This window comes from Hermetia illucens, chromosome 2 (genome assembly GCF_905115235.1).
Source record: "Hermetia illucens chromosome 2, iHerIll2.2.curated.20191125, whole genome shotgun sequence".
NCBI lineage: Eukaryota > Metazoa > Arthropoda > Insecta > Diptera > Stratiomyidae > Hermetia > Hermetia illucens.
In genome coordinates this window covers 103,228,660-103,346,902 of record NC_051850.1, presented here as the reverse complement: position 1 = coordinate 103,346,902, position 118,243 = coordinate 103,228,660, and the positions used below count along the sequence as shown (strand labels likewise).

The window sequence follows — 118,243 nt, the reverse complement described above, 5'->3', positions numbered from 1 at the left end:
CGTGATTGTGAGCCTCTTCGGGAACGGATTGATTTGGAGCAAATTCACTTAAATATGGTTTGTTCCATATCAAGACCACGTTTTCTCACATTCAATGCGTAATATTTCTAAAATGTTTCATAATTCATTCATTCATTCATTCATAATTCATGTCATTTGCAAGCTAACATAGTGAAGCAACTTTCATCAACTTTGCTGGCTTGTAAGTTTAAAGCAACATTACAATAATCCATATTGATAAAAAATCGATTTTGAAATTTCTTTAAAATGTAAACAGTTGTATCTTCAAAGTAATGATGACCTTTGCAATTGAAGAAATATCCATCAATAAAAAATTTTATGTAGTTTCCTAAAATGATATCAAATCTGGGATTGAATGAGTAAGGATGTGAGAAATTTTGATTTTTTTGGAAACGTCAAGCTTTTTGACACTATTCACGAAAAACTCTATGACCCTGAAACGGTAAAAGATTTTCCTCGAACAAGTGCTACCATAAAATGTGTACCATCATAAATTGCGACACCAATTTAGTCAAATTGATTACAAAGAACCAGTGGGCTGCCGCCCACATCTTCTACAGCCAACACAAAGTCCCTAATGGAATATCAATTAAAACTATCCGACATATCAAATGCAACTCAGCCATATTATTTAAATAGCCTGCTGCAATATACTTTGTACTATCCTCAGTAAAATAAAAATAAAATGCTAGATCAAGGAAAAGGATATATAAAGTATATATAACTATGCTAAATCCAACCTCTCTTTCTTTTGGTGACATGTCTTGCGACAGCCGAACCAAGAATTAAAAGCTTCGGAGAAATTATAGGCACTTCAGTTCAATCGACGCTTAATGCTGGCGCCCTCAATGAAGAGGCGGAGGCGCACTAGGATCTGCGCTTAGTAAGAAACTCGATGATGCGGTGCCAAAAACGCGATAGAGAACGCGAACGGTAAAATTGGTTATAAGCTTCACTATTCCAATGCCGCATTGTCATCTCTGAGTGTTCTCGTGATGACAGTAAAGAAGTCGTGCGATTTGGAGACCGGCACTATTAGATCAGTGGATCGTATTTCTCCAATATAGTGGAGAAAGGCGTCTTCTGGCACCTACTAGACCTGTAACGTTCCTGCAGAAGACCATATCGTCATTGCGAGCGACCATGAGTTAGAAATAGGTCAGTATTGAATCTTTCCCCATAGCGGAAATAAAGACTGGCGGTGGCCCGAAAAAAAGTACTGGCAGGGTTAGATAGATACATCCTAGTCACCTCCAATCGCTTCAAGGACTCCAAGTCTAACAAAGGAAAAAATGCAGCGAAAATTGCCAAAACATTACCAGCTTGTAAGCTCACACAGAATCGATTCAGTATCCTTCGCAATAAAGATAATGGACACTCTGCTGAGAATGAAAATAATGGACATTTCGCTAAAAATGCGGAATTACCCAAGCTTCTGCCAATCTACTTACGTGAACGCAACAGTTCCACTTTAGTTACTTCCTTAACCCAGAAGATTAGACGCAACAACTTCTATGTTGTGCCAAAGAAAAAGGGCAATGATGACGAGACAAAAATTCAGGTCGACAGCGAAGCGAAGACTTTGATTTGGCAGGGAAAAATTACTACACATTTCAACTACTAGTAGTAGTAATTAAAGGTATTGAACCTGAAGTTGGCCCGACTGAGAACTCTGAAGCGCTCTCAGATGAGAGCTTTAAGATTAAATCGGTGTATAACATTAAAAACCGATGCAGAGTACCACAGCCTCTATTTAAGTTGTAACTGGAGCCGAAACCTAAAGAATGCATCAAAGGAGAAACGCGCCCGATTATAACTTGCGTTTCCTTTTACATCGGAGGATAACAGTTGAGAAATCGGTAAACGAAGGGAGCTGTATTATACAATGTCTTAATTATGAAGTTTGGACACAAATCATAATGTGCACTTCCAAGTGCATGCGTCATGTGCGGGGAAATCCATCCCATTGCTAAACGCCCATTAGACAAGGAAGATCCCTCTGCCAAAAAATATGGTATTCGCGGAAAGGACCACACTGCTGATTATAGGACGGTTGTAAGAATGCCAACTGGGAAGAGAAGAAACCTATTACCTTAGCCGCCCATTATAAGAATCTTTACTATAAAGTGAACATTCGGGACGCCGAAAGAGATCTGTATTAACTTGTGAAAGGCCAACACCAACGCACACAGAATGTCGAACACGTCTTTTGCTTTAATGAAAAAAGCCAATACTTTGCTTACTGATCGACGAGCCACGACGGAGAGATGACGGGAATATTTAGAGAAAATTTCAACGGAAGAATTTACTCATCCTTTCCTTTATCAACACATCTACTCCATCCTTCTAATCCTGTAGAAACACCACGAGAAGCATCTCCCGCTCTACATTGCATTTCTAGATCTGGAGAAGGCATATGATTGTGTGCTATACTATCTCATTTAATATATTCTGTATTGGGTTCAATTGATGTACCAAGATCCAAAGAGTAAAATCCGAAGTGTAACAGATATATCAAAACAACTTCGTGTCTTTGTCGGTGTCCATCAAGAAAGCGCCAAGGAAACAGGAATCATCACTCTCACGGTCTCAGATTGAATCTAAACAAAACTGAATTTTTGACGACCGATCCCCATGAAACAGGCACAATCACTGTCAGCGGCAGTGATCTGCTCAGAACTGAGCGATTTAAATACCTCGGGTCAACGCTATCTGCCAATGGAGAACTGCTTTATGAAATTGCTTCACGCATTAACGCAACCTGAATGAAGTGGCGTTCTACAACTGGTGTTCTTTATGATCGACGTATCAACGAACCTCTCAAATCTAAAATTTACCGCAATGTTGTCCGTCCTGTCGCTCCCTATGGTTCTGAGTGTTGGTCAGTTTAGTTAGTTTACTTTAGTTAACTGGGGGGAGCTGCAGCTCCAAGCACTCAGGCCATTATTAGGCCCATTGCACTATCCCCGTAAGTTGCCTATTCAATGGCTTCCCGCCTACGGTGTTCGCAGGCTTTAGCGAATCTGAGAACATTCTCAAGAGGCAGAGAGTGTGCAGATTCTTCATTAAAGAAAACCTTGCCAAGGTGTCTTCGTCTGAGATCAGAGGATGCCGGGCAGCTGCATAAAAAGTACAGTGCTGTCTCCTCCTCCTCCTCACATTGGCTGCACACAGCCGAAACCACTACCCCAATATTTTCCATATGGTAGTTTAAGGGGCAGTGTCCCGTCAAAAGCCCTACTAAGGTTTTCATGTCCCTCTTCTTAAGGGACAACAAAAATGCCGCTCTAGTGGCCCTAGGGTCCTTCACAAGGATTTTCGCTTGCCGGCAAGAGTCCAAATTTCTCCACTCGGTTGCGTGAATCCTTGCAATTTCACCCTTCAGAGTAGACTTGACAGTAGATGGTCGGATTCCAACAGCTGGTTCTGGCCCCACCATTGTGGATCCAGACCCTTGGCGAGCCAGTCTATCAGCCCCCTCATTACCGGCGATGTTAGAGTTCCCCGGCAACCACATCAGGAATTTTTCGTTCAGTCGGCCAAGTTTCAGCAGCACCTGATAACAACTCCACACCAACTGGCTTGATACGTTGTTGCCATTTAGTGCTGATAATGCCGCCCGACTGTCGGAACAGATTCGAATGGTGCGACCCCTCCATTTTTGTCACAGACATTCTTCTGCCGCCAATGAAATGGCGTATATCTCCGCCTGGAATATGGTCGTCATTTTTCCGAGGGGTCGGGCCAGTTCTATAATCGGATTCTCCGAGAACACACCTGCACCCGATCCATCCTCCGTGATTGACCCGTCGGTGAAGATTATTAGGTGTGTCGACCATTCTTCTCTTTCGGTGATTACGACAGTGTATGTCTTTTCAAAGACGAAACTGGAAACCATATGATCGGTCGGCATCAGGGCTACCGGATGTTTTTCAAGGAATTTCCAGATAGACGCATGCCCGTTGGATTGGCCGCCTTTCCACGCCCCAATGGTATCGAGCCTATATGCATCGTTGGCTGCTTTCCGTTTCACCTTCAAGTGAATGGGGGGTAAATTTAGGATAGCTTCAAGTGCCGCAGTCGGCGTAGTACTCATTGCTCCAGTAATACTTAGGCAACCAAGTCTCTGAATCTGCGTTAGCAGCTTCCTGCTGTTAGCAAAGTTCAGTCTTGGCCACCAGACGATGCATGCATACATCAAAATGGGTTTTATTATGGATGTGTACATCCAGTATATCCGTTTAGGTGAAAGTCCCCAGGTCTTACCTATCGCATTCCTACAGCACCAGAGCAATCTGCAAGATTTCTGGTATTGTTCCTGGATATGATGCTTCCACGTTAACTTGGAGTCGAAATGTACTCCTAAGTACTTGACTGTTTGTGCCAGCTGGATTTCCGCCCCTGCTAAGGTGGGTAGCGTATAGCTGCCCCACCTGACATTCTTAGTGAACATAACTAGTCCAGTCTTTCTAGCGTTCACCGTGAGTCCATTGCGGAGGCACCAGCTGTGGATTACATGCAGAGTTGCATTCAAGCGGTCACATACTGTGTCCGCAAACTTGCCGGTAATTATTACGACTAGGTCGTCCGCAAATGCTTGCGCGAAGACTTTTTTGTCCTCCAGGAGCCACAGCAGGGTATCCATCACCAAGAGCCATAACAGTGGAGAGAGAACCCCTCCCTGTGGGCAGCCCCTGAGACATCCTGCTTCAACAGACTTCTGGCCGACCGATATGTGGATTTTTCTCCACTCCAGCATGTGAAGGATCCAACTGATTAGCAACGATTTGATTCCATGCTATCCCGCCGCATCACAAATTACCGCAAATGAGGCATAATTGAAGGCACCTTCGATGTCGATGAATGCGCCTAAGGCGTATTCTTTATCGGACATTGCCTTTTCAATTTTTGCCGTAAGTTCATGGAGTGCTGTCTCCGTGGATTTGCCTTTCTGGTAGGCGTGTTGCCTATGGTGAAGTGGCCATTTAGGAATGTGTGTATCCCTTATAAACCGATCTACTAATCTTTCTAGTCCTTTTAGCAGAAAGGACGTTAGGCTGATCGGTCGAAAGCTTTTTGCGTCTATGTAGGTGGGTTTTCCTGGTTTGGGAATGAACAACACCTTCACATCCCGCCATTTAATTGGAATATAAGCGTGTGCTAGGCATGCACGATATATATTCCGAATGTGTAGACCCAGGGCATCCATTCCTTCTATTACTAGCGCAGGGATGATGCCATCCGGACCTGCAGACTTATATCTATGGAACGAGTTAAATGCCCATTTAACTCGCTCCAGTGATACTACTTTGCATGTCAGATTCCAGTCTCTCGGTTGAGGGCTGTATGCACCTGTTGGCCCCGAGATTAGATTTTGGATGCTGCCTGGGAAGTGTACTTCAAGCAAATGATTTGCCGTTTCTTCATCGCTTTCTGCGTACTTCCCATTCTGTAAACGTAAATAACTCAGTTTCTGGCTACGTTCTTTGGCCAGAATCCGCTTCACCTTGAGGTTGCCTCAAGGTAGTTAGTCTCTTCGCAAAAGCGTCTCCAAGATGATCGTCTAGCCGATCTTATGCTCTTCTTTAGAGCCTTCTGTGCCTCTTTATAGCGATTCCAGCTAGTGCTTGATTCACCATTCAGAGCACGATTAAGGAGCATCCTTGTCGTTCTCCTCTGTTTTGCCAAATCCCAGTTCCACCATGGTGTTTTACCCTTCTTTGGCATCTTGAGTGGACAGCTTTCTTCGAAAGCTTCTCTCATGCTAGTTGTGATCATCTGGGTTGTCTTCTCAATTCCAGCAATGGATTTGATGCGCTTTCCAGGTATCGTGACTCGGGCGCTCAATTCTGTTTGATACATTACCCAATTTGTCTTCCTCGGATTCCGAAATGGAGTGGGTGGAGGTAGATCCATGCCCATAACGAAATCAATGCGTCTGTGATCCTAGAGTGTGATATCGTTTGATACTCTCCACTCTCCGATCAGAGCGCGTTGAAGAAAGTGGGCTCATTACCCACATTCAGCATCTGCAAATGGGTTCGGAATGGGTTAGATAGTCCAGTAGTCTCGATCCTCTTGCATTGATGTTCGAACTTCCCCAGCATATGTGGTGAGCGTTGACATCACATCCTGCTATTACCCCCATGCCTCTACTTTTGGCATATTGGATAGCTCTGATGAATGTTCCACTGGGAACGTCTTCTGCGTCGTAGGGGAAATATGCAGAGCACCATAGTATCTCTTTATCTTCCTGTTGACTTTTTATGGTTAGCTTAGCCGATGTGGTGTCGCCATCACATAGGTCGTTAACCAGGTTAGCCTGGAAGTGTTTGGAGACTACCATGCAGGTGCGGGGTCGCTCGCTTCCATTGGCATACAATAGGTCAGCATGTTGGAAGTTTAGGCCCCTGACTGCCCCACCAACAACCCACGGTTCTTGTATGAGGTATATAAATGTCCTGCAGCTATTGATCCGACGACTGATAAGTGCAGTCGCCGCTTTATAATGCTGCAAATTTACTTGGGAAATGTGGCACCTCATTTACGTTTCAGATGAAGATGCCGGGGGCTGCATGTCCCCTTCAATGGTTTTAGGAGGCGACACTTGTAACGTGACAGTCCCCAGCCCATAGTAGAGCCGGCAACCCGATTTTCCCCAAACCTTCTTAACATCAGGTTCGGGAACGCCGATAGTGAGGAAAGTTCCCGCCCTATCGGTTCTCTCTCCTGTTTTGCTGCCTAGCAGCAACCAGGTGGAAGTGTTAAGATTGTTCTGTACACCAAGTTGTTCCAGAACCCCGATACCATTTCCCTCTTCTTCTGGAAGCCAGAGAAAGCACTTTTTGATCGATGGAAGCTCAGAGACCCTTTTCAAGGTTAGTCGCGCACCCTCCCACATATCGTTAAGGGCGGAGCAGTACTGCCTGAGCCACTCGTTCGTGTCTTCGTCGACAAAGTTCAGCCGTAACATTTTACGGTATACACCTACCGACTCAAAGCAAAGCTTAGTACCTTGCGCGGACGCAGCCCTTACAGCTAGGAGGAGTTTCCTCCTAAGCTGTTCGCACTGCTCAGTAGTATCGTAGCCGGACGGATTAGAGTCGTCATACAGGACCCATCCATCGGCTTCGATAGCCTTGACTGCAAATGAAGGCCTAGCCGTTGCCGGCCGAGCCCTCTTTGCCGCCTTTTGTGTCGAAGAGTTAGGATCGTCCGAGGACCGCTGCCGCTTCGATTTCCCCTTAGCCACAGGTGCCCCGAACGCTCCTTTCCCCTCAACCTTGGCACATCTCTTTGGTTGTGCGTTCCCCGGAGGCGGTTTGCCCGAAGTGTTGGTCAACTCTAAAAGAGAATGAACGGCGTCTTGCGGTAATGGAAACGAGGATATTACGTTGGACTATCGTTATGGGTTTGCACCGATCGTGGAAAAGTTGCGAGAGAGCCATCTTCGATGGTATGGTCACGCAATTCGTGCTAACGAGAATTCACTTGCCAAGATTGGTCTGAACATCGAAGTCGATGATAAACGACCAAACGGCAGGCCGAAACAACGGTGGCTTGATACGCTGGATGGGGATTTAAAAGTCTCGAGATTGCACCCAGATCAGGCATTCGATAGCGCCAAACGGCGAAACCGATCGCGACGAGCCGACCCCGCTTGTGAACGGGGCAAAGGCTGATGAAGAAAAAGAAAGAAAGTGATCTTCGATCGATTTAAATGGCCGTTTAGCTTGTTGCATATAAGCAAACCTACGGGGCTCAGATGTAGTAGAGAAAGAGGATATCCTAGCCGGATATGGAAATGGTATTTACTCCCCGAAAAGCTTATATTTACTGCCCCCGATAGTCGTATCGAAGGTATTAAGAATCCAACTTGAATGCGAATTGCAGTGATAGCGGCTGGATATTTTGTCCCTGAGCGAAATCAGATGGTATGACCCTGCAGAGCCCTCTCTCGCTCGATAGTGGAACTAAAGTCACCATCAATCCTTTAGCTATTAAACTATCCTGAAAGGTCGCAAATTTCTAAACAACCAAATTGAGTAATTTTACTCACGCCGGCGAAAGTCTATATGTAACAACCTGTTATCACTAAACGGACATTATTCTGCGATATAAAGCATGCGCTTCGCTTTAAAACAAATGCGCCAGGTAAACTTGGCCTTCTGCAAAAAAGTTCAAGGAAAAGAGGGATGGTGTCCTGTCTGGATTCCTCAAATTTAAGATAAAGATATGATACTTTACTATTCGATGAGAAATCTGTATGCTCTATACCTGTAGGCATTCGTATCTGAATAAAAACTCTTCGATATTCATATGGAGTGACACGCATTACCAACTCGGTTTATACCGAAGGCATATGCACATTTAGTACATTTAATAACGGTCCCGTGCGCAACAATATTCTACTTCAAATTGAAAAATAAATAAAATAAATTTCGGTCATCCGTTATTACTATCAACTTCCGAAATAATTAATTTCAACAATTGCTTAGTCGCTTCCAACATACAACAGATAACTGATCTTAGGAAATCATCATTGCCGAATACGCTTTAGTAAACAAAAACAGAGACGATTCAGTCAAGATTTGTCTGAGGAAGATTTTGAAGAATCTATTCAAATACAGGCGTTAATTGCAAATGTACATATTGTACCGGCAATAACTTGGGAACAGCCCCGCGTATTGGCTGTTGCTTCTTCAAATGTATGTACATACGTATGACTGATTTAAATGCAAATGGGAATCCGGTTTTCCCAATTTCATGGAATACTCCGAAAATAACTGCATCAAAACACTCGCTTGGACACCTGACTTTTCAACGGCACCTCATGACGGTAACACTGGGTTTTAATGAAATGATTCATATTTGATGACCTTCAACTTAAGAAAGATCTTCAAATGTCTGCAGTCACGCACAACCAGGTACGTTGCCCACCGGAATGTTGTAATGCAACTTATGACGTAGTAATTAACGCACACTGGACTCTGGGCTTCCCTGCTTTGCATGCAGTTGGAGTGCGGTTGAGGTTTCTAATGAGATATTAATAACCGTCCATGCTAATTTTCGTCATCAGTAACCACTTACAAGCTAACACGTAACCACTCAGAGTTATTATCCCAAGAATATTTTGATTTGAATGGAGTAAATATGTATAGACATACGAGTATGGATGTACAAGTCTGAGCTTCAAATATGCTTATGAGATCATTATGAAGTCATTAATAGATCTCATCAAATAGTAATTAAAATGTTATCATACTATCATACTAGATGATGTAGTGGTAGTAAGGAAGAAACCCCACTAGTAAACTTCGGAACCGTGGAGTGCTCCGAGGAGTTCTGTGCACGAATTTGCCAACTGAGTAGAGATAGCGCCATCCTTCTATCAAATTCCATTGTATAAACTTATTAAAGTAGTTTAAAATCGTTTAGCTGATCCAACACGTTTAACGATTTTTTGAAAATAGGTGAGTTAGCAACTCATATTGCTCATGATTAGGACCATGCATCCAAATCCAACTCAATCCAATGTTTAGAACGATATAAAAGCTACTGCAACAGCGGTTTTCACGGGGCTTGTCACGAAATTTGATTTCTGTTCTACCAGTAGACGAAATTTAGGAGTTGTTTTCTCAATATCTGTAACAAAAGCGATGCTGGCATCGGGCTCGTTTCTGTGTCCTTACTGCATCTGCTCGCCGGGAAGCAGAACGTCGGCTCCCAAATTCAAAACAGAGTGGCTTTGATATCCAGTAATAACATCATCATCATCATCAACGGCGCAACAACCGATATTCGGTCTAGGCCTGCCTTAATAAGGAACTCCAGACATCCCGGTTTTGTGCCGAGGTCCACCAATCGGATATCCCTAAAAGCTGTCTGGCGTCCTGACCTACGTCCTACGTCCTGACTTTCCGGGTGGGATCATCCTCATCCATACGGATTAAGTGACCCGCCCACCGTAAGCTATTGAGCTGGATTTTATCCACAACCGGACGGTCATGGTATCGCTCATAGATTTCGTCATTGTGTAGGCTACGGAAATGTCCATCCTCATTAGGGGGTCAAAAATTCTTCTGAGGATTCTTCTCTCGAACGCGGCCAAGAGTTCGCAAACTTTCCCAAGTTTCCGAGGAATACATGAGGACTGGCAAGATCATAGTCTTGTACAGTAAGAGCTTTGACCCTATGGTGAGACGTTTCGAGCGGAACAGTCTTTGTAAGCTGAAATAGGCTCTGTTGGCTGACAACAACCGTGCGCGGATTTCATCATCTTGGCTGTTATCGGTTGTGATTTTCGACCCTAGATAGGAGAAATTGTGAACGGTCTCAAAATTGTATTCTCCTATCCTTATTTTTCCTGTTTGACTAGTGCGGTTTGATGTTGTTGGTTGCCACCATATATTTTGTCTTGCCTTCATTGATGTGTAGCCCAAGATCTCGCGCCGCCTGCTCAATCTGGATGAAGGCAAATTGTACGTCCAGTAATAACACTGGGTAAATTTTATTGCCACATAAACGACACAAACTCTAAATCAACCCGGCCGAAAATATTGATGAGCACTGGGCTGTCATTAAAATGTTCGTTCTGGTGCAAATGAAGTCGACAACCACGTCCAAAAGGATGTTTCAAGACCTGGCTAAGTGCGGAAACATGGAGGCAAATCGGTGAACGTAAGGGGCTGAGGGCTATGTTGATGGCTGAAAGTGATCGGAAGGAAGGGATTCTCGTTGAGATTCCAAAGGCAACTGAAGACATACGATTATTTGCAGATTTCGTGTTGTCGCGAAAATATTACCTGAAATAATCCTGAAATGTTGCAACGCACATCTCGGCAGCTTGATCGACAAAAAACAGATTGGTTTTCGCACTGGAACCTCATATTCAGTCCGCGGAGTTTAGATCGCCGCTCCATCTGCATTTCATCGATTTCGAGAAAGCTTTCTACAGCATCAGCAAAGAGTGCTCTACGCAATAGGAACCTTCTGAAAAAAACTAATAGCTATTTTCAAAGCGGCATATGATGACGCAAAAACTCACATCCTAAATACAGATATAATCTCAGAGGAATTAGAAATCCAAAGTAGAGTCCGCCATGGTTGCACCGATACTTTTCTTTCTCGTGATCGGTGAATTTCTCTATGTTGTCTTGGCTGAAGAACGTGTAGGAGTCCAATGAACGATGTCTTCTTTTCGCAAACATTCCGACTATGCTGATAAGTATTTGTATTGCAGCTGACGAGAATATTTATTTCTACGCATTTTTCCTGCTCGTCCTGTTTAGTATCTTTTTGCCCCTCCAGCATCCTGCTTCCAAATTCGTAATATCAATATTCTATTCTATTCTTTTCTCATTCTCTTTTAACATTTTTAATCACAAAACCCTTTTATCTTTTGAATTTCCCGAAACACTTATATATTTTCCATAATAATGAGGAAATTTTCGAATAATCAAAAATGATCATTAGCCGTTACCTTTTGTTGTTGTTTTCTCTATGCATTGAAATGCATTGGTCTCGGACTAGTGTAAAGCATTAAATAAACAACAAAATGCAGGTGAGGTTTTTCTCTTTGTTTTGATGAAAGAATCAATTTTGGAAGTTTTTTTCCTGAGTATAGATGAAATGTTAAACGTTAATCTTGAATGAGGCTTTGACCAAATTATGTTTGATACAAGACTTCTGTTTTCGATATCTTTATTACCTCCATTATATGTTGGCGATTTATTATTAGAAAATCTTGTTTTTACTGCTTAACATAATTATAAGTTAATTAGGGAGTGAATAATAATAATAATAATCGTTGGCGCAACAATCCATATTGGATCAGGGCCTTGAAGTGTGTTAGAGCACTTCATTCAAGACCGTAACGGTACACTAGGAGGCAATGTGGTCAGCATTGCGCTCGCCCGAGATTATTAACCTGATTTGACTCAGGTACTCATTCACAGCTGAGTCGACTGGTATCCGACGTCAAATCACGATGCAAATTTCACTGCCACCAGTGAGATTTGAATCGCGACCTTCCGTATGACAGCCTAGTGCTCTAACCACTGAGCTATCCGGACGCGGACGGGAATGAATACTTACCATTAGTGTGTGAAGCTGGCCAGTTCTCAACATAATGGTGTAGTACATGGATGCGAAGTGAACCAGCTGGATATCCTACTATTTGACTACATTTATAAAGCTGATATTCAGCAATTTGCTACTTATGCCAATTTTGTAAGGAGGTAACAATCCAATTAGATCGTGGCCTTGAAGTGTGTTAGAGCACTTCATTCAAGACCGTAACGGTACACTACAGGATTACAGGATCCCATATGAGACAATGTGGTCAGTATTGCGCTCACCCGAGATTATTACCCTGATTTGACTCAGGTACTCTTTCGCAGCTGAGTCGACTGGTATCCGACATCAAATCACGATACAAATTCTACAGCCACCAGTGACATTTTAACCGCGACCTTCCGTACGACAACCTTGTGCTCTAATCACTCGGCTATCTGGACATGACTGAAGTAATAGTGGAAACAAATGACGATAAATTGACCAGCAGGGGCATAAGTGTACTGTGAGCCAACCTCACTAGAGTCGTTTTTGCGTGGATGCTTTGCCGCAAGCATAATTCAAGTGTTAATTAAAATTGGTAGATGCACTATCTTCTAGAGGTTGCTTCTATTTGTGTGACCTAAATTATTTCATTCTCGGAATGAGCCCAAAAGTTTCGTAAGAAAAGCGGTGAGGTGTCTCCGATATCCACTTGATACATTTTGCACGGACCATACCCCATGTCAGTAAGTGTAGAAGCAAAGTCTGTGCAATTCATCGGCTTATGATATGATATGTCGCCAGGAGCCGATGGAATTACAGCCGGATTGGTTAAATATGGAGGCGACCAATTACACCAGGCGGTTCATCAACTTATGCTCAACTTGTGGAACAGCGAATCAATATCTGACGACTTGCAAAGGGGCATTATTTGTCTCATACATAAAAAAGGAGATATCATGCAGTGCAGCAATTATAGATGTATCACGTTGCTGAGAACCATCTATGAGATATTCTCCGCTATCTTGTTATGTCGGATAGCCCCATCCGCCCAGAACATCATTGGCTCATACCAAAGAGGTTTCACTCCAGGCAAATCAGCAACAGATCAGATTTTCTCTCAGCGGCAAGCGATAGAAAAACTGTTGGAATATGGACATCAGTTGCACCAACTTTTTATCGACTTTAAATATAATAGCTTAGCCAGAATAAAATTGTACACGGCCATGAGAGAATTCAGTACCCCGCCGAAATTAATAAGACTGATTAGGCTGACCCTGACCAAAGTGCGAGGCCAGATAAAAGCAGCAGGATCACTCTCGAGACCATTCGCGTTAACAACAGTCTAAGACAAGGAGATGTCCAATCATGCGTCCTCTTTAACCTGGCCCTGAAAAAAGTGATCCGTGATGTTGAAGATGGAACGATGGAGTAGGCCAGGACGCCAGGCAGCTTTTAGGGATATCGAATTGGTGGTCCTCGGCACTAAACCGAGATGTCTGCCTTGTTAAGACAGGCCTAGACTGGATACCGGTTGTTGACCCATTTATAATGATGATACTCCATATAAACAGGGCAGACCAGGCTTGTAGACAAGCCCCTACAAACCTCTCGCGTATATGGCGTTTTTGTCGAAAAAGCCGGTGCACCATTCTGAAGCCTTTTTTTCCATTGACATCATTAAACGCTACTTTTAGTTCGAGCATTCCAGGGCATTGACTAAGCCGATGAAGTAATAAAATCGGTTATAACTCCATGGTCGAGAATACCAACAAATCCAATGAATATAACGTGATGCAAACAATAGTGAAGTAAGAACGTTTGTGTATGGCACTAAGCATCATTTTTAAGGTTTTGTGTAATCACAAAACCTTATTAAAATCGGTTTACCGTCTGTCTGTCTGTCTGTCTGTCCGTCTGTCTGTCTGTCTGTCTGTCAGTCTGTCTGTCCGTCACACGCATTTTTCTCGGAAACGGTTACAGTGATTGACACCAAATTTGGTAAAAAGGTGGAAACTGTGAACGCTCACGCATACAGTGAATTACATCCTCTTACCTCGAATTTGAGGGGGGGTCCCCATACATGCAAAAGGGGGGTGTAATTTTTTTTTTCATCAAATATAGTAATGTGGGGTATCAAATTAAAGGTCTCAGTTAGTACTTTTCGAAAACGGTCTTAGTTTTGACATTTGTTGGAAAGGTGGGGAGTGCGGGGGGTTGAAAGTGACCATTCCTTTACGGGGGCCATTCTCAGAAACTACCCAACCGAAAAATCTGAAAAAAATCAAGAGGCTGCCACTATATGGTGCCTGGGCTCCGAAATACCTTCCACACTGATATCTGCACAAATAAAATTAATAATAGTATATTACTATAATTTTTAGTAATTCGCTGCAAAACTCCCCCTAAGTTCATGCTAGGACCACGAAATTTCGCAACAATATAGGGTGTAACATAGAGCATGACGTTACCAAGTTTGGTGGAAATCGCACTATTGCTAACAAAGTTATAATACGTCAAAGTTGTCGCTTCTTTACAAATTGAAGGCTATAAATGTCAATATCATCCGAAAGTGGATATTCTCACATAATATTGTATATGCATATATTACGTGTTACGTACTAAGAAATGCACAAAACCTTTCGTACCTGAAGCGTCCAGCTTCCGGTTTCCCGACTTATTTTTATTTACGTTCCTCCGGAATATTCAAACATCATAGAGTTTCCCCAATTGGTTTATATTATTATTTCGTAAATGCTACACGGTGCTGTCAACTTACTCTAGATGTCTGGGAGAGGTGTGAATGAATTTCTTTTGTTATTTTATCATTCCTTGAATTTATTATCTTCCGAGTTATCACAATCACGGCAATTGCCAGATTTTACCAAATGCTAGCACCAGATTTTACCAAGTGCCAATCATTTAGACTCGGACGATCCTACCTATATATGTATTTACAAATCTAAAGGTGGCCTAGTAATGGTGACCAGATTGTTGGGAGTATCCATCGAGAAATTTTGTAGAATGGTATATTTCTACATGATTTGAACTAGACTGTGTGAAAAACCCAGGACATGAAGGGAAGGCATGAGGGATTGGGGTACGATAAATTATGGAAACCACTCACTCGAGACGTCCAAGTTCTTTGATTTCCCGAGCCAGTGGCTAATGGTTGCCTTCTTCTCCACATATTTACGTTCAATGTTGCTATTATGAGGGATAGCAATATGAATAAAATATGCGAAAAGACCCGTTTTGTCAACTAAATGCTTGTCGTGTGGTGTATGACGAGCGAGTAAAACTTATCGGTCTCAATACATGCCATAATCAGAGCTATCGAGTACTGCCTGGGGTTCATATCGGAAAACCGGATATGTTCCCGTAATCAGCTCATATTTGTATAGAAGGTTTTGATGGATCACCTTACAGCATTATGCCTGTTCGTGCATTGCACCGGCGCCAAAACAGTGCAGCCAGAAATAAGATGGTTCAACTTCTCTAACCCTAAACCACACATTCTGCATTGGTCAGTCCTCACATACCCTTTCATTACGATCGCGTGGCGATCACGCCATCCTGAATGGCACAGATCCGGCAATAGCAATTTCAGCACTAGCTTCAAATGTCGCGGAAATTTCAACAATAGAACATCTTTCAAATCACCAACTAGAGCAGGGGTTTCCTGCAGAATTTCTATGTACTTGTAGAAGCCTGTCCCGGTTGTAGCTTGGATATGGAGGTCACCAATGCTATGACCGGCATTCCGCTCGTGATGACGTTTGCGGATGGTTTGGATTTGACACTTATCTAGACCAATTTCCACACGAGCATTGCAGTTGAACATGTTTACTATTGGTAATAAACTTCTAAGGTTATCAGTACTAGCATACATCTATGTTAAGTACATCAAGTGTGTTAGCTCGTACGTAACACGTAGGTCATATTTGATTGCGAAACCGTGCCCTCTACATATGTAGGACATCGATTAGCCAGGTGTGCGAGATGCTGTCGCTCTAGTTACCTGTCCTATAACGACTGAGTAGACAATGAGTTGCTTTTTGCAACTTCTTGATCCAACTCGGTTCTATTCCTTGGACAGAATATTGTTGGTCTCGAGGTGCGCATTGACCCTTCCACATTCTTGTGTCTGTGACGTCCTGCACCGTGTCCTTTCTAGGGATAAGATAGATAATCCGCGCAGTGAAGAAGGGTGGAAGGGTGGAAATGAATCTGTGGTAAGCCCCAAATTCCACTCCAAGACTCTTTTGCTTTCATTGTCGAAACCTGTACTGTCTGGACGCTCTATTGGGATTCGTTGAGTGGTCTGAAAAATAACGTACATAGCATTTTGAACACGTCTGGAGTGACTTTCGTCATACCGTCGAGACGGACCGTATACAATAGAAAGTTTCTGCTTTAGTGTCTCCAGAATTTCAACTACGTGTGTTTCACTGAGGATGGCATATATTCGGTAAACTCTCTACACTTTATTTCTCACTCGTCTGCTGGCATTGCCAAAGCTAATTTGATACAGCCTAGCAATGTTCTGCCTTAATGAGTAGCACCAACGTCCCAGACGAATTTTCCATGGTGGATTTGTGCTTCGGTGAGTACCTCTCGACCCTCCGCACTCCCGGGTTCGGAGTACTGGTCGAAACCTTTCATTTGATACCTCACATGATGAAAAAATTACACCCCCCCCCCCCCTTTAAATTCGACGTAGAATGATGTAACTCACTGTATGCGTGAATTTCCAGCTTTCCAGCAAATTTGGTGTCAATCGCGGTAACCGTTCCCGAGAGAAATGCGTGTGACAGACAATCAGACAGATTGGCGGACAATAAACCGATTTTAATTAATAAGATTAAAACCCTTAAAAATGGATTGATTTGCGGATTTTTTTTAGTGACTCCCATAAAACCATCTCAGGGTCCATTAATGTGTAAGGGTTGTGGATCCTTGAAGTTTGCTTTTAAGTTGAAATCGCACCAAAGATAATGTATTTGGATTTTAATTGAATATTTGAAGTCTTAGCCCAAGTGGTCACTTACTGTTTGGCTTCCGTCATTTCGCTCAGATTTCATTTTGCCAGCTTCTCCGGGATATCCCATTTGATCGCGGTTGGGCATTCCCTATAAAAATAGTTTTCTTTGTGCAGGATTGAACCAAGCATTAAACATCATCAATGCTCTTGACTCCGTCAGAACTAGTAACTCTCTGATAAGGTAGAATATTTTGACGTGACCCTCCAAGAAATTAGCAAAGTAAGGTATTCCTTACTGACGCCTTGTGGGTTGGAGCTTAACAATACACTCAAAGTCTTCCCTGCTTTTCGTGAAAGGCGACTAACATGGATAGGAAATTGTGGGCTAGCAACCTGCAAATTCTGAAACTTTATTGTTCATTTTTCCAATCTATATACTATTGTTACCTATTTCTTAAAAATAAAAATGATTTTAAAAACAAAACAAAGAGGACTGCCCTCATGGCTACGGCCTCTAGCTATCGATGAGGACTATAATTGGTTTCTGGAATGTGCGCACGCTTCTCGACAACTCTAATGAACACTTGCGATATAGTGAAGATGCCTTCTACGAGCAATTACACGCAGTTCGGGAGAGGCTTTCTAAAGGTGACATGGTAACCTTGATAGGCGATCTAAATGTCAAGGTGGGCCCTGACAACACCTCGCTTCGACGTGAAATGGGGAAGCACGGTCTTGATGACTGTAAGAACAATGTTGAGAGGTTTGTGTTGAGGGGCTTTTGCCATGCTGATCGGGCAGTAGATACACTGAGTAACCCGCCTGAGAATATCGATAAACTCTGGGACGCCATCGATAACTGCGAAATTTAGGGAATTTGTTATTACGCTGGTCAGAGGAACGGATGAAAACTTGCATGTGGTCGCAAATATTTCGATGGTCCTGTGAAGGATGTTAATGGTCGACGACTCATCCACGACGAAGAGTAGTTGAAGGGGTGGAAGAAATAGAGAGGTGGCACAACACAGTTCTTAACCGGAAATGTTCCGCCTCTTGTGAAGTGGAGGAAGGGGATAATCGTTAAAATTCCAAAGAAGGGCATCCGTTTTAAGTGTGACAGTTGGAGGGGTATTTGCGTGCTCCCTGCTGTCGCAAAGATAATAGCTAAAATAAATCTGGAACGTATCAAAGAACATCTCGAAAATTTCACTGGTAGAGAGCAGGCTGCTTTCCGTTTGGATCCTCCTGCATTGACCACATCAACATCCCGCGGATAATTTTAGAACAGTGCGCGGAGTGCGCTTCACTTGCCCTGAAATGTCTGAAAATGTCATTACCTCAACACCAAGATCTAGTTGAGAGTGTTCTTTCTATATTGATATACCACCACTGTTACTCGAAGGCCCCAAGCTTTCGTGATCACTTGCCTGTGATATAACATCGGAGTACACTGACCTGATACTAACTACTACTACCAACAAAGAACTTGGTCGGCGTTCAGGCATGTCATCCGTAGGCGATATGATCAGAAGGTGGAAGTGGCAGTGAATAGATCAAACATTAAGAAAAGGCGACAATTGTATTTCTGACTAAGCCATGCAGTGGAACCTGCTCTCCCTAGATAGCCGACCAGCGGGTTGCCTCCAGAACACTTGGCGGAGAACAAAGGAAGAGTCCGGGTGTCTCGGGAGGCCTGGTGCGAGCTGAAGTGTATTCCAGAAAACCGCTAGAAATAGTGCATAGAGTAGGTGGTTGACACGCTATGCCACACCAAAAGGTAGATTCACCAGAATTTTCATATTTTTAGGTAATGGTTGGATAGAATCAGGAAAAACAAATTCACTTCCTAAAGGGATTCTTATAATTTTAGTATTAATATTTCTTTTTAAGGTTTTGTTTGCAAAACAAAACCTTATTAAAATCGGTTCAATGTCTGTCTGTCTGTTCGTCTGTCACAAGCACTTTTCTCAGAAACGGCTATACCGATTGACACGAAATTTGGTGAGAAGGTTGGAAGTGTGGACTCTCAGACGTGCGGTGAGTGATATCCTTCTAGGTTGAATTTAGGGGGGGGGGTCCCTATACATGTAAAAGGGGGGTGTAAATTATCCCCAAAATTTGATCAAAATCATACTATTACTAACAGAGTTACAGTAGCTCAAAATTGATTCTCCTCTGTAAATTTACTGCAACTAAATATCAATATCACATTAAAGTGGGTAGTCAGACATACTAAATGCAAATACATAACGGGCTACGTACAAACGGAATAGTTCTACACTTAAATATACTCGCAGAAGAAGCAAACAAAACCTTTCATACCTGAAGCATCCTGCTTCCGGTTTCCCGACTTGTTTAAGGTTTTGTGTAAAACAAAACCTTATTAAAATCGATTCAATGTCTGTCTATCACACGCACTTTTCTCCAAAACGGCTAAACCGATGCGAATGAAATTTGGTGGACAGATGGGAACTATGAAATCTCACGCATACAGCGAGTGGCATAAATTTAGGTGGAGTTTAAAGGGGGTCCCCATACATGCAAAGGGGCGATTCAACAATTTTTTTGTCACCAGATGCAGCCGTGTAGGATATCAAAGGTCTCGATTTGTACTTTCCGAAACTGACATTAGTTTTGGCATAAATTGCAAAGTGCGTGAGTAAGGAATCAAAATGTACGCACTTAAAGTGAGACAGAACTCATTTTCGGAAACTACCCAACCTAAAAATCTGACCAAAATCGGGGTGGTGCACTTAGATGAAATCTAGGTCTTAAAATATGTCCCATTCCGATATCTGCTCAAATAAACTTACTAATAGTATATTACTAACTTTTAGAAATTTACTGAAAAACCCCCCCTTAAGGTTATCCTAGGAATGCTAAATGCACCGACATAGACGGCAGTATCGTGCAGGTTAAATATCCGCTTGGATCGCCAAGCTTATCTTCCATTTACAGTTAATTCCCATGAGAATTATTAAGCCAAACATTGTAAACATGAATCATTTCAATAGAATCATAAACATTATTGAGTGCACCTGCATAACGGATGCACAAACCAATAGATCATGGGAAAAGTAAACAATGGAGCGAGCATCGTAGGTGTTAAGATAGCATTAAGTATTAGAAATAGTCAGTCTAGTTGGAACTGTACGAGTATTAGGATCATAAAGATCAATAAAATATATTTTTTTTTAATAACCTCCAGTGTTATTAATTTTAGTGGGGCAGTCGGTAGGATCCATGCATCGAGCAGGATCCAGTGATACGCGAAGTTACGTGCTTTAAATTCGTTCAAGAACCGGCGCAATTTTTTAGAAACAAAGTTGTTTGAACTAAAAAAATCGAGCGTCGCGATTCGTTTAATCAATTATAAAAAAAAAAAATATATATATATATTAATTAAAATAAATACAAAGCTAGGAGGCGGAGTAACAAGCATAAATCCGTCTTAAAACACATTCTGAGGCTGGTTTGGAATCCTAGCAATAAAAAAAAAAAAAAATCTAATATAAAAGTGCAGTGAAATAGACTCACCTCAAGACTCAACGTAGAGACAGACTAGCTATTTACCATCGACGCATCCTTCAAGCCGAAATGGATAACGTATTAGCGCAACGATTGATAGAAGCTTTGGAGAATTTAGCTAATCTGCAACGGCCAAATCGAACAGCAACAATAATAAAACAAATTGCCTACATAAAAGAGTTTTCGGGAGACAGGAAGCAGCTAGCGCAGTTTTTAACAACCGTTGGTGGTCATCTTAGTGCTATCGATGAGGAATCACGGGAAGAAGCCTGGGAGGCAATTTATAACATAAAAAAAGGCAAAGGAACTTTTGTTAAATAATCGTCCGGAAAACTGGGAGTCGGCTAGAAATTTACTCAAACAACATTTTCGACCATCTACGAACTACAAGGACCTTTCGAGAAGAATAACGCAACTCAAAGTAAGTTCTATCTCCGATCTTAACTCCAAAATTGAATATATTATAGAAGAAATCAATACATTCGCCACTTATGAATCGAATACAGCGGAAACTCGCCAAACTTTCTACGCGTTATTAGTGAATAGAATTAAGCAAATAGTTAGTGGTAATTTGTCACGTGATATAAGAAATTTGTTTGATTTACATGAAGTAAAAGAAATTTTATACTCGTACGTGGGCTACGATCAAGATAATTTAGACCGAGAAACACTATATCAGGAAAGAAAGAATTATAACAGTCAGGACTATAGAAAACACCATAACAAACAGGACAATAGACAGAAACAATCCGGTAATCATGGACAATACAATTCAAATTTTGGTAGACCAAATAGGGTAGAATCAAATCAATACAGACGCAGCTCGGGACATTTTTGGCAAGATCGACAAAATTCTCGACTAAATAACTTCCGAGATTTTGGGTTTAGAAGTAATAATAATTCTACTCAACATAGACAACATTCCTGGAATCGTTCTGACCAGGTTAGGCGAGCACCACCTGAAACTATGGAGATAGGTACCGTGACCCATAGAAGATCAAACCAAAATAGAAATGACCCATCACCCGGGTCTAATTCGGTAAACGAGGAGGTTCATAATATTGAACCAGAGTTTTTTTCTGCCTCGGAAACAAAATCTTTGCTAATCTTACCATTGATAATAAACTGTACAAGTGCTTGATAGATACAGGTTCAACAATGAGCATTGTGAACTCTGCTAGAGTAGATTGTAGCAAGTTTAAAATCTTCGATAAGTCTAACATCCGTTTGCAGACTATAAATCATACAACCACGGAAAGCGTTGAACGAGTAATTACAAATATTCCAACAGAATTTAACTTTGATCCAAAAGGTAGAATCAAATGGTATAAGAGGGATTTATTAGGGAAGTCGTATGACTTTTTAATCGGAATGGACATATTATCCAAAATTGTGAAAATCTTCAATTTTGAGAATAAATGTCTCATCCCAAATAATGGTAGTAAAATATCTGTAGATTCTTCAGAAAATGAAGAAAATTTCAAGTGCTTTGAACTTAATGCCGAACAAGGGGAAGTTGACTTAAGTCATTTAAATAAAGAAGAAAAAAGTGAAATGGAAAAATTATTGAAAGAATTTAGTCAACGTAATCAACGGTGGTTACTGAAACTACAAGAGTATCAGTTTGATATAGAGTATATCAAAGGTAAGGAAAACAGGGTTGCAGACTTCTTGAGTCGCATTCCAGAAGCCACTAATCAAAAAGAAAATTCCACTGATAACCAATCGATCAATGATTTGTCAGATAACGCTACAGTTCATTCACAAGATGAACAACAGTTGGATCACATTCCTATTAAAGAGACCATAGTAAATAAGTATAAAACGCAGTTAATACTAACATATGACGTAGATCAGGAAATAGAAATATTGCATAACCGTAGAATAATATATATTGATATGACTAGGGATAGGGACCATTGGGTTGACATTTTAAGAAGGTATATTCGACCAGATATAACAGGAATCTACACCGAACTTTCATACCATCAGTTTAATAAAATTCAGCAAGTATTAATTGAACTATTTGGAGACGATAGGAACATAAAGTTTATCAAAGTTACAATGAGGGCTAGAGAAATAAAAACAGCAGAGGAAATCCATAGACAGATATCCTTATATCACACAGTTGAGAGTATGCACAGTGGGATTATAGAAACCTTTAATAGTCTAAAAAATAAATTGTATTACCCGAAGTTAGTCGAGGAGATAACCAAAGTTATTAATAATTGTAAATAATTGTAAAACGTGTTTGGAAACCAAATACGAACGTAAGTCTTTCAGAGTTAAATACAAAATTAGTGAAACCCCCACTAGTATAAACGAAATTTTGCATATGGATATATACTATTTCATGAAGCAGGCATGTCTAACGCTAATTGATAAGCTGACGAAAAAAGCTTATATTTATCATTTGCAAAATAGAAATTGGAATAGGAAGATCGAAGTGTTGGAAGAACACTTCTCTAAATTTGGTAAACCGCAGAAGATTATTACCGATAATGAGTTCGCTAGTATTAATATCAAGGACTTCTTTAGAGCGCAAGGTATAGCATTACATTTCACGAAACCTAATACCCATACAGGGAATAGTGATATCGAAAGGTTTCACTCAACATTACAGGAAAAACTAGTATCTATGAGGAAATTAGATCTAACTTTATTACAGAAAATACATAGGGCAGTAAGTAATTATAACGATAGATATCACTCTTCTATCAAAATGACTCCGAATCAAGCAGTACGGGCTGATCCTGCAATGCTTGAAAAGACTTTGAAGGACTACAAGAATAAATATATAAATAAGCTTAATAAGAAAAGAGAAGATTATAGGGAGACTAGGAGAATTATTCCAGTTAAGAACTATAAACGTAATTACTATAAGAACGAACCGAGATATAGGATTAAAGAATTAGGTAGAGAACATCCCATTAATATATAATAAAACGTCCGCGTAAATTTGCAGGTGATGACCTCAGTTTGGGTAGTTGCACTACAACTTCTACTATTAGCAACACCACAGATAGACAGGAAATAGCAGAACATATCCAGCTAATAGAAGAGAATTCTGAAAACGCAATTCAAAACCTTAATAAACAAATTGAACTCAATTCTCATTTTAATAACTCGATTAAATACCTTAAAAATTTGATAGAGTCTGACCGAAACGCAATTAGTAAAACCTTTCAACAACTCACAGAAAACGAAAAAAATTATTAGTAAAAAAAAAACCAACTGAAAACAGACCAAATTTTAAAACTCCGAATTTTGAAAGAGAAGTTAAATCAGATTATTGACAACATAGCAATGATGAAACATGGATTGATTCACCCTAGTATGCTAACAGCAACCGAAATTTTGATGACTAAACTGGACTTTTATAAACTCAAAAACTTACGAACCGGACTACTGAAGTATAAGGAAAACACAATAATTTTGGCCCTTAAAATTCCAAATTCTTACAAAATTGAAGAGTACAAATTAATTACATCGTTACCCACTACGAATAATTTACAAGCAATGTTAGAAGATCAGTATTTTATAGAAAAAATGGAACAAAATATGTTTATGATGAAAACTTGAATTATGAAAGGGAGTTGAAACCCTTGAGTAAGAGTATTACAAGAAATAATTGCGTACTTGTAGAAAATACTGGAACAGAAATTGTGAAGGTTGATGACAACACTATAATCTGTAAGAATCTTAAACAAACTAATATTGTTAATTATTGTGACAACAGAAACATACACCTAAATGGTAACTATTTAATCAACATCAATAACTGTACAATCCAGATACTAAATCAAACCTTTGGTAACACAAATGTAAAATTTATTGACAGGTTCTTTTATAATGAAAATACGGATTATAATTTCACCAAAAACATTGATTTCAAAGAGATAGTTTTAGAAAATAAGAGAAACTTGAAACATATCAATATTTTAAAATTTCATAAAAATATAAATCACCTATCTGGTTCAATTGTAAGCGCATTTCTGTTAATACTATTTATCATAATACTTACCCTATATCATGGACACAAAAAAATTGAAAATTGTTGTAAAAAGCTCGCAATCCAGTAAAATTCCGGAGAATTTTAAGTTAAATAGGGGAGAGGTTAAATATCCGCTTGGGTCGCCAAGCTTATCTTCCATTTACAGTTAATTCCCATGAGAATTATTAAGCCAAACATTGTAAACATGAATCATTTCAATAGAATCATAAACATTATTGAGTGCACCTGCATAACGGATGCACAAACCAATAGATCATGGGAAAAGTAAACAATGGAGCGAGCATCGTAGGTGTTAAGATAGCATTAAGTATTAGAAATAGTCAGTCTAGTTGGAACTGTACGAGTATTAGGATCATAAAGATCAATAAAATATATATTTTTTTAATAACCTCCAGTGTTATTAATTTTAGTTGCATACGCGTGCCAAGTTTCATCAAGACCCAGCTATTAGTGGCAAAGTTATAGCAGTTCAAACTTGTCAATTTCGTGCCTCCTAAGCCATACAAATGATATGATGACATCATAATTAACGAGAACTATTGACATTCGAGTGAAGTATTTAAAATCCATTCATGAAGAATCTATTTATCCCCAGCCCTTTTTTATATCTGGTATCGGTTAAATTCTTCGCATTTGCTAATAATATTAAACTCAGAGTATGAAGCGCATGAGGTTGACTATTATCAATACAAGGCTTTCCATCAAACGATTTATTTAAATAGCTTTCTAAAAAGTAGAGACCAATGGAATTTTTAGCTATGTGACACGGAGCGCTCGTCACGCTTCACATCTTCTTCGTTTTCTTCAGCCGTTATGCCTTTCACAAGCGGGGTCGGCTCGTCGAGATCGGTTTCGCCATTTTGTTTTATCAAATGCCTGATCAGGATGTAATCGCGAGACTTTTAAATCCCCATCCAGTGTATTAAGCCACCGTTGTTTCGGCCGGCCTTTTGGTCGCTTACCATTGACTTCGATGTTCAGACCAATATTGGTGAGAATTCTCATTAACGGGAATTATGTAACCACACCATCGAAAACGCCTCTCGCAGTTTTTCCACGATCGGTGCAAACCCATAACGATCGCGGATATCCTCATTCCAGATGTGATCCGCCGTTCATTGTCTTTTATAGTAGCGAAGAAAGCGATCTATTTTGGGTACCAATCCAAATTTTCGTTTTATCCAAGTAAGTCTTAAATTAGCATATATTCCGATATTCCGTTAAATATATGTTCCCGCATCCCATTCGCAGCTTACAACAATTCTACTCGAAGGATAACTGAAAATTCACCCCGAAGTGCACAGGCATCTTTTTACAATTCGGATCGGCTCCATTACGCTTACGCAATACCTTTAAGACCTATAAATTAATTAGATAACTAGAACTTTCCAACACACAGAAGACTTTTAAAATAAATACTGCAGCTCTGCGTCTTCATTCTCCACAGGACGATTATCTGCTCCTTATAAAAGCAACTGGTGATTATTGTGAAAATGTAAAAACAATGTATAACTTCAACTTTAATTCAAGTTTTTAAAAATTGCAACAATAAAATAACTCTTATTCAAATAACAAATCCTATAACACTCTTCGGAAAATGCCTTGAATTTTTTCCTTTTGGCAGTTTACTGACCCCTAAATTCGTTACTAGAGCCTAGGTTAAAACTTTAAAACAAATCCGCTATTTAATCATACTGGACCTCGAATCCATTCTCCTCTGCATGGAAGATCCGACTAACTGCCTCGGGATTTAGTCATTGAATAACCTGAAGGGACTCGAACTTCTTATATTTTGCAAACATAACCTACCTTCAAAATGTTACGATAAAATTCACCCTCCCAAATTGAAACCAGCTAACCATGCTTTTTTATGAAGCAAGTTTGAGATCTGCCAAGCGTTTTCGTTACTTATTATTGGAATTCATAATTTAACGCCAAATGATCGAATCAGTTTCAAATACTCAATTGACTAGAAACCAAGGTAAATTACGAATTTGAATTCACCGTATTTTATTTGAATTTTCACAGGACATGACGTCATGGTAACAGCTTTGGGTGTCATTTACATTTTGGAAAGCACTGAAAATCTCTCGATTCCCTTCAGTTGGTAGCGTCGCCAGCAATAATTGACATCCGAGGAAATGTCACTTTCATCTGGCAGTTTACAGGCGGAGGAGGTTGATTACGCACGGTTGGTGTTTATGCGGTCGTTTATTTGAAATTTTCACTGCTATTTATAAACTGTCACGTTTGAGAATTCCATTAGACCGTTAGCATCTTGCCCACCCTGAGGTATTGCTCCTTCCATGTACAGATCGGTTGCCATTCCGAGAAATTCACAAATGTTTGGCTTTTTAGGTAAACGCGAAATGTATACCGACTGCATTGCGATAAAGGACATCAAGCCCGGACTGAAGAACATCAATGTGATGTTTATAGTCCTTGAAGTGGGAGCCGCTACCGTCACAAAGGAAAACCGCGAAGTGAGGAATTTCAAGGTGGCAGACCAAACGGCTTGCATAAATGTCTCGGTTTGGGACGAACCAGGCAAGCTGCTTGTACCTGGTGACATAGTTCGGCTAACGAAAGGATATGCGTCTGTCTGGAGGCACTGCCTAACCCTTTACTCAGGGAAGAATGGAGATATTCACAAAATCGGGGAATTCTGCCTGACTTTCAACGAACAGCTGAACATGAGCGAACCCAAACGCATGGAGCAACTGCAAATGAATTCACAAGTATCCAATCCCTCCCAGCTAATCGCTAACAATGGAAGCGCCAGTAACGGCAACGGTATTCAGAGCCGACCGGTAACCGTTTCCACCACTGCTCCCTCGAGCACCACGTCAGTGAGTTCGTCGCAGAAACTTGTGCAACAGCAGCCACCTTCCCAGCAACGTGTCCAAAACTCAAGCGAAACATCGAAAATGTCGCAATCGAAAGGTGGAAGCAAGTCAGGACGCAGCAATCAAGGACGTTCCAATGTGAAGGGCGACCGGAGGTAATAGTGCTCTAGGCGGAGCGCCACGTTCAAGTGAGTGTATTCCAGATTTAAGGTTAGACGGGTGGACGCGTAGAACTGCTGCAAATGCGGAACTTCTTGTAAACATTTAATGACACCGCGAACAAAGACTAAAGTACATAAATAGCGACTTTGACGATAAGAAACATGTAACATACTGTCAATAGGATGTTAAGCAACCCAAATAGATGTAACTGATGTGAATAGTGTGGAAGGAAATGATTTATTTATTAAGACCCTTTGACGACACCTGCCGCAGCTCGGGGTATCGTCTTTTGAGTGAATAAAGTGAAAATGCGCATTACATCGATCTGCTTTTATTACTCACTGAAATGCATTGCCACCTGGAGTTTGTTTTCTCTGCGTCACGAAGAATGTGTTTATCGGCCTAAGATAAGTGGCGTAGCCTATCTGAAGTATTTTTGCCCGCAGCGGTTGAGCCCGTGACTGGAAAGTCGGACGATTTGAGTCTTAGTTCAGTTCAGAATTCAGTCAACAATTATTAGCGCAGAGAGTTGATATGTATGGAGGCTGACGAGCAAAGCACACCGCAAATTCCGTCTTAGTGTCCACAATGAACCGTCGTTAATCGTTTTCACTTGAAATTCATAAACCTTGTCAAAAAATTGGTTATTAGAGAAAGAGGATCTCAACTAATTACTTATTTATATTTAAATTATCCAGTTGGTCCTAGAAGACCATATTCAAACCAAAATAGGAAGCACAAACTTATAAGAACAAAGGCCTGCACGTAACATTTATTGTTTACTTTAGTTTCCAGAGAACTTTCTGAAAAGTTGAGGTGCGCCCTTATTTACTTTGCGAAATGCTGCAATCTATCGCAATCTCTCCCAAATAGCGAGAAATCATCGTCATCCTTGCTTAAGCAATTGAACTTTGTTTTGAGAGTTCGATCTAAGAACCAGATGATGTTAATGCTGCTGATTTGTTCCGTAGCACTTTGCCAACGATCGACGCTAGTGATATGGGTGTGTGCGTGTATAAGGTGGGAGAGAGGCATAGCCTCTGAGCATTCAAAGAGTAGTGGTCTATTGTACAGATAAGTTCACGTATCGCACTACCTGCTCCAATTGGAGCACACTAGCATGAACAATTTGATGTCTGATACGTCTATAGTCGGGATATTCACATAGAAAATGTTCCGTGGATCCTGATTCCTCATTACAGGACGGACACGCATCATCATAGAGTCCCTATTCTTAACATATGTTCTATTTTTATGGCTAGTTAGACTGCCCACAATACTTCTGCAAGTTCTCCTGTTTTTCGACAAGACCGCAGTCAGTACGTTTGTTTGGTCCTGACTGGAAAAGTTCGACGTGTCTAGCATTGTTATGGCTCTGCTACCTTTCATTATGGGAAGCTTGTCCCCAAGTTTTGATAGAAGCATAAGTCAATGCTACAGATACTCCAACGCCTGGTTCCGGTCTAGGCAAGGGGAAAATTGACCAGCTTTTGCTAAAGCATCCGGGGTTTCATTTCCCTCCGTTTCAACAGCTCAATCACCCAAGTTAGTGCCCTTAGGATCGCATACAGTTCAGCCTGAAAGATTGTTGCCTATTATCCCAAGCGAAAATCCCATTTCTCGTTTTTATTTGAGAGGTAGACTTCTGCTCCAAAACCTTGTTCATGCTTCTGAACCTTCGGTGTAGCAACCGTTGTGGGATGTTTCTAAATAACATCCGGGAACCCAAAGCTTAGAAGGCATCATAAAACTAGATGCAGTTCTGTCAATAACACTTCCAACCCTCTGTGCTTCTCGTTTCCGTTGCTACCCCATAAACCAAGCGAATTAGTCTATGAGCTGTTCTCATCGCCGTGCTTCGAAGATAAATATCAGTGCACCGGTAGACACATAGTTCTTTGTAGTTTGGCAAGTTTACAGCGAAAACTTGTTTATTACAGCTTAACCCACCACACTGCGGATGTATAACTGAACATCGGCGTAATAATAGCAATGTTTACCAACATTACCGCATGAGGGTTGAATCCCCATGTCCTCTTGCACACCCCATAAGCTGTGCCAGCTTGTTTCATTTTTACCTTTATATATTTGTTTCAAAGAACCTTCTTGTCTAGAACAACTTCCAGGTATTTATCTTCTTCGGAGAATTGAAGGGCTGTAGCCTTTATCTATGGAAGGCAACACAATTGATTTTAGTCCTTTTGTAAGTGCTTTTATTTGGATTTACTGAAAGTGGGTGCCTGAGGTACCACCTCTTAATCAGATCAACGGTGCGTTGTATAATTCTATACACCTTTCCAAGATCCCGATCAACAACTAACACAGCCACGTCATTCACATAGGCTTGGGCGTGCATTGGCTTTATGTTGCTTTTAGCTAGCGATTAACACCCATTTCAACACACACCAACCTCTACATCTGTAAACCCACTTAATTAAAGTTTCATCTACACCATGCATTCTAGCAGCTTCACAAAGTTTTCGAAAAGGTACACATTTAAACGCCTTTTCAATGTCCACGGACACCCCCAACCGGTACTCGCCTCTTAGAATTGCCTCCTCTATAATTGAAACCAAAAAGTGAGGAACAGACTCATAGGATTTTCCACGCTGGTAAGCGTGTTGGTTTTCACAAAGTGGGTGCACCCTAGCGTAATCTCGCGAATATGACGTTCGACCAGTCTCTCAAGAGATTTCAGCGAAAATTATGTTAGGCTGATTTGTCTGAAGTTCTCTAGATTTGAATAGCTTATGGGTTTACGGCTTAGGTAGGAAGACTACCTTAACCTTCTGCCAAGAGGCAGGCATGTAGCTCAGAGTAAGACGTCCTTGAAAAAACTCTTAGAAGTGCGTGCTCTATACCTTTTTTTAGCATCGCTGGATAGATACCATCCATGCCATGTGCTTTGAAGTGTTCAAGGTCATTATGACAGCCCTCAATTGTTCATCTCCCCTGCAGCCCTTTCGAGTTGAAAAGTTTGCAGGACCCGCTAACTCTCCCTTTCCACTTCTGTCCCGGATGATGTACTCCCAACAGAATCTTTACAAACTCAACTCTGGAATTTGTGAAAGTTCCATCCGATTTTCTAAAAGACTCCAATTTAACGGACTCATTTCTTTTAAGGTCTCTGCACAGCCTTGAAGCTTGGGTAGAAATTGAACCCAGCTGTGCTCAGCCGTTCAACATTTAATTTCCCTCTAGATCGCGGGTGATCATGCACGCAAAGTAGTTTTACTGTATTGAATCTAGAATTGGAATTCAAATGGTGTCCAGATTCCTGGTGAACAACGCCCCCAATATCGCAATGCGCCTGTCCTTGAATCGGTCGTCATTCATTTAGATTGCTAGGCTAAGTGCATATTGTCCCAATGAAAAAACTCACTTATTTGTTTTTATCTGATAGATACATACATACTCCCGAACCTTTGAAATAATAAAAAACTTGTATTTTCTTATTCGCTAGTGTTGATATTTTTATTTTTGCAAATACCTATATTTCGGGAACCACTTGTTCCCTTCATCAGTATCCATCGGTATATAAAACCGTAACATCGGCATTTAAACACATATATCCGCCCCACATTCTTCTGGTTTTCTCTATGTTTGAGGATAACTTCAGATCTTCTACCAAAGGGATGTATTATGTATGTGGAATCCGAGAATCAGAAGATATTGTAATCACTGGCTTCAATTCTCCCATTATCTCTTCTAATTATAGTGCTTTGCGGAATGTGCAACATTTCATTCGCTTTGTGCACTGACAATCTGATGGCAATGCATTTACTAGTATGCAACATATAGGAATCAAAAAAATGAGTAATGGTTCTCGTGACACAACATCAACGGCCGCTTCAAATTATCCCAGTGATGCAAATCAAGGAAACCCAGATTCGCCAAATCTGCATTTTCGACTGCAAAAAGGTATGTAAATTGATATACCTATCCTAAACACGGCGGTTGGTATCAGGATACTATCGCTTGTGTTGCGATCGGCAACTTGTGATTTTGATACAACCTCACGTAATAAGGGATGGTTCATCGCTTTAGCAATGACAGGTATGCTCTGTTTTCCGAGCCAGTCCTTTTGTTCTTTTCTTTCTGCTCTCTCTTCACCAGTCGGAATTCCCAAAACATCAATTTATTCTATAAAAACTTAGCGGTGATGAAATTAACGGGAAGATTTAATGTTCACGTGTGTTACATGTGAGTGTTTATTCTTTGAAAATTATTTCTTCTAAAACTTAGAACGGTAAAGACGAATGTTTGGAAAAATTCATTCAACAATCAATGGGAGGAGATTTTTATTCGCTAACTGCAATTATTGTCCATCGCCATCATGTCTTTGTTTATCATTCTTCTCATTTTCCATATATTTTTTTATTTTATTATTTTTATATTCTTCTCATATTTTTATTCATCGAAGATCATTCTTAGGTTTAATATATACATATATTTTTCTTCCTCTACTTTAGTTATAGTTTACTTTTTACTAAGTATGTTTTTTAAGGAGTTATTATTTTATTTGAATTTTTCCTGTAGATGATTAACTTTACGATTTAAAAATTAATTTTAAAGTAATGAATTGTACCTAATTTTATTTGATTTGAATCCTTCCTCTCTCTCTACTCTGTAACTCACAAAGCGGCATCCTCCAACTTTATGGTCTGACGATGGCTAGGCAGAATAGGAACCCCAAAGACCGCGCCTGTTGGAACATCCGAGATAGGAGAAGCATCAATTGAGGATGCGATCCGTTATCGCTCTTCCTTCTCAATCGTAAGCGGCTCCGGAGTTTTACGACTCCACGCGCGCGATCGAGCTGTCATTTATTTTTATTTTTTTACCTTCCAGGTTTAGCTCACGTGTTGATATTTTGTTTGTTTGTTGATTTTTCAAGTTCCGATCCGGAATCTACAATTGCAACTTAGGAAATACGCATATATGTATGTATGTATAATTGGGAATTGGAACCAACAATAAGCACGTGTGCATTTGCAGTATGCACATAGATGATCTGAAATCGGATATGAGGCCGTTTTCTTTCAATTCAGCGGCATATTTATATATTTACATCTACAGCGTATTCGATGGAAACCGAAATCGTGAATTGAGATGCGCACAAATATATGTACATATGTGCATTGGGAACTACAACTCACAATTCCGAAACATGCATATAAACGCGTGGCAAAGTGCAATCTAGGTTGAAAAATTTTCTGGTTCAGACAGCGGGCATACAAATGTTTCTGTCTGCGAGTAAGACGGGGCAGCAACCCGGTTTTCCAGACCAAAATCAAGTGGCCGAGGAGAATCTGATGCAGTAGGCAAATGCTCTAAAGCCTAATCACGGCGATCAGACCCGAGTTTGCACGTTAACTCATCTGAAGTAACAATAGGTTACGAAACCTTACCAGGGGTATACTGGTACCATGGGAACCGGGTTAGCACCTTAATTCACATGTCCCAGGAGAATTTCTGTCTCATGTGCGTTCAGCTCGGTTATAGCGGTTGGCCCCCTAATGGGAGTTTCATGGGGATTGTGGTTACGTTCAAGTGAACAGCGACCTTCGGACCTCGATGTGGTGTTGGGTTTCAACACGGGTGCGGCACTTCCTAAGTCATACATACACCAGTATGAATAAACGCAGCCATGCACTCGGTATAGACTATAGATGCGCGAAATATCACCTTAGTAGATAATATGACATCACATCATATTTTGAAAAAGTGATATGACAATGTAATATCACATATTATTATACAATGTAATATCACAAGCATCACCTTCCTTATATTATTTATCGCTAATGTAATATGCAGAATAGAACGGCCATTAATTATGAATATGGTAGGCATGAGCCTTTGGTTGATGCCACGAAAAGGATAAGCAATTACTTACTGCCGTTGTTTATTAAGGCTTAATCAAGTATATGCTTATATTATATAGAAGACAGGTATATAAAACCATTTAATATACATCCACAATATGAATATTTAATGTTTTCGAGCATCGAGTGTGAAATAGTAATTCGTTTGAAGTAAGTAAACTGGTTAGAATTTAATTTACTATTAACTTTCTATGAAAACTGATCATATTTCAGCAATCTAACACGTTAAAATTGTATATCGTTAAGATTGGCGTAACTAAAAGTCAAATGACTATTTACACTATGTGGTGTAAAATCACCCACGCGATTGGTATTTTACCAAGAGTAAAAGGATGTGCGCACTATAGTCGACAAACAAAAAAATGAAACTAAAGTATTTTTCGGATGCAATAAAATCTGTTTTTTTATTATTTTATTATTTCTACCATTACATGCCATATTACGCAAACACCAATAGAAATGGACAGAACTAATACAAATTACGGATAAAGTATACATACGCATCATAAGCAAGGATTGCAACTTAAACAAGAAACGTGTAGTGAAATAGATAGACCTTCTTAGCCCGCTCTCAGCCAACGGTGAACTGAAATTGATTCAAACATCACTAATGTTGCATTGGACCAATGGTGTAACACGGTATGATCACGTCTGAAGTGAGGACTTCCAGGATCTATTTGGGTTTACGCAAGAGGGTCGTCTTGGATGCTTTGATTATATAATCGGCGTTGATGAGAACTCACTAGTTAAGACTGGTCTGAACTGAACATCAAAGGCATTGAAAACGACCAGAACGTCAACCAAAACAGCGATGACCTAATACGCTGAATGGTGATTTGAGAACTTCTCGACTACAACCAGATCAAGCAGATAACCAAGATCCCTCAGAGGTCATCAACGATCCTTAACGGCACTTTGTCCCAGAGGATACACCCATGTCCTAACTGTGTCGGCCCACTCCCTCGCACACCATGCGTAAAAACTTCTAACAAAAATTTCATAACTGAGGAGGCAGTAGGGATGGAGAAAGAAGAAGATTCGCAAAGTGATATGGTACCCGGAACGGAGACCGGAACCCAGAGAGCAACGCTGTTGTTCCCGAAATAAGTGCAGTGGAAATCGTTGAAATTGAGCAGATGGCTTCGAATATAAACCAAGTGGAAGTGCATTGAACAGCTCTTGTGGAAGCCGCAGAGGAAATGTTTTTTAAGAAGCGGCAGTTACGGGGGAAAAACGAAAGAAGGAAGGCGTATCTAAAGAATATTTCACCAAGATAGTGTCTAGGGCTCAAAAAAAGAAGGCGAAGGAGGACAAGAGGCAGCAAACGGCGCTTCGTCAGAAAACCTCTGCCTCAAATTAAAGCGAACGTGAACAATGAAGAAGGACTAGATCGCCAGCTCTGCTTATTAGGCCAAGGGAAGCTAAGACATTGACAGAAGTGCTTTCCATTTGGAAAATGAAGGGTGGTGGAGTCTTCGTCGAATTAGGCCCGAGGGCAACAAGTAAAGCTATTTTCTCTAAAGCGGTCAAGGGGCTACTGGGAAAATGGAAATCCAAGATATTGATTGCCTCGAAAAAAAGAACAAAGTACGATAGAAAAGAATATCAAGCGCGAATGTACGGAGATAATCAATGCCCGGACTAGTATCACCTCAGCGAACTCTCGAAGCCATAAATTGGTTCTGATGGAAATTACCGAGCAATATGTGAAGAAAGGAATTGGTTGGGTAATAAGTAGGATACGAATTCAGGCCGCCTCCACTAAATGTTACAGATATTTCGACTATGGGGACACTTCTGTAACCTGACAGGAGGGGGTACACTCGCAGATGCGGCCAGGTGGGTTATAAAGCGGATACCTGAAAAGGAGAGTTGCGTTCTATGCAGAGATTGTGGTGCGTCTGATGCACTGTGTACACTGCGGACTCGGGCGGTGTCTAGCCTTCACAGCAGAACTGGAAAGAGGTAGAACGCGTTTAACGTGATCCGCACCCTACAGGTCAATATGCTCCGAATGCAACCGCTCATGGGTTGCTAGCGTAGTTCGTTGCGGAGATAAAAACTGATCTAGTGCTCATCAGTGATCAGTACAGAAAAGAGGACCCAGCTTCAAGGCACCCTCAGCTATAAGGCACCGGTACCATCTGGGTTCGGAAACTACCTTAGGGTTCTCGACCAAGACCGACGGGTAACATTTTTCAGTGTCTATCTAACACCGCATGAGACGATGACGGACCCAGGCTGGCTGCTCTTGAGGACGCTATCTTGTCCTGGGAGTGCCGGAGCTGGTCGAGGGTAACTTCAATGCCAGGCCTCTTGAACAGGGTATGCCTTGCTTCGACTCCAGAGGGGAACGAATTCTTGAAATGATGACGAGAACAGAATTCGTAGTTTTGAACATCCCACCCACCCCAACGTTTTGATGCCTGAAGCTGCGAGGGAAACATTTCCGGTGTCATCTTTGCGTCGAACAAGTGGCGAACTCCGTACCGTATTGTACCGGCACTATTGCCTTCGCCGTACAGATTGATGACAGCAACGGGGAAGGCATTGAGGACTGCCCACTTTTCTCCATAAAAGAGTTGGAAGAGACAGTCCGGCAGAAGTATATAAATTCGTGCTCCAACATCGCCAGACCGATCAGCAAAGGGAGGGACTAGCCTGACCTGTCGTCTGTACACCGACTACTTTATATGCTTGACACGGCCGAAAAAGTGCTCGAAAAACTCTTAAAAAGTAGACTCACTGAAGCGATACATGCTGCGGACACCTCAGGAGTTTGGTTTTGGGGCAGAGAGATACACAGTAGATGCTCTCATGCTAGTCGTGGAAGCGGTTCATGGAGCAGAAGCACACAACCCCTTGACGAGAGATGTCAAAATACCTTTAAATTCCGTTACATAGAAAGTCATTTTAAACACACTATAGCGATTAACTGAGAAACCTCGCTTCTCTATGGATCAGAGTAGGATGGGGGTCACGTCGGAGGTAGCGCAGGAATTCATCATAGGACCGGACCTCTGGAACGCTTCCTATGATAGTCCGCTAAGGCTCGACATGTCGCCCCTTGTCAGTTATACAGATTAAGTTGCGGTGCTTGCTACTGAACGCACTATCGAACAGGCGCAAAGCTTGACATATTGACGCAACGGATAAGCGGCTGAATGACTGTTCATGGTTTTAACCATGCATTGAAAAAAACCTAAGTAGTCATCTAAAGCGAGAATGCCGACCCTAAGTCCGATATCGATCGGCCAGTCGATAATCATCAAAGTCTAAGGCTGATGTTTGACTCAAGGATGAGCTTTTATCGAGCAAATTAAAACAACAGCGGATAAGACTGCATCTAGAGTTTCGGCCTTAAGCCGACTGATGGTGAACATTCAAGGTCCTACGTCTAGCAGACGACGGCGCAAGTGTATATGCTGATGCTCTTGGATATATAACGTAAGCGCCTTGTGCAAGTACGAGGGATTTTATGGTGGCGTTTGCAAACCGCACTAGCTCTGGACCGGCCGTGATGGTGATTGTAGAAATGGTTCCGGTTGCCTTTCTTGCTAGAGAACGTAAAATCATATACAAGCGCATGGGAGAAGAGCCAAGGGAGCTGGTTGCTCGCGAAGAATGGCAAGTTACCCTAAATTAGTGGCAACTCTCTTGGCAAAATGAAACAAGATGGAGATGGATTGCGAGACTCATTTGCAATGGTCTTACCTGTACAAGATTAGGAAGTCACTATTTCCTGATTATGTTTATTGCAATGGGATTGTAGACGACGCTGATTATAGCTTTTCTTCTGGTGAAGGTGGGATGGGATCCATCAAAAACTTTATTTAAATACAGGGGAGCTCCTTCCAAACAATTCCAACATTGTCGCGGAGATGCTGTAGAATGCTGTTGCGCATTACGCTCGGATTCTTCACTTCGCAAAGAAGGTAGAGCTTGACCAGTGGAGGAGCCAAATGGCAGGGGATTCTCTGAAATAATAGTTCCATGGCGAATCGACCAACCCAAAAAAAATAAAGACCAAAGATAAATAGGAAGAAGACACTACGTTTAGCATTTCGCAATAGAGTTCGCAAATGTCCGAGCACCTGTAGAATCTCTTTCTGGGTTTCTTTTCACTTTTATATGTACATTTGAATTCACTTACTAATCCCAAAAAATCATTTCCACTACGGGAAAAATTTACACATCCTCGTTCTTTTTCTTTGAAAAGCAGAAGTCTGATTATTTATTTATTTATTAATCCTAACATGCAGCAGTTCTCTTTAATAAATTTTGATTTCATAAGTAGCACCAAAATAAACAATGAGAGCAGTTTACCCTCCTAAGCTCCTCCTAAATAGTTATGCTCTGAAAAAGTTTGTGCATATGGAATACGCAACATGATTAACTAGAAAATTATTTGTTTTACAATTTTCCCTCTACCTTTATATATCTACCTTCTACGACACCCTGCACTATTGTACAATGCCGCCAACTGTACTAAGTTTTGACAGCCATGTCACTTTTAAAATTTTGACAGCTCAGTGTTTTTTGGTAAATCGGGAATTTTACTATTTTAAAAGTGATTTTGCGTTCAGGTGCTCAGTTTTTATGATACAAACATATGCAGCTTTCATTCTAAACTCCAGGTAAGTGATGACAAGTCAGATCGCCCTAAATATTCACCGAAAAATTGCTAATTTGACACGCGCCACCTCACCCGGCCAAGAGCTCGGCGAACAGTCAGGTATCAAGATGGCCCCTAGAATCGAAGTCGGTTCTATGTCGTGACGCGGTCTCCGGAGCAATATTAAGCAATCTTCTCGTGCGTAAGGTTGATTTCGGCCGGGTAAAATGTTAATTGGATGTTTACAAATTGATGTGGCACTGAGTTTGTAGAGTATCACGTTCTGAGGACATTGGAACGAGGCGAGAAGTGTCCGCGTTATAGCGCGACCCACCACAGAGGCTTTGTGACGGAAATTGCTCCCGGTCGAAGATGACAAGTTCTAGTGTAGATAATGCTTCCGATAATGGGGTGGCATATGCAAAGAAAGTGAGTAGTGCTGTGTTCTACGGAGTATCATCGTTTATGATAACGGTCGTGAACAAGACAGTGCTCACGTCTTACCACTTCCCGTCCTTCATGTTCCTGAGCCTGGGCCAGATGATCGCCAGCATCGTAGTCCTGTATTTCGGCAAACGACTTCACATAGTTTCGTATCCAGATCTCAGCCGGGATATGCCCATGAAGCTTTTCCCGCTGCCACTGATCTACCTCGGGAACATGATGTTTGGTCTCGGCGGCACGCAGGCTTTGAGTCTGCCCATGTTCACAGCTCTGAGACGGTTTTCGATATTGATGACGATGCTGCTGGAGCTGAAAATTCTGAATGTGAAGCCATCGTTTGCAGTGCAAGTGAGCGTCTACGCAATGGTTGGGGGCGCGCTGCTGGCGGCCAGCAATGACTTGTCCTTCAACATGGAAGGATATACTTATGTGATGATAACAAACGCCTTGACGGCAGCGAATGGAGTTTTTGTTAAGAAGAAGCTAGACAACTTGGACGTCGGCAAGTACGGGCTAATGTTCTACAATTCGCTGTTTATGATTCTGCCAGCGCTCGTCTTCACATACATTATCGGCGACATTCAGAGGTCACTGGACTTCCCCCTCTGGTCGGACCCGCTCTTCTTCATTCAGTTTTTACTTTCCTGCGTGATGGGATTCATTCTCTCCTACAGCACCATTCTCTGCACGCAACACAACTCGGCGTTGACGACAACAATTGTAGGCTGCCTGAAGAACATTTGCGTGACCTACTTGGGGATGTTTATCGGGGGTGACTACATATTCTCGTGGCTCAACTGCATCGGAATTAACATAAGTGTCTTAGGCAGCCTTCTTTACACGTATGTGACCTTCAGGCGGAAAAATGTGTCGCCCAAGTTGACGGCAGAGTCGACCCAGAAAATCGAGTCGGTTTGACGAAAAGTGCACTTTCATTGCGGCCTGTTCTCGGCGGCAGCGGTTGTTAAGCGTTGTAGGAACCTCGTCTTCTCACAGGGAGCCCACAAGAGAAATGTTAAATGCCAAAGCCATGTTTAGTTTAATTAAATATTAAATTCGTATTGGCCTTACGAATAAGTTGCTCGTAGTGGTCCTTCAGTTGTTTTAACTTTTAACGTTAAGCAGTAATATAAAGCCTGTTAAGTATGTTCCTGTTGCGGTATTATTTTTCACTCCAAGGACACGTAAGCGACAGAGGGAAATTTATAAGTCAAATTGCCATTCGAGTCGTTTTATTTATAGCAGAAATAAGCGAGTCATAAATGTAAATATCCATTGTAAATAAAATATTTTAAACGAAGCTCCTGGTCTTTCATTTGGGGCGCTTGGATTCGGAAAGTCTTACAAAACGGGTCTCAGCTGTTGGCCGCATAGATGGTAACGCGAGTAACCCTTGCAGGTCAGTTTTGTACTTGGCTGACTTGTGGAGAAATCTAGGCAACGGAAACGAGTATAAGCCACTTACGACATTGAAAAGTTAGGCTGAGAGAACTGCTTCATAATCACAACTGCCTTTGATTGGAGTACACAAGATAAAGCCGCAATGTTGGCAGATCTGGGCAGTTCCCAAAAGCCATTGTTATCGCACCAAAGAGAAATCGCGAATGGATCGCCGCTCAGTTGCGCCATTCGCGACCATAATTGCTGGGTGAACTTGCAAAAAATGCGCAACGTAATATGAACACATTTCGTACCAAGTGAGACGGGATAATCAGAAATGATAAGCGCGATTAAAGATTATGATTTCTTGTAATTACTTCATTCGAGCAGTGACAAAACGAAATTTCTAGGCACTTTTGAGGTTTTGTGGAAAATGAAACCTTATTGAAATCGGTTCATAGCCTGTCTGTCTGTTCACATCGAGAAAAACAATTTCTTCATCGAATATGGTTGTGTGGAGTATCAAATGAAAGCTCTTAATTAGTACTTCTCGAGGCAGGTTTTAATATTGACACCAGATGTAAAGGAAAAGAGGAGGGAATCATTTCAATGACAAAAAATGTCAAACATATTAACAGCTGTTGACAAAAAATCTTCAATAAAGGGACTTTATTCTGTTTGGCTGTGGCAATTACTGGTGGTTGATCGCGGAAACACGTTATGATCAGTCAGACACGTTTTGGGCTGGAAAAAATAATAGAAACAGAATCCTTTTTCTCCAAAAATAAAATATTGGTAGGAAATTTTGTTAGTTATTTGGACCAGTGAAACCAAAATAAATTTGTTTGGATCAGAAGGAAAACACTATTTTTGTGTTCGACCAAAACCACACCATTAAGATCGTAAAGCACAGAGGGGATCACTTGTAAATTAGAGTTTTTTTCCATTTGCTGGTATTAATCTGTATGTTGCCGTTAAGGAAATGCCGATAAAGTGAGAGTTCATGTACGACAATGATCCAGATTATTCAAAAAAAGTGGTGAAGGCTTGACTGCAATTAACAAAAATTCCACTTATAGAATGTTCCACCAGTTTCCAGACCTTAACATCACATAGGACCCTTATATGGTTCCTTAAACAAGCCTGTGGGAACTCATAGGTATAAAATAAGGCTGAATTGTACATTGAAGTTTTTGACTAAACGCTAAATACTGAGTAAAATTTACTTGTCCCTATTATTTTTTTCACCACTGTATGTACGCAACATGCAAATATTACACAGAAGTGAATAATCTAAACGGGCTCTATTCAAATAGATCGATTTTCCAGTTGACTATACACCGAACGCCGCTTTGTAGTTTGATCTTGAATAGTTTAAAATACTGGAACGCTACAAAAATGAAAATATTTAAATAAAAAAATATCCTTAACATCAATATTTGTTTTAGAATTATGTTTAATATTTTGTAGTGCCACCCTTGCTTTAATCACACTTTTTCCTCTAATGGACATGGATGCAAATAAACCACTCGGATCACCCTTGTCATCAACTGCGCAACAACCGGTATCCGGTCTGCATTAATAAAGAACTGAAGACATCTCGGTTTTGCGCCGTGGTCCACCAATTCGATATCCCTGGAAGCTGTCTGGCGTTCTGGCTTACGCCATCGCTCCATCTGAGGCAAAGTCTGCCACCTATTCTTTTTCTATCATAGATATTGGCTTTCTACTTTTTGCGGGTTTGGTACTCCTCATCAATACGGATTAAATGACCCACCCACCGCAACCTAATGAGCCGGATTTTATATACGTTATATAGGCTTTATCCAACCTCAATACTCCAGACCTCAAATATTCTGCCGAAAAGCCTTCTTTGATCGCTTTATTCAGTTCAATCATTGTTCTGGGGATCTTTTTCCGAACATTAGTAGTTATGTGCGCCTTTTATGTAACAGTATCTGGGTCCTCGAAGGTATTATTTGGGTAATAAAAAGCTAGCGCTGTATATGTATTAAGTAAAACAGACTATTCACTTTAATGTGACACTGACATCTTATATACATCTTCCGATTGCTGTGCATCAACTATCAATGCATCGCTCCACGCCAAGCGCAGAAATCTATCTCCCGTAAATCTCCACATGTGCTCTGGATTTTTCAAGCATCTGATCATGTTTCACAGGCAGGATCTAAATAACTTCTATAACCAGTAATGGTCTGCACACGATAAAAATCTATTTCATCAAAATCACGAACCACCAGGGCTCCTTTGGAATCAACCGGTATGCCCACCTTTCTTTTGTAATGTATTCCGCCTCCTCTTCTAGATAGCCTAATGGCTCGCTTAACCCTTGATCCCGTGTACCGTTTCATCGTACCCGTGAGAAGGTCGATCAGAATCATATCAGTTACCACATACACTTCGTTTTCCGATGTCGTTCTGTAAATACTTGAAACTTTTAGCTTAGCCAATACCGTTACCAATAATCTCATGTAATATGGTCCTTTAATAATTTTTGTCCAAACATGTGCCAAATTCGGCAGTATTAAGGTAACCACTATAGGACTTTAGCTAGTAATTATATTTTTGCTTGTTTTGGTCTACCAATATTTGGCACGATGCGTGATAGTACGGCGATGGTCTCTCCTTCCCCTTTATTCACCGAGAAAATATGGCTTTTGAATACCAGCATTTTGTCTATTACTGCCCCTAACCCCTAGACATTTTATTGAAATTCATTTTTCTACTTTGATTTTACTTCCTCTCCTTCATTTTTCTTTCGTCCGCTGGTAAGCACTGCCTCTGTTTTGTGGTCTGCCAGTTCTGAATTGGTTGTCTCCAACCATTCCTTGACAATTCGAATAGATCTGTTGGCTGTTCATTCTATATACTCTATGTACTTTTTGGGAAATAAAAATTGTTATATCAGCTGCATATCCCATCATGACTACCATCTCAGAAAGCTCAGGTGTGGCACGTCATTGTACATCTTGTGCCACAAAAAATACTCTATCATCAACTCCTGCATCATCCCTGCTGTCTATCAGAGAAGTAATTTGTTACGATTTTCAGTAGAGAAGGCAGTGGATTTTTCTTATACAGTAAAACCTCTCTAAGTCGAATTCTCATTTAATAATAATAATCGTTGGCGCAACAATCCATATTGGATCAGGGCCTTGAAGTGTGTTAGAGCACTTCATTGAAGACCGTAACGGTACACTACAATATACTGTATGACGCAATGTGGTTAGCATTGCAAATCCTCATTTGCTAGGAAAAATTATTCGAGTTATAGAGATTTCGACTTAAGAAATCCAAATTGACAACCACATATACGTTCTTCATATATATCCATATAGATTTAATGCAAAAATCAAAGGTCGCAGTACACAAAAAATTCGAACAATTCTTAGTCGAATAGTCAAATGAACACAAACAATACATTTATTATGATAATAAGAAAACATTGTAATTTTATAAAAAAATCTCTGAAGGTAATCTGTTATTTTTGTATGGGCGGCTGGTTTCTGTTCTTCCTTTCACAAAAAAGAAATTTTAATGTGGTGTCGATTCGACTCAATCACCATTGATAAAATTGCTGTTTGCAAATTAACGATCGATTGTGTGAGTTCTTCTCAATGGGACAGTTTTATTGTAGCGTTATAATCGTCATCATTATTTTCACCGCCATCCCCGTTTCCTGCAATTTGGCGAATGTCTTCTAGAATGCGATGTTCATCAAGAATATCAGCTATCAGGGTATCGTCATCAATTTGGACATAGCCCAGTAGCTGAGAACCATCGACATTATATCTAGTTCCTAACAGAGAGCCAAATTTCTCCTGGTTTGAAATAATAAAAACTTGTTTTTTCCTATTCGCTAGTGTTGATTTACAAGTCTTGTTAGCACTGATGAAGGGAAGAAGTAATTCCCGAAATATCGTTATTTGCAAAATATAAATCAACACTAGCGAATTCCTCCAGTGTAGAGATAACTCAACAGCTTCCTGGGTAGAGTTGAGTGTCTGTTGAGCTGCCTCTGTTCTGGCAAAACGGTAGTCGTCTGTGTTCTTTAAAACAATTTGTAACTATTATAGGTGGACTAAATTCTTTTCAATTCTCGAAAAGTTCCAAAACTTTCTTATACTGCATTTTTGGTAATACATTTTGAATGATTCCCATGTCCTTTGGCTGAACTTTATCCATCATATTCTTGTTCTCACCTATCAAGCAACTTGTAGAACTATCCCCTCTCATCCATGATGGTTTGTTTGCCATATAATTGACGGGTAGATAATTTATTTGTCGAAAACAATGAAATTTGTTACCCCGAATCAGCTGCAGCTAAACGTCACGGGCTCTGAAAACAACACGATTCAAGCCCATTCTACGGCCTTCTCTTCCAATATTGGTGGACCTATGGGCAGATTATTTCCTCTCACTAAACTGAACCATCCAAAAACAGCTTTATCAACTGTTTGGTATTTGCATGCTCCGTTCCCTCCAACGCTTTCAGTAGAACTAGTATTAAAAAATCTTCTGCCATTATCTGCCACTCTAAATAGAGACATTTTAAGGTCAAAATTCGTACAACGAGGGATCTAGGATCGTAGAGAGAAAATCTGGACCTAGGGTACAAATCATGAATAGAAACTGGGTTCGAGGTGAAAATAGGGCGAGCCCTACTGTTATCCCTTTTTTCATTGAAATCTCTAAGCCCCATATTGGTTTCTAAATATACACCTACATATATGAATATAGCTTTGTTTTCTATATACCTACCTCAAAAATTCAGCTCTTGGTACTTGTCCTATTGTTTTGCATGTAAAATCCGCCAATTAAAATATTATCTGATATTTTATATTCACCAAAGATAATAACCATGTTTTTACAAAAAAAATTAATGTTTACAATACCCGAACGCATGAAAATACCGACCAACATACGGAAATATAAAAACTGCGCAAAGCTTATTTCTTTTTTCTTCGAGTAAGCGACACATGCTAAACTAAACTGCCTCCCGAATGTATACATTTGTCTCAAAATTGTTCCAGGATATTTCTTGGATATCAAAGAATATAGGGATCATTCTTTTTACTTATCTTTTCAATTCAAGGAACCTGGCCTTACCTGGATTAAGAAGATAAACTGGGTATACCTGATTTGGAATTAAAAACATCGTTATTTGTAATTTAATAATATAATACAAAAGTTACTATATATTATTATCTTCAACTTAAATACCTTCCTAACCCATAACTTAGTCAATGGCTGTGTAATATAAATAGACTTTTTCGAGTGGTAACACAAAGGTTAAGGTAGTTAACCTTATGGGTTCTATTCCATGGATCGATGCTCATTTCATCCTTTGGTGTTTTACTAAACTTTCTTCTCTAGGCTTCTTGTTGATCCGAAGATTCTGCTGTCACCAACATCGAGCTGTTCTCTCCTTCTTCTCAAACTTCTTCCTTTTCTTCAGCCTTTGTCCCGTTCACAAGCAGGGTCGGCTCGTCGTGATCGGTTTCGCCATTTGGTTCTATCAAATGTCTGATTTGGATGCAGTCGCGAGGCTTCTAAATCCCCATCCAGCTTATCAGGCCACCGTTGTTTTGTCTGGCCTTTTGGTAGCTTACCATCGACGATGTTCAGACCAATCTTGGCGAGTGAATTCTCGTTAGTGCGAATAACGTGACCATATCATCGAAAACGCCTCTCTCGCAATTTTTCCACGATCGGTGCAACTCCATTCCATATCAATCGCAGATATCCTCATTTCGGATGTGATCAAAACCTATCACGCCACTAGTCCAAGGCAACATCTTCGTCTCCCTTACCGCAAAACGCCTTTGTCTTTTATAGTCGGCCAACACTCAGAACCATAGAGACAGACCGGACGGACGACATTGTGGTACATTTTAGATTTGAAACGTCCGTTGTTACGTCGAATACAAAGAATACCAGTTGTAGAACGCCACTTTATCCAGGTTGCGTTAATGCGTGAAGAAATTTCATAACACAGTTCTCCATTAGCTGATAGCATTGACCTGAGATATTTAAATCGCTCAGTTCTGGGAAAGTCACTGCCGCTGACAGTGATTGTGCCTGTTTCATGGGGATCGGTCATCAAAGATTCAGTTTTATTTAGATTCAATCTGAGACTGTATTGCATAAGGCGATCATTCCCTTTTTGGACAAGTTGCTCGATCTTCTGATTCATTTCTTTGTGTTTTTCCATTTGAATAATTGATTGTATCCGGTTGGAAGCAATAAAACGAATGTAATCGGGGAAAGCAAGGGGACATCTGACCTCTGTAAAGCGAAAAGCTCGGACTCAATATTGTGGTCCAATAAGTTATTCAATCGGGTTATTGAGAAGGGTAGAACACTATCTGACTCGCAAAAAAGGACCACCGTCCCAATCTGGAACAAGAAAGGTAGTCTAGTAGAATGTTCAAGTTGCCTTCCGTTCCGGTTGCTGTCCCATACCATGCAGATTTTTGAACGCATTTTTGACAACCGTATTCGCGACATTATCGGATCGATGAACGAAAAGAACTAAGAGTTCTGCTGGTCATTGCGAGTGACGTTGGCCGCTCTGTTACGCCATGACAAAAGGAACTCCTCCATTGTGTTCATCAGGTGAGTAGAAGCTGCCGCTAATAACAACAGTTTCGTTACCATATCGGGTCACATGCAGGTGGAGGTTAGCCTTTTGATAGTCCTGTGAGAAGCGTTAACGGTATCTATGATGATCAACAACTGAAGAATTGGAACGAGCACTTCATTGTAATTCTTGATCACAACATCTGGTGAAGTTCCATATCTTGTAGATGATATGGCAAGTCCTCATTGTATGTGGATACTAACTATTTCAAACATAAGCGAAATAATGTGTGACAATTAAAGCATATTTGCAATGCCCGTCAATCTGCTGCTGTGCTACTACATGAGAGTAATACAAGTACATGGAAAATAGCCGCCGCAGTTACGGACGTACAGGCTCGACATCCGTGAGCGTGTTAATAAGAAGGCGAAAATAGAAATGAAAATTCCATTGCAATCGGTCCTACAATTCCTACAATAGAAGAAGGGTGGAAGCTTCTTGGAAAGTCGTGGGGGAGCTTACCACATCGCCGGCAATCGACACCAATGACACGAGAAAGGGGGGACATAGGGCTTTATGGCGTATGGGTACCTACAGCCAACTACAGCAATACACTTTGAAGTGAAATACCTCTGAAGTCAGTTTATATTTTTCAATAGCCTATTGGAGAAAAGACAACATATTTGTATGTGCATTTTTTATCGTCATTTATATTTGATAAGCTTATTTGAAATAATTAAGACTTGTCTTTACTTTTACGCATATTTCGAGAACCACCTGTTCCCTCCATCAGTGTTACAAGTCTAGAGACTTGATGAAGTAACAACTGGTTGCCAAAATATCGGCTACTTAGCAAAGGTTAATAAATATTACTAGCGAAATTAAAACGCAGGTATTACTTAATTCGAATAATTTAATCGTGGAAACACCGCGAGGTTACACTTAGAGTCGAGTCCACATACATGTAAAGGACGGGTGTACATTTTTTTTTCACCAAATATGATCATCTGCAGTGTCAAAAGAAAGGGCTTAGTACTTCTCGAAAATGATCTTGTTTCTGATATTGGGTGAAATATAGGGGAGTGAGGGCTCAAAATGTGTACCTCAAAAAGTGAAACATGTCTCGTTCTCAGAGCCTATCCAACCAAAAATCTGAAAAAAATCACAGTAGTACATTTCTACGAAATCTAGTCCTCAAAATACATCCGTTTCCGATATCTGCACAAATAAAGTTAATAATAGTATATTTACATATTTTAGAAATTTACCCAGCAATCCCCTTTGAGGTCATCCAATAAGTACAAACTTTGGCATTTGGCATTTGGTCAACAGTGAAGAAAACCCAACTATTATTAACAAAGTTAAAGAGAGTGAAACTTTACCATTTTGTTACCGTATTCGGTAATAGGCAGTTTGTTTGTCTAGGTTGAGGATAATATGTCTGTTTGGAAAAATATTAAGGAATATGTTAGATTTGAAGCTATATGCGGAGGGAAAAATGTGCGTAGAAGTTTCTCACATAAGATGAACACAAACCTTGGTACCCGAAGCGCGAGCTTCCGCTATTTCGACTTGTTTCAATATTTCTTTGAAATAGCAATGGCTTCTTCTTTGGAGTATAGACCCTTAATTCGTGTCTGTGAAGAAAATTTCAAACGCTTTTAGGATGGTCTGTTACTATACCTTTGTGTGAACATTTTTGCGACATATACTTTGGCTTTTGTATTTTTGGGCTATTTTTTGTACGCTTTTATAATATTTAATTATCAGCTCATTGAAGTCGCAGGCCAACTGCTCATTGTTCATTTTCGTCCCTTTAATGCTATTGCGCGCTATTGCAACGAATTAATCGCTATCGTATACGCCAAGGAACCCAGAAGGTGCAAACGCCACACTAGACATAACGGCATCCCCTTTTGAGCAGCAATCGGTTTACATATTGTTATATAAAGTGAAGTGTCCAAGTTTTTTCAACTGCGATAAACGCTCACTTTTTTGTTTTTCTGTAATATTTCTGTGTACTATAAACATCCATAAAGAATTATTGTCTTTTCTTTCATAACTCATTTAAAAATTCATATAGTTTCGAGATATTTGACTTCAAAGTGTACTGCAGGAGCTGTCTAGCTTTTTAATTGGTGGACTGCATATAACCGTCATGAATGAAATATTATAATACGCTTTAAGGGCTGAGTTCTAATTACCTCATCGAATAGAGTAAAGATGATAAAATATGACAAATATGCTAAGTTTCCCAATGATCCACCTTACTTTTCCGACCTTAACAATATTCGTCCCTACTCCCCTTTTGAGTACTTGAATTTTATGAGATAAAAAAAGCGGGTGACGGACAGAGAGACAGACAGTGAACCGACTTCAATAAGATTTTGTTTTACACAAAACCTTAAAAGTGCTTTATTTTTCTTTGTTTCCGAGTACACTCACTCGATATTATTCCGACTATCCATGCTCAAATAGCGAAAGATTCATCTTAAGTAGGCAAAGCATGGAAAGAAAGTTTAAGACCATTTCATGCTTCGACTATATTCTAATCCTACAACGTCAACTGTTTCACCTACTTTTGGACAAAGCTATAAAAAAGCGATAAACTAAACTGGAATTTCTTTAGCGTGTTGCTAACCTATGCATATTGCAGCAAAACTAGGCTAAGCAAAGGCCTAGTTCATTGTCATTTGTAGAGCTAAAAGAACTGATAGAAAAGAGAAAACAATTTGGTATTTATATTTCGCTGGGATGTCTTCTCCCCTATAAAAATTCTCGCTGTCCTTCTAATTCAATTGAAACTTTCATCGATTTATGCTAATAAGCATATTCTAACTTTGACTGAAGAGAAGTTAATTGTTATAGCTGACGCCTCGTTTGATACTAGAAAATGTTTCCTCGGAAGGATTTGTTTATTTGATGATTCATATGTGCAATTAGTTGATCGTAGCAACCGGTTTTGATGTACACATGGTGATGCTAATAGGTTTTTTGCTCGATTTACGTTTTCATTCACTATTCACAATAGTATTTATAATTGTTGATTGCATCATTTGATTGTTTCTCAAATATTGATGGAAGTCAGCACCGTAGCTGTGCTGGTACGTGGGTGTAACAGAAAAGATGACTCTTCAGGAGAGGAACTTATTTGTAATACGCAATGAAAAATCAGATATTTCGCGATGCGCTGCTACCAGTTGAATACACAAATTAATTGAAATTTACAAGCCAGTTAAACTGAAACAAAGTAGGAACTTATCTCTCATAACGAATATTCCTCGCGCGCTAGATTTTGTGGTTTTGAACTTCTGCACATCATTCTGTGAAAGATCTTCGGGCTTTTTATCCTGCAAAGGTTCGTTAATGCACTCAGGTACGGGTTCCTTAGAGATTTCATTGAGGGCGATGTAGGCCGGATTGAATCTGTTGATAGTAACAATGGCGTTCATTCTGTGTACATATTTGGACTACATTGGTTTTAAAATTGAGCGATAACATGAAAGTGATGGCATTGTCGTGGTAAATATTATACTTCTCATGCTTTTGAAAAAAGCAAAAATAAGCGGTTTGTGATTTATGGAGATTGTGAACGTGTTGACAGTGTCTGATGGCGAGGTAGATAAAGAGAGCGCTGTGTTTCACCTCAATAGAGAAGAGTTTTTTAGAAAAAGCGGAAGGTTGCGGATGTTGAGAAGCTCCTACGACGTTGTCTGAAGTATCAATCACTATGACCAATGCCATAGCAGTTGCGAGATGAAAAGAGAAGTAGAAAGATACTTTTACTGAAGAACTGCTATACGTTAGGTATAAGGAAGATGTGAAATGCACCAATGCATCCACAGTGAGACAGCATGGTGAATAAACTAACAGAACGCTTGGCAAACGTAAGGAAAGTCATCATCATCAACGGCGCAACAACCGGTATCCTATCTGGGCCTGCCTTCATAAGGAACTCCAGACATCCCGGTTTTGCGCCGGGGTCCACCAATTCGATATCCCTAAAAGTTGTCTGGCGTCTTGATCTACGTCATCGCTCCATCTCAGGCAGGGTCTGCCACGTCTTCTTTTTCTACCATAGATATTGCCCTTATAGACTTTCCACAACGGTCATGGTATCGCTCATAGATTTCGTCATTGTGTAGGCTACGGAATCGTCCATCCTGATGTAGGGGGCCAAACATTCTTCCCTCGAACGCGGCCAACAGTTTGCAATTTTTCTTGCTAAAAACCCAAGTTTCCGAGGAATACATGAGGACTGGCAAGATCATTGTCGTGTATAGTAAGAGGTCAAAGACCCTATGGTGAGACGTTTCGAGCGGAACAGTTTTTGTAATCTGAAATAGGCTCTGTTAACCGCCAATTAACCGCCAACAACCGTGCGCGGATTTCATCATCGTAGCTGTTATCGGTTGTGATTTTCAACCCTAAATAGGAGAAGCTATCAACGGTCTCAAAGTTGGAGTCTCCTATCTTTATACTTCCCGTTTGACTAATGCGGTTTGATGTTGTTAGTTGATTCGTCTTCGGTGCTGACGTTACCACCATATATTTTGTCTTGCCTTTATTGATGTGCAGCCCGAGATCTCGCGCCGCTTGCTCAGTCTGGATGAAGGCAGTTTGTACGTTTTGAGTCGTTCTCCCAAGATGTCGATATCGTCAGCATAGGGCAGTAGTTGGGTGGACTTAAAGAGTATCGTCATCACGGATGAATTTCTCAAGGGCCAGGTTAAAGAGGACGCATGATAGGGCATCCCCTTGTCGTAGACTGTTGTTGATGTCGAATGGTCTTGAAAATGATCCCGTTGCTTTTATCTGGCCTCGCACATTGGTCAGGGTCAGCCTAGTCAGTCTTATTAATTTTGTCGGGATACCGAATTCTCCCATGGCCGTGTACAGTTTTACCCTGGCTATGCTATCATAGGCCGCTTTAAAGTCGATGAACAGATGGGGCAACTGTTGTCCATATTCCAACAGTTTTCCATCGCTTGCTGCAGAGAGAAAATCTGATCTGTTGCTGATTTGCCTGGAGTGAAGCCTCTTTGGTATGGGCCAATGATGTTCTGGGCGTATGGGGCTATCCGGCCTAGCAAGATAGCGGAGAATATCTTATAGATGGTACTCAGCAACGTGATACCTCTATAATTGCTGCACTGTGTGATATCTCCCTTTTTATGTATGAGACAGATTATGCCTCGTTGCCAATCGTCAGGCATTGATTCGCTGTCCCATACCTTGAGCACAAGTTGATGAACCACTTGGTGTAACTGGTCGCCTCCATATTTAACCAATTCGGCTGTAATTCCATCGGCTCCTGGCGACTTATGATTTTTTAGCCGATGAATTGTACGGACTGTTTCTCCTAAACTTGGTGGTGGCAGTATTTGTCCGTCGTCTTCAGTTGGCGGGACCTCCAACTCGCCGATGTTCTGGTTGTTCAGTAGCTCATCGAAGTACTCAACCCGTCGCTCTAATATGCCCGGCAGGATGAACATCGAGATGTGTAAGGCTTCATCCTGCTGATTTGTTGGTAAAACTTCCGCGCCTAGTGCGGTGGCTCCCTGTACTTTTTGAGTTTACAGGCCTGTTGGTTCTCCCAGGCTTCCTTTTTCCGTTTGTGAAGTCGCTTCTCCGCTCGCCGGAGGTCGTGGTAAGTCTCCGCGCGTGCCCGCGTTCTTTGAGAATGCAGCATTACTCGGTATGCAGCATTCTTCCGTTCCGTTGCTAGCTTACATTCATCGTCAAACCTGCCGTTCCGACTCTTTTTGCGGTTGAGGCCAAGTATCTTTGTGGCCGTATTTATGATGACGTCCTTCAGGTGATTGTGAAGGTCATTTGTTGATGCTTCATCTCCAGGATCTCTGTTGACTGCGGTTATTGCGGCATCCATTTCACTCTTATAGATGTTGCGGACGGCTGTGTTGTGGATGGATTCAGTGTTGACTTCCACCTGATTGTCAGAGGGGATTCTGGGTGGTATTGTTATTCGAGCTTGAGCGGCATTCATCAAGGCTGAGAGGTGGCGGCGTTCGATCAACACGTGGTCAATTTGGTTGAAAGTGGTTCCGTCTGGAGGGGCCCACGTATGTTTGTGGACCACTTTCCGCGCAAACCAGATACTTCTAACAAACATTTCGTGTGATACTGGTAATTAAATGATTCGTAGTCCGTTATCATTTGTATTTTGGTGTAAGCTATGGGGGCCAACATGTCGCCTGAATACGGGCTCCTTCCCTACTTGGCTGTTAAAATCCCCAAGTATGATTTTGATATTATACTACTCCTATGTAGAGGCGTGAACGTTAATGAGGCTTATATTTCTAAATTTGCCTCGGAAGCCTCAAAGCCGATAACAGCAGGTTTCATTTTTTGGCTGACTAAGAAACCTACTCCGGGCACATGGTTTACTGGATGGCCACTATAATATATGGTGTAGCGACTCTTCTCCAGGAAACCGGTCCCTGTCCAACACATCCCCTGTAACGTTGTTACATCAGCCCTATATTGGAACAAAGTATCGGCTAGCTGCTTCATCTCTGTGCAGGAAGCGCACGTTCCATGAGAAAATGCGCAAATCGTTCGTCGTTGTATTATCCATCCAGTCCGAGGCCCCTGTTGTGGCTTCGTAACAAGTTGTTTTCTGTGTAGGGTTGTCAGCCCTACCCAACCCCCAACCTGGAGGACCAATTGGTACATTTTGTCCCGTTTTTAGGCGCGGGAGACTCGCTTTCATCCTTTTCCGTCTGCAACTTTTCGTTAAGAAAGAGCTTCCAGCGATCACCACGTGGAGGTGGAGATAGGGTTTGGTAGTAGAACTGTTAGTGTTGGTTCAGCAGGCGTTTCCCAGGTTTTATGCTCCATCGTGGGTACCAATCCACTTTTTGTCCTAGGACCTATACTACCTTTATTCGTGAATAGCTAAAAATGCAAAATATACCTTCCTATGTTGCCACACTCCAAGTTATACATATTTACATATTAAAGACACAAATATTGTACTAATCCTAAACAAATGAACATAGCCTATTACATACATATGTACATATATGTAAGTAAATTAAAAGCTGTCCAGCGTATTGGGCACTACCCACAAACTTCATTAACATATATATATATATAGATAAACAAATGCCTGTCTCGAATAATTGATACTGATATGGAAATATGTAACTAAAAAAAATTAAAACAAAATGTCCGCCGTTCATATAAGTTGACTTTAGGTAATGATTATGAGACGTGTACAAGGAAAATGGTCGATTATGATCAAGGGAATGGATTGTTATGATACAAGGAATGAGACCCTTTCAAAGATTCCTTTAGCTAGTGATCCACGACTACCAGAACCGATTTTTAGTCGACGACAACTAGACAAAGTTCGCAAAAATGCGAGAGTATTCGATTTAAAAGTGGCACAATGATCAGATACGACTTGCATACAAGTTGAAAAAGATTTCATGGAGGATATTTAATCCACAAAAGGAAAAAGATCATAAAGCAAATAGATAACATCTTAAATTGAAGGTAGTACACTTAAATTGACCACCGGGATATTATGGAGATAGCTATCTAAGTGGGGGTTACTGTTGCAAAACAGCATTGTCATGAATATTACCAGTCGATGGATGTTAGGTATCCAACACAAACATATAATATAACAATAATTTTCTTGTAATTCGATCACAATATGATTTATACGCAGAAGACAGAGACGAACGTAAGCTTATTTTATTTTAATAACAATAAAAAGCGACATAACATTTGCCCGTGTTATCAATAGCAATAACGATAATCTGAGTTTTGCGAGCAGAAGAAGCTTATCTTTATTGCCGATGCGGAAACTGGTGAAAACTAAACATTTGGAGAACGAGTAAAATTAGTGCCTTTATTTCTTTAACAGAGATAGAAAAATAGATCTGGTGTCTTGATCACTTCACATCATATGTACATACATTGGTGCGTAGACTGGAGAGAAAAAGTGATTAATACTTTTGTTTGTGAAAATTAAGGGATTATATACAGTTGTGATGGACGCGAAAAACGAGAAGAAATTATGGTTTCTTCTATAAGTATATTATCTCAACAATATTCTCACCAAATTTCATAACGATGGGAGCATTTGGTCCTAAGTTGTCACTATTTATATAGATATACCTCGCTGCTCCAGCGTAGTTTTGCCTAGATTTTAAAAACTTTCGTCGTCGTCGCCACTTTTAATAGTTTTTTAAATAGTTAATAATCGTTTTTTCAAAATTCTGGTTTAGGGTGAACCGTTATTGATTTATCGTATCCACCATGTGTGATGGCAAGGTAGACGACGAGAGCGCTGTGTTTCACCTGAGTAGAGGAGAGTTTTTTTAGAAAAGGCGGGTGATTAAGGATGTTGAGAAGCTCCTACAGCGTTGTCTGAAGTATTAATCACTATGGTCAATATCACAGCGACTGTGAGATAGAAAGAGAAGTAGAAAGATACTTTTTACTGAAGAGCTGCTATAGGTTTGGTATATGGAAGACGCGAAATGCACCAGTTCATCCACAGTGAGACAACATTTTGAATAAGCCAACAGAACTCTTGAAAAACTTAAGAAAAGGGGTCGATAATGACCAAAGGAACTAGGGCCAAAATAGATTGGTATGATATAAGGATTGAGACCCTTTCCAAAATTTCCTTTGCTAGTGATCCACAACCCCCAGGATCTTCGGTTTAAAGACGCGTTTAGGTATTAAAAAACCACCGGAAATCCTTCCCAACAAAAAACCATTCTTAAAAACAGCTTTAGATCAGCCGTTTTTAAATTTCTTTCCTTAAACAAAATTTTTACAAACACCTCACAGTATGCATTAATTGTTGCCGCTGACGGCTTTTTAATAAACATTTACTGAATTCTCAAAAAGAAACGGGAAAATGTCATCCTCTATAACGTTTATAACCCCTTAAAGAAAAATTCTTCAGGGCTCTCAGATACGAAACGGAAATCAATGCAGATTAAATCAAATTATCAAACAAAATATAGTTTTTTTTTTGGTTTCCTCTTAATAAAGATTTACAACACATGCAATATTTGCGAATTGGCCGTTGTATTCATTTATTTATATCTATCAGCTATAGTTTACATTCTTTTTTTTTTCTTCCATTATTTTATTTTGACATTTTTGTCCTTTCACTGTACATATGCGTTCTATTGTTGTTGTTCATATTTTAATATTTTGTACAAAACTAGACCTTATTAAAATCGGTTCGATGTCTATCCGTCTGTCACATCCATTTACCCGAGAACGGCTGCTATTAGCACGAAATTTAATGGAAGTGCAATAAAACTTCTCTAAGTCAAAGTATCATTTGCCAGGAAATTTTTTTCGATTTATAGAGATTTCGTTTTGAGCACCAAATGCTTAATTACAAAAGAAGTGAAAACTGCTGGAGCCTACGGTGCAATATATCGTGACTACGATGATACTTTGATGTCGGTACTATGTATCGGAGACTATAAGGACAAAGGCGATGTCGCCGAAATGAATCTAATTCTTTTGTTGATTTTGTTGATTTTCAAAAAAATGCAACAAACCGGAATACCGGAAGCTGGTGCTTCGAATATAAAGGTTTTGTGTTCATCTTACACGTTCACATCTTTCGATTTGTATTATATATGGTTAAAAACCCAAAATATTCGTTCTTTTTTTTCAAACTACAAGATATAAGTACGTACATATTACAGACGTCGATATTAGGTTCACCCTAAACAAACAAACATTGTGTATTACTAAATTGATCATATACATATTTCCGGTTGTTTTGTATTTCTCTGCGAGCTCACTTTGTTGTGGTATTGACGAATTGATATGTTATAATGACACGTTTTAGAATGCACAAAGTTTACACAAAATGTAAAAGTTTCACCTTCTATAACTTTGTTGATAATAGTTGGATTTCCGTCAAACTTCCCAGAGTTATGCCTTATGTTATCCTTTATGCATTTTGTTGTTCTACGATGAACTTAAAGGGGATTTCCGACAAAATTATTAATTTTATTTAAGGAGATATCGGAACGGGATATATTTTAGATACGCCACTGTGATTTTTTTTCAGATTTTTCGGTTGGAGAGGTTCTGAGAACGAGACCTGTTACACTTTTTGAGGGTCATATTTTCAGCCTTCACTCCCCTACGTTTCACTCGATATCAAATATGCTGCAGTTTCGAAAAAAACTAATTGAGCCCTTTCATTTGATACCTGGCATGGCTACATTCTGTAAAGAAAAAAATTGTGCACCCTCTATTCACGTCGATGGGGAGCCCCCTTAAACTTAACACAAAATGTCACCATTTATTGTACGTAAATGGAACAACAGACCTCAATGTACTTTTCCCATCAACGGGTTTTATGGTGTTTTATTTCACTACGTAAATATGATATGTATGTTATGATAATGGAAATAGAACAATCGACGATGTAAATATGATATGTATGAGTATGCTATGATAATGGGAATAGAGGAATTTTCAAATTTAATACGAGTATATTTTGGAGTGAACCTGTAACATATATGATTTAATTACAGTGCATTTTATGAAAATTAAAATAAAATTCTTAATCTTGGAACTAGAGCTATAAACAAGTCTTACAACAATCAAAAATGTTAATACATGTACATAAACTGTAATCCGAGATCGTCCTTACTCTCATAGTTCAATGAAAGCATACAATGCATGTATTAGACACAAGTTGTAATTTTATAAAAATATTTTTAAACTCTAAGTTAATTTGTTATTTTTGTCAAAAAAAAATTCTATTCGGAGTTAAGGATATTGCATTTCGTCCCGGTACATTAGGTGACAGAATTGCATTGACAGAATTTTCCGACTGAATGGTTGATTTCTTCTCTATCAGGTATTTTTATTGTAGCGTCATTATCATTATCGTTATTCTCATCATCGCTCTAGTTTTTGGTAATATGGCAAACATCTTCTCGAATTTGATGTTCATCAAAAATATAAGCAACCAGGGCATCATCGTCAATCTGGACATGGTCTAATACCTGAAAATAATCAACACTATATCTAGCTTTTAATATACTGCCAAGTATCTCCTGCATTATTCTCGTTGCTTCTTGCCATACGTTGGAAAAACAAGTGGGAATACCGGAAGCTGAACGCTTCGGGTATAAAGGTTTTGTGTTCATTTTATTCACATTTTAATATTCATTTGTGAATAGCTAAGAATGCAAAATATTCCTTCCTATGTTGCCAAACTCCAAGTTATACGTATTTATATATTAAATACACAAATATTGTACTAATCCTAAACAAACAAACATATATGTACCTAAATTAAAAACTGTCCAGCGTATTGGGCACTACCCACAAACTTCATTAGCACATATATATATATACATATATACAAATCCCTGTCTCGAGTAATTGATACTAACATGGAAATATGTAACTAAAAAAACTTAAAACAAAAGAAAACAAAATGTCCCCATAGACCCCGCCGTTCATATAAGTTGACTTTAAGTAATGATTATTATCATATATGACGTCTTAGAGTGCAATAAATTTACGTAAAATACATAAATTTGTCCTTCTATAACTTTATTAACAATGTTTAGATTGCGTTCAAACTTCTCAAAATCATGTCTTATATCATCGCCTCTACTGATGCCAAAGTTTGTACATCTAGGATTGACTTATGGAGGGTTTTCCGGTGAATTTCTAAAATATGTAGTACATTGTAGCAACGTCAGCCGCAAAAACCAAAGAATTAGCAACATCAAATCGCACTAGTCACATGAGAACAATAAAAATAGGAGACTACACCTTTGAGACCGTTGAAAATTTCTCCTATCTAGGGTCGAAAATTACAACCGATAACAGCTACGACGACAACATCCGCGCACATGAGGATGGACGATTCCGCCGCCAACATAACGACGAAATCTATGAACGATACCGCGACCGTCTGGTAGTGGATAAAATCCGGCTCAACAGGTTGCGATGGGCGGGTCACTTAATCCGCATGGATAAGGATGATCCAGCCCGGAATGTCGATAAGGGCAATACTCGTATCTATGGTAGAAAAAGAAGACGAGGCAGACCCTGCTTGAGATGGAGCGATGGCGTAGGTCAGGACGCCAGACAGCTGCATTTATGCAACATTGGCAGGAATTAATTTTTCCTCATAGGTTTTTGGAACATCAACTCATATTGTATTTCATATTACCTAGAGACAAAAAAAAACCTTAAATAAAATTATAAAAAGCTAGTGTGATCAGTTTTGCGACTTTAACCATTTGGGAGCCATCAATACTTTCTGTATGCACTTTTGCGTCTAGTACAGCCTAAATTCTTCTCTCTTACCAAGAAGATCTCTGCACACATTTGCGAAAATGTCCTGCCACGCACTCTTGCCCACAGCTCTTCTTTATTTCCCGTCTCTCCAATTAACTAGTTGAAATCTAGATACTGTGGGAGCCACTGAAGAATTATACTATCAATATTTTAAACGATTTTATTGATTTGGGGATATGTTTACGATCTTTGTTTTGCTAGAAGATGATGTCCAAAGCGTTCACATCAAACTTTTCTGCAAATTCTGGGAGTTCGGCACTCAAAATATAAATATACGAAGTTGCAGCCCTCTTTTCAAGGATTCTGTGAAGTGTTCTAACGCCTCTGGCCATCATACATCGCCACAAAATTGTGGAATATTATATGAACTGATCTTATTTTTGACATTTAGTGAAAAATAGGAAGGTAAGTGCTCGAGATGTGAGACCCCAAAAATCTAAAACAAATCTGCCTTCACTTATGTGCAGCCCAAGATCTCACGCGCTTGCTCGATCTGGATGAAGGTAGACTGTACATCTCGGGTTTTTCTTCCCATAATGTCAATAACATCAGCGTAGGTTAATAGTTGAGAGGACTTGAAGAGGATCGTGCCTCTCATATTTACATCTGCATGGCGAATCACTTTCTCGAGGGCCAGGTTAAAGAGGACGCATGATAGGGCATCCCCTTGTCTTAAACCATTGTTGATATCGAATGGCCTCGAGAGTGACCCTGCTGCTTTTATCTGTCTTCGCACATTGATCAGGGTCAACCTAGTCAATCTCATCAATTTCGTTGGGATACCGAACTCTCTCATGGCCGTGGACTGGTTTACCCTGGCTATGTTGTCATAGGCGAATTTGAAGTCGATGAAAATATGGTGCAACTCATGCCCATATTCCAACAATTTTTCCATCGCTTGCCGCAAAGAGAAAATCTGATCTGTTGCTGATTTGCCTGGAGTGAAGCCCCTTTGGTATGGGCCAATGATGTTCTGGGCGTATGGGGCTATCCGGCCTAGCAAGATAGCGGAGAGTATCCTATAGATGGTACTCAGCAACGTGATATCTCTATAACTGCTGCACTAAGTGATATCTCCCTTTTTATAAATGCGACAGATAATGCCTCGTTGCCAGTCGTCAGGCATTGATTCGCTGTCCCACACCTTTAGCATAAGTTGATGAACTGCTTGGTGTAGCTAGTCGCCTCCATATTTAACCAATTCGACGGTAATACATCGGCTCCTGGCGACTTATAGTTTTTAAGCCGGTGGATTGCACAGACTCTTTCTTCGATGCTTGGTGGAGGAAGCATTTGTTCGCCATCTTCAGTTGGCGGGACTTCCAACTCGCCGATGTTTTGATTGTTGAGCAGTTTAGTAAAATACTCAACCCATCGCTCTAATATACCCATTCTGTCGAAAATTAGATCTCAGATGTCTGCGCAGGATGAGCATCGAGGTGCTGCTGACTTGTTGGTAAAAGTTCCGCGCCTGGTGCGGTTGCTTCCTGTACTTTTCGAGTTCACAGACCCGTGGGTTCTCCCAGTTTTCCTTTTTCATTTTCTCCGCTCGACGGAGTTCGTGATAGGTCTCTACGTGTCTCCCATGTTCTTTGAGAATGTAACATTACTCGATATGCAGCATTCTCCCGTTCCGTTGTTAGCTTACGTTCAGTGTCGAACCAGTCGTTCCAACTTTTCTTGCGGCTGTGGCCAAGTGTGTTTGTGGCCGTATCAATGATATCGTTCTTCAAGGGGTTGTGAAAATCATTTGTTGGTACTTCATCTCTAGTACATCTGTTAGCTGCGGATATTGCGGCATCCATTTCCCCCTTATAGGTGTTTGGAGGGCTTTGTTGTAAATGGCTTCAGTATTCACTCTTACCTGATCGTCAAAGAGGATTCTGGTTGGTGTTGTAATTCGAGCCTGGAGGACTATGCCAACGAGATAGTCATCCGAGTCTATATTGGCCCCCTATATATTCTGACATTCATTCATCGGCTAGCTGCTGAACAGCATTCGGTCTGTACAGAAAGCGCACGTTCCATTAGAAAATGCATAAATCGTTATTTCGTTGTCGTTGTCGGGTTCGTCGTTTTTAATTCCATCCTGTCCGAGGCTCCTTCTGTGACTTCGTAACATCTATCCCATTTAGCCGCCTTTTATTATAAGTATGGTATACTTGGAGGGCTTTGTTAAACTTCAACTCAATGGTCATGCTACTCATTCGTTTTTGAAATCTCTTGTCGAAATGTCCATACCTCCTCCTGCTCTAATGTAATTCTCAAATATTTGGCCTTTGGCCCCTGTTTATATATTTAAGTTTTATTCCCTATAGTCACATAGTCTTTTAGTATTCTAGTTTACGTTTTCTAATGAATGATACTATAGTGATTCAACCCTTCCCCCTTCCTCCTGCAACATCAGTAGTACGACGGTTCAATAGATTGAAAACCTTAGTGCTATTAATTCTCAGTTATCACTCTTTGTTTTTTCTCTCAATTCAAATCCACTACTAAAAATTTTCATTTGGGTAGTTCGTTTGCTCAACTGTATAAGCAAGGGTAGAAACACATATATTGCTTGGAGAAATTAGCTCCGTTTTGAACCTTTCATTCTCAATAGGATGCACCCCTTGCGCAGATCACTCCAGATATACTCTCTACAAACACTAGTAGTTAAATATCTAAATTGCTCACAGTTTGTTTCAATATTATTCGTTAATACTTGCTGATGCGGAGCGGGAACCGCTGTAATTTTTTACAGCAATATGATCGCCATTATTCTGGATCAAAACATCACTTCTTGTGAGAGTTCTTATTTTTAGGGAAATGCAACCGTTTTAGCTTCCAACGGATCTTTTTTAAGGTTCTGTATGACACGAAACCTTATTTAATCGATTCAAGGTCTATTTGTCTATCTGCCACATCCGATTTACTCGGAAACGGCTAAACAAATTGTCACGGAATTTGGGGAGAAAGCCTGGTCTGTGAAACCCTTTACATATAGCGAGGGGCGACATTTTATATTGAGTTTAAGAGGAGCTCCCCATACATGAGAAAGAAGGGTGTAGATTTTACTTAAATATGGAAATGTGGAATATCAAATGAAATGCCTCGATTCGAATTTTCGAAACTGGTCTTATTTCCTATATTGAGTGAAACATATGGAAGTGAGCATTCAAAATGTGTGCCTCGAAAAATGAAACAGGTGTGACTTTCCAGCCGAAATGTGTGAAAAATTCATAATGGTGCATCTATAGGAAATCTAGACCCCAGAATACATCCCATTCCCATATCTGTTCAAAAAAAGTTAATGATAGCATGTTACTATATTTTAGAAATTTATCTGAAAACCACCCTTAAGTTCATCCTAGAAGTACAAAATTTGGTATTGGCATAAGGGAAATATAGGGCAGTATCTAAATCCAAAAAACGAAGTCCACCTACTATTAACAAAATTATTCAGAGACAAATTTATGCATTTCACGTAAATTTATTGCACTCTAAAAGGTGAAAGACATCATCATGGGAAGTGAACGGCGGGGTCAATGGGGATATTTTAGTTTTCCTTGTTTGCTCTTCTCAGTTATTTGTATATCAGTAGAAATTGCTCGAGACAGACATTTATGTTCTAATTAAGTTTGCGAATAGCGTCCGATAGGATAGACATGTGTAATATTTACTTTAAAAACATATATGTTTGTTTGTACATATATAGTGCGTATATTAAATACCACTAGTACTAATGTACAAATCTATCTATCTGAAACTTCTTCAGCATATACATACTTTTACATACATATATATGTCTGACTCGAGTAATTGATATACAAATAACTAAAAAAGCTAAGAAAGGAAAAAAAATGTTTCCATTCGGCTCCTCATTTATATCACCTCACTGCGTTGTTTTATTCATCATCAACAGGACAACAACCGGTATCCGGTCTAGGCTTGCCTTAATAAGGAACTCCAGACATCCTGGTTTTGCGCCGAAGTCCACCAATTCGATATCCCTAAAATCTGTCTGGCGTCCTGATCTACGCCATCGCTCCATCTCAGGCAGGTTCTGCTTCGTCTTCATTTTCTGTTGCTGTATTAACGAATTAATATGTGATGATACACGTTTCAGAAGTACTAAATTCATATAAAATGGAAAATGATCATCTTTTATAATTTTTCTAATAATATTTGGCTTTCGCTCATACTTTGTAAAATTATGCTTTATGTTATTCCTTATACTAATGCCAAATTTTGTACTTCTAGAATGTGCTCAAGTTGGGTTTTCGTTTTAATTTCTAAAATATAATACACCATTATTAACTTTATTTGTGCAGGCAGCGGAACAGGATGTATTTTGAGGCCTAAATTTTATATAGATTCATCATTATGATTTTTTTTTTCAGATCTTGCGGCTGGATAGGTTCTGACAATGTTGAGTGAATGTACCTCAGCTGTGAATGTTCACTCAATATTAGAAATAATATCAGTTTCAAAAAGTACTAATTGAGCCCTTTCATTATTACCCCGCATGGTCATATTCTGTGAAAACCGATTTTGCACCCTTCGTTCGAATGTCTGGGGACCCCTCCTTAAATTCAACAGAAACTGGCGCCATTTATTATATGTAAAGGAATTCACAGACCACACTTTCTTACCGAATTTCAGGACAATACGTTCAGCCTTTTCCGACTGAATCGGGTCGGAGTGTCAGACAGGCATTAAATCCATTTTAATATGGTTTTCTTTCACACAAAACCTTATGAAACTCTAAAAATTTTAAGAATAATTTTGAATGTAATATTCATCATACTCATCGATTTTAAGGGGAACTAAATAAAAATACGAAATAATAAATATAAATACTAAATAATAAATAAATCAGAAATATTCCTGAAAATGATGTATTCTGAAAACTACCTTTTTCTGGTGCTAAGTAGAAAACAGACGAATGCTCTGCGGGATGAGGTGAGATCTTTCGTGGATGAGAACATGGGAATTGCGGTACTCCCAAGTACGGCTTTTCTCAGAGAAATCAATCACGAGGGGATCGAGTCTCTGGCGGTACGGTGTGGGGGAAACCCCGTCATACGCGGACTGCCGCATACGCTTCTAACTGTTTTCTATAAGACAATAGACTAAGTTTATGTCGAAAAACATAAAGATTGGTCAAATCAACCTGCAGCATGCCAAAGCTCCCTCCTACCTGTTGGCAGCGAGAATGACAAAGCTACAGGATTTCCCCTATATCTTTCTGGTGCAAGAACCGTGGGTTCGATTTAACGGAATCTGTGGTATTGGATCAGTGAAGGGGGCTAGGATCTTCTACGACGAAGGATCCATAAGACCGAGAGCTTGCGTCCTGATGTCAAGACGGTTAGAGGCAACTATGCTGAGACAATATTGTTCCCAGGACTTAGCTGCGGTCATCATACAATACCAGATAAATGGCGAGAGGAAAAACATCATAGTTGCCTCCGCTTATTTACCCTATGATTCTTTGTATCCTCCACCGACGCAAGAACTTAGGGATCTGGTGGCGTATGCAGAATCAAGTGGTCTCGAACTCTTAATGGGTTGCGATGCGAATGCTCAACATATTTGTTGGGGCAGTGGCAAGTGCAATCCAAGAGGAGAGAGGCTATTTGATTTCATCACTTCAGCTGGTCTTATGACTGCAAACGTGGGGTGCGCCCCTACGTTCGTGGGACCGAGAAGAAGCGAAGTAATTGACCTAACAATCTGTACCCCAAAATTGTTAGAGTTGATTACACACTGGCGAGTGCTAGACGAGGTCTCACTGTCAGATCACCGATATCTAGAATTCAATCTGACTATTGCGGGCGAACAGTCTGCAGTACAAAGACGGAACCCTAGGAAAACGGATTGGGCAAAGTTCAATGAACTTCTTGGCAATAAAGTACAGTTCCCTAGGCGACTAAGGACTCCTTTGGTGCTGGAAGATGAATTGAAAACTCTGAACTACACACTTTTAGAGTGTTATGAAGAGGCTTGTCCTATTTCCCGAGGCCAAAGCGGTAAAACAGTTCCTTGGTGGAACCGAGAACTGCAAAAACTCAGGAAATCAACCAGGCGACTTCTAAATCGTGCTTGCAAAAGTAACAAGAACGAAGACTGGTTAAATTTCAGGAACTCACAACGTGAATATAAGAGGCTCGTGAGGTGCTCGAAACGAGACTCCTTTAGAGCGTACTGTGAGGAACTGGAAGGCGAAAGGGAGACTTCAAGGCTGTGCAGAGTCCTCAAAAGGGATGAGTCGGCCAAGTTGGATTCTCTTAGAAAACCCGACGGTACTTTCACGAACTCCAGACTGGACTCAGTACAGACCCTCCTGGAAGTACACCACCCGGGGGAACGGGTGAGAGAAGTGGTAGGGGGAGAGTTGACGGTTCTTGCAACCCCTTCAACACGCAAGTGTTGCAAGAGGAACTGGAACACTGCGAAAGCGGTTGTTACCCTTGAAAAGGTGAGAGTTGCGATACTGTCCTTTGAACATTTCAAAGCACCTGGCATGGATGGCATCTATCCGGCAATGCTAAAGGAGGGTATGGAGCATTTAGAACGACCTCTAAGAAATATTTTTCGAGGATGTCTTGCTCTGGGCTACGTGCCTTCTTCTTGGCAACAGGTTAAGGTAGTTTTCATACCGAAACCTGGGAAAGATGACTATTCTAATCCAAAGAACTTCAGACAGATCAGCTTGACTTCATTCTTGCTGAAAGGTTTGGAGAGACTGGTGGAGCGTCACAGTCGTGGAAAGGCACTTAGGTCACACCCACTTAGTGAAAACCAACATGCTTACCAACGTGGAAAGTCCTGTGAGTCTGCTCTTCATTCTTTGGTCACAAAGATAGAGGATGCAACTTTGAATAGTGAGTACGCGATTGGGGTGTTTGTGGACATTGAAGGGGCTTTTGACTGTGCGCCTTTTCAAAAACTTTGTGATGCCGCCAGAGCGCATGGTGTTGATGATGCTTTAATTAAGTGGATCCATGCTATGCTAACGCAAAGATTGCTGTGCGCTGAGGTAGGGGTCGATCGCTACCTGACTACGGAGGCAACGAAGGGCTGCCCCCAAGGAGGTGTGCTTTCGCCGCTTCTGTGGAGTATGCTGATCGACTCACTGCTATGCGAACTGCAAAATTTGCCAATACACGCTCAAGCTTATGCTGATGACGTGGCTGTACTTGCTGTTGATCGGGATCTTGGAACGGTGTGTAGGAATATACAGCGTGCCGTTGATTTGATAGACAGCTGGTGCCTTAGACATGGTTTGTCAGTTAATCCAAATAAAACCACAATGGTTTTATTCACAAAAAGGAGAAAACTGGATGGACTTTGCCTCCCTGAGATGAGGGGTACTACCCTTCAACTCTCCGAAGAAGTGAAATACCTGGGGGTTACTCTAGATAAAAAACTTCTTTGGAACAAACATGTAGAGGTAAAGATGAAACGAGCTCTCACAGCTTATGGGCTGTGCAGACGGACCTTTGCCTCGACATGGGGACTCAGACCTCATGTGGTAATGTGGATATACGTTGCCATCATTAGGCCGATGTTCGTATATGCATCCGTAGTGTGGTGGGTTAAAGTGAGACAAAAAGGTTTTCACCGTAAACTAGCTGCAGTGCAAAGAACTGTTTGTCTGGGTATCACTGGTGCCATGAGCACGACATCCGGCGCAGCTCTGAATGCACTACTCAATTTGCAGCCCCTGGATATATTTATTCAAAGCACTGCAATGAGAGCAGCCCATAGGCTAATTCGATTAGATCTATGGGAAAACAACGGATGTGGGGGGCACAGAGCATTGGAAGAGTTACTGGGAGGACTGAATCCAGTTCTTACAATGCCTTCCGATTCTCGTGTCCCCATACATCTGTTTGGTAGAAGATATGTAGTTACCCTGAAGCGTAGAGAGGACTGGGAAGACCCAGAGGAATGCGTGGAGGGATATACGGAAGTCTTCTACACGGATGGCTCAAAAACAGAAGAGGGTTCTGGAGCCGGAGTCTACCTCTCGAATAAAAACGAGAAGTGGGCTTTTCCTTTGGGACAATATGCAACGGTTTTTCAAGCCGAAGTTTATGCGATCCTAAGGGTGGCAAACTGGGTGATTGACGAGCGGTTGAAGGGCAGGCGCATCGCAATCTGCAGTGACAGTCAAGCTGCACTGAGGGCATTGAGCAGTCCTTTGATCACCTCGAAAATCGTTCAGGAATGCAGAAACCGTTTGAATTCTATGTCTAGATTCAATACGGTGGAACTACTCTGGGTACCTGGTCACTGTGGCATAGAAGGAAATGAAATCTCGGACGCTTTAGCGAAAGAGGGGTCAATCTCCCCTATGCTGGGACCGGAGCCAGCAATTGGGGTATCAGTAGCATTGGCTAAATCTGTTTTCAAAAACTGGGAACAGGTTTCCCATAATGACAGGTGGCAGAGCCTTAATGCTGCTCGACACACCAAACTTTTCCTGCCAGAACCCAACATACGTACCGCAAAGTTTATCCTGTCAAAAAGCAGGAGGACTTGCAGGTGTATTGTGGGCATTCTGACAGGCCATAATTCACTAGCTGGGCATATGTTCAGAATAGGAATTACCGAAGATGATACGTGTCCCTCCTGTAATGAGGAAGCGGAATCCACGGAGTATTTCCTATGTGAATGCCCCGCCTATGGACGCATCAGGCATCAAATCTTTGGTGCCGATGTTCTCCAATTACGACGGGTAGCATCACACCCACTAACGGAAATCCTACGATACGTTAACGAATCCGGAATATTCCGTTAGACGGGGGACGCGAGTACAATGGGCCAACACGGCCTGAGTGCTCAGAAGCTGTAGCTTCTCCCCACCACACACACACACACACACACACACCTTTTTCTGGGATTGAATACAGCATTTTTCTCAATAATGGCTGTAAATAAAAAAATATATTTTCACTTGAGAGGTATGTTTTTATACTGCTTCATTAGAGTTACCCAATTTGAATGCGAGTAAGTCCCAACAATTCAGTTGGACTTCAAATTGTTCCCACTTCCATTAACTTGTTATGATCAGAGGTGCTACTCCTTTATCTGCGATAAGATTATACTTTGCATATCAAATAAAGTAGGTTGAGAGCTAAAAATGTAATTCTAAGTTCTCCCTGTTATCTGTTATCGCTCCGTTTAAGCACATACAATGGCTGTGATAATGGGGGTACAAGTAAGTTCCACCAACTGTCTGCTAGCTCACAGTGGGAACATTTAAACACAATCTGCAATTGTCTCTTAAGCAAACATTTCCACTAAATATCGCTTCCTCAACAATTGTTACTTTAGTATCTGGAAATTGTATTGCATTTTATATATCATGCTAATTGATAAATATTATACGTATATATATAGAAACGATAGATATGGTATATGGTAGGGCAAATATGCCAAATATTGATTATTGGCCGATAGCTTTTGGACATCTTACCATATATCTAGACAAGTTTAGAATGACAGCAGTTCACGTGTGTAATGGTCGTTAGGATAGCTTTTCACATTATTTTGAAAACTTTCCTTTGGCTAAAGTGATGAGGCGAGTCGCAGTTATTGTTATCATTCATTTGATTCCCGCACTCATGCTTTTTGCTGATAAATATTCACTAATTATGAATGAATAGCGAAATTTTAAATGGTAACGTGATACGATAAGCGGCTATGAAGTGTTTGCAAATGTTTCCGCTTCACATTTTGATAAATTGTATAATTCTTTGAATAAATTTGGATCTTTAGACCGCCAGATAAGTTTTATGTTTTTGAGGAAATATACTCTTAGTTATGTCCGGATGGGTCAGCGTGTCATAATACAATAAGAAACAATTCATTACACCTAGTAAAAACAGAGTTTATGTACAATTCATTAGCCATCAACTTGCGATTCATATTCCATTCCCATCGTTTTTTCAGTCAGAGTGAAACTTAACTCTCGACTAAATATTTACTACAAAAAACGAACGTGTTGGAATATGAATCCACAAGTGCAATTGTAAGGTAAAATAGTTGGACTGAAAAGTTCGTAGGCTAACATAGCAATTCAAAGTCCAATTCATTCAATTTTCTTTGATTTGATTAAACAACACTTTCTTTTTATTCAAATGGGGCAGTTTTTCCCCGATTTCATTCACCTACCAAGGTTGGTCTGAACATCGAAGTCGATGGTAAACGATCAAAAGACCGGCTGAAACAATGATGGCCTGATACGTTGGATGTAAGTCCCCATCCAACGTAAAAGCCTCGAGATTACATTCAGATCAGGCATTTGATAGAACCAAATGGCAAAACCGATCAGGATGAGCCGACCCCGCTTGTGAACGGGACAAATGCTGAAGAAAAAGAAGGATCGCTTCAATAACTCTATGTAATAGTCGCTGTTAATGGTTTTTCCCTTCTTAAGATAGTCGATGAATATTATACCATGCACATCCCAAAATACTGATGCCATAGCCTTGCACCTGGTGTAAAATAATGTAGCCATGTTTCGTCCATTGTCACATATTGACGCATAAATTCGGATTTTTTTTATGGGGAAAGAGCTTCAAACACTGCTCAGAATTGTCAGTTCGTTGTTGTCAGCTTGCGCGGGACCCACTTTGAACAGAGCTTTCGCATACTCAAATATTCAAGCACAATATGTTGAACACGTTCCTTTGATAATTCCCATTTCTTGATTTAAGGATCATTAGAGAGGGGAAGGGGATCTCTTTTGACATCAACATGAAGCCTACACCCACGCAGCGAACGATACCAGATAATTCGAACCACTCCTTCTTTTCTTCAGCCTTTGTCTCGTTCACAAGCGGGGGTCGGCTCGTCGTGATCGGCTTCGCCATTTGGCTCTATCGAATGCCTGATCTGGGTGCAATCTCGAGGCTTTCAAATCCCCATGCAGCGTATTAAACTACCATTGCTTAGGTCTGCCTTTTGGTCGTCTACCATCGACTTCGATGTTCAGACCAATCTTTGCAAGTGAATTCTCGTTTGCACGAATTGCGTGACCATACCATCGAAGACGCCTCTCTCGCAACTTTTCCACGATCGGTGCAACCCCATAACGATCGCGCATATCCTCATTTCGGGTGTGATCTAAACGTGTGACGCCACTAGTCCAACGTAGCATCTTCGTCTCCATTACCGCAAGACGCCGTTCATTGTCTTTTATAGTCGGCCAACACTCAGAACCATAGAGAGCGACTGGACGGACGACATTGCGGTAAATTTTGGATTTGAGACGTTCGTTGGTACATCGATCACAAAGAACACCACTTGTGGAACGCCACTTCATCCAGGTTGCGTTAATGCGTGAAGAAATTTCATAATGCTGTTCTCCATTGGTTGATAGCGTTGACCCGAGGTACTTAAATCGCTCAGTTCTGGGCAGATCACTGCCGCTGACAGTGATTGTGCCTGTTTCACGGGGATCGAACGTTAAAAATTCAGTTTTGTTTAAATTCAATCTGAGACCGTGTTGCATGAGGCGATCATTCCATTTTTGAACAAGTTGCTCGAGATCATTTTTGCTATCAGATGCTAGGAAAACATCATCTGCATAAAGCAGTGTGTAGGGCGCTGGACGTTAGATATCGCGTGTGACGGTGTCCATAACAAGAACAAAGAGGAGTGGTGAGAGGGCGCTTCCTTGATGAACACCAACAGAGACACAAAGCGGTTTTGATTCCCCCGCCATACTTCAAACTTTATTTTTCGGATCGTGGTAGAGCAATTGAACCCAGCGCACGAGTTCTTCTGGCACGAAGTGTTGTCGTAAAGCATACCAGATTAGTTCGTGTGGTACACGGTCAAAGGCTTTCTCTAGATCCAGAAAGGCAATGTAAAGAGGGCGATGCTTCTCACGGTGTTTCTCCATGAGTAACCGTGCAGCGTGTATTGTGTCAGTAGTTCCGCAGTTCATGACAAATCCGGCTTGATTCACGGTTATTTCAACGATTTCGCGAATACGGTTGTCAAGAATGCGTTCAAAAATCTTCATGGTATGGGAAAGTAACCGGATCGGACGGTAATCTGAGCATTCTGCTGGGCTACCTTTCTTTTTCCATATTGGAACAGTGGTACTCTCTTGCCAGTCAGATGGTGTTCTTCCTTCCTGAATAACCCGGTTAAAGAATTCACTGAGCCACAGTGTTGAGTCACAGCTCTTCGCTTTCCAGAGCTCAGATGCGATGTCGTCAGGTCCTGTTGCTTTCCCCGATTTCATTTGTTTTATTGCCTCCTCGACTTCAGTTGCGCTGACTGGTGGAACTGCTCCAAATGTCAGCAATGATTGTGGAAGTGGAGGATGAGCAAATTCTTCAGTTGAAATCTGCTCGAAGTATTCTCGCCATCTATCCGTTGCGGCTCGACGGTTGGTAAGCAAAGTACCGTTCTTGTCACTAACACAACAGAAGTGTTCGATATCCTGTCTGCGTTCATTACGCCTTTTAGCAAGTCGATTCAGATCTCTCTCGCCATCCCGAGTGTCCAGTTTATCGTAAAGATTTTTGAAATGGTTCGCTCGGGTGACAGCGACCGCTTTCTTTGCTTCCCGGTTGGCATTCTTATAAATTTGCCAATTAGCAGGCGTTTTATCGTCGAGAAATTTGTGGTAGAGGCGTTTCTTTTCACGAACCTTCATTTCAACATCATCATTCCAAAGCCAAGTATCTCGGTTGATGTACCGCTTACCCGGCTTGGTGACCCCGAGGGTTGCAGAGGCCGCTTTGTGGATCGTGTCTGTCATTTGGTTCCATGATTCTTCCACATTCGTAATGGTTGGCAATCGTATGAGTGAGACCGTTTCTTCTTTCTTCTCACCAAATCGCCACCATTTAATGCGCGGCGGGCCAGTGCGTTCCTCACGCTGTTTTATCGGTGCCTTAATTCGCAGGATGGCAACCAACGGCCGATGTTGAGGTTCGATGGTCTCATAGGGAACGACTTTGCAATCAGTGACAGTGGTAAAATGTTGGCGTCTTATGAGAATATAGTCGATTTGCATTTTACTGTTCCCACTATAAAATGTGGGAAGATGAGACAATCGTTTGATGAACCATGTATTCATAAGTACAAGGTCATGGGTGTCCACAAAATCGATTATACGCTATACCTTCATTGCGCGCTCCGAACCCCTTTCCTCCATGGCACCTGTTACCGTCTGCCTTTTCCCCCACATGACCATTAAGGTCGCCGGCAATAATAATATAGTTGTCAGCAGGCACATGACAAGTCTTTTCATCGAGAAGTTGCCAGAAGGCAACTTTCTCGGCATTAGGGTCAGGTGGTGCATACGCGGTGAAAAAGTGAATAGTGCGATCAGCTGATATAATGGTGAGCTTCATCAGCCGATCATCAAATCGTTCGACTTCTTTAATGGCATCACGGAAACCCTCTGAGATGGCAATGCCAACACCATATTGAGTGTGTGGATTACCAAAATAGAGAAGTTCATAACCATTTTTACCGCGTTCGCGTTCAATGTCGCAGCTTTTGGCACCAGACCATCGGGTTTCTTGCAGAGCGCAGATATCAATGCGCCTTTTCCGAAGGGCTCTTGCGAGTTCCTCGGTCTTTGCAGTTCATACATAATCTTCTCCACCTTAGCAGGCCAGAGATACAGCGTTCCTCGCTACTGTGCTTGTCGAATCACAGCTCTACAAACTGCTCGCTGGTGACACCTCCAGTCGCAAGTGTCTTTGCATGAGGAAAGAAAAACGTTTGCATGGCGACCGTGACAATGGATCAGGAGATCCTAAACCGATCCTTGCTAAACCATTTTCACTAGCGGACAAAAATTTCGTCCAGAACAGAGAACAGATAAAGTGACGACCCGTCAATAAACAGCCTGTACAACAAAAACCAACAACAGCCGGCAAACGAGTGAAATACTAAACCGGCATTGAACATTACAAACAATTAATAACACTTGCATTAACAGGAGAACTTTGATAAAATAGAGATAAAATTTCAAATCAGTCTTATTTATCCATATATTAGCAATACCAGCACTAGCTGTAATCATAGCAATCACTAAACTATGCTTTTGATATAATAATATCAACAAAAAAAAAAAATTTATAAAATAAATACCACTCAATGTATAAAAATTATCTTTTGCCGATTTTGTCGATTCCCGCGTAAAAGGAATCATTAATTCAATATGAAATTGAGCTTAACACAATTATATCAAACTTCAACGAAAATGTACATCAACCATACACTAACAAAACCCTTAACGAGAAAAAACTACTAATCCAAATACTTATACTGCAAAATCCATTTTAAAAAAATCATCAACAACAGTAAAAGACGCTGCATCGATTCTAGAGATATATAAGAAAATAAATTATTTAGGAAGTAGATTTCTAGATCTCATTACTAAACAACGCTCTATAAACATGGCTTTCAATATCAAAAACGTCACGTCACCAATTAAATCATATGAGGGGAACGTGAACGAAACAGGTTCGTTATAGAATTCGTCCAATTATTAGATGAAACTATCTGAACAAACCAATTATGTTAAAACTTAACTGACCTACCGGAGGACATGTAGGTCAAAACAGAATGTATAGAAAATTAAAAAAAGAAATACAAATGGGATAACATGAAAAAATTCCTTCAAATTAAAAGAAAAACTGTAAAATATGCGCCTAAAACAAACATCAAAGATGGAAAATAGAATTAATGGAAATAACAACAACCCCTACTAAAACATTCGACATTGTTTTAATAAACACAGTAGGACCATTTACAAAAACGAATCACAGAAACGGAAAGTGCAGTGCGACCTCAGTAAATACCTCGTAGAAATTCACATACGCGACAAAGAAAGCAACGCGATAACAAGGGCTATAGCAAACTCATTTATCTTAACCGACCTCGGAACCGAGTCCTTGCAAAAATATGCAAAATACTACAAATCGATCATATTTTCGTTAGAACTATAATAGCACTAGCTGTCGATGCGGAGGTTGCGGTTCAAATCTCATTGGTGGCAGTGAGATATCGGCTACTAGTCGACTGAATGAGTACTTGAGTCAAATCAGGGTAATAATAGCTCTAACGATAATAGACTTATGTATGAGGTGAAATTAGCAGTCTAAACTTATCAGCCATGTTGGAACACTCAAGTTTTCAAAAATGTCCATAGATGATGTAGTGTTTTGTAATATTTGTCATGATTTTTCAAATAAATATGCTCTATACGAAAGCAGATAAACAGTTAGAAACCAAGCTGGGCACTTCAGGTATAAGATATTTAGTAATTCTCTGATGTAATAAGTATTTCGAGTGTATACGAGTTTGTTAAGATGGAAAAATTTCATACAAAAAGCACAATTTTGACGTTTCATATTAATAATAGTCAAATCTCCAGTGCCTCAATACTTCGCGCCATAATACATCCTTTATTGCCTAAAATGCACAAAGGAGGATTTTCAATATATATAAAAGATCACTGTAACCAGTGTTGTCTTTTTAGTGCCAAAAGTACTCAACTTAGTATCTTTTGAAGGTCATCAGTACTTCAGTACTTTTCCCCATTTTTCGGTACATTTCTAGTTATATGGGTACTTTTCAACACAAATCGAAACGAAGCTGAAAAAGTGAGTGGGGCGACCTACTGCGGAGGTTGACAGTTCGAAAACAATGCGACGTCATTTTCAATTCAAATAAAAGTCCGCTCAAAAAGGCCACGACATGCACGGGTGGATCATACGCACAGTATTTTGGATAGTCGTCCGGCCGGCGTTCATGGCAAATAACCGAGAAAACAGCTTTGTGAAATAACGAGCTACTAGAATGTTAGACCAGCTAAATTGGGACTCCGGAGCGACCAGAGTGAATAAATTGATATTTATTGACTAGAACATGAAAAGGAAGTATACTTTAATGTGCTGCTTTGTGTGCCACCTTAAGCACAGAACAATCATTTCTTTCAGCCGGCCAGCGACCCCAAGTATACTTCCTTCTCGGCATCGGAGTGAGTTATCGTTTAGTGTCAAACGCCGACTCTATATGCCCCCTCCCCCCTCCCCAATCAGTACACCTTAGCCTCTTGAACGTCTGTAGTATAGCATGTAGCATACCGCAAATCTCCTCAAAATTTTTTCTGCAAGCTAGGAAGAAAATTTCTCCTGATGTGATTCAATTCCTTTACAATTTGATGCATTATTGCGTTACAGTTACAGTAATTGCAAACATAACATAAAATTGAAGTCCGAATTTGTCTGGTTGTATTACATGGAAACAATTTTTTTTATGGTATCGTTCCATACGTTTTTAAATGCCCGCTTTTCAATGAAATCTCTCTAAAAATCCAAAAAGTTACCTTTTGTACACGATTTACATGAGTATGACACAACATACAGCAACAGCAAATGTAAAAATGCTTTGTAGTACTCTCATATAAAAGTACTATTTAGTGCCTTTTTGTCACCATTTTTTAATACCATAACCTTTCGATTGCCGACAACGCTGATAGGAATATACTATTATTATCTTTATTCAAGAATCTATTGAATTGGGAAGTATTTTTAGGTCTACATTTTATATAGGGACAACATTGTGATTTTTTGGCTAAGTAGTTTCTGTAAAGGCCTCCAACATTTTATGAGGATTTGACTCACACCAGAGACGACAACTTTGTTTATTGACGAATCCATTCAGCCAAAAGTGCCACAAAAGTGGCAGAAAGTTTTTCCGAATTGATTCGGTTGGTCATTAAGTGGCTGCGGACTCAGGACTCCCTCAAACCCTAACCAAGTATTTTTAGTTCGTCAATCAAAAAGTACTTTCATTAATCTATTTTAGCAGTTTGACCTCCCCAATTATCTCTTCTACAACAGATGAGTTTATCGAAATTATATATTAAACTTCGCATAGCGCTTGTACGCGAAGTACTTAAGAGGGTCGTCCCGTGTGAAGGCCAGTTTTATGCTTTTTATGTGATTTTTTCTTTCACGAACTGAATAACAACATACAAATGCAAATTTTTCACTTTATATTTATTAATATCTGGGACATACGTAATATTTTCTCAGCACGATATCGTTGCTCATTATTGAAGTACACATCTCCAAAAAAGTGTTTTTCAGATGCCACTCTGGAGGGCGCTCTGCCCATCTTAAAAAGAATAAACGGCAATTTAAGTGGAGAAAGAATTTTATTGGACTTTGAGCTATGGTGGCACCCGGTTTTCAACATGAATTTTCCAGAAAAAATGCATTTAAAAATTTAAATGTGAATATCAACAATAAATTGACCATTAGTATGCTATACTTAGCCCAAAGACCTTCGGTTTCTTCGGAAAAGGCTTGTAAGGCTCTAGCTCTAATTCTCGCTCCTTTATCGAAGTCATTTGCACGCCGTTTCGACTGGTAGATTCGTGGTTCTTTACGGTGATCGACATAAACCTGACATTTGACACTTTACCTGTTTCAAATATTCTACTCTATAATTCGTGGAAAAAAATCGATTTCTCAGATCCGACACATGAGATGACCCCCTTAAAGGGTGAAACTACATTAGAATCGACTTTTTTCATTGAATAGATCGGCAGCCTAGCTATCCCAGAATACGGTGCAGAAATTTCAAAACGAGATTTGTAGTTCTTTAGATTTTATAGGAGTAGGAGCGAGCAATTTCGGGTACAGGCTCACGGTTCGCCGCCCAAGAGGTAGTCGCTTTACATTCTTTCGAAATCTAGTTTTTCGTTTTTACGTTTTTAAAATCATTTTTATTTTTAAGTAATAGGTAACAATAGTATATGGATTGGAAAAATGAACAATAAAAAACAATCTTTTAAAATAACAAAAATAACTTAAATCTAATGGCCACTGTGGGCTCTCAAAATTTTTGAATAACGATTTACAGACAGAGAAGAGAAACAGTAAGAAATGAAAATCTAATTTTACAATAAGTTGTCGGGAAATGGTCAAAAACCCGACAGAATTCACTTGGCCTTAGTGGCAAATAAAGAAATATAAAAAGTAATAATAATTATTTAATCGCTTCAAAAGACACTTTTAACTTAAATTATTGTTCTTAAAACTATCATAATTATAGATTTTATATTACACATTTTTTCTTTTTTTTTAAAATAACATCCATACAAAAAAAAACAAAGAATAATAACGTATGTATTTATAAGTTACTTTCGAAATCTAGTAACTTTATGTAAATAGTGTATTTACAAATACTTAGTGTCAGTTCCTTGTACGAATGCATCTGTATTTGTTATTACTGCATTTTTTTCGTAATTAAGAGTGGTAAATGTCTTCATTTCCGAAAGGGAATTTTACAAACAATTTTTTTTTTCAAACGCGTTTTTCTCAAAACGACATTTTTGACATTTGCGGGAACTCTAGCTCAAAAAGTAATGATTCGATCATTATGAAATTTTGAAGTATGATTCTTTACAAAATTACCAAGAATATGAACATTTGGGATAAATCATATTTTTAAGAATGCCTTTTTTTGCTGAATTCGTGAAAAAAATGGTGAAAATCGCAATATTTTTTTGAAGACTTGCAAAATTTTTGATTATTTCCAGCTGCATTCAAGTTCATATTCTTAGAAAATAAGTTAGGGATGGAAAATTGAACGCTTTTTAGTTTCAGACAAAAATTGGAGTCGCTACACGCCCCGCAGTTGGAGAACTCCAGTTATGACCTTCAGCGAAATATTGTCGAGTTTTTTTTTTCGGAATATGGCTAATATAATGTCCAGATTTGATTGAATTCCCAACAATTCTTCCCAGTGAAAGAAATCTCAAAAAAGTACGTAAAAAAGGCCTTCCAATGTAGTTTCCCCCCTAAAAGTAGCCCTCGAATTGAAAAGGACCCAGTGTATTCGAGTTTTTCTGTATTCAGTAGACTACTGATGTTGCTGATAGATGTAGGGTAAGACCAAACGTTTTCTAGCAATGAATTGAGTCGTTTGATAAACTGTTGGTAACGTGTTGCTTCCGGACACCTGTCCTTAGATATCATCAGCATTTAATTTCCTTCTCTTGAAAGTACATCTCTGTACATCTCAATCATAGTCATAGAAATGCCTGAAGATTTCAATCATTTCGCAGTTGCTCCTGTGTCCTGGTTCTAAAACTGTCCCCTTCTGTCTAATCTACAAATATAATACTACTGTGAATGTCATTGCATATTTTTTCTACACTTGAATTCCAATTTAAGTAAAGTATAGGAAATATACTTTAGGGAAAACGTATGTGCAACTGATAACCGCTATCAACTCATACTTTGTGTCACGGTTCCCAAATAAATGTTCCTAAATCTCAGTGGAACTGCCTGATATGAGATTGGAAGCTATTTTCACTAGTTACAAACATGTACACATTGGCAGAAACAATTGGTGTTTCAAACAAGAAGCCATGTATCTTTAAATTTACTTAGTATCGTGTTATGAGCTGGAAAATGTGGCAGTGAAGATTATAAAATAGATTGTAATGAATGATGGAGATACGGGATTTGATGTGCATTTTTACTTATTGTAAATGACTTTATAGGTTTATCAAGAATGGGAAAGGCGTCTTCTTATATTGGCGGATGTAAAAATCTTAGAAGATAGCATCCCCATTTCCGTAAAATATTAATTTGCGGAGAAGATTGTGATTTACCCTAGCACACAGTCTTGTTCTCTGATTTCAGCATACCATCAATCAAATTACGAGGTCGTAAGTCATTCATGCTGCTTGTCATCCTCCATCTCTTCATCATGAATTTCAAACAATGGAACATCATGTGCTCAGGGAACACGGGTGTATGACATTCAGAAGAATCATTGAAGCTAAAACAATGCGTAACCAACGTGCTCCGTAAGGAGTAGTATTAGGTGATATTTTATTTCTCCCTATGTATGCGTCTAGTGCCCTTCCCTTTCTTCCTCGCAGGCATATTTAAAGCGCCTCTTGAAATCGCTGTTAATTATCAACCCTGGTGTAGACTGATTACCAACCAGGATGGTTTGATGATAATTGGTTTGATTTACATGTTCCCCCTGTATGCTTTGCTATATAACTGGCATCACGTTTCTGTAATCGATCGCCTTTGTTTCTCCTAGCATAATAACTCCTTCGATATCTTAAAGACGAATAGGGTAATATGTGTCGAGTACGTTGGATGGCTTCCGAGGTTTCGGTAGCAAAACTTCATTTATTGTCGTTTTCGGTTATCAGATGTGATTTCGATCCTAGATAAGAAACATTGGAAATTTTTGTCTACTTTGTTATTGCTAATGATTTTGTTACCATGTTCTTCATCTTCTTCACATTTTTTGGCTACAGATCTCGCACCACCTACTTCATCTGAATGGAAACAGTTTGTACATCTCGGAATGTTCTTCCCACTATATTGATATCGCCAGTATAGGCCTGCAGACCTTCAAAAGGGCAGTGCTGCTCCAAATGATATCTTCTTCCGTATATGTAGTATGGGACAGATAATGCACGTTGCCGATCATCAGACATTAATTCGCTTTTCCAGGCATTGAACACAGATTTGCTGTGTGGATGATGGCAGCATTTGTTGGCCGTTTTCAATTGGTCCATACGATCGGAAATTAGATTTCCCTTTTTGCATCACTAGTTTGAACCGAGGTATACATGGCTTCATACTGCTGGTTTGTTATGAAACTTCCGTGTCTGAAGCAGTTGTTCCCTATCTTTCGAGAGTTCACAGGTATGTGCGTTTTTCCAGCCTTCGGATGTCCGTGTTCTTTAAAACAGCTACACTGCATGGTATGCAGTACTCTTCCATTCCATTCTTAGCTTACAATCTTCATCAAACCAGTCGTTATGACTTTCTAGTCAGTTGTTGATGATTATTCCGTTATCGATTTTTTCTTTCTTTAGGTTAGAGTCCTTTCGGTGTTTACTTTCACTTGATTGTCAGGAGGAATTTGAGGCGAGGCTTTGGTCGGACTCCGGTTATGCCAGCCAGATCTGAGTCTATTTTGGCCCCCTTATATGCTGTAGTATCTAGCAAGGTAGTCTAATGAACGTAAATGTTATGGGGTCAACCGTCCGGAAATAAACGTCGACTACGTTGGGCCGCAGTCAACCTATAGAAGATGGCTTATTCATTTTGTATGTAGAATAGAGATAATCAGTTTTACAACGTCGTTTCCGGCTAGGCGTTACATGCACTTTACTTGATCTTCTACACTTAAGTAACACGCTTTTTCCCATATAGCGAATGTTCCTAAGCCTATCCTACTTTCCAGAATGGAGACTTTTTCCGCGTACCGTCATTAGCGTATCTCGAAAACTGGTAACTTTTTTGTGTTCGTGCCGAGACTTGTAGTTTTGTAGGTAATTCCAGAAGTCTCCGGATTTACGGAATATACCCTGAAAAGTATTGCCGTCCGAGCTTCTAGGGAGTCAATCTCTTTGTTAAACGAATATGAAAAAAATTAAAATCTTTCATCGTCGAAATGAAGAGCTGAGATGAAACTTTGGGGGAATACGAAGCCAGTCAAAACAAAATGTGTTTTATTGTAGCATTCTTTATTGACGAGATGGCACAATCTCGACAGATCGAAGCGACTTTTACCTAAAATTAGTACCAAGTGCACAGCAGTTAGGCTTGGACGATTATACTTACTTAAAAAGAGTAGAGGGTCCTTGGCTGTGTTGGCCGGTGATAGATTCATCCGTCGAGAGCCCCTGCCAATATCGAGCACATTTGCTGAAGGATGTACTTGCATGGTTTGAACTGGATTATGTAAGAGTCCCCGGGCATCTAGGGAAGCCGTGAGGGATTTAGATACAATACCTACGAGATGCCAAATTTATCTTTTTTTCCTGTATTTCCACTCAATGTTGGTATTATGAGAGATAGCAACATCATATACGCGAAGCGACTCATTTTGTCAACTAAAAGCATATCAGCATATTTTGTGTAATTTGACGGTCCCGGATAGATGAGTGGTTAGATCACAAGGCTGTCGTACGTAAGGTCGCAGTTCAAATCTCACTGGTGGCAGTGGGATTTGTATCGTGATTTGACGTCGGATACCAGTCGACTCTGCTGTGAATGAGTACCTGAGTCAAATCAAGATAATAATCTCGGGCGAGCGCAATGCTGACCACATTACCTCCTACAGGGTACTGTAATCCTGTAGTGTACCGCTACAGTCTTGAATGAAGTGCTCTAACACTTCAAGGCCCTGATCCAATATGGATTGCTGCGCCAACGATTATTATTATTGTATAATATGACGGTCAGTTAAAACTTGTCAGTGCCAATGCATGGCAAAGCAAAACTATTGAGTACTGTCTGCGATTCATATCGGTATACCAGACATGCTTGTATGCAAAGATCTGATGAATATAGCATTATGCCTGCCCGTGCGATATACCGGCGTCATAACAGTATAATAAAAAATCAACATCTCCAAAGTCGCACGGACGACGCGATGGTTGCGGGGGTACGGTATCAGTCTCCCAATCTGACTATTCTGGGTGCGAATCCTAGTCGTCATGGGTGTCTATGCTCGTCTTGAGTTTGTCTCGCTGCTGTGAGCTTATCACTTGCACAGCGCTAAGTGTGATGATAGTGAAACTGAAGCACAATCTAACTGTGTGGGTGCGCTATACTCCATCAAGGAGTGAACAGGAAACACTAAAGTCCAACCACATATTTTGCACTGATCGTTCTCCACTCGTTCTTTCATTATAAGCTTTTATTACCACGAAAGCGGACCATGCCGTCCTGAATGGCGCAGCAAAAGCCTCGTCGGCATCTGTCGATCAGATGGCAATCGACAAACGATTGCCAGAGAAAACTGACGTGTTTATTGTTCATGACGTTCGAGGATTGAAAGATCGATCCTTCAAGATAAGTGGAGTCAGTCCGGAATCTGCCTTATAAACAGCCCCATGAAGGGGACTGCTTCTTGCTGTAAAAATAAGCGCGAAGCGATTCGACTTAGTGGGGCTATTGTGCCGCAACATCCCCTGTCTTCAATGTCAGGAGGCAGGTTCACCTGTTCCATAGCAAAATTAGGGTGATGCATTTGGAATTTTGATACAGTAGTCCGTATCCACCACTGGACGTTTTCAAGATTGGTCAGTCGTCTATATTCCGAATGCATATTCCAGTAAAGGAATAACGAACACATTCAGTCCTCTTATTTTATTCTTCTCAGAGGAATGTAATTTCTGCACACACTTCACACGTCGCATTAATTCAGACAACAGAATATCCACTAAATCATCAGTTCCAGCATGAATTTCTTACAGAATCCTAGTCTAGATCGAATTCCATCTGAATACGGTATTCAACTTGATATCATCTAAGTACATCAAGTGTGCTAGCTCGTACTTAGCAACGCCATACAAAACCAAAAGGGGCTCAATAAATCTCCCTGGCTCTCCTTATGCGGATGGGTTTTGAGCCGTTGATACTCCACCCTTCCATGACTATCGCCAAAAACTTAATTTCGGATCAATTAATCAATGCAGATGAAGAACATCGTGGTGTTGGACACTGTACAAAACATAGGCGTAATCGATATAACAACCAAACAGATTTCTTTAGCATCTAGCTGCCTATCCTACAATTGGCAGCTCGATAATAAGTTGATAGCCTTTCTGTTCCTGCGGGCTTCTGCGATGTTACCTTTTACTTGCGCTTCGCACTGGCAGGTGGTATGCTATCGTTATTAGTTTGGGATCAATGCGATGCAGATGTAAAACATCGATTAGTCAAGTGTACGAGACGCTGTCAAAAGCGTAGGCGTAACCGATATACCAACTAAAGAGATTTCTTTGGACTCAAGTTGCCTGTTTTCCAAGCAGGTAGGTAATGTGAGGTGAAGAAGAGTGGAAATTCCTCCGGCCGGCCAATGACCTGGTTTATGCAATATGCCAACCGACCTGGTTTTGCACTTGGTCCAAGCCAGGGCCTCTCCAATTGTTCTAGCTATTTATGGCTTGTCAAACCTCCTTTTCAGTAACATTTTCAAAATTCATGCCGGCATAGTAACTTGACGGATGTTTTCGGCGGAAATCCACTCAGGACGCTGGGTGGGTGACCCCCAAAATGCACATCAAAACTCGCAATCGACAGCATACGACAGAAAGTTTCTGCTTTAGTGTGCCCAGAATTTCAAATACGGCTGCCTCATTGTGGATGGCATAATTCCTGTAAACCTTCTTGTTAAGTGTATGTAGTACATTTATTTGTATAGTAGTTCTACATGCACACACTAGATGTCTCACTTCTTTCTACTACTGAATATTGTAACATATGTACTTATATATAAGCTTGACCCAGCACTCTATACACTAATAGTAATAAAAGATGTGTAGTACGTCAAAGTCTTGCCGTCTTTCTTTACCACCAACTCACTTTTCTTAACACTTTATTCTTCACCAGTCTGCTGACATGGTCAGAGAAAAATTAGCAATGTCCCATTTTAATTAGTCCCACCGACATATCAGATAAATTTTCCATGGTGGACTTGTTCGGTTTTTCAACTCAATAACACGAAAGCGAATCTGCTGACCGTGCTACCTGACGACCAGAACTACGCCACAATATAAAAGTAACTGTAGATGTAAACTGATCATTGCTTCGAAATAGAATTCCCGGGATCGCTGGAGATGCATAGAGCTTGGTAATATCTGGAATATGCAAAGCATCAGTTCTATATATGCTCCTTCGAATTCGTCCCGAATCTCAGCGGGTGCGATGAGTATTGAAACTGCTGTCCGCAGTACAACATTATGTTATTGTGCCGCCAACTCTGCCCTCATGAACCCTTGGCCACTATCGAAAACGCTCCCAAAAGAAGGCCAGGATTGTATCGCTGCGGGTAATAAAGCGGTATTGGTCGGCAACCCGCCTCACAGTGACGTGTGCGTATTGCGGTAATCGCTTGACGAATCTTTGTTGCAACAACGGCGGTAAGATGTTGTACCTCTTCCGCCGTTGTTATTTCGTAGTAGATGAAGAGGTTCATTTTCTGAGTCAATTTCAACCACTGTCTATGCGAACTTACTAAAACAGTCCCCACAGATTGTGAGGAAACAACTGCAGCAGGCAGAGTCATGCTTCTGGTCATCGTGGCGCTTACACGCTGTACAGTCTCGCGATTATCGGTTTCGACGCCGTCCTACTCATTACGGGAACATGATCCAATTACCAAGTCAGACGATTCCGCCGGTTATTCGTACCGAACCTTAAATTTTTTCTTCTGTTCATTTGTAAAGTGTTGTGTAGAACAACTTTATCAAAATCGATTTATTGTCTGTCTGTGTGTCACACGTCAGAAACGGTTGTACCAATTGTCCACCAAATGTAGTTATGTGGGGTGACAAATGAAAAGTCTCTATTAGCTCTTTCCAGTCTTAGTTTTGTCATTTGCTGGAAAGGCGGGGAATGCGGGGGCTGGAAAGTGACCATTTCTTTCACGGGTCTATTATCAAAACCTACCCAACTAAAAAAAATCTGAAACAAAACTGCAAAACATCACAAAGCTCCCGGGCCAATGTTTGCCAATTTAATCGGGTATTTTGATGCCGATCAAAGGCGGCCTTCGATTCATTCTTACTTTGATATTCTATTTTCGAATTTCTTTGACCTGGTGAATAGCTTCCTCATTCACCCAACCAAGTTTTTTATTGAATTGAATCACAACCAGCAGCATTCATAACATTGCTAGACCATTATGACCCGTGAATATCCTTCCGTCTCATAGTTGGAGGTTCGTTAAAGAATTCTTAAATTTTTATTGAGACATTCATAAAATGTTCTCCAGATTGCAACGAATGTCCTCCAGATTGCAGCAACCATCTCCTGATACGGAGTTCGTGGAGATCCTCGTGACCAGAGTCGAGAGGGGTCGACAAATTTGAGAGCCAGCGCTCAGCCGCTCGTAAGTGTGCGGAGACTCCCTCATCAAACGACCGCTGTCGGAATTAGATACGGGTAGGTGCTCACGGGAATCGAAGAACAGCAGGAAAAATTTTTTGGATGCCTTGTCACACAATCCAGGGCGTTGATGTAACCAATGCATGATCGTCCAGAACCTTATTCGCCATTTACATCAAATAGTAAATATGTAGGAACATTTATATTAACCCCCAATTCACAATGAATTTCTTTATATTTTCTCCAAAGATCAGTTAATAGGTTCTATTCTGTACAATCATGTGTACACGGAAAGTTTTTTCCTATAAATTACAAAAATTTAGTATATGTATTTCTGTCTTCTAAAATTGCTTTAGTAATCAAGATATGCTGCCATTATAAATAAAGAAGAATATATCATAGTACATAGTCGTAGTTTATACCATACTTATACAGTATTCTAATTGCCTGGACTGAATGAACGTACACCGTGCGTAATACTTAGTAAAGTATCCCGAATGCCATAAACGAAAATTATTCTAATGGGTATAGAAAAATGAAGTTTGCTTGGATTGCAGAATAAATATAAACAAATTTCCAATATATCAGAAAATATAATATTCAAATCTAGCATCCACTTCACATTTCAATTAAAATTTAATGATTCACATGCAAAAAACTTCCACATCGGTAGGTTGTGTTTTCATCGGGCTGTGAAAACAATTGTTTATTTTCAAGCTATTTCAGTAATACTTACCTAATGAACTTCCAGACTGTTTCCATCAATACACGAAGATAATATTGAGGCGGAAGTCTCGCAAGAAAGAAGCCAATCATCTGAGTATTTCTTTGCACGACCACCGAGGCTCATTCCTCTCCAATCCAACTGGAAGGGCAACAGTAATTAATGATTATTTTTAACAATGATGAGCGAGGCGTGATGATGGAGAATTGGCTAATAGCATCAATTATTCTGACGTCACACTAGCAAATCTCGCACCTGGAAATCGTTTTGCGGGTCATCGTGCTTGAGTAGTATCCAACATTTTGTTGACTGTTGAATCATCTTAAATCTGGAATTAAGCCAAGAGTGATGGGGGCACTCGCAACTACGTACGCTCACTCGTGTGGCATGAACTGAAAAGCTATTGACATCTAGGCTTTATCAAGTTTACAGCGTTACCGGTTCATAACAAGGTCACGAACATTTTTCAAGTGCCGCTCTTTAATGTTACTTTAACAGTGCGAATTCAATAAGTTTGCCCAGTTTACCATAGCATTATATTTGTTTATGCAAAATGTACAAAAAAATGTTTTTTCTAAATTGAAATTACAAACTGATAAAACTGATCAAACTGAAACATGATACTTCCCGCCGTTAATAATAAAAACAAAAAGTACAACCCCAGAGGTGGAAAATCGTCAACAATCCGTTGGTATCAATTAGGAGCTTATTTTCAAAAAGTGCTATGTATATACGTATATATCCATTTGGCATATTTTTTTCAGGAACATAAAATTTCATGTTTTAGCTTGTTTCTGAAACTTAATATCCATATGTACTGATATGTATGTCATTTTATAGTATTTGTTTGAGAAATATTGTTCTAAAGATACGCCTGTAGTTAGAAGTTACAATTCTAATTTTTGTGAATCATCAAAAGTGTTTTAGATGCAAAATTACATTTCTCTAGTCACTGAAGTCAAATATTCTATTATTCTAGAACACTTTCTAATCTAATTGAGTTTGAGTAAGTAGTTTTTATATTACTTTGTTGTTTGTTCTATAATAATAAATTTAAAAGAAACATATATCTTATGGATATCCAACCGTCATAGCAGCACTTTCGACACCATAATTCTCATATCAGCACTTACATCTAATTCCAAAAAATATTAAATCCATTGGTGAAGTGGTATCAAAACCATTTAGTATTTTACATTTTCCATGGTTTTCATATTTTTTAAAATGTTTAAATTAATTTTTCTCTGAAGGGCGATTTAAAGAATAATAGAATAATACGTTGTCTATACCGTTCTGTAGATGGATCAAAACTTCTCAGTCAAGATTGATGGACCTGTAGCTCCAAATTACAATTTTTATTTTCCAGTGTGCTACTTAAGTAGCAGCAAGTAGTAGTAAGTAGCTTGGTACTGATGAAGGGGTAAGTTGCTCCCGAAATATATATCTACACTGTAAAATAAAAATTGTAGTTTGGAGTAATTTTAGGCTTGACTAGAAGACTAGAAGACAATATCTAACCTCTTCTCAGTCAATAATAATAATCGTTGGTGCAACAATCCATGTTGGATCAGGGCCTTGAAGGGTGTTAGAACACTTCATTCAAGACCGTAACGGTACACTAGGAGGCAATGTGGTCAGCATTGCGCTCGCCCGAGATTATTATCCTGATTTGACTCAGGTACTCATTCACAGCTGAGTCGACTGGAATCCGACGTCAAATCACGATACAAATTCCACTGCCACCAGTGAGATTTGAACCGCGACCTTCCGTACGACAGCCTTGCGCTCTAACCACTCAGCTACCCGGACAGTCAAGCCCTTTCTTTTTTTATGAGTCACCAAAGACGAGGGTAGCCTATTACTGTCCTGCTGGAAAATAAAACCTCGAGATTTCCTCAATTTTGGTCGCCTTTCGCCTTCAATCTCAGTCTGAATTATTCGTTTGCAAAGGATTGGGCAACTCATACTAGAGGATTCACTTACAATATCGGCAGCAATAGAACCTTTTAATTTGGCAATCGTAAACTTGTGACCGTCTGATATAATATTATTTTCAAAAAATCGATTTTCTAAAAACACATTCGTCTTATGGTATATACATACATATAGGGATAACCTACAAAATATTATATACGAACGCGAAAACAGCAAATGTAGGTGTGACGTTATTCTCAAAGCGCGCCCATATTACGAACTTTTAACATACTTTTCTGAACGCGTTTTTCTCGAAATTATGGAAATGGATTATAAACGGCCGATTTGACTGAAATTTTGAAGGATTGTTGTGCACTTGTACAACTACAACCCGTACAAGAATTTTCGGTTACATTTAACTTAACCGTTTATTAACGGCTTAATTTAAAAACAAAGTCAAAAAATTCTAAATGCCGCCATTTTGTCTCTTTTTCACCGAAAATTTTTAATTCCGGTACGGGCTACAGCGGCTACCTCATAAACCAGTTAAACAAATGTTTTTTTGGGCAGCGATATTGCAGCCAAAAACGACAATTTCTTGTGTGAAAATGGTATAATATATAAATAAATCTTGTGGCGAAAATAAATGGTTAATACTTCCTAATAAATAAAAGTTTCCGTAAACAAGAAATTTCAACGAAACTATTCGAAATTTCGGAGCAAAAGGTGATTTCTCATCAAATCTATCATTCATAAGGCATGAAGGAACGTATTGAGCGTGGGAAAGGGTACCCCCATAGAAAACTACTGAACCTTCATTGCCGAAAAGATGGTTATCCCTTTGTGGGAACTGGTTCGAGCGGGGAGGTTTTGCTCGCTGATCTCAGTTCGTCTGCCACGTAAGAAGTGGCGATCTGACTAACTGCGGAATCGAATCGATCCGATATTGAGCGAAATTCTGGGAAGTTCAACGCAGTATGCGCTCTGACAAAAGGGAATCCGTTATTATGCTAGTCAGCGCGAAGAACGCAATGATTTTAGAAGTGCATCACAAAAGAGCTTAAATAAAGTTGCAACCCTTTGGATGGTTCGGTAAAGAATGTTAACAGTCGCTTCTCATTCACGATGACGACCAACGAAAAGGTAGAAAGAACACGTCATTACGGTTTTTAACTGTATCACATCCGGTAAGGTGCATGACGAGTCGGTCGCCTCAAGAGCACTTGGCGCAGAGCAGTAGAGGAAGAGTCATAGGGGAGCTGAAGCGTATTTTTGTGAACCGTGAGGGATGACGCACAGGTATAATCCACCAAGGGGTGAATGGCAACCTGTACATATATGTAAATATGTATATCGGCTTTTGCGTTTACGGGAATTGAACGATTTCTACTTAAATGTTAATTTTTGTAATTTAATATTGTTTCGTATTAACAAATTTACAATAATTTGTTGAGTTTGATGTACTTTGCATATCATGGCTCTAATTTATTTTGATTACGCTAAACTCTCATCTTTCAAACTACTTCCGAAAATATTCATTCGAGACAATGGAACCTCAGAGTTCATATGTATAATCGTCTAAATCGAAGGAACATTGACATCCTTTCTAGGCGGTATTCCGAATTACTGATACCGAGGGACAACATGTCAACGAGGTTTCACTTCGATAAGAAGTTTGAAACACGTTGGAGTAACAAGGCAAACTGGGAGAGCGTGGCTGCGACATACGGCTTAAACCAGCAACTGATTACTTTGTACACTTACAGGTCCCTCAGAGCAGAGGGAGCGGGTGCCGGTGTCATTGGTCCAAGGAAAATGTACTTTGAGCCAATGGGTAGGTATACTAGCATATTCCAGGCGGAAATTTACACCCTAGACAAATGTGCCTCCTTTAATCTGCAAAGGAACTACAGGAAGCAGAACATAGCTATTCTCACCGATAGCCAAGCAGCGATCAACTGGTATGGGAATGCCTTGAGAGACTGAATACACTCGGATCGTCCAACAACGTCTGGATACTTTGGGTTCCAGGCCATGTTGGGTTGGAAGGCAACGAGGCAGCGGATGAACTAGCCAAGAAGGGAGCAGGGATGCCTTTACACGGGCCAGAACCCTTCTGTGGAATCGGAAACGGTTTCATGGCTATGAATCTAAGAAACAAAGAGAAACGGTTGAGGGAACTATATTGGGCGGGCCTACCAGGGATGGAGCAATCCAGGGTGCTTATTGGGGGATACGAACCTATGCGTACAAAGGATTGCTTAAACCTCACCAAAAAGAACCTCCGAATCATAGTGGGAATTCTCACTGGTCATTGTCGGCTAAACTATCTACGGACACTGCCTGCAGGTTTTGTGAGGAGGAGGACGAAACCTCTATGCACGTCCTGGGTCAGTGTCCGGCACTTGTGCAAAGTAGGTCGATACATCTGGGAGAACACTTAATACCAGATGCAAAGCTGAAACATCTGGAAGTGAGGAACATACTAAAGTTCCTAACGGTTACAGGCCTGCTTGAGATACTATGATCAATAGGTACACTATAACCAGTAAAATGGGCACAATAGTTCTTCAAGGACGCGGTGCGACTTTCCCTTAACAGAATAATAATAATATAATCGATGTGCGTATATATTACCGTAATTTGTAAGCATCTAGAAATTGTTTTAAAATACCTGAAGATTATTACATTTCCTTTATTATTCCAGGGTAAATATTTGCTGGAAAAAAATTACAATTGATTGAATGTCCAGCGCTCACAGTATTTTGTACACCTGTAGAATATAATTACATCTGCCAACTTGCGACGCAATCGGATACTCTTATAGGGTTGAACGTAAATCAGCAGATTAAATATGATAGTGATTTTTGAATAAGATTAATTCATGATTTTCCAATCATTGTTATTTCTCGGTAAATGAATATAGCATTTAAACAACTAGAGTTTGCACTTTAAAGTCTGTACAATACTATCGACTGAATGCAAAGCGGTTTGGATGGTTCACTTCACTGATCAAAACTTTTAATGAAAGCGTTATTAAATAACTGCCACCAACCATATGCAAAGGGCGTTTTAAGAAGCACCCTCTAATCTACACAATTATATATAAATTATCAAGGGATATCTGCCCTTATGTGGAACAGCTTGTCATTTGGGATTGTATGGGGTATCACAAACGAGATTTAGCAGTAACTTGGAAGTAACAATTGTGCACATATTCTATGTGATGCTCCCATATGTTAACACTACGGGTAACTAGTGTGATATTGAAATCGAAATATGCGGTTGTACATTTTCCAGAATATGGGACAGTTCAGGACGAACTGGATACTAATCTCATCGGAAAGAAAGTTGTCCCAATTTTCAAGAGTTGGTATACCTTTAATTTCTGTAATTCCTAAATATTTTGCGGGTGCATAAGCGTTAAACCCAGATACATGATCCAGACAAAGGGCATAATATTAAGAGCAGCTTTGGAGGGTTCCATTGCAGGCTTAAAAGTTTTCCAGGTATGACCGCCATTCATTCATTCGTTATGTGTCGCATTAATAATAGCTACAAGTTTCCCCGCAGTGCCTCAAGAAAAACAAATCTTGACAAACTATGCACTGCCGCTTCAAACTTTCTGAAATCAACATAAAATAGGTGAGACGTAGTTGGAAAACTTCTTTAGACTTGATGAAACAGTTTCCCTCCAGCAGTCTCTTGAATATTTGAACGTATAAAAATTACATAGGTATACATAGATCTTTTAAGAATTTCCCGGAAAAGCAGTATAGGGTAGGCTGCTGTCACGGGACAACGAGTCATTTTTGGTGAATTATGGTCATCGTTTGTTCCGATAAAGAAGATAGAAATCATTCAAGAGAATGCAGTAATAGCCAAAATCAACTGCTCTCTATATAGAAAATGTAGCAAAAGAACAGTACGTCAATTAAATGCCGCTGGTAACAACGTACCCAGAAACTGTACTAACATGTACAGGGTGCAGCAGCATAACTTCCTTTTTTAAAATACGCGCCACTCTGTTAGTTGATGTCATAGCGGAGCGCTAGTGGTCTCGTTCAAGAGGTGATACTGTAAAGTTTTGTCCCGACACGGTTCAGTCGCTATCATGCATTGGAATAGTGAGGAGCGTGCCTTTGCCGTTGAGGTTTACTTTTCATGCGGATATTCGGTTATTGCAACACAGCGTGCATTTCGGAATCGCTTTAATTTAGCCCCGTTGGCTCCCGTCCCAGACCGCAAATCAATTGTTACATGGGTCACTACATTCAGACAAACTGCAAGTGCGACAAAAGGAAGAACTGGAGTCCTTCGGCCCGTTAGATCACCTGAGAACATTGAACCAGTGAGAGCGTCAATGTTGCGATCGCCACGGTGTTCTGTGCGCAAACACGCATCTGGCCGTGGACTATCCGATCGTTCTGTGAGGAGAATTCTTCGTAATGATCTTCATTTTTTCGATAGTGCAGGAACTTTCAGAACGTGACTTTAATTCTCGGATGAACGCGTGTGAGCTTCTTCTTGATGTCGTTCCCGAGGGTGCTATTGTTTTTTTAGCGATGAAACCCATTTTCATTTGTGTGGGTCGGTTAACAAACAAAGCATGTGCTACTGAGCTGACACCAACGCTCGAGAATTTCATCAAAAGCCTTTGCATTCACCCAAAGTCACAGTATGGTGTGCAATTTCCTCAGCTGGAATTATTGGTCCCTGGTTTTTTGAGGAAAATGAGGTTACAGTGACGGTATATAAACATGCTACAGAATGTTTTTTTCCCACGGCTAGAAAATTTGGATTTGGGGGACACTTGGTTCCAACAAGACGGTGCAACAGCACACACTTCAAGAGCATCGATGGCTGTTTTGAGGGAACACTTTCCAGAGCGCCTTATCTCAATTAGAGGCGATTTGGAATGGCCAGCACGCTCTCCCGATCTGTCCCCTTGTGATTTTTTTTCTATGTAAATAAAAACTTTAGACATGTACCTTCATTATAAAAAATAAGTAAATATTTTCCGATGCATACAATAGTTTTTATTGAGTTTTGAAAAAAGGACGTTATGCTGCCCTGTGCATATGCATATGTTTGTCTCGAGTAATTAATACTGATATACAAATAGCTAAAAAAGGCTAAGTAAGGAAAACTGAAATGCACCCGTAGATGCCGTGATCATGTCAGTTCAATTTATATGATGATGACGTCAGCCACGTCTTGGAATGCAATAAACTCACGTGAAATACAAAACTTTGAACTTTTATGAGTTTGTTAGTAGTAGTTGGATTGTATTCAAACTTTCCAACATTGTGTATGGTATTATTACTTAAAATGATACCATTTTGAACTTCTAGGATGAACTTAAGGGGGATTTTGGGTAAATTTCTAAAATATGGTAATAAACCATTAATAAATTTATTTGAACAGATATCCGAATAGGATGTATTTTGAGGCCTAGATTTCATGTAGGTATACCATTGTGAATTTTTTCAGATTTTTCCGTTTTATAGATTTTGAGAACGTTATACTTTTCGGGGCACACATTTTGAGCTCGCTCATGATTGGCTTCAGACACCAACATCCATCCACTTATATAGGGTACGGCAGGATGATTTTTTTTATAGTAATCAATAGCCAATATGAAAACATTTTGTGTTAAACTTACTGGTGAGCGCAATACCCCAGCGAATGCGAGCAAAAGCATTTGAAACATAATGGTATCTTTCCATTGCGACCTTTGCTCCTTTCTAAATCTATTCCATTCCAATTGACATAGTAGAACAATACTCCATGCCAAGTATGGTCTCTCCATCAGAAGTCTCCGTTGGTATTTGGCACTACGCTAATGTCATGCTGCTAAACTGGATTCTCATAGTTCAAATAGTGGCCGGAATCGGCTCCCAGGTCATTTAGGCTTACGTTGCAGACGAGTTCAATATTATTCAGTATTTATGTTTAAGATTTTTTCCAAAGTAGACCAATACAACATATTGTGCTGAAATTAACATAAAATTTAATTAAGTGCTTCTATGTTACTTCGCTTGAATGTAGAATGTAGGATTGATATCGCTGGAATTTCAGCTGATACTGAAGTAGATGAGTATTCGCGGCCTCCATACCGCTATCGAGGAAAACACTCTTCGTCCAATCATTCTTATCAAAGACTTAAATTTCATTTCATTAGCTTTACATTTTCAGGAATTTCAAGTTGAGATTACTATTGATTTTTGGCTACTTTAAACAGCAAACCATTTGGAGATATATGCACGCTGAAATTTTTTAAACCTTAATATATAAGGTAAAGGAGCCTAATATGGCACTATTTAACGAACCATAATATTCTGTTCAAGAATTCCATTTGAGTAGTTTTGTCCGAATAAGATGCACTTTAAAGTGCGTAAAATGTGGTACCCCATTTTATGTATTATTTTAATTTAAAGTATAATTGCAATAGAGCGACACGAAAAAGCCAAGTGGATTTTTCTCCAGTAAATAAATTGCGCGTAGGAAATAAGAGAGTACTTTGAAAATATGGGAAAAGGACTTGTTCAAGATGTACTGAATTATCAACTTTTCAAGGTAAAAATGAAGTCTGCGCTCTCACATTTTTGGAGACGGTAAATTTTATTTCAGTAATGATCTCCAGTGTAATGATTACCTGGAGCTAATGGGCTTTCTAATAATTTTACCTATGAAGAATACGTCTCCTGGGTCGACATCGCGTTCTCTAGATGGCTATCACCCTTCAGAAGTTAGCCTGTTTGCTAATTGGCTATCAATCACAGGAAACCCACTGAAAGTTAGGTTTACTAGATCTTAGTCGTCACTATTTTCACACTACCAACATTGCTGTTATTGACGTTGCTCGTCGTCATTGTGTGCCTGCCTCCACATTGTAACCAAAAAAGAAACCAATCGACATAAGATTCATGCATCCCCTCAAAACATATGTTCAGGGTAGGAAAATTTGCTAAGATATCACCTTGGAAGAGCAGCTACAAACCGTCAAACGGCAATAAATGCTTTCAAAAGGACACATATTTTTCTTTGTAATGTAAATATCTTCACAGAGATTTTACTTCTCAAAATGATGATCAAATCAGGCGCTGCTAATACTATGCTTAATTCTGTTACATCGATGTAATTTCCCTGCCCGCTTTTGAGGTTTCAATTTGAAGTTTAAAATTTGAGTCGTCAAGCTTCGGCCACCGAACTAACGGTGCAGTTGTTTCGAAATCCGAAAAATTGTACCCAAAGTAGTGCTCTAAAATGTTTGCATACAACTAGATTGGCAAGGTGGAAAAGCGAGCTCGTGCAGCGAGAAATCAGCTCATCAGCGAACAGTTGGAGTAATCATGGTGGAAGAAGTTTGGAATGACATAGAGGCCATGTTGGAAGCGCCCTTTTTCGTTTGTCTGCACGACGGCCGGCACTGAATTTCAAGAGTTTTCTCAAAATAAACATCATTTGGGCAGAGCGGCTGTGAAAGGGGGGGTTCTCGCCATGCGAAGCAGATCGCACTATATGATTCCGAATCAATCTGGCGATAACTGTGTCGATTTTCGGCACAGCAGCAGCTGCATACATCACTTCATTAGTTACATAATGCTCATAGTTTGACGAAGCAGTCCTATTAAGCCCCGTGCAAGCACGCACACATTTCCTTTCAAAGATCCTTGTTTTCTCCATTTTGGCTAGCACTCAAATTAAATCAGATAGGACACCCGTAGGTGAGCACCGGTCTAACCAAAGTAAGATAACAAATAATCTTAACCTTCCGACTAAGATGTCGAAGAGACATCAATGCCTTGCAAGCGCTTTCTAGCGCGACTTTAACGTGCTCGTTAAATTGGAGACGTTCGTCAACACGCACACCCAGGTATCTATTCTATGGAGAATGCCCTCAGAACTATCCTCGTTTGCGACAATGTGGAAATCTCTCCAATTCCTTTTCAAGTTCCTAATGGCGTACGCCAAAGAATTTCAATCGTTTCACACTTTTGCGCATTGATTTTCATCCGGCAGCTGTTCGTGAAGAACATCATTGACCATCTTCTGAAGTTCAACTTTCACCTCAGTTACCTTCTTGTGTGCCGTGTAAGCTGCCAGATCATCAGCAAAGGCAATCAACGACCTTTTAGGAGATTTATTAAACTCAAACGAGTTGAGTAATTCGCCGGCAAATACTGCGAAAAGGGTAGGCACAGTCACTGTCCCTTGCTGTAATCCATTCAGAACAAGAAATTCCCTACTAGTAGTGAGATTTCCGTCCGTAATGACAAAGCACTTGCCATACAGCATACTACACATCATCGCTACGAGGTGGCTGGGAGCCTGAAAATCAGTCTATCCAACCAGACGGTATCGAAGGCCTTCTCCATTTCTATAAGGCAAGCACCTACGCACTTACCATTGTTAATCCGCCAGCAAATGTCAGACGTTACCTTTGTTATTGCATGTATTGTCGAATGTCCAGATCGAAATCCGAATTGCGCATTCGACAATAATACCAAAACCTCAAACACCTTGCTGATGTTAGGCAGCAAACTGATTGGACGGTAGCTCTTAGGACTGGATGAATCTTTCCCTCTCTTTAAGATCGGGAACACTCCATTGTCCTGGAAAGAAGGAATTGTTCAATAAATGATTGAACAAAATGCAGTAATTACGAATTGCAATGTCTGGTAAATGCCTGAGGACCACGTTGGGAATGTCATCCACACCGGATGATCTCTTATTGTTTACCCTTCTAAATATGGTGTTGAATTCCCCACATGAGACAAAGTAATCAAGCAGATTATCACTCGGTATGAGATCAGCCTGCAATGCAGAACTAAACTGGAGAACTATAATGCCGTTCAGGCTATATTTGAAATTGTGGACATCTCGTTCTACAATTTCCGAAAGCCGCGTTGGCTCTAAGTCCGTTCTGGGCTGATGCACCAATTCAAAGTACTCCCCTATAAGTTCGTGTAATTGCCTTGCGCATCAGCAATTACACTATTGGTGTCTATACCTGAGTCAATAAGGTGTTGTATCTCGCTGTCACCGATTTTAGTTCTCGGTACAGTTACTCGTGACTTCTTCTGGAATAACATATTTATCTTTGTAAACATGGAATCTGAATCGATGGGTGAAATACCCTTCAACTTCTCCCGCCATTATTTATGTAATATTGGCGGATAAGATCCCGCGTCATCTTAAGAAGTGATTTGAACTCAACCAATATGGGATGATGATAGTCCCCATATCTCCGATAGATTTTGTTGACGTGAGTGAGCAGAAAGCTTTTAATTTTTTCCAACCGTTTTATGGCTGCAGTTTCATATCCTTCCATATTATTGCGAGGTTTAATCTTAGGGAGCATTTAAAAAAGTAGAATGTGATTTTTAGCCATAAAATCTTAACTGATCATTAATCTGCTATACCTAGTCCATAAACCTTAGGTTTCTTCAAGAAACATGTACAGCCTTGGTTTCAATTCTTGTCCTTTTAGTGACTTATAAGGTGTTTGACACTATAATTTCCGAACGACTCCGAATATGAAAAAATCACTTTGCGTGTATATTCTCCACTATATCTAGATACAATTGACACAAAAAAAAATTTGATTACGCGGATCCGACACAGGGGTGACCCCCTTAATGCAGGCAAGATGAAATACAATGTAGGAACGTCAACGCAAAATACAACTTTAAAACTGCTGATAATTTCCCCTATCTAGCTCGATAATGAAATCCACATGGTTGTTGCCAGTGCTCATGTACATAATCCTCGAAGATTTGGGTTCGTATTATAGTAAGAAAAATTACGAAGTCTCCCCTGAGTCAGATATTTAATTATAGTTATGTATACCGCCCCCATCGATTCCGAAGTCCTATCTAAACACTTTCTAAGCAACAACTTAAACCATTTATATGTCAGGTACTAGAGTGTTTAGTTATTAACTATGCGTATGTAGCGTTGTCTAAAACTTAATTCTTTTCATTCCACTTGCGAATATGCGAAAATGATAGAAAGCATATACTCAGAGAATGTGCACACATAAATTAAAGTGAGTAGTCCACAAGAAGTGAAAACGAAATGTTCAAACTCCTGTGAGTGCTTGCTTTGGAGGTAAGTGCGATTACTGCGAAAAACGGTTTTTTGATTACACGATAAAGCTTTCATTGAAGATCGAGGTGGAATCTCATGCTCCGAACATAGTTATTTTTAGCATCCAATATCATATATGTACAGTACATATGCCCGTTCAGTTTTTTTTTCTCTAAAAATGAGCAACACAATGTTTAACATGTTCTTGATGTCTCTATGGAAATCGTTATTCACTAAGCAGAAGTTGTTTAGTTTATGCTCCTAACAAACTACTAAAAGCAGCAAAATCATCCAGACTTTTTTCTGTCATTATGACTCAGAAAAGGTAAAAGGTGGTTTCGCAGATGATGCTAGTAGAAGGCAATATTAGGATGAGAAAGATTTTTGGGAGTATGATATCTAGTAGATATCTTTCCTGAATCGACAAGCATGACGGCTCTCATAGTTGTACCTTTAGACATCAGAAGACATGGTCGGTGGATTTTTATAAAAATCATAGAGAAGTGCCCCTCAACCAGATCATATTGAGCAAATATATAGAACTGGGGTGTGCATGATCACGACTTCAAGATGCTGACTCTCATTTGTTTGAGTACTTTTGAGCCTTGTTGTTTCTTAATAATTTGCAATTATCATAATAATAATAATCGTTGGCGCAACAATCCATATTGGATCAGGGCCTTGAAGTGTGTTAGAGCACTTCATTCAAGACCATAACGGTACACTACAGTATACTGTAGGAGGCAATGTGGTCAGCATTATGCTCGCCCGAGATTATTACCCTGATTTGGCTCAGGTACTCATTCACAGCTGAGTCGACTGGTATCCGACATCAAGTCACGATACAAATCCCACTGCCACCAGTGAGATTTGAACCGCGACCTTCCATACGATAGCCTTGTGCTCTAACCACCCAGCTATCCGGACTTGTAATTATCATGAAGTTCGAAAATGATCAAATCCCCCAAGTTAGCGATTGTCAAATGCGAGGCCAAATCTATTCAGCAACTCAACTAAAATCCTTTTCCTTTTCCTTATTATCTAATCCGGGAACGCAAATCAGGTCCTGCGACACTTCATACTCTCTCGTATAATTAATAAAAGTCACGTGTCCTAAATTGAGTTCAGCTAAACTTATATTGAAATAAATAAACAGAACTCAAACCGTCATAAGACATTGATTTGCTAGAACGATAAAAAAGAAAAAGGTATGGATGGCGATCTTCTCTATTCCTCCTTTACCCCCCTCCTCCATAAAATCCTCCTCCTTCCGGGGATGGGGTTGACATTTCAACCTTTGCCGTTTTTTTCTTCAATTTTCCTTATAGAGGAACCGGCATCATTGTATGCACGAATGGCAGCTTCCTCCGAGGACGACAACCGTTTTCTACGTTTTCTACACAGAAAAGTACCATAGTGTTACAATCATTTACAGTAAAACCTTCTATGTTTCTATCTTTCATAAAAACAGATCAAAAATATACTTTTACTACACAAGTATTTACTCAAAAAATTAATGAGTTTATAGGAATTTTCATCACAGACGCACTATAAAGAAGACCTAAGCCCTCCATCATAATATAAAACTTAAAAGGTTCTCTGCGTGAAGTTTCCACAAGTATAAGAATCTTAGAGTTAGAGTCATAGTAGTTTCGGCAGGAAATAGGTACCAAAAATAGTTGCCATTTACTCCTTGGTGGGGTATAGCCCGCCAACCATATTTACGTGCCATCGTCCACGGTTATCTAAAATGTGCTTCAGCTCCCCGTCGATATCCTGAGATCCCTGCACTCCTCCTCTACTCTTCTGCGTCAAATGCCCTTGGTGTAGAGTGCATCCACTGCAACACACTCCCTCTTCACACTATGGAAAGCTTTCTCGAAATCGATAAAGGGCAGATGAGGCGAAGATCTAAATTTCTCTCACTATTCGAAGATGATCCTTTGGGTGTTGATGTGGTCATCATGGGAATCCGAAGCGGAAACCAGACTGCTCTCTGTCGACAAGAGATGTTTTTTGATGCGTTCCAGGATTATTTTACCTATTATCCTTGCAACAGCAAGGAGCACGCAAATACCCCGCCAAAAATCACTCTCAAAACGCTGTCCTTTGGAATTTTAACGATCATTTCCTTCTTCCACTCTTTGGGAAAGGTCCGAATTCTCAGGATTTCCGCACGAATGGAAGTAGCAGATTTGAAGTCTGAATTGCGTCCGTTGTCTTGGAATTAAATTACAGTATGGGAACATTTGGATGCCGCAATAACCGCAGTCAACAGAGGACCTGGAGATGAAGCATCAACAAATGATCTTCACAATCACCTGAAAAACGTTATCATGAATACGGCCACAAACATACTTGGCCCCAGCCGCAAAAGGAGTCGGAACGGCTGGTTTGACGATGAATGTAAGCTAGCAACGGAACGGAAGAATGCTGCATACCGAGTAATGTTGCATTCTCAAAGAACGCGGGCACGCGCAGAGACTTATCACGAACTCCGTCGAGCGGAGAAGCGACTTCACAGACGGAAAAAGGAAGCCTGGGAGAACAAGAAGTCTGTGAACTAGAAAAGTACAGGGAGCAACCGCACCAGGCGCGGAAGTTTTACCAACAAGTCAGCAGGATGAAACCTTATACACCTCGATGCTCATCCTGCCGAGACAAAGAGGGAAATCTGATCTCCGACAGAATGGGCATATTAGAGCGACGGGTTGAGTACTTCGATGAGCTACTGAACAACCAGAACATCGGCGAGTTGGAGGTCCCGCCAACTGAAGACGACGGACAAATACTGCCACCACCAAGTTTAGGAGAAACAGTCCGTACAATTCATCGGCTAAAAAATCATAAGTCGCCAGGAGCCGATGGAATTACAGCCGAATTGGTTAAATATGGAGGCGACCAGTTACACCAAGTGGTTCATCAACTTGTGCTCAAGGTATGGGACAGCGAATCAATGCCTGACGATTGGCAACGAGGCATAATCTGTCTCATACATAAAAAGGGAGATATCACACAGTGCAGCAATTATAGAGGTATGACGTTGCTGAGTACCATCTATAAGATATTCTTCACTATCTTGCTAGGCCGGATAGCCCCATACGCCCAGAACATCATTGGCCCATACCAAAGAGGCTTCACTCCAGGCAAATCAGCAACAGATCAGATTTTCTCTCTGCAGCAAGCGATGGAAAACTGTTGGAATATGGACAACAGTTGCCCCATCTGTTCATCGACTTTAAAGCGGCCTATGATAGCATAGCCAGGGTAAAACTGTACACGGCCATGGGAGAATTCGGTATCCCGACAAAATTAATAAGACTGACTAGGCTGACCCTGACCAATGTGCGAGGCCAGATAAAAGCAGCAGGATCACTCTCAAGACCATTCGACATCAACAACGGTCTACGACAAGGGGATGCGCTATCATGCGTCCTCTTTAACCTGGCCCTCGAGAAAGTGATCCGTGATGCTGATGTAAATGCAAGAGGTACGATCCTCTTCAAGTCCACGCAACTACTGGCCTATACTGACGATATCGACATCATGGGAAGAACCACCCGAGATGTACAAACTGCCTTCATCCAGATCGAGCAGGCGGCGCGAGATCTTGGGTTGCACATCAATGAAGGCAAGACAAAATATATGGTGGCAACGTCAGCACCGAAGACGAATCAACCAACAACATCGAACCGCACTGGTCAAACACAAACACGAAGAAGAATAAGGATAGGGGAATACAACTTTGAGACCGTTGACAATTTCTCCTATCTAGGGTCGAAAATCACAACCGATAACAACTACGATGATGAAATCCGCGCACGGTTGTTGTCAGCCAACAGAGCCTATTTCAGCTTACAAAGACTGTTCCGCTCGAAACGTCTCACCATACGGTCAAAGCTCTTACTGTACAAGACTATGATGTATTCCTCGGAAACTTGGGTTCTTAGCAAGAAAAATTGCGAACTCTTAGCCGCGTTCGAGAGAAGAATCCTCCGAAGAATTTTTGGCCCCCTACATGAGGATGGACGATTCCGTAGCCTACACAATGACGAAATCTATGAGCGATACCATGACCGTCCGGTTGTGGATAAAATCCGGCTCAATAGGTTACGGTGGGCGGGTCACTTAATCCGTATGGATGAAGATGATCCCACCCGGAAAGTCTATAAGGGCAATATCTATGGTAGAAAAAGAAGCCGAGCCAGACCCTGCCCAAGATGGAGCGATGGCGTGGGTCAGGACGCCAGACAGCTTTTAGGGATATCGAATTGGTGGACCTCGGCGCAAAACCGGGATGTCTGGAGTTCCTTATTAAGGCAGGCCTAGACCGGATAGCGGTTGTTGCGCCGTTGATGATGATGATGGGAACATTTAATATGTGTAGCTGAGCAAATTATTATGTGAATAATATGTGTAACCAAATTTAGATTTACAGAAAAATGGAAATTCTAGGATGAAAGTGCATGTGCCATGCATGTGTCTTCCTATTGTATGTATAAGTGTTAGGTGGATGATTCCGTAACTTGCGCCCACTACGCTCACAGGATTTGGTGTCGACCAGAGCCAGGTTGATTCTTTAATATTGTTTCTATATGAATCAGATTTTATTTATTATTATTTCCGAATTGTCACAATCTCGGCAGATGCCGGATTTTACCTAATACTAGCACTAAGTGCCAAGCATTTAGGCTTCGACGATTCTACCTACTTAAAAACTAAAGGGGCGCTGGTGGTGGTTGCCAGTGGTAGGTCAATGGGAGAATCCGTCCAGAACTCCCCGCAACATCGAGCACGTATGCAGAATGGTGTACTTCTGCATGGTTTGAACTAGACTGTGCAAAAGTCCCAGGACATCAAGGGAAACCGTGAGGGATTTAGGTACAATACCTGTAGCTAACAATATTATGGGAACTACAACTCGAGACGCCACATTTCTTTGATTTCCGAGCTAATGCCTCATAGTTCACCTTCTTCTTCACGTGTTTCCGTTCGACGTTGCTATTATGGGGGATAGCAACATCAATGATATACGCGGAGCGACCTGTCTGGTCAACTAACAGTACGTCAGGCTTGTTATGCGGAGTAAGCAGAACTATCAAGTACTGCTTGCGGCTCATATCGGTAAACCGGACATGTTCCCGTGATCAGCCCATGCTTGTATGCAAAGTTTTGATAGATAACCTCACATACAGCAGTATGCCTGGTGATGTATTGCACCGGTGCTATAACAGTGCAGCCAGAAATGAGATGGTCCAAGGTTTTTAACGCCGAACCGTTCTTTTATGATGAGCTTTTTATAAGCTCGGGTGGCGACCAGGTCGTCCTGAATGGCACACATGAATCCCTCCGTCTCAGTAAAGAGCTTCCCAGCACAGAGCCATCTGTTCGACAAATGGCTGTCAAAGACAACTCACGTGTTTACCGTGCATTGCCTTCGACTTCCATTTATCGATCCGCTCTTGGTCCGACTTCACCCCACTCGGAGGATTGAAAGGTCGATCCTTGAAGTTAAGTCCAGTCAGTCCACAGTCTGCCTTACAGGCAGCCGCATGCAAGGGACTCGCTTGTTCTTTGCTGTAAAAATAAGCGCGCAGCTAGTCGACTTGGCGATCATGTTGTGCCGCCACGTCAACCACGCCCCTACCTCCGATGTCACGAGGTGTGGATGATGCATTCGGAATTTGGACATAGTTGTCCGTATCCGCCGCTGGACGTTTTCCAGATTGGTCGTCGTTTACGGCAATATTCCGAATGCATAAGCCAGTGAAGGGATAGCGAATACATTCAATACGCTTATTTTATTCTTCCCAGAGAAATGCGAATTCAGCACCAGCTTAACACGTCGTAGGAATTCGGACAGCAGAGCATCCTTCAGATCACCAACTCGAGCATGGGTTCCTTGCAGAATTCCTAGGTACTTGGAGAAGTCTGGAGGTCACCAATGCTATGTCCGGCATGCGGCTCGTGATGACTTTTGCGGATGCCTTGATTTCGACACTTGTCTAATCCAAACTCCATCCGAATATCACGGCTGAACATTTCTATTCGCAAGAAACTTTTAAATTGGTCGCCAATACCAGCACACAGCTTGATGTCTCTAAGTACATCAAGTGTGTCAATTCGCACTTAGCACGTAGGCCATATTTAATTGCAAAGCCATGCCCTCTAGCATCATTCAGTAGTCATAAATGGGGGTTCAGTGCCATACAAAACCAAAGGGGACTCAACGAATCCCCCTGGAAGAAGTCCCTCCGTGGAAGAAGTCCCTCCGTATACGGATGGGCTCTGAGGTATTAGCACCCTCAGATGTAAGCACTGATAAGGTGGTATACCACCCTTCCATGACTGTCGCCAAAAACTTTATTAGTTTCGGATCAATGCGATACAGTTTTAGGACATCGATTAGCAAGGTATGCGGGATGCTATTGAAAGCCTTGCCATAATTTAGTTATTTGTCCTACAACTACCGAGTCGATAATGAGTTGCTCTTGCAACTCCTTGATCCCACACGGCAGCCCTTCTGGTCCTCGGACAGAATGTTGTTGGTCTCGAGGTGCGCATTGAACCTTCCACTAATAATGGTCGTTATGAATTTGTAGAGGGTTGGTAAGCAATTAATCAGTCTTGTGTCTACGGGGTCCTGCATCGTGTCTTTCTTAGGGATAAGGTAGGTAATCCCCGCAGTGAGGAAGGGTGGAAATTCCTCCGGCCGGCCATGACCTTATTTATACTATGTTCCAACCGACCGAGTTTCGGTAAACTCTCTGCACTTTATTTCTCACCCGTCTGCTGGCATTTCCAACGCTAATCTGAATCAGTCTAGCAATGTCCTTCCTTAGTGAGTCCCGCCGACGTTCCAAACCAATTTTCCCCGGTGGATCTCTTCGGTCACTCAAACCAATAACACGAAAACGAATCTTCTGATCATGCAATCTTACAGCCGCAACTGCGCCACAATACACAAATGATTGTAGTTGTAACAGCGACATATCAGCACACGGCCGAGATATAATCTTATCATTGATTTGAGATAGAATTCCCGGGGTTGTTGGAGCTGCATAAATCCTGGAAATACCTGGTCTATGCAAACGATCCATTTCCGAGAATTCTATACACGCTCTTTGGAATTCGTCCCGAACCTCAGCGGAAACCTCAGCTGGACAGTGCTTCAACGACCAGTGAAACTGTTGCTTGCAGTGCGGTGTGGTGTTGTTGATGCCGCCGCCTCTGCCCCATCGACTCTCGGTCACCAGTTTCCCCGATGATCTCAAGCCAAACACGCTCCCTGATGGTGGCCGGGAGTGTGTCGCTGCGAGTTATAGAGCGGTACTGATCTGCGATTCCCTGCACAGTCACGTGCGCGAATTTTGGGAAATGCTCGACGAATCTCTGGTGCAACAAGGGGCGGCAAGATGTTGTACCCGCTCCCGCCGTTATTTCATAGTAGGAGGTTTATTTCTTCATCCGCTGTGTACGCGAACCTGCCGAAGTGGTCGCCACAGATTGTGGCGAAACTGCTGCAGCAAGCAGAACAATGTTCCTGGTCGTCGTGGCGCCTAGACGTCGAACCGCTACACGACTAGCGGTTTCGATGCCGTGTTGTCTATTATGGGAGCCCGACCCAGTCACCAAGTCAAACGACTCCCGCTGGTTATCCGTACTGGACCTTAAATTCCTTCTTCTTCTCATAGATGGATTTACATTTTATACCTAGCTGCCAGGTGTAGGGATAGCTTCCTCAGTGAGTAATCTGCAAGACTGCAAAGTTCCTGCACTTTCCTCACCTACCCCTTGAGTCGCGGCCTATTATTTATTATTGGAATAATATAATATTGGAATATTTTTGCTCTATAACATTTTCTAGTAATTTCACAAGAAAAATGTGGGGCATTTAATAAACAGTTGATATATTTAGTCAAAGCGGGGTTCGCAAGGAAGTTACTTCGAAATTGTGATCAAGCTAAGACGTGTTATCGAATAAATATGTATTTCACATTCAATTAATGTAACATTCAATCTCATTTATCTTAAATTTCATTAGCTTCACAACGTTTTATTGTAAATTTCATCAACCGTGTTATAGCTAATTGAGTAATGCTTCAATTGATTTGTTAGATAACTAACAACGGAGTGCTGGTTTGTAAATGTTACATAATTTATCATCAATTTTTTGTTGATGAAAAGAAACTGGTCATAATTAGAAAATGTTCCCGTTGCAATTGGTAGATGATTACAGCAATAAAGGCAGCATGGTGTTCCCGATATACGAAGAGTCTGTGAAACCACTTTTGGATATGCGATATTGTCATTCCAAAGATGCTAGTAACTTTGTAACTTTGTGAGCAATATGTTGCGTTTATTAACTATTGGATCACCCATGATTTAACTAATTGAAACTTCTGGTTGTAATCTAAACTAAGAGAAATTTTTGTTTTTGAAAAAGGTCCTTCAAAAATCATTGCCAAGACTGCTACGTATAATTTTATGGGTTATACAGGGTGCGGCAGCATAACTTCCTTTTTTCAAAACTCAATAAAAACTATTGTATGCATCGGAAAATATTTATTTATTTTTTATAATGTAGGTACATGTCTAAAGTTTTTATTTACATTGTTTTGAAGATCAAATCTGTTAGGTGACGCCCCAAATTCTCCATACATTGCGTAAACCGATTTCTGGCGTTTGTCATGACTCTTGTTACCATAGCAGGTGTTATGTTGGCAATTTCTTCTTGGATGTTGGTCTTCAAATCTTGTAGGCTTCTTGGACGGTTCACATAAACACGGGATTTCAAAAAACCCCATAGAAAAAAATCACAAGGGGACAGATCGGGAGAGCGTGCCGGCCATTCCAAATCGCCTCTAATTGAGATAAGGCGCTCTGGAAAGTGTTCCCTCAAAACAGCCATCGATGCTCTTGAAGTGTGTGCTGTTGCACCGTCTTGTTGGAACCAAGTGTCCCCCAAATCCAAATTTTCTAGCCGTGGGATAAAAAATTCTGTAGCATGTTTACATACCGGTCCAAATTCACTGTCACTGTAACCTCATTTTCCTCAAAAAACCAGGGACCAATAATCCCAGCTGAGGAAATTGTACACCACACTGTGACTTTGGGTGAATGCAAAGGCTTTTGATGCAATTCTCGAGGGTTGGTGTCAGCCTAGTAGCGCATGTTTTGTTTGTTAACCGACCCACACAAATGAAAATGGGCTTCATCGCTAAAAAAACAATAGCTTGAAAAGTAAACCTCAACGGCAAAGGCACGCTCCTCACTATTCCAACGTATGATGGCGACTGAACCGTGTCGGGACAAAACTTTACAGTATCCCCTCTTGAACGAGACCACTAGCGCTCCGCTATGACATCAACTAACTGAGTGGCGCGCATTTTAAAAAAGGAAGTTACGCTGCCGCACCCTGTATAACCGGAAAAGGATAAACATCAAAAATGCATACATATCAAAGACATCCAAACTTTGCCTATCCTAAATAAACATCCTATCCAAATTCATCTGACGCATCTTGACGTATTTCTAATTTACCCCGTGCAGTCATACAAATATGTACTTAAATAAATACCACACATCCTGTTGGACACTGCCCGCAAACTTAATTACCATATACTACATAAACATATGTATCTGTCTCGAGTAATTGATACACAAATATAATACAAATATACAAATAATTAAAAAAAGCTAAAAAATTAAAATGTCCCCATGGACTTCGCTGTTCATATAACTTCACTTTATATGATGATGACGTCATACACTTCTTAGGGTGCAATAAATTTTCATGAAATGCAGAAATTTCAACGCCAATAACTTTGTTAATAATACTCGAATTTCATTCAAACTTTCCGCAGTTATGTCTTATATTATCTCTTATACCAATGCCTTGTACTTCTAGGATGAAATTAAGGGGGTTTTGGTAAATTTCTAAAATATTGTAATACACTGTTATTAACTTTATTTGAACAGATATTGGAATGGGATGTATTTTCAGGCCTATATTTCGTGTAGATGCACCATTGTGATTTTAGATTTTTCGGCTGGATAGGTTCTGAGAATGAGCCCTGTTTCACTTTTTGGTGCCTTTCATTTAATACCCCACATGACCATATTCGATGAAAAAAATTACACCCCTCTTTCGCATGGGGAGCCATACATGCGAAATACAAAATAGCGCCACTTGCCATATTTAAAGGGGTTTACATAATTGAATCGATTTTAATAAGTTTTTGTTTCACACAAGCAACACCCGTATAATATCTACATTATTTACATAACTCCATCAAGAGACAAATGGCAGTACTGAGCACGGCCGCAGCCACCATACCAGGATTTCTCCTTCCCATCCTGCTTAACATCAATTACCCTCTCGCTCTGGAGTATCTCCAGTCGAATCCCGGAGCCGCTACAGTCAAATTCCGGGAATATTAAATCTTCTTGTCGGTGACCTGCCTATATATTTGATAGTTTCCGAAGAAACCTAAATTGGAGACGTTCGTCAAGACACACAGTTAAGGTACTAACGCACTTTTTATGAAGAATACATTCAGAAAATTCCTCATTCGCGACAATGTAGAAGTCTCTCCAATTTCTTCTCAAGTTCCTACTAGTATACGTCAAGAATTCCAAAACAGAGTTGTTTCAAATTTTATTGATTTTAATTTGCCACTTGCTCATAAAGAACTTAATATCGTTGATCATCTTGTGTAGTTCACCTCCATGCCTTCTTGTGTGACGTGTAGATTATCAACTCGTCAGAGAAAGGAAGAGAAAGAAAGAGGGCCTAATTTCAAACCGAGTGGGTTATTCCCACTGTACAGATTATACTGATAAATAAATTCTTCTGCTGACTTCAATACCTACACTATAATGAGAGGATCTCTATACTTTCAAACAGCATTGGCTCATTTCGGCTCATACTATATATAAAATCTAGACCTCAAAATACATCTCATTCCGTTATCTGCTCAAGTAAGATTAATCATTTTAGAGCAATTTACATGTACTAGCGTCACGGTTTTGCAGAAGGAATTTGTCGCAAACGACTCATGCTGCCCGTTTTTTTTTTCTTAGCAATGCCAGAGCCGCTTGCATACGATATTACCAATTTTCTCACCGTTTTTCACACATTTTTCTGATGCACCTCGTGAGCAAGAACACGACTTAAAACATATATGGTTTCCCTTCACCCTTGATGGGGTACAGTGCGTCAACCTTACCTACGCGCCATCGCTCACGGTCACCTGAAATGCGCTTCAGCTCCCCCTCCCTAACTTCCCGACACCCTCGTACTCCTCCTCTACTGTTCTGCGCCAATTGCGCTTGGGGCGACTCACCGGCTGGCCATCCTTGGAAAATACATTCTCCTAAGTGGCCAGCAAAGCAATTGTCGTGCCACCTTATCTGTGACCTATTCACTGCCACTTCCACCTTCCGATCACAATGCGTACAGGTGCAGGGCCTGTGCGCCGATCAAGTTCCTTCTTTTGAGATAGCATCAGACCAGCATACCCCTATGATACGGCGAACATTGGTGGTGACGAAAGCTTAGAGCTTGTACATTTATGGCACCGTAAAAGGTGTACGACATCGTCTTCATATAAAGTGAACTTATATGAGCAGCGGGGTCCTTTCCCTTTTTTGTTTTTTTTTAAGTTATTTGGATATCAGTATCAATTCCTCGAGGTAGACTTGTGTATGTTTGCTAATAAAGCTTGCGGGGAGTAGCCAATACAATAGACATATGTTTACCTGGCTACCAGCGGTTTTTAATTTACGTACCTAACATATATATGTATGCTTAAAAAAGTAGAAATGCTAATAATATTGAACTCCTAGTGTGAAGCGGGACTTTCCGAATAAATTACTTGTGCTTTTCTATAAAGTAGAGGGCAAATTATTTTTTTAAGTACACAAGGAACTGTGGTACACTCATCGTTCTTCACATGGGGAAACACAAAACCTTTTAACCTGAAATGTCTAGCTTCCGGTTTCCCGTCTTGTTAACAATAAAAAACGATTTTGGAATATTTTCTTTCACAAATTTACTATTTTTTTATTTTTGCATATTTGAGGTTCCACAAGCAGTGTGGCAAACAAAACATTCGGACCCCCACAGAAAACTGCGTGTTTTCCTAGGTGAGACCATCTTTCTTTCAAGGAGCGTAGTTTGCCCAAAAAAAATATAAATTGATGAAAGCCAAATTGAGAGATTTTGTTGTATATTTTAAGCTTTCATTAAAGTTATACTAAAATTTCAAAAAGATCTTGTATTATTGAGTTGTTAAAAAAATTTTGAGCGTCATATTTTACTACTTTCTGTTGATCTTGCTATCCAAAAAGTATCCTCCTGCTGCTTCCAAAGGGGGACCATCGATCATGGCATAAGAGATATATTTCTAATTCTTTTCTAAGGAACAAACTTTCGCTTCAACTCTATAGCTAAATTATTCTATTAAATATAATAAACTTAAACTCGAAATTTACGGAGACTCTATCTTTTCGTGAATCAATAAATGTTACTTTTAGTAGTTATGACATTATACTAAAAGAGTTTATATCCTTTCATTTTCAGATACATGAATTATGTTTCAACTAAGAGTTCAACTTCTGCGAAATTTGTCACCATCAATATGGTGGAATAGTTCAAAGATCCTCAATAGTAGTACATTTGTTGACCATGAAAGTGCAGCTGAGCCAAATTTGACCAGCCAGAATGGATCTACCGAAAACGTCGATGAATACACGGCAGAATTTCTAAAAAATCGAATACCTCTGACAGGAATACAGAAAACAATACTCAGTTTCGGTTCGTCATTGACGGCATTACTCGACCCCACGAGGTGAGTGTCTACTTATCTTCCCAACGAAAACATGCATATGTAAATTCTAAAATATATCAGGCAAGACATGATCGCATGCTTAGGTGAGACAACCGGTGAATCTGCTTTGCAAAATATACTTACCACCATGCAGAATGATGAGGAAGGACGTCAAATACTTGCTGAAAAACCGCGTATTAACACGAAGACTGTGAATCTCGAGAAATTACGGCAGATGCCGTCAAATACCTTAGGATATACGTATGCAAAATTTTTGGATGATAATGTAGGTAACAGAAATTAAATGTGTTTATAGATTTTAGTATACAGATGGAAATTAGGGTCCTGCACTACACCTATGACGTCTTCGCATTATTATAGTAATTATATAAATTCTATGCGAACTAATTTTTTCAATGTAAATAGTGATCGTGCGGGTTTCATTTAAGGGAGTCATTCCGTGTAAAGGCCGTTTTTTTCGGCTTCTTTTAGAAATTTGTTGTGAAGAACTGGATAAAGATACAAATACGAATTTTTCACCTTAGATTTATTAATATCTTGAGCGTGCATAGTAAGTAGAGATAGAGTTCAAACGGTTTCTGCATTTCTGAGCGATTTTTGAGGTGATCAAAGGACTACGCAACGTCCTCAATGGAGCTTGACCATCCTTGCACATTGCGATACGCCTGTCCTTGAATCACTTTGCCGCGCTTAGGATTGCATAAACTTCGGCTTGAAACACCGTTGCATATTGGCCAAAAGGAAAAGCCCACTTCTCGTTTTTATTCGAGAGGTAGACACGGGCTCCAGAACCCTGTTCTGCTTTTGAGCCATGGGCGTAGAAGATATATATTCCGCCACGCATTCCTCTGGGATTTCCCAGTTCTCTCTACGCTCCAGGGTAACTTCCTATCTTCGGAATCGGAAGGCATTATAAGAACGAACATCGGCCTAATGATAGCAAAGTATATCCACATTACCACATAAGGCCGGAGTCCCCATGTCGAGGCAAAGGTCCGTCTGCATAGCCCATAAGCTGTGAGAGCGCGTTCCATCTTTACCTCTACATGTTTGTTCCAAAGAAGTTTTTTATCTAGAGTGACTCCCACATATTTCACTTCTTCGGAGAGTTGAAGGGTAGTACCCGTCATCTCAGGGGAGCAAAGTCCACCCAGTTTTCTCCTTTTCGTAAATAATGCGGTTTTATTTGGATTAACGGAAAGACGTCTGAGGCACCAGCTATCTATCAAATCAACGGCACGTTGTAGATTTAGATACACCGTTCCAAGATCCCGATCAACAGCAAGCACAGCCACGTCATTAGCTTGAGCGTGTGTTGGCAAAGTTTGCAGTTCGCATAGTAGTGAGTCGATCAGCATACTCCACAGAAGTGGCGAAAGCACACCTCCTTGGGGGCAGCCTTTCGTTGCTTCTGCTGTTAGATAGTGACCGACACCCACATCAGCGCACAGCAATCTCTGCGTTAGCATAGCATAAATCCACTTAATTAAAGCATCTTCAAGACCATGCTCTCTGGCGGCATCACAAAGTTTTTGAAAAAGGCGCACAGTCAAACGTCCCTTCAATGTCCACGAACATCCCGACCGCGTACTGACCATTCAGAGTTGCATCCTTTATCTTTGTAACCAAAGAATGAAGAGCAGATTCACAGGACTTTCCACGCTGGTAAGCATGTTGGTTTTCATTAAGTGGGTGCGACCTAAATGCGTTCGCACGAATGTGACGCTCCACCAGTCTCTCCAAATCTTTCAGCAAGAATGAAGTCAAGCTGATCTGTCTGAAGTTCTTTAGATTAGAATAGTCATCTTTCCCAGGTTTCGATATGAAGACTACTTGATCCTTTTGCCAAGAGGAAAGCACGTAGCCTAGAGCAAAACATCCTCGAAAAATATTTCTTAGAGTTTACTATAAGTGCTCCATACTCTCCTTTAGCATTGGTGAATAGATGCAATCCATGCCAGGTGCTTTGAAATTTTCAAAGGACGGTATGGCAGTTCTCACCTTTTCATAGTTAACAACTGCTTTCGCAGTGTTGCAGTTCCCCTTGCAGCACTTGCGTGTTGAAAGGGTTGCAAGAACCGACAACTCTCCTCCTATCACTTCTCTCACCCGTTCTCCCGGGTGATGTACTTCCAGGAGGGTATGCACTCATTCCAGTCTGGAGTTCGTGAAAGTACCGTCGGGTCTTCTAAGAGAGTCCAACTTGGCCGACTCATTCCTTTTGAGGACTCTGCACAACTTTGAAGTCTCTCTTTCGCCTTCCAGTTCCTCACAGTACGCTCTAAAGGAGTCTCGTTTCGAATACCTAACGAGCCTCTTATATTTACGCTGTGCACAGCCTTGAAGTCTCTCTCTCGCCTTTCAGTTCCTCACAGTACGCTCTAAAGGAGTCTCGTTTCGAACACCTAACGAGCCTTTTATATTTACGCTGTGAGTTCCTGAAGTTTAATCAGTCTTCGTTCTTATTACTTTTACAAGCACGGTTCAGAAGTCGCCTTGTTGATTTCCTGAGTTTTTGCAGTTCCCGGTTCCATAGGACAAGCCTCTTCATTCTAAAAAGTGCAGCTCAAAGTTTTCAATTCATCTTCCAGCGCCAAAGGAGTCCTTAGTCGCCTAGGGAACTGTACTTTATTGCCAAGAAGTTCATTGAACTTTGTCCAATTCGTTTTCCTAGGGTGTCTTTGTACTACAGACTGTTCTCCCGCAACAGTCAGATTGAATTCTAGGTATCGGTGATCTGATAGTGAGACTTCGTCTAGCACCGGCCAGTGTGTAATCAACTCTAACACTTTTGAAGCACAGATTGTTAGGTCAATTACTTAGCTTCTTCTCGGTCCTACGAACGTAGGAACGCACACACGTTTGCAGTCAAGAGACCAGCTGAAGTGATGAAATCAAATAGCTTCTCTCCTCTTAGTGCCCCCAACAAATATGTTGAGCATTCGCATCGCAACCTATTAAAAGGTCGAGACCACTTAATCCTGCAGGGGGTAGGGTAAATAAGCGGAGGCAACTATGTTTATCGTCTCGCCATTTATCTAATATTGTACAATGACCGTAACTAAGTCCTGGGAACAGAACTGTCTCAGCATGGTTGCCTCTACACATCTTGACATTAGGACACAAGCTCTCAGTCTTATGGATCTTTCATCGTAGAAAATCTTAGCCCCCTTTACTGATCCAGTGCCACAGATCCTGTTAAATCGAATCCACGGCTTTTGGACCAGACAAATGTGCGGGCAGCTCTGCAGCTTTGTCAGCCTCGCTGCCAACAGATAGGAGGAGGGTTTGGCATGTTGCAGGTCGACATAAACCTAGTCTAATGTGTTATGGAAAAAAGTTAGAAGAGTAAGCCGCGGTCCGCGTGTGACGGGGTTTTCCCCAGATCGTACGGCAGGAGTTCGATCCCTTCGTGTTTAATTTCTCTGAGAAATACCGCACTTGGAGGTACAGCAGTTTCCATGTCCTCATCTATGAAAAATCTCATCTCATCCCGCAGAGCATTCATCTTTTTTCCACTTAGCACCTTGACTGGATTGCGGGGTCTCGAACTGGCATTAAGCCAATTCGGTTGACGTCTCTGGCTTCCCTTTCTTCCGCCTCTTCCTTGGAAGGTGAAGTTACTAGCAGGTAGAATTTACTCTGTAGTTCCTTCACCAGTGCGAACCTCCATACGGGGATTCCGCCACTGCATGCACTATCCTCCGCGCGCAGCTCCTTCTGGGAGAGTGCACCGAAGATGCTGCAATTTGCTCTATATTGTGTGAAACCATCAGTGTTCCTCGCTCTCAAAGTGGAGATGATGCTCTACAGTTTGCAGATATGACTGAATTTCGGTCTATCTAGGAAAAAGTGGAGCACCGTATGATGACTTCCCCTGAGCACATTCAGACTCTTTTAGTCCTTCCGGACATTCATGAACTTTGCTCTCCAGTGTCCAAAGTCCATGCCCGGGTTTTGTTCTCCCGGTCCTCAACCTTCCTTCGAGGGCCCGGTAGCAAACATTCGACATGTTCTGTCCTGCGTAGCTCAGTGTTGAACTTGGGCCGGCCGCCAGAACTCAAAGCCGGGATCGCCTGCTCAAGCCACTTTAAGGCAGCCTCGTCCGTGTACTCCAAATGGAAAAGCCAATCGGAAAAACTTTGATTGTTAAATCGTGGCTTCGTTCCAGGCTCCAGCTTTTTTTTCCACAGGCATTCCCGGAGGACGGTAAATTGTCTGACATTTTGCCATCCTCGGGGCAGAGTCCCACGGCAGAAGTCAGAATACACCTTCGTGTTCGTATTCCTGTGGAAGGGAACAGCTGCATTAAGATCTCTCTCGCGGATTTGATCACCTCCCGGCCCACCGGTCCTAATCTCCGCGAGACGTGTGGATGTAAGCCTTGGTGCGGGGCACAATAAAGCGTTGGCCACAACAGATGTATGGGTCTTACGCTTCTTGCGCGCATCACCGCTGACAGAAGAGTCTGGTGCATCCAGGTCACCAGTTTATCCCCACCTCCGCCGGAGATTCCACTCCTGTGCGTCTGATTTCTCTGGACATTACCGCACCTCTCTGGGCCGCTTGGATTCATTTCTACATACCGGCGTTGAACAAGCAGCGTCCACGTTACCTGATTCCCTTTATTCCGCTCTTTCCGATGAGGATGAAGGAGAAGGATTCAGCCTGTAGTCCGCCTAGTGGAAGTTCCCTTCTGCCGAGCCCTCCTCTTCCGCTTGCGGGTAGATTTGGGCTGTAGTACAGCGGACGGGCCGGCCGTAGTCGGATTTCCAGTTTCTCCCAAGTTGAGAGTTAACATACTTTTCTTTCTGGATAGCTTCGCCGTAGGCACTAAATGCAAGCTTTCCACTGAGTCGGAAAGCATGCCTTCTACACATTTATCTGTAGGGGGGTATGAATGCTGTGAGGCCTCCAAAATCCTCGCCTTGACCGCGACATGATTGCTCATGGTCGCGGGTGGATTCGAAGTTCGAAGGGGAGTTTAAATCCTTCGTTTCCATATTCATGTTTTGGATACCCTTAGTGTAATAGTAGACTACTACAGGCTCCCCCACCTCTGCATCATCCTTCTGGGCCACACCGATTGCCGAAATAATCGACTACGGCTTGAATGTTGATCTCAGAGTTTCAAAACAAAGCGTCAGCGACTAAATTGTCTTTACCAATCACATGTTGAATGCCCGATGTTAACTGGTTGATATAGGCTTAGTGCCGAAATTGTGGATGGGACACTTGGAGCTTTTGTTAAGTGCTGTAATTCCGTTGAGCGGGAATCAACTGTTTTGAGAAGAAACCCAATGGTTGCCAGCTTTGGTTCATCATTTGGTGAAGAAGAGCGCCTACTACGATGTCTGAGGCATCGATAAATACGGCATGCGGACTACGGCGCACGGTTACCCGAGCGCCCATTTCTCGAGGTCGACATCGAACACGTTCTTGCCTTCCCTCTCAAATGTAAAGCATTCGCAACCGCCGTCGGTGTGGCTGCATTGTAAACGCGGCCATTCGCCATCGCATTTCCGCCATCTCCGCAGTCTCATCCGACACCTTTGCACCCCGTGCACCTCGTACATTTCGTCGAAGGTTGTGATGAACATCTATAGGGAACCACCGTCGGTACACGCTAGAATGGCTTGCGTACCCTCCGGCAGTTGCTGAAGCCACAAGTATTTCAAGAGTTTCACGCCAACTTTATCCCCACCCAGCTGCTTCATTTCCTACAGGTTGGTTTTGATGTCAGATCGCAAGATACTACTATGGATGTTACTGTGTTGTGGTATCTGCTGCTTTTGCGAATGTTGCTGCATTCGTGACGCTGCGTCTGGTTCCTTTTGGCGCACGATTTAATGTCCTTCTTACCGCCCTCATTACGAACGGCACATAAAAGACACAATTCGAAACTGGTGCTAGGACGATGTCAGCTCTAACTCAAGTCCTGACTGCGCTGCCTCGCTCCACCTGGATACCATCGTCGCAAGTTTCCGCCGAAACCTGTCGGGCGGCGGAATCAGGATGGTGCCTCGGATATGGGCTGGATGATTCCTGTGATCAGTGGGGTCCCTGTTTCGACTGATTCAATTTACAGGGCCGAAGACTCAAACTTGTTATGGTTACGCTGCTGCAGCTATTCCTATTCCTACTGTGTGACTTCCTTCCCGACAGATCTGCAGTCGGGCGTAAGATTAAACTGGGTCCAAAGGCCGGTGGATTTTATCTGCCCGTCAAGTAATGTCCACACGACAGCGGCGAGTTGCGCCTATTTGCGCCTACCCCTACCTACTAAAAATATACCTTTCCAGATGCCGCGAACACTAATTGGATTTCTTGAAGGCTTATTCAAGGGGCAAATTGACTAATTAATAGATCGAGTTCTGCTGTCGGTAACTTTTTCTGGAAAACCATTGTCGTAAGGTGTTGCTCCGAATTCGTTGAATTGCAATAAAGTCGAAAGTGATACGACACTTATAGTAGTTTTCCTTTATTGCAAATTAGGGACGTGAGTATCAGAATATTAAAATATTGAGAGCCGGGGGTCGTTCTGGTTAGCTTAGAAGAACGAATCCATCAACGCTTTTCGATCTCCAGGAATTATTTATCATTTGTGGGTTACTGTTTGAATAAAGAAGGAAGTATTCTCGGGAAGAAAACTAACATTAGAGGAAATATTTTATTTATTCTTGTTCGTTATTCGTATTTACCAGTAAGACGAAGTTATGCTCAATAATTGCGATTTACCTGCACTGATCCTTTCCAATTTATAATGGAAAGTATGCGCTTATTTTTCAATACTCTCGGCTTTGATAGATTATTAAAAAAGTATATATAATAATTGGCTAAAAATTTCTATTCTGTTTTCTATAATACATATACCTTCCCTTATTTAGCAAGTTACACCAGATTCAAGAATGGAGGTTCGTTTTATTGAAAATTCAGAATTAGCTTATGTAATGACTAGATATCGGGAATGCCACGACTTGATCCATGCTGCGCTGGGCATGCCTACGAACATGTTAGGCGAAGTAGCAGTCAAATGGGTGGAAGCCTTCAATACTGGACTTCCTATGTGCTACGGAGGGGCAGTTTTTGGTGCCATTCGATTGCGACCCAAGTAAGTACTTTTAGCAATTTAATCGTGTAGTTTTATAACTTCTAATTTCAGACAACGACAACAATATCTGAGCAAATACCTCCCTTGGGCCATCACAAATGGGAAGAACGCAAAGTTCCTTTTGTCGATATATTGGGAGAAACGATGGGAACAGGATTTAGCAGAAATGCATAAAGAACTTTCTATAAAACCTTTCAGTAAATAACGTTAAAATTAGCCTTTAAGCTGATTTTTTTATAATAAAGTGATTGCAAATAATTATTCAATAGTGACAAGATATAAGTGGAATGATAATAAAGCCGCTGAAAATAAATGAGACTTCTTTCATTTGCCCATACTGTGGACACAATTGTTGTATCAAATTTCTAATTATGTCATTTAATCGAGTTTGTGCATATACACCAATAAATTAATTTCGCCTATTCATTAATTGGAACTATCGATAAAAAATAATCATGTGTTGAAATTATTATTTATTTTGAAAGTGTTTTTAATGATGACGTTCGACAGAGGAATGTGTTTGAAATTGAAACGTATTGAAAAATGATAACTCGAACCATAAGAAAGTTATCGACAATAAGAGAAAAATTGCTGCTTCGGTAAGTTCAAAATTATATTCCTTAATATACTTAATCAATTTCCTTCCAAATTGTCGATTAAAATCCACTCGTAATTCGAATTAAAAATTGATAATTTTTTTGGCTAACTTGCCATTGAACAAACCAACATCG

The 118,243-nt window shown here is 40.6% G+C and overlaps 2 protein-coding genes and 1 long non-coding RNA gene across 3 annotated transcripts; 2 read left to right on the top strand and 1 right to left on the bottom strand.

Moving 5' to 3' along the window:
- Positions 1-26,745: 26,745 nt before the first annotated feature.
- Positions 26,746-27,931, top strand: LOC119650152 (SOSS complex subunit B homolog). The gene is made up of 2 exons (XM_038052693.1): positions 26,746-26,897; positions 26,964-27,931. The coding sequence occupies exon 2, from the start codon at positions 26,975-26,977 to the stop codon at positions 27,608-27,610; it is 636 nt and encodes a 211-aa protein (XP_037908621.1). The 5' UTR covers positions 26,746-26,897; positions 26,964-26,974; the 3' UTR covers positions 27,611-27,931.
- Positions 27,932-38,215: 10,284 nt separating this feature from the next.
- LOC119648516 (UDP-sugar transporter UST74c-like) lies at positions 38,216-117,823 on the top strand. Its single transcript, XM_038050284.1, has 5 exons — positions 38,216-39,472; positions 110,142-110,401; positions 110,462-110,666; positions 117,289-117,512; positions 117,564-117,823. Exons 1-5 carry the CDS (start codon positions 38,489-38,491, stop codon positions 117,715-117,717), a joined length of 1,827 nt encoding a protein of 608 aa, XP_037906212.1. The 5' UTR covers positions 38,216-38,488; the 3' UTR covers positions 117,718-117,823.
- On the bottom strand, positions 57,110-85,923 carry LOC119647930. The gene is made up of 3 exons (XR_005248967.1): positions 85,794-85,923; positions 85,551-85,679; positions 57,110-57,577 (listed from the first exon to the last, which is right to left on the bottom strand). It is a non-coding gene; the product is annotated as an uncharacterized LOC119647930 (long non-coding RNA).
- Positions 117,824-118,243: the final 420 nt, after the last annotated feature.

Excerpts from the sequence above, each read along its gene's own strand:
- LOC119650152 (XM_038052693.1), top strand. The coding sequence starts at position 26,975 with ATGTATACCGACTGCATTGCGATAAAGGACATCAAGCCCGGACTGAAG.
- LOC119648516 (XM_038050284.1), top strand. The coding sequence starts at position 38,489 with ATGACAAGTTCTAGTGTAGATAATGCTTCCGATAATGGGGTGGCATAT. Across the intron at positions 39,473-110,141 it reads CGACCCAGAAAATCGAGTCG|ATTATGTTTCAACTAAGAGT; the intron begins GTTTGACGAAAA and ends TCAGATACATGA. Across the intron at positions 110,667-117,288 it reads CAAAATTTTTGGATGATAAT|CAAGTTACACCAGATTCAAG; the intron begins GTAGGTAACAGA and ends TCCCTTATTTAG.